The 113,051-nt window shown below is 41.4% G+C and overlaps 1 protein-coding gene across 4 annotated transcripts; it reads left to right on the forward strand.

Annotated features, from left to right (window-relative positions):
• The first annotated feature begins 3,719 nt into the window (after positions 1 to 3,719).
• EGF (epidermal growth factor) lies at positions 3,720 to 69,181 on the forward strand. Of its 4 annotated transcripts, none has more exons than XM_030022518.1 (25): positions 3,720 to 4,369; positions 13,705 to 13,836; positions 18,262 to 18,461; positions 19,446 to 19,627; positions 22,663 to 22,893; positions 24,500 to 24,702; positions 29,982 to 30,107; positions 31,107 to 31,229; positions 33,695 to 33,817; positions 35,015 to 35,140; positions 36,119 to 36,255; positions 38,198 to 38,346; positions 40,005 to 40,109; positions 41,842 to 42,065; positions 45,623 to 45,790; positions 46,542 to 46,691; positions 47,143 to 47,289; positions 48,519 to 48,635; positions 49,667 to 49,792; positions 52,151 to 52,270; positions 54,692 to 54,842; positions 57,528 to 57,692; positions 61,228 to 61,330; positions 64,809 to 64,911; positions 66,428 to 69,181. In XM_030022518.1, exons 1-25 carry the CDS (start codon positions 4,243 to 4,245, stop codon positions 66,646 to 66,648), a joined length of 3,759 nt encoding a protein of 1,252 aa, XP_029878378.1. In that variant the 5' UTR covers positions 3,720 to 4,242; the 3' UTR covers positions 66,649 to 69,181. The 4 variants fall into 4 exon arrangements, with proteins under 4 accessions (XP_029878378.1, XP_029878393.1, XP_029878385.1 ...); XM_030022533.1 differs by lacking the exon at positions 66,428 to 69,181 and adding an exon at positions 66,333 to 66,421; XM_030022525.1 differs by lacking the exon at positions 52,151 to 52,270.
• Positions 69,182 to 113,051: the final 43,870 nt, after the last annotated feature.

Consider the following 113,051-nt stretch of genomic DNA (forward strand, 5'->3'; position numbering starts at 1 on the left):
TACAATAGCACTTGGCTTTTATAAAGCTTTCATGATTTAAAGCCCTGCTCTTTAATTAATTTTACTAATAAATTAAATTACAACATCCTGCCAGCCAAATATCATCTCCAAATTGCTGAAAAGAACAATGAGTGACATGCTTGAGGACAAAACCAGAATGGCTGTCATACCTCGGGAAGAGATTTCAGGCATTCCTGGCTTTTAGAGATCACTGGAATATGCCATTCTCTCACGCTGTGCCTCCTCCTGCTCTGTCTGACAGTCAATTTAATATCGCATAATGTCCCTTTTGTCAGAATTGTACATGATGCAGGCTCAACCTGCTGAAATGACGTTAGCAGTACTGAATCAAGCACTGTCATGTCAGAGAGAGTATGGTGATCAGAGTCAGCCCTCTCCACAGTGACCCTGAGATCAGGCTTCAGTAAGTAGGTGTAAGGCATGGCTTATGAAATGTTGTGTATTTTTCCTGAAAACTATCAGAAATCCCCGGTACGATTGTAAAAGTTGCTTATGTCAATTAGCTAGTGCTCTGGTGGCAAAAGCTTCTTCTGACAGAATGACGCGTACATTAACACATTGACCCAGGGGCTGGCAGATTCCCTGGGGCCGTCGGGGAGGATCTGGAAGCTGTTTTGTGGGATCTGAGTGTTCCTCACTGCTCTGTGTTATTTGTACTAGAGATAGCCACTACACTTTTCCTCCTCTATTTCAGTGAACTCTTGCATTTAATCATTAACCCGTGTTGGTGGTAGTTGGGCTTGTGATAACTATAAAATATAATTTTAACCAGATTAGAATATGCCTAAGGCCAGAATCAAACTTCCAGAGGCTGACAGGAAGGGAAGTCAAAGTGCTGACAAGCTAGTGTAGTGTGTAGTAAGCAAGAATAAACACCAATATATGATTTAAACAATGTGCTAATTAATACAATATAGATACTGAAAGCTCTGGGAAACTGAGGGAGGGCTCCGTTTCCTTCACAGTTTAGAAACAGCCAGAACATACTGTCCTTGAACTGGGTAACAGCAGCTCTTTGCCAAGGTAGGGGGGAAGACCCTCTCCATTTGAATCGCTAGCTGGTCTTTACCAGCTTTGGCAAAGAAAGCTTTCCGAAGCTAGCTGAGATAGCAGGAATTCCAAAAGAAAGGAATAAAATATTTATTTGTTGTTAGTTCATCAGTCTTTTCAGTCAGCAGGTCAAATTAAACTAAGTCAGTTCTTTGCATTTGACATACTGGGACAAATAATTTTAAGATCATTTGGACTGATTCTGTGGTGAGCCCTTCAAATGAGACTACTGTGCTAATTTAGTCTAATCTATTGTATAAGTGCTAGACTAAAGTAAATTGCTGTACTTAATACCTGTAGGTGAGCACAATAGTTTTCTTTGTAGAAACTAGTTTGAACAACTTCTTAAATGCTAAATGACTTTAGGTGTGAAGGAATTGTGTGCTGAACCGCTTGGTGAAAAATGGTATATTTGAAAAGTTTAGGTGTGGTACAGCCTGACGCATTTCATACTTTATTGAGAACTTTCTGGTTTGGTCTAAGGGGAGTTGATTGGTTCTATCCACTTTAAGTAACTTATTTACATGCTTAGGCCTAGACCATATCATATCATATTGTGGGTCTGGGGATTAGTTCTGGTCTGAGCCATATTTGGTTTTGAGGGCAAAAAAAAGTAATCCCACTATTAAGCGATTTTTCTCTCTGTTTTTAAACCGTTCCTATACTTCTAGGATGGTAAAATTAATGACTTAATAACCACTCTTTACCTGACTGCAGTGAAGGGATCTCTTCTTCCAGAAAAGGTCATTGTGGCATTGGCATGTCAAACAGTTCTGTCTTCATTTTTACTTTAGAGTAAAAAGAGAAATTCTGGTACATGCCTTTGACTGTGTTTTGAGTAAAGGCAGTAAGAGGAAATGGAGTGGGGGTGGGGGGGAGGAGATTGAAGGAGACGTTCAGAAAAGACAATTTGTGTAAATGAGAGACTAAAAGAATGTGAATAAGACAGAAATTGCTTCTGGGTTTTTATAGGAAAGGGAGAGCATATTAATTTTGTCTCCTTCAGTGAGTTTGAGTCTGCCCTGGAAGAGGTCAGGGCTGTGCTGGGATGGCCACCCTCATGGTCTAGCAAACACTCTGCGTGCTGGTGGTTGCTCACAAAGAAGTGACACATTCCTTTTGAGCTGTTTAGGTTGTGTGCTCCCAGCTTGAACACTGAAGAAAATTGTGTGAGGAGGAACCGACGGCTGCAGAATTAGTAAAAGAGGTTCACGTGGAACATACCACAGCTCCTGGGCAGGATCCTGTAATCCTAGATGGGATGGCATTATACTGTGCTTTCACATTGGTTGCCCTTTTGTATTCCAAGGGACTATTTGGAGAAGCAAATGCTGTTTGGCATGAGTCTGGCCCTGCATAATTTACATTACTGTTATTGTATTTTATAGCATGCAGAATAAAGTCTCAGTTCTGAACAGAGTATATGGAAATGTGGCTGCCATTTGTCAGTAGGGATTTAATTAGTTGCATTAGCTGTAGCAGTGAAGATTGAGCGAGCAGAATGTGCACACACAGAGGCAGAAACATCAAGAAACAGTTGCTTTTAATGGAGAGCGGTCCAATTTACAATCAGGTTTCATGCTGCTTATTTTCTGACAGTGCAAGTCTGGACTCTTATTGATTCAGACAAATATGGGGGGGGGGGGGGATTTCCCATAGATGGAACTTGTACATCTGTAGGTTACCGTCTGATGCTTCTGCTGTATCCAGCTGTTGTATTAGTATTTATTCTAGCACAACACTACAGAATTTAAAAAAAAAAAAGGGAAAGAAAAAAGTGACAGAACCAGAATGCCTCACAGTAGTTAACTCAACAAAGCCTGGCTGGCGCAGTCAACCATTTAAACACCTGCTTAAATCTCAACATGTTCAAAATTCAGCAAGTCACTTATGCATGTGCTCTAGAGCTTTGCTGCTCTGGGCCAAAGGACTGGGAAAAAGGAAAAGATTTTTTTCAATACTGAAAGAATTATGAGCTTGATCACCTGCAATTTGCCTAGCTTATATATCTCAGCAAAACAAGTGTAAAGAGCACTGCATCACAACAGTAGCCTCTTAGAACACTGATGTGTGCATATAATTGACTGCAACATGTGTGAGAGATGCAGACTCGGAGTACGTTGCCCCAGTCTCTGCCCCAGGTATTTTCCTGGAAGTGCAGAAGAGCCAAATTCAGACCTGAGAGAGATGATTGCAACTCCTTTGAAATCAGAATTATAAACACATACCCTAGATCTGAAGTTGACCTTAAGCCAATTTGTATTTCCAGTTGAAATATGTTGGGGAAACCAGCGGGATTTTTTTTCCCCTTTTTGCATGGAATATTTTGATGACAAAGTTTATTTCTGGTGGTAAAACGCATGACAATATTAAAATGAATGCAACTAATATGATTGAACAGGCGTGGTATAAACCTGCCTACAATCTCTGAGAAATGAAACTTAGCTGGCATGCCGCAGGTACTTCTCAAGCAGGAGGGGCTGCTTTTCTAAATAGACTGTATTTATTATGGGTGGCTGGGTATCTGCATTCTGGCTCAGTTCCCTGTAGTAAGGAACTGACCACATTACTATTTGCAAACACAGGGTTCACTCAAGTGGCACTAAAAAGAGAAGAGGTGGGGCAAGCAGAGCTTTAAAAAGAAAAGAGGAGTCCGTCCAAGTTTGTATGTAAGAAGCAACTGCATTTTGGAGAAGCTCGGTACCTGGAGATCTCGCTCCCTGTACTCCACTGAGGGCTGTGGTGAACAGTTTTCCAAATTCGCTGTTTTTAAGATTTAAACAGCAGCTTTGCTTGTTGCGAGGAAATTAGCAGTGATCCTTGCAAGCATTGCTTTTAAGCTGTGTTAAATTTGTGGCAAGAGTGTCAGGCATTTCATACTTGGCTTCCAAAAAAGAAACAAAAAAAAGAAACGAAAGAGAGAGAGGAAAAAACAAGTGTGTGTGGAAGAAATCTCCCAGGAATTTCTTCAAGGTTGTAGTCAGACACAGTAAGGGCTAAAGTGACAAGAAAAGCAAGGCAAAGATAAAACTTGGTATTGTGATAAGATGTCTGAGTGTAAAGTGGGAGATTGCAGAAACCTTTTGGGATTACACATGCTCATCTTGTCCTGGATATGACTGAATACAAGCTAGTTTTTCTCTCGTGACAGTTCAAAAAAACCTCAAGATTATGTTTCTCTTCCTTGTTGCTTTTTTGCCAGTGGTTTTTAAAATTGGTTTTGTCAGCCTCTCAGCTCTGCAGCACTGGAACTGTCCTAATGGATACAGATTAAAGACTGAAAACTCTGCTTGTATAGGTAAGTTGCTGACCATTCACAGATTAAGAAAACTACATTTGTATTCTCTTACTTGAGCTTTATAATTTTCGAAGAGTTTTTTTACAGATTGCTTGTGTGTTGTACTGGCAGAATTGATAAATCAGCTTCTCGATATCTTTTGCTTCTCATAATGAACAGAACTAATTTTATTTAGTTTGTTTTTTTAGAAATCAGTCACTGGTCTGTCAGTTTAACTATCAGAAAGCAGGACAAACTTTTATATGATCATTAAGAGATCTGAATTGTTCCCTAGTTACCAAAATTCCTCGCCACAGCTTTAGCGTCTCCGTACTTTCAATACATGTGCATGCACATATTCATGCTTCTGTATATGTAAAGTTTGTGTATAGATGTATTGTTGTTTCTCTGTATGCATATAGAAAGAGTATTTTAATGATTATGTATTAGTATATACTTAGATGTGGGCTAGATAACTTTAAAAACTATTCTTTCTGTGTTTATTGGTGCATGTGGATATGTGTGCTTATATTTAATAATACGTCTCATAAAATATATGAATCTCAGGTGTGTTTGATACTGTAGTACTAAAGTCTGGGTGAAATGTGTGACACTAATATTAGTAAAATCACCCCAAGTGATTTGGAACATGTAAAATGCAGGTTCCTATTCTTTACAAAGTGTAAGACAAAGAATGACAGAACCCTTCTCCCTACCCTGCTACCTTGAAGTCCATTTTTTTTTTTGAAAGCCAGAGCCTATGAAGTTGTGGGCTTTGCAGTAAGAAGATGCGGAAATGCTCTGTAGTGATTCAAGCAAACAGACCTAATACTTGGAGTTAATGCTTTTGCCTTAGATTGCTTGGGCTTCAGAGGCTCTGACTCAGTTCTTGACATGATTCCAGTGATTTAATAACAGGTGCCTCCTCTGTGCATTCTGCCAAGAAATACCATCTTGAAAGCAGAAATTAGAAGTATGCATGTTAAATGCTCTCGTATTGAGAGAGGAGGAGCTAGGCATTTTTTGTGTACAAATGATAAACCTGACTGAAGGTTTAACTGAGAGCCGAACACACCTAGGGTGCTTCCACACTGATGCTTGAATTCAAATGAGGAGCAGCATACTTCTGAAATGCATCTCCATACTGTCACCTCTTACTATGCTTGTCTTCACATTGCAGAGCACTCTCAAAGTGCACAAACGGGATTCCCTTTAGGCCAACCTAAACCAGAAGCTGTTCCCATAGGAGAGCATCTATCCTCTCCGCTGTTGATGGCCATTCCGTCCATGGGACCAGACTAGACCTGGTTCTCCGTAAACTCAACCTGAAATATATGCAGTGTGTATGTCATATCCTCAGCAACTGTTGCACTTTACACAGCCTCTCTTATAGGTCCATGCTATTTACTGATATGTACGTAGCTTCCACAAGTTAATTAGGATGTGCATTTGTTATGACTTCTACATTACTGGGTTGCCCAATTAAAAGCTCATGTATAACAAGAGAATCCTACTGACATGAAGGGAATTGCTTGGCTAGTGTTTAATGAGTCAAAATGTACTCTAAATATTGACATTCAAAAGGCTGCAAAGATGTATTTGTTATTTCAGTTGACATATTTTGTATATTGATGTACTTCGCTCTTCCATTAATGGAGACATAACCTGCCCTGCATAATGTGTTTTCTGTTGAAAATTAGATACATTCAGCTGCTGTATGAATGAGGGGAGTTAGGTAAAGCACCAAAACAGAATGGCCGGTAGCTCAGCAAACTCCGCAGGAAATAGTAATAGAAGTCGTCTTTTACATCAGAGCTAACATTACTATGACATATTCTGAGCAATTCCATGTAACATAGAATAAATGAAAAATGAGATGTGTTAAGGTATCTTTTTAATTAGAGACCACTGGATTACAGGGGATTAAGCAAAGGTGAAATTTTGACGTGAAATGTAAGACTGAAGGATGCTTTGATGGAATGGATTTCCCCTCTTCTTTCCTCTGGGTGCTGGATACATAAGTCATGTTCTGACCAGGAGACCGGATGTATGATATTCTAGTTCATTAATTATGTGAGATGGAGGGTGCAGTGGAAGCAAGTGGTAGGAAGCTGGAGGCAGGCTTTGAAGGTAATAGAGGCGATAAAAGTGGTGAGTGGGAGACATGACTCATACCACTGAACTGTGAACAATGACAGCAAGCTGAACTGTGGCTTGGTGACCATTCTTGGTGAACTGTAATAAATATATCAATTGTAAAATGTTCTTTATCATCTGTGACCGTGGTGGCATCCTGCCAGCCATAAGGACTACCCTGAATTGAGAAGGTGTCTGCCCTTGGTTAGGGCACACACTTACTGGAAAGTGTGTAGGCTTTTCTAGATTTGTTTTCCATATTGCCACTACAGATAAAGGTCTAGGTCGTGCTCTTCTTACATTGCTAAATAGCTCACTTCTTAATTAGTTCCTTTTATTTCTAGGGATATTCAAAGATCAAAGACCTTCTCATCCTGTGGAAGGATAATGAAATCTAACCCTAAATGTCTCACATAATTTTATACAGTTATTTTAAGAGAGATTATTTGAATCCTGACTTGGTATGCCAAGAGAGGAGAGGCCTTTCAGAGGGGCCGTTGTGTCCCACAACAGCAAGGTTTATAAGACAGAAAGTACGGTAGAACAGATCATGAGGTCAGAACAAGACTAGTCTGGTGAATGAACATACCAATTTATTGGCAAGTTATGGTAGAATTGGAAGCATTTCTGCCAGTTTTGACATTGCCATCTTGATTTAATCATTTATTTTAAGCTGATGTCAGGACTGGGGACTCAGTTACCTTTAAATAACTAACCTGTCTTATATCCCGTGAAAACATAGAACCTTCTACATCTAAAGAAAAATGATCTGGGCTACACAGGAGTTATTATTCCTGCAAGGTAAAAACATGTGCATATTTGGTCCTGGGAGAGCTTTGATTTCTAACATATTTGACCAGGTAAGCATACCTGGTACATCAGGGGATGGGCCTTATGCTTGTTGAAATCAGTTGCCTGTGTCCTCCTGAAGTACGGCTTTATCAACATTATTTTTTACTCTCTAATGATGCATAGATGCTTTCCCCACTCGAAACCAAAAAGTTTCCCACATGACACTGTTTATCTGAAAAAGTGCCTAAGCAGCCCCTTGCATTTTCAATTTTAGACTAGATACTAGTGCCTGTTAGTCTTGGGCTACCCTAGGTAAATATATCATGTACTGGATACTGCAAGACTGGAGGTGTACTTTGGCTTCAGGGCTGACTTTGAATACTCATTTTGTAAGTCTTAAAAGTGAAGGAAGATAGTTATTTAAAAAAACCCCAACAATATTGTAAAAAAAGTTTTTGAAAAAGGCAAAACATGATCCACATTATTGAAGTTTTACCGAATCATAGGTTCTTAAATTCTGCACATCTCTACTAACTTCTGACATTAACTGGTCAGACTTTGTCACTTCTTCAGGGCTAACATGCTGCACATTCCTACAGAGCTACAGCCTGCAATTGAAGGTGACAACTGCAGCTATCTAGGTCAGCCCTTTTGGTCACATGCTTCTTTCTGTGTCTCAAGCTTTTCTCCTTTCTTTCTTGCTGTTCACCACTCTCCTGCCATGGAGCACTGGTGGTGCAGAATATTAAGTTATTCTGCTTTGTACTACATCTTTAAATCCACCTTAATTAGCTAAATCCTGGCTTCACTTTGCTCCATACAGCCTTCTGAAGACACACTGTTAGAGCTTCTTATGTTGTATTCTGAGAAATATGAAATGCCAAAGCCTTACTAATTCACAGCTATCCTTTCTTTGGAAGTGTCCCATAAGGAGCAGTAAAAGCCAATGAAATGGGGAACTGTGTTGTCTACCCCTGTCATGACATAGGGATAAACCTGTTGAGACCCCACTCTATCCCTCCCGAATTTCAGAAAAGCTGCAGTCGAAGCATGCTTGTTTCCTTGCTTTCAGTAGCTGTCTTCCAACTAGCTCACTTCATATTATACTGCCTTAGGGAAAGATGCTTGAAAATATTGCTGCCAAATAGTAGTCAGGAATTCTTGAACATGGGTCTGAACCCACAGACCGATTCGTGAGAAGATTCCCACTGAATTCTCTGGAAATTGGATCCAGCTGAATGTGGACAAATACTATCTTTAGCTGTAAAAACTTAGATCAAAATAGGGAGGAGGCAAATATGTTACAAAAATGACAGAAATGGTGTCACATATCACATGAAGCTTAATCCTGAAGAGGACTAAGGGGCAGACTCCAGGACCAATGACTAATACTGCAAGACTCATCATTGTTTTGCTCAGTGGAAAATAGCAGATATTAATTTTGTGTTCTGTTTTAAATAAAACTGACTACTTTCTAGTATCTAAATTGAAACCTGATTTAGAGGGAGCTGGATGACAGTATTTGCTGATGCCTTTCAAAGAAGGCCAGATGATAGCCTCATGAACTTCATCTTTGAAAGTCAAGCCAGTAACAGTATGTTGCAAGTTGCATGAATTGGGAAGTGGTGGTCCATTTTGTAGTTACTAATTTACACATAGACTTTATTTCAAAGACAAAAGCAATATGTATTTTTTTTTCCATTCTAGTGTCCAAACCCTTGAGATCTGAGTCCAGAAAGGTAGAAAATGAAAGATATTGTAGTGCCTTGATCTTTTTTGCTGTTTCTCTTCAAGATATCTACAAGTGGTTTCTGAATTTTATTTCAATTCTAAATTTGATTCTACTTTATACTTGATTAAATCATATGATTGCTCTCACTGTCATATCTGTGATATGATCACCTCTGTGGCTCTGGACTGGAAGAGTCCGGGAGTTGATAACCACCTTATTGTAATCACATTGTATTTCTTACCATAATATTTGAGCACTTCACAGGCTCTATCCTCTCAAAAATTGAGAGATCAAGTTGTACTTTAAACCTTTTTTAAAATTAGCAAGAGAAGATACTGAGCTGTGTCTCATCTATTTTATTGTGACCTGCTGATGGAGCATCTTTTTCCATTTCTGGGTATTTTCATTTCTTTAAGCTGTATGCTTTTAACAAAATAGATAAAAGGGATGGGCTGCTTTCTTTGTAAGCCAGATGAAATTTGGGTGATGAAACCTTGTTGAAAAGATTATGGTGGTGGCTAGATATAGCAGATTGAATTAATCCCTGGTCCAACTCCACAGAAACAAAATTTGAGTGAGGTTATTTGAGTGTATGTATCTGCACATGTATATTTTATGTATATAATGTATGTATTTGGGGCCATAATGAAACGCAAGTTCTGGCTCGCTGTGGTCTCTCTGTATCCCTGCCAGGCATACTAATGCTTCACCTTCTGCAATCAGAGCATTTCTCAGGACTCTCAATAAAGTAGCATATTTGTATGCAAAGTCATTGAGAGCTGCCAACATCATGATGACATGATTCATCGTTTTTGCTGATTCTCAAGGCATTTTTTGCATAAAGAAGCCTTTGAGAACTGAGCAGAACCTCATTCTTCCTTTCAGGGCTGGCTGTCAGGGCGCTGCAGACAGCTTTTGTGTTCACTAAGCCGATTTCTTTCACAGGGTAAAGTTCCCACTGGGGGATGTGGTTGCCAGGACACATAAAACAGCTACAGCAGGATGCAACTTCGTGCTTTGCTTTGGCACTAAGAGTGCAGGTGAAGGCACTGCTAGTTACACCTGATGCATGGTTTTATGATTGAGTTCTCCTAAACCTCAAGAAACAGCCTTTTTTTTTTTTTTTTTTTGTGTACTTTAAGCAAAGAAGAGAGCGTGTTAAGCATAGGACCCTCTTCCATTGTTAGTGCCATAAAAGCTGAATGTTCACAGCGTTGCGGCGTGTTTTACAATAGCGCTGTGTCTGTTGGCGCTTCCTGTTTACCACTGGAAGAGGCGTTCTCCGGTGGCCAAGCTGCCTGTCGCTGCTGTGCCCCTTGTCTTTATTGGGCGGTTATTCTTCCACTACAGCCTTTCTTCAGCTGGAGCGGTTGCTTGCTTTTCAGTATGTGTGGGATTTGCTTTATTATGTGAACTTTGGTGGTGGTGAAAATGGGCAGACTGATAACTCTGAAATCCTTTCTTCAAGTACAATTACCGGGGAGGCAGTGTAAATTCTTACAGCCTGATCAATCAGCGTGCTCTTTCACGGAGAGTCAGTTTTGTACACTCATAAAGAGCTGGAAAATCCGTCCTGTAAATAACAGGTCATTGTCTAGTTACCTTGGTACATAGCTCAGTAACCTGTGCTTGGTTAAAGCATGTCTTCCCAGTCTGATCTTGACTTGAGAATATCCACTGATGTTTTTCACATCGTCACAGTTTTTCTCAGTAGCTAGTCCCCTTAGTAAATCATGCTTCCTGTTTAATGCAAATTTAATGTCTAAATTTGATTTCCCTGGCTTCAGTTCTCAGCCACCAGTCCTTGTTAAATCTTTTTTGCAAAAGATTATAATGTCCTTTAGAAAACCTGGTACTTTTTCTTTGTGAAGGTATTTATATACTGTGACCAATCTTTCTCCCAAGCTTCTTTCTGATAATCTAAGCAGACTGAACTCTAAGTGTCTCACCAAAAGGCACTTTTGCTTACCCTCAGATCAGGCTTTTTATCTTTGTTGTATACACCTAATTTTTCAGGTTCCTTTAACAACCTATATCTGAGGAATACAAACAACATGCCAATATAGTCTGACCACTGCCATATACAGAAGTAAAATTATTTCCCCACTGTTATTCATGTCTCCTGTGTTTATATGTGTTATGATTTGAATTTTCTTGCCCAGTAACGTGCTAAGAAGTCAGTTTTCTGTCCCATATGAACACAAATCCTTTCAGAGTGAGCAGATTTCCAGATATAATCTGTAGGTCAGGCCTATCTTTCTTGTTCTTATTTAATGTGCTCATATTGTGATTGAATAATAGTTCTTTCATCAGTGTTTCACATTGCTTAGTCAAACAATCTCTGTCTTTAGCAATCTTACATCTACACAGTTGCCTTCATCACCCATACTTATGATTTCCTCAGAGAAATAACATCAGGTTTATTTAACAAGCCACTATTATCATAAAAGTATATTGACTAACATAAACTACATTATAGCCTTTATCAACAGCCTTGCACCTGCTTGTGTACTGGTGAAAAGATCAGATTAACTGCCCAGCTTAGTCAGCCAGTTACTCCATTTGAAAACCAGTGCATCAGGGAGAGATACAAACAGTAGTGTTCATGTCTGCAGACTCCTTCACGTCTCTGTTAACAGTGACAGCAGCTGTGACAATGAGCTGAGGTTGTCAAAGCCCTCCTGTATGGGCTATCAAAGAGCCCTTTATTTTTAATGACATCCAGGCAATGTTAGCCAGGAGTAGCTGGTTTTAAACTGGTAACCTGGAGCTCACGGTTTCTGTAGCCCATTAACAAACTTCTAAACCAGTCAAACCTTTCTAGAGGGGATTTGGAGGAGTTACTCCTTTAATGCTGTGGAGAATGGCACGTACATCCCTAGTACATGTGGGAAAATATGCTCCTGAAAGCTGATTGTTTGAAGAAGATTGTGGGTTGGAATTAGAGTGCTTTGTGGAATTAAATTGCTGAAAATGCTTCTGCTTTACCTTCATAATCTATTCAACAGAAATCAGTTGCATGTGCTCTGATTACATTTCATACATTGTCAAATTAGTTCATCTGTTATGTGGAACATAAAGTTGTGGGAAAACTCTGGAAACAATATGGAAACATTCCCTAGTCTGTACAGACATGTCAGATAGCTGTAAAACACTGACATTTTTTTGAACAACTTTGATACCTGACACAGAAGAAACCCCTAAGCACTTCTGCACATAGTTTCTTAAAGCAGTTGAAGGAGACAGGTTCCCAGACGCATGGGATATCAGAGATCTGGTTGCTTAGCTCTCCCTAGGTTACTGAGAGAGAAAGTTTCTTTCAAAGTGCTGGTGTGAGTTGGTCAAATTGCAGTTCCTCGTAGTTATCATGAGGTGCCATTTCTGACCTTCTTTGAATTAGGGGAATCCACACCTAACACTCACAGACATCCTGAAGCACTGTGATAACTGGCACTTGATTCACATGATCATATAAGTTATCGAAGGAGAAGTTCTTCTTCCATTGCCTTAAATTCTTGATCACGAATACAGAAAAAAAAAAATAAATTGTTGTGAGGTATACTTGGAAAAACTCAATATGTATATGTAGTTTTGGTTATGAATTGATATCCTTTGGTGACTTAATCAAATATGTCTCTAAAATAATTTCTGTTGATTTCCTTTTTTCCTGCATGTGCAAAGTCAGACGATAAAACCCAGAACAAAAGCTACTGACATAAAATAGATCTTGGGCAGGCAAAAAGCTGCTCCTTAGAGCAACCCTCACAATGGTTATACAAGAAATATACCAGGATATGGTACTGCCAGATGTCAAGCACCTTGGGAAGTTACTATCATCGGATGCATTTGGTTTTAGTAGGAACTGAAATTTATCTAAATTTTCTGGGACAATCATCCATGGTACTGCCAAAGGGGTTAATTTCTTTCACCCTTAGTGTAAAATATGCTACTCGGTGGTGACCTTTTTTTGAAAAATAAAGTCCTTAATTTAGGACTTAATTAATAGTTACTGCCTCAAGCCCTGATAAAACACCAAAAATACATCAAATATCTTTTAATTCCTAAAGGCTCTAGCCTAATCTAGAAGTTAAAACCCCAATTTCTAATTAATTTGCTTGTTGCTTTGGTTTGGGCTTGTTGCTATCAGAATATAGTGGGCTTTTTAGTGTTTTGTATGTGTTTTTGAGATTTGACTCAAACCAAAATGAGCTCAATGTGGAACTCAGTGCTGTGGCAGTCTGTTTGCTGCTTTGCTGTTTTGCAAAGTTTGTTAATTTGTTGGCAGAATTATTACTGTGGAAAGAGGGATAAAGATAGAAGGAAGCAGCTGCAGGCAGCATTTGCACAGCAAATGATAACGCAAATCACAGAAATGGAGTACAAGACAAGTCTGTTCCCTGTGTTTGGGCAATCACAGAGGGACCAGAGTGCCCAGACACTCAGGAGAATGGTAATTTCCCTGGACAGTCGTCTTAAAAAGAATAACAATCGCTGTGCCTGTGGCAACGGACAAAACAATAATTCTGAAACAAATGCATGAAGCAATACAGCCATCCTCCTCTCCTTTTTTAATGACGGGATATTAAATTTTGTGACCAATTATTATTAGATAACCATGTCAAGGGTATCCTTTTTCTTTGCTCTTTGCTGCTTTTGCTGGCTGAATTTTCCTGATCTGTTGAAAACCATGTTTCAGATATTGATGAATGCCTTGAAGGTGGTTTGGGAACCTGTGGCCAAACCTGTATCAATGTTCCAGGGTCCTACATCTGCTCCTGTCGGCCCGGCTACATTTTGGATATTGACAAACGGTCTTGCTATGTGAACGGTAATGTCATTTTCTTTTTTGATGACTAAAAAAGAGCTTTAGAGATTTAGTTAGCATTATTTTTCAAAGTGAACCATGCCCAGCTGGTGCCTACTGGACAGCAACTGGGGTGCTCTTGATTGGTGATAGAAAAACTGCCTCTTCTACTGTGTGGGTACGTGGCAAGGCCAAAAGTGGGTGCCACAGAAGAGTGATGGTGAAGAATGGGAAGTATGGTGGTGGAGAGATGAATGAACATATGAAAACAAACAAATAAAACTAAACAATGACTTCTTGTTTAGTAGACATACTCTCCCTGTGCGCTCAGAATGGTAAACTCTCTTACCCCGTCCTTACTACTTCCAGGAAAACATGGCACTACACAAGATTTTGCTACCTTTGCCTCTTTCAGTCTGTTGGTGTTGATGTCTTTCCAGTGTGTTTAGGTTCACAACGCTGTGAAATTGTAAGCAGGAAGTCTTTATTTTTCATTTGGTCAGTTGGCAGTTTCTGAATAAACATGAGTGCTACTGTGAGTTCTTTCTCCCCCTTGCTCTGTCCTGAGTGTATAAACTGATTTTTGAATGTGTAAGAAGCATTTAAATTTTTAAAGTTTTTAGCCCTTCTAAGAGAAAAATATCGACAGTTATGGCCTTTGAATATCCTTCATTTTGTCCTCAACTGATGCTACCCAGGGAAAAAAATCTAGTTGGATTTTATTGATTGGTATAACCCTATACTACATCTAGAATATGAGGTGGGAGTGCTCTAAAGTTCACCTCTCACTTCTCCACCTTGGTTTCCTGAATGTCTGGTTTTGGTTCCTGTCTGGGATATGCTGGGATATGCTATGGATCCAGGAGCTCAGGTTTTCTTTTTCTGACTAATGTTTACCTGGGACTCTTGCTAATGCAGAGATGGGATGTGACAGGGCTTGTTTCTGACCCAAGAAGTAGGAGATGTACTTGAGTCCCTGTGCACGTAGCCTTTGGGACCATGAACATAACCAAAAGTATTCTGTGTAGCTCCCAAATTGGCACCAACAGGATCACTTCAGTCAACTCCTAGAATCATCATTATTGACAGCAACACATGACTCACAAAGACCCAAGCTGGATTTTTTGTACTCCTGCCTAAACATCTCTAGCCCCTTAAATAGTATTTCTAATTTTTTTTTTAATCAAATGTTTTGTAAACTCTTCACTTCTGAACTGAAGAGAAGTGAAAACAAACATGTTACCTCACAGTGATATCTGTGCACAGGTATCTTTCAAAGAACAATCCTATCTCGATATTGGAGGACTTCAACATTTTTAACATTATTACTAACATTTATAGCACGAGTAGAAAGTGACTGATGGTTCAGGAGCTACTATAATGAATAAAGAACCCTTAAGCTAGGAATAAACCCTTCCGTTGGGGGTACACCAAGTGAAATACCCTCATGTTTTAAAGACAGGAAACTCTTTGGTGCAGGTGTTGTTCATTAAACCCCTGATAAAATTAAGTCCCAAATCTGACTGGTGCCTCTGCAGTCAAAGTTACATTTGTTCGGTCCCTGTTCCATTTACAGCCCTCGTTCATGGGTGCCTGATAGGAAATTCAGAGTGGAAAGGACAAAAACAAAGTATATAAATGCTCTTGGTCAACTAATTGGCAAAAGTGCAGGCAGTACAGCTGTCAAATTCCTGAGATAAATCAACCTTGCTACACTTCATCATTCATTTACCATTTACGTAAAGCAAGTCTTCATAGTTTAAATATTCTCACATGGGGTTGCTTAGTGCAAATAGCAGCAGAAAAAAGGGAATCACTATAAATCCTAGAAGCAGCTGTTATAACTGGTTGATAGCTTGAAAACTTGAGATACAAACCAGTCTGTTAGTATAGAAATAGGGCGCTGATCATCTTCGTTGTGAACAGAAGAAAATTACGTCTTGGGTACTTGTCGGAACTTTCTTCACTTGGAGAAACCAAAAATGGTCTCATTCCTCTGCTGTGAAAGGTGTTAAATCAAACAGCTTTGCAACTGTGATGAAGGTGGAGCATCTGGCTAAAATTTGTAGAAGTGATGTCTATTGAGTTTAAAGCCTCAGGTTTCATTCTAATAGTGAAGATATTTAGTTAAAAGGTTGCAAAACTGGTCAATAAAACCAATTTAATTTTCAAAAGTATATGCGCAAGAAAACTGATGATAGAGCATCTTTGACGACATCCAACCCTGATAAATGGAGAGCTGCTTCTGCATTGCAGGAAGATCAATTCAACAAGTGATTAGACAGGCTTGAAAGCTGTCATTCTGTTGGTTCTATATCAATAATTGCATTTCAAAGTCACTTGGTTAGAGCATTACTTGTATGCCATGATCTGTCATTTCAGGCAACCATGTTATAAATCCCCACCATTACCACCACAATGGGCTTTCTTTGAATTTTGTTTTAGTGGTAAATTAAAACTAGGCTGTATACCCCCAATTTTATTTTTTTTTTAATTAGGAACACCACCTGCACCCCACCCCCACCCCCATTTCTTCTTTGTTTTGGGTTTGTGTGGCAGGGTTTTGGTAGCAGGGGAAGGGCTGCAGGGGTGGCTCCTGTGAGAAGCTGCTAGAAGCTTCCCCGGCTCCAAGTCGGACCCACCTCTGGCCAAGGCTGAGCCCATCAGTGACGGTGGTAGCGCCTCTGGGAGAACAGATTTAAGAAGGGGAACCTGCAGTGAGCAGGGGGATTGGAATGTGAGAGGAACCCCTCTGCAGACACCGAGGCCAGTGCAGAAGGAGGGGGACGAGGTGCGCCGGAGGAGGGGATGCCCCTGCAGCCCGTGGTGAGACGGCAGGCTGTCCCCCCCCAGCCCACGGAGGGGAGCGGGGGAGCAGATGCCCACCTGCAGCCCGGGGAGGAGCCCACGCCGGAGCAGGGGAATGCCCCAAAGATGGCCGTGACTCCATGGGAAAGCCCGCGCTGGAGCAGTCTGTGACTGAAGGACTGCACCCCATGGAAGGGACACCCGCTGGAGCAGTTCGTGAAGAACTGCAGCCCGTGGGAAGGACCCATGCCAGAGAAGTTCATGGAGGACTGTCTCCTGTGGGAGACCCCCATTCCCCATCCCCCTGTGCCACTAGCAGGGAGGAGGTAGAGAAATCAGGAGTGGAGTTGAGCCAGGAAGAAGGGAGGGGAGTGGGGAAGGTGTTTTAAGATTTGGTTTTACTTCCCATTATCCTTGGGTTTTATTTGATTGGTAGTAAATTAAATTGATTTTGTTTTTTCCCCAAGTTGAGTCTGGTTTTTGCCTGTGACCATAAGTGGTGGGTAATCCCTCCCTGTTCTTGTCTCGACCCACAAGGTTTTCTTTATATTTTCTCCTCCTCATCCCACCGGGGGGGAGGAGTGAGCAAGTGGCCTCGTGGTGCTTTGTTGCCAGCTGGGCTTAAACCACAGCATTTTTTAAATGAAGGCTAAAATGTGACTGGTTACATAAAAACTCCTTTCCTTGCTACAGACTTGATAGACATCCATAATATTCAAATTGCCTAAATGAAAACCATTGTGCTTTGGAAATGCAGTTGAGGTTCTTTGGGCAATCTTAACCCTGCACTGTGGCAATGCCCTAAAAATAACAAAGAGGACTTGATAAAACTGGGGTAGTGTAATCTGCAGCCCCAACTGTTATGTCCTACTAATTGTACTTCCATAATTATCACCTGGTTTTAAGGCTGCATTAAGGCTATTTGGACCATCCTAGTTGCTCATCACTTTCAACCTTAATTGGATTTCTAGAGTTTGGGGCATCATTAAAACACCTTTCATTTTAACATATTTTATTTAAGTTACTGATAAGATCTTACCCTTCACTCAGTATGAATACACTTTTTGTCTGGAAGGAGATGTTGCTGTTGAGCTGTAGCAGTTTTAAGTACAGGTCTTTAGGTTTCCTTCAGCCTTCTGGATCACAAGAAACCTCCACTGTCTCTACCTTCTTCCTTTGCCCTGTCTTGGGATCTTCGATTTCCCTGTTTGGATAGTTAAAGTGAGACTCCAGACCGCCTCTCTGTGACAAATTCTTGCTACAGCACAATAGTTGGAAGTGGTCTTCAACTTGGAGACTCATCCATGGCATAGTTCTTCTAACCCCTGTTGGCATGCATGCAATGGTTCTTCTGACTTCCAACCAGGCTGTAGGATTTGGGATTAGTGGTAACAACCACTGCAATCCCAGTTTCATGACTCAGATTTTTGACCTAGCATTCAGCATTAAAAGCAAAAGGACCATTACATTTATACCTTATTGGTTCTCTGTGATATGCCTAGAAAGTTATCATTAAAATATGAGAGAGATGGTTAGATCCTGAAATTTCTCTTTGGCTAGTATAATAATGATGAGAACTTAATGCAGCAAAAATGCAATGCTTATCTATTAATTGGTCTCTTTTTGTTTTCACCACACCAGACCCTGCACCATTCCTACTTTTTAGCCATGGAAATGCCATCTTTAGAATTGACACTGAGGGGACCAATCATGAAAGATTGGTGGCTGATACTGGTCAGTCAACGCTTATGGATTTTCATTATGCAGAAGAGAAAGTGTATTGGGTAGACTCTGAAAGGCGACTACTTCAAAGAATTCACCTGAATGGCACAAAACGAGAGGTAAAGTAATCAGTTCTTTGGAATTCTCCAAGTTAATGGGCATAAAATCCTTTATGGAAACCACCTGCTTTTCAGGTACAATTCTGCCGTTCCTGTTCATTGATGAGCACTTCAGACTTATTTAATAGTCTTTGCTGTCGTAATAGTTATGGTCCTGAGTCTAGGCTGTTTTACTGGCATTCACAGTACATTTAGTATTTTCTGTGGATCAAGTAAAGGGGAGGAAGGAGAGGAAATTCAGACAAACTAAAGCTTTGAAGTCAATAATGTTTCTATCAGTTTTAAATTAATCCCTGGCATTATAGAAGTTTGTCTTCCAGATTACTGTAACTCAAACTGGCACAAATGGTATGAGAAGAATGTGCTTGAATTCCTACTCATTTTTTCTCAAACCTTTTATTGGTTTCTATGGTTGCATAAATGCTTCTTTTAGCACTTCATCCGTTGTTCAGAAAAAGCAGTGCAGTTCATTGCATCTGGCTGATCAAGTAGGACAGACAGGCTGTTGTGGCTGAACTTCAATGCTGTGAGAGCCTTCTTTTGTTTGAGAGAGATTGCCAGTGTTCGTGTACCCATGTGGAGTCTTCACTGATGTATTTTACGTTGATTTTTAAGGATCAGGGTCCAGCAACAGTGTGTTAGGAAGTCTTCCATCTGTAACAGTACAGATCTGGGTGCTTAATGGTATGCCAAATGCAAGAAGTTGTAGCTAAAAGACCAGTCCAATGTATTTCTCATGGAGAACACTTTCCCCTTGCACAGGGGGTCACTCAGTTCATAAGGTGTATGTGCAAGTACAAAGACCAAATGAAAGTGATTACAGAATACAAAAGAGAAATATCTACAGGTCTGAGAGAAAATGAAGCAGGCAAAGGAATGAAATGGGAACCTTCAGTCTGGCACCCTATTCCCTATATTGAAAGTCAAGTTTAGGGTAATCATTAGGATGCTTCTTGTTAACTTTTTTTTTTTTTTTTTTTACAGAGACTATGTTACATAGACAAAGGCATTTCGGGATTTGTTATCGACTGGATAAATCAAGACATTCTCTGGGCCAATAGACAGAAAGCAACCATAGAAGCAACAGACATGAATGGGAAGAAACGCAGAGTTCTTCTAAGAGATGTTGGTCATCCCACAAGGATTACTATTGATGCTGAGCAAAGGTAATTTTAACTAGGTTAGTAATTTCATTGAAGTGGACTCAAAATATGCAAAGTACAATGATTGTGGTTTATAGGCTGCTGGGCTAGTCTGTGCACGGTGTATTATCTACAGTCCAGTACCTCCTTGAACTTTGCCAAAAGAGGATAAAAGATTAATAAGCATATAAGAGATAAATAGAGAAGTGCGTGGGAAAAAGCCCACTGAAGTCTAATGCAGAATCTATACCTCTTGGTCATGAGGGAAAATTTTGCTAGTGAGGAGAGCTGAGGGAAAAGAGGCATTGCTGGTCCTTTCTCAAAGGCAGCAGAAAGCAGGACTGGAGCAACAAGGGGAATGATGCCTGCAAATGCTGGGAGTCCCTTGTGCTCCAAACCTGGCACACATAGAATATAAATTGGTATGTTTTCTGAAAAAAGGTCTAAACTTACAGTTTTGCTCCTGTTTCCCTTGTCACTCTGTCAGTTGCTCTGAATATTGGTTCTGAATCTACTGTTGCTACTTTGTGTCACTAGTAATTTGGCCTTCATAAAGATGCTTCTTTCAGCTTCAAGCCATTTACGCTGAGAACCATGCTCACATAAGAGATTTGGCCTCCTCAGGAATTATCAGTATGAATTGTCACAGTGGTCTCTCCATGCTAATTTCTCTTTACTCATAAACCTATTCCATTAAAGTCGCAAAATAAAAGCTTGAGCAGACTTTGAGATGCTTCTCTTTAGTATAGCAAAAGCATGTTTCTGTTGCCACTTCTGATTTGCAATGAAGTTGCTCAGCAGTGTGTGAAACTATTTTAATATTAAGGCTTATGTGTCTTTTCCTAGTACATTTATACATAAACCAATCTTCTGATGCTAGTAGCATTACTAGTATTCATTGGAGTCTTGTCATTTGGGTAGGATTTAAAGGCCTGAACATCAGCCTATATATTTTTTTCCTGTTTTTTGCTTTCGAATGTAGTATTTGCCAGTCTTGGAAATATTCACAAGTCCTTAAAGCCACTGTCAAATGCCACTGAAACACATGTTACAAATGGCATTATAAGGATATATTTGCTGAACTTAGGCAAAAGTCTGGGGAGACTCAAGTGCCTATATTCACCTAGGTGTGATTCACCATGCTTAAAAGCTGTACTCATGTGCTTACAGGGAGGCCAGTAGGCCAGTGATAAACTGTAAAGAAAGTAGACTCCAAGAAGTCTGACATCATTTTTATGCCCTATGGTAATTTGCTTCTATGAAAACTCTGAGGGCTCTATTTTTAATGTGAAGTGAATTAAAACACCCAGTATGTTTACGTGCACAGGTGTAAACATGAACTAAATCTGATATTAACAATGTCTTCCTTCAAATGTGTGCAACTCTTAAGTAATGAAGGTCATTGTGATACCCTAATTATAAAGTTTTTCTCAAAAGATGTGTCTGGATATTAGCAGTGATAGGATTATTTTAGTAGTAATAATGTAACTATTGCTGTAAGATTGATTTGATTTTTTTAATGGTGTTTAGAAATGCCAAAAAATAAGGTTTAAAGCTAAAGAAAAATAGAAGGCAAATACAGTAAAGGCTGGCAATTACTCAAGCCAGTTTCTAATCTTCATTCTTTTTCTGTCTTCCTGTTTGTTCATATCATATTCTGCCCCTACAATGATTTGCAAAAGTTGCGCATAGAGACTATAACCCTATAGCCACCTTTGTTCCTTAGTTTCCTTATCTGTAAAAAGAGAATCCTAGCATTTCTCCAAACTTCCAGAGTAGTGACATTTCCTAAATAACAGCTGCTCTAGAAATGCAAGCAGATATTAATAAAATGTTTAAAAATGGCAGTATAAAATCGGGCTATCCTTCTGGAAACATGTTTTCACCTCTACATTAATAACCTATATAGACTATGTAATGTGAGGAAAAGCTGTGACGCAGGGGCTGATTCTTCTCACTAGTTTGGTATAGTCCCTTGCCAGGGAGATCTAATCCATTTTGGGGCCTTTAACAAATTCTTAAAATAAACATATTAAAGCTGTCTTTATGCTACATTTTTTTGTACGTATAAATTCTGCAATTTTGTGAAGACAAGGCAAAATGATGATGCTTCTTGGAATTTTTGTGCATAAGAAACCCAGGCAAAGAATCTAAACCCAAACATTAAAAAATAAAGTATACATAAATGAGGGATAACTTGCCATTTTGGAAGAACTGTTGTTAACCTTAGTCACATCGGTAAATCTGGGGTCTGATCCATGAATAGCTTGACATATAAGTAGTTTCAGTGCAGAACTGTTTTGAGTATTGGAGCTGTATTTTGACTGTGTCTTAATTTAATAACAGCATAGTCTGTCTGCTATAACCAGCAGGAAGGTAGAAATAAATGAGAACAATCATAGAAATGGTATTTTTAAGTTAAGCACTTAAGTGATGTACTCAACTAGAGTTTCTGGAGATAGATTCTTCCCAGAGGCAGAGGGCAATGCGGATCTGCCTCAAAGATATGCCTTTCCCTAAGTTTGCAGGAGTTATCGGTAGATTTGAGAGGTTATTCCAGTTCCCTTCTCTGACTGCATGGCCAAACAAAGGAGAGAGACAGACAATAGTGCTTCATGGTTAAGCTGAGCTGATTCCTGCTTGACCTACCTGAGAGAAATTTCTAGTATCTCATCGCTTCCTTGAACAGTCATATAGTCTCTGATAGAAACCTATTTATTAAAATAAGCAAAAAACTGTAACAAAACTTTAGTGGTAACATTGCTTCTGTGAAACAGACAACACTTTGTTGTCAAAAATTATTTCCATTCTTCATAGAGCTATGTTAAGTGGAGATGTCTATGGGGCTTTCCTGAAATAGGTGAGTATGTATTAAGTCCCTTGCTTTATTATTAATTTTGGTTCTGAAAGCAGTATGGTAAGACTGAAAAATTCTGTGTATAGGAACAACTAAACAAGGAGTGTGTAGCAGTGATGTGATCTTGCAAATGTGGGGTTTGTTTTTTGGCTCTGTTTTTCATTTTTGTTTTTTTTCCAAAACATACCTCTCTTGCCTGCAGGCTATTATTTTGGTCTTCAGATGGTACAGTTTCCAGCATACATCGAGTGTCCATCAGTGGAAGTGATGTGAGGAATGTTTTAAGAACCACAATAAAAATAAAGGCCATCTCACTAGATCTGGTTGACACGAGGATCTACTGGATCCAACATGACCACGGGAAAGAGATTTCCCATATTGGATCGTGCAACTATGATGGTGGAGCTGTTCGTTTGCTCAAAAATTCTGCCCGGTGAGTTTTCCTGAGCTTGTCAGAAATGAAATGCTCATTTCCTGGGGATGCAGTTAAGCTCTCTTCCTCATTCTCCCTTTTATTTTGTCAGTTCATAACACAATAAGGAGTATAGAGTGTAGTGCAAATGGCCTGTAACTGTAAATCTAAAACTACTGATAGGAAAATGGAAAAAAGTCACTGTTGTGAGGATAATACTGCCACTCAGTACTCTCCATCTTCCAAGCTTTTTAGCAAATGATAACTACTTAATCCGTAGAAATCCTCTCTGAGTGTTTATCAGTGGCCTTTTTCTGCAGATAGAGAAGCCAAAAGCAGAGATTAAATGATTTGTCCAAGGTCACAGTGGGTGAGCTCAGGTGTCTGAGCTGTACTCAAGAGACTGAGCTAGATCAGGTCTTTCCTATTCTCCTCTAAGCCTGTTGTCCTCCTTCGCTGCCAGGTGGGGAGGCTCGGGCCTGCGCTCAGGCTCTCCAGCAAGCATCAGCAGATGTGGCGAAGACTGTCCTACACAACAGACTTGCTCCCCTCTGATCCCCGGTGCCGGGGCTAAGCACAGGGGGCTGTTAGACTCCTGTGCTTTTGGATGCCTTTAATATTTGGCCTTCATGCTTTGCAGCGATACAGATGTTCTGTGGTGGGTGTGTTTTCAGCGAGGTGCTCAGGAAAAGGTCGCCTTGTAGCACTGCAGTTTCTGTCAGTATGGCTGGATCAGCATATGTGTAATAGGGATTGCCAACGGCAAAATGAGAAAAAGACGTGGTTTCGCCGGCCTCCTGCTTTAAATATGCAGCACACCATTTGCACATGATGAACACAAAGCTGGTTTCTCCCTGCATTGCCAGCTGTCGCATTGGATTTTTCTCTACCCTTTCTCCTTCAAGTTGGCTGGTGTTCACTAGGACATCAACACTTTCCCTTTGAGCCTGGATGATACAGATTCTCCTTTTTCTACCTGGAATATGTACTGGAGAGTGGAGGCCAAAAATCCCTCTTTCAGTATTTTTTCTGCTTTCCCTCTTATTTAAAACTGGGCCCTTTTGTGGTTCCTGCTGGCTGCTATAACTGACCAGCAAATGGAAAATAAATTCCTGTGATAGGAGAAGCAGCAAGATGGATTTTTAGGAACGTCCTACTCCTTCATCTCCACCCTGATTTCCTGGGACAGGGAGAAGTGTCAGAGCAGGCACTGGAAATTGGGAAATGGGAGAATTTATCTGGCCTACATCCTTTAACAAAGCAAGTGTCCATTTTAGTTGCTGGGTTCTCCAGAAGCAGGGTGATACCTAGGCTTTCTCTGTCATTTGAGTCAGTCCTGAACAACAGGACCTGTTGTACACAGGACAATATAACCCGTGAGAAATGCAGGTTATCCATTTTGCATCTATTTCTTGCAAATCTGCAGGATTCTGGGTGCTGGATTATTTGGGAATGTCTCTGACACCTCATCTGATTCTCATATATACAAGATAATATAAGATATATAAGAATACAAAGGTTATTTCCAGTGAACTTGACTGAACTAGATGCTCAGAAAATGTATGACTGAGTAAATATATAGGGATCATGTAATATGCCACTTTGTGTTATCTCCTCTTTGTTGTAGACATCAATTGCTTGGTATGTCTCTCTTTGCTGAGCACCTGTACTATTCAGAGTTGAAATCTGGTATGATATGGAGAGCCAACAAGTATACTGGAAAGGTTGTAGTCACAATTAGCCTGAAGCCATCATTTTTTCCACCAGTGGAGATAAAAGTTGTACATCCATTTAAACAGCCAGGTGCAAGAACAGATTCTCAGGATTTCGGTAAGTAAACTGTAATGATACAGTTGTATGTGTGAGAATAATAATGTCATACACTCTGATTTTTCACAATAATAATTTTCTTTGCCAAAATTCCAGGCCTCAGTGAAGTCAGTGTGCTCGTTGACATCCGGCTGAATATGAGCCAGCAGTGTGCCCAGGTGGCCAAGAAGGCCAATGGCATCCTGGCCTCTATCAGAAATAGTGTGGCCAGCAGGATCAGGGAAGTGATTGTTCCCCTGTACTTGGCACTGGTGAGGCCACACCTCGAGTACTGTGTTCAGTTTTGGGCCCCCCACTACAGGAAAGACATTGAGTTGGTGGAACGTGCCCAGAGAAGGGCAACCAAGCTGGTGAGGGGCCTGGAGCACAAGTCTTATGAGGAGCGGCTGAGGGAGCTGGGGCTGTTTAGTCTGGAGAAGAGGAGTCTGAGGGGAGACCTTATCGCTCTCTACAACTACCTGAAGGGGGGTTGTAGTGAGGTGGGTGTCTGTCTCTTCTGTCAGGTGGCTGGAGATAGGACGAGAGGAAATGGCCTCACGTTGTGGCAAGAGAGATTTAGGTTAGATATTAGGAAAAATTTCTTTACTGAGAGGGTTGTCAGACATTGCAATAGGCTGCCCAGGGAAGTGGTTGAGTCACCATCCCTAGAGGTATTCAAAAAGCGCGTAGACAGGGTACTCCAGAACATGGTTTAGTGGGCATGGATGATGGTTGGACTCGATGATTTTGAAGGTCTTTTCCAACCTAAATGATTCTATGATTCTATCATTCTCAGTCAAGGAAGAAGTTTCCTTTAACTGCAGTGATCCACAGTTCCAGCTGGTGTGTGTAACTCCAGCTGGAGTGTCAGGCTGGAAGTGTGCTGAGCATGAACTTCTCATTTCATTAATCTGGATACACATGCTGATAAATGTGATTTTTCTCCTTCTCTTCCCTTCGTTTACACAAAGATGTTTTTATACTTTCCTGCTAAATGCACAAAAGCATACAGCTTTTTAATCCTTCATGTAGATTATCTTCATCAAGTGTCTGCTCCCTTCTGGAAGTTTTATTCTAATGTGCATCTAAACACCTCTGATTATTAGGGCACTGAAGGATTTTAAGTGCATAGTATGTCCTACAAGTGATACTGTGGTTGTCTCATCTTTGCTGTGATATGGCTGGATGAAGAGTCAGGCTATTTTAGACAGACTTGAAGTTACCATAACAACTATGAAATAAGAGCCTTGGGTCTCTTTAATTGATATCAGTTGCAGCCTACAGTATGAGGTGGTCATGTCACTGCCTTTCACTGTGGATCAGAAAAAGAAGGTAGTTTACTATGGATAGCTTACCCTCCTCGAGGATTCCTGCTGAGGCAGTAGGAAGTGGAGGGTGTCCAGGGAAATAATATATTGTTCTCTGATCTCTGGAAAGCAGACATAGAGTATTCTTGCTTTAATGGAACAGCTTTGTCACCAGTTTTGCTTGGGTATGAACAACTGACCAAACAACATAGAGGCATTTTTGTGTCGAGCAATGGTTGCAGAACCTCCAAGGGAAGATGGCCGTGGGTTCCCAGAGGTATAGGTAGTATACAGACATGAGGAGAAAGTAGTGTTTGTTCATATGAGCAAAAATGAAACTGTAAATATCTCGAACCATTTCTAAATATCTACTATAAAATAGGTTTTGTCTTTCTTCATGCCAACCAACAGCTTTTTATGGTACCATGCTGTCTCTTCTTCCTGAAGCCTGGTCTGAGTGGGAAAAATCAAAATCTTCAAGGGAACTTTCTCCTTCAAATGCTTCGTTTGCAGTGCAAAATGCTGTTGAGATGCAGAAGAGAAAGTGTTCCTGGAAATCAAGCTTATAGTTGTAAATGCAGGGACCCTCCATTCAGAGATAATACCTGTTCTGTGCTTCCTTTGAGGAAAACAGTCATCCTGGCAAATGGAAGCACTTTTTTCAACGGACACGTTTGGTGCTCTCATACAGAGTAACTAGGGAAGGATATGTTTGTGGTACAGACAGTGTGGCATGTCCACACATCTCAGGGTTGTTACAATGAGATTTGGAAGGTCTCATGAGGCCTTCTTGGGTGTCTGTTACCATGTCTGCATATGCATGAAGTTGGAGAGGAAGAAACAATGACCAAGAAAGGAAGTTCATGACAGTGGTCTCCTGAATCTCAGGGGCTATTGGTTGTCTTACATATGTCCTCTCCACGAGAGTGTGTAGCACAATTTCATCGACTATGGACACTTAGCTTTTATTCTTCTCTCAGAAGATTAACTCCACTTCTTCCACAATAACATGCTGCTTTCCAGTGTTTCCCTTTCTGTTGGAAAGAGGGTTTCCCCACCTTTATTAATAAATAAACTACCACTGTTTTTAAATGCCTTGCAGTATATACCCCTGTATTTCCAACATGTTTAGTAAATTTTTGTATGGCAGTAAGTGCTACCAGCAGTAGGCCTTTTTTTTATTCCAAATACCTTCTTGTAAAAATGTCTGGGAAGTGATGGAGTAGAAAGAAGCTTAACAGGCTGAATCCAGATGAACCTTTTGGACTTTGCATGTATGTTGCTTGGCTTATCCAGTGCAAGAACTGGGATGAAAGCAGGACTAATGAGCCTGGAGTACAAATGAGATTTACAGCTGCTCTTACAACAGAGAAACCTGGAGATAAAAGCATACCTAGACTAATTGGATGCTCTGTAGAAGCTAAGAAAGTGTATGTTGCAATGTAGTGTCAGCCGTGAATTATCAGGCTTTCTTTAAAGCAGATAGCAAGTGAGTTCCTTCAGATGAAAAGGGAACTGATGAGAAGTGCTCAACTAACATGATCTGATTTTTTACTGGAATTTGGATTATTTACTTTACTACTTAAATTCCTCATGTCCCTTCTTCCCTTTCTCTTTTGAAAGACTTTCCTGGATTGGTCAGGGCCAATAATTAGAGAGAAGAGCATTAATTCAGCTAGGGGGTTGCTATAACCCCACACAACAACTTTAGTATGGTAATATCTGGAAGAGGGCCTCTAATTTACCTCAATTCTTTTTGACAGCTAACCCTTGATTTGATGACAGTATGTGTATTTATAAATGCCTGCTGGAATGTTCTTTAGACTTTTATTAATGGCTCATAAAATATGTTAATTACCTTAAAATCTCAAAAACTGCCTCTGGAATTTTTTTGAAGTATCTTCTCTGACAGATTAATGATATTCAGTACACTCAGTATTCCTCAGGAGGAATTATGTTATGTTTCTTTCCAGTGTAAGATACCAGCATCAGGCTATTATCTGAGAACACCCATTTCCATAGAAGAGAGGTGATGGGAGGGAAAAAACCAAACCACAAAAAACAAACAAACTAGAAAGTATCGTTCATAATGGTTGTTTTTCCAGAAAAGATTACCTTTAAAACTTCATGATTCATAATTTAGTCACCATTCACTTTAAGTTTTGAAATGTGATTATTTTTTTTACATATTGATTTGGCAATATCGAGTTCTAATAATTATTCAGTTAAAAAAGAATATCTTCTTGAGATTGCCCAGATGGCAAAATTATTGCTTCTGTTATTTCTTCTGTAATTTCCGGTTGTCTTAGGTCTCATTAGACCAATAATGGTACAAGCAAGGGGCAGAAAATCAGCACCAGTGATAAGCATAAGATGCAGCCTTGAATGTGGTCTTGTTTCTGTTTTGTATTGTTTTGTGATTGCACTTTTGTCATTCTAATGAGTTCTGTATTTGAAGATTAGACACCCCACTACTATGTTCCTGATTCAGTTGCAGGAGGGACAAAGATTAAGTGTCAAGTCCAAAACCAGTTCTACAAAAAGAGAGGCTCAACTAAAACAATGTAAAATTCAAGTCTCTCAAAAGTTAACATGCTTGATAAGATAGATAATATCCACCTAGTCATCCATTCATCATTTTTCATTTACTGATACAACTTCTGTCACAGAAGAACTAATCAGTTTGATCCAAATAAGTACAATGTTGATGATTTCAGCCAAGCTGAAGTGTCTGTCTGGGAAATTATTTCAGTCTTTTATAGATGTGATTTGTCATTCCACCAAATGGCCAGCATTTTCTCTGTCCTGGCTAGCAGAAGACTAAATGTCAAATTTAAATATTATGCTACTTTCCATCTCTTGGAATTTGGAAGGTGAATTGGAAATAGCACAAGAAAATTGTTCACATACAGATTTCTTTGCCTGTATGAGCCCCTGTTCTCTTACACGTTACACAGACAGCACAGGGCAAAGACAATGTTGTGTGTGGGTGGCTGCATACCCACATTCAGTAGCAGCAGTTCAGCTATTCTTAGCTTGGAAAAGGGGCAAGCAACCCCAGAAGAAGATTAGGAAGATTAAAACAAAAATAATAGTTTGGGAGGCAGAAATAAAACCATAAGCACCAGCTCTAAAAGATAGCTGAGCACAGACACCCGGCAAATTGTTCCCATGAAAAAGGATACATGAATACCTGTTTGCCTTTTTCAGTGAAGCAGCAGAAGGAGGAAGGCTTCTGGGGGTCTGTTGGGTGCTTTTTTGTGCTTCCTTTGAAGAAACTTTGAGCATATCTTGGACATCAGAAACATCCCGAGTTTTAAATCTGAGTTCAAGATTTATAAACTTGTATTTCTTATAGTCAGAAACCAGGATCCACTCCAGTACAAAGATTCTCTAGACTGTGCTGAGACTTTTTGTCCAAATGAAACATATGGTCATTACGATCTGTCCAGCTATTTTTTGGTTAAATAATGTGAGACTTGAGCACTGCTTTGTGCTAATAATTTCCAGTCTTCGTATACTCTCTCTCTTTTTAAATCTCTCTTCTCTCTCTTTTTGCGTGTGTGCTGTCTCTCTGTTGCTCTCTTCTTTCTGAGTGTTTTACAGAGCCTGGTAACGTAATACTATGCAGGACTGGAGGCATACAAAGCCTGCTACGCAGGGTTTTCCCTTTCATAGTGACTATAGGTATGCACCCAAACGAAACCATCCCCTACTGCAGGCTCTCTCTAGATATGCTTATGCTGACACGGAGCTAGAAATTATCATTTGCACAGACCTACTCTTAATCTTCCAAGTACTTTCGTTTTTATAGTGACTTTTTAGCCTGATTTTACCAATAGAAAACAATAGAAGTTATTTCTATTAATAAGTTCCTCGGGTTGAGCAAGTAGCTATTGAGAAGAAGACACATCACTTTGTTCAGAATAGTTTCTCCTTGAAGGTTGATATGGTAAGAACCCCATTATGTTTACACTATATTTGTTCTTCCAGAAAAAGGAACCTGTGACTTGAACAAAGAAAAATGCAGAAGAAGAATCTGCAGGCCAGACTCAAGGACTCATCGGTGTAAATGTTCTAGTGGCTTTATTTTAAGTCGAAATAAACAGTTCTGTGAAGGTAATACGTGAATCTCCCATCAGCTTTATTCCATCAGATGAAAAAATTCTTCTGTTCTTTTACTTTACTCGTATTTTATGAAAAAACACTCTGAAGTCTTAAAAATTCCAGTTGTGCCATTTCAGTTTTGTGTCCTTCCATGTTCTGAAATAGTCTAAAAGGAGACCTATGAAAGTGCCACAAGTGCTATTCTTGCAAGAAATTTTGGTCTTAGCCTGAGTAGTTAAAGGAGTGTCAGATAAGTAGATATGCTTGTGGTTGCTAATTTAATTTTTATTTAAAAATTAAAACAGATATATCACCAAAGGTGAAACATTGAAAAATCCTGCAACAAGATGGCTGTCTTAAGTCACACTTTCAAAAAAGACACAAATTATTACCATGCTTCTAAATGTTTTGATCTGGATTGTTTTAATAAAAATCTAACATTACTATTAATAGTAGCTAACATATCACTTTTAGAAGCATCTTTTTCACTATATGACCAGATTTGAAAAGACATAAGGGCATCAAAATTTCTAGTTTACAGACCTGCCTGAGCAGCAGTCATCCAGTTCTCAGGAAATTCACCAGGATTGCTTTCTGAATTTCATCTTCTAAACCACTTCTGTGTTTTGAGAATTTTACTTAAGTCATGTTGGAGCCAAATTTTTTAAAAGAATTTTTTGTCTGAAGAAAGTGTCTAATGTAAATTTTTTGGGTGGACACAGGATTTAACTGGCACTGGAAATCTGTATGAGAAGGCATACTTTTGAAAGTCCTCTAGGCACCTATGCTGGACACATGCAGCCTGAGCAGGTTTTGCTAGAAGGTTTTTAAATTTTATTTGAATAAGGTCTGCAAACCTGCTTTTTTATCATTCATTAGGACCAACATATTTTTGTAAAATGAATGGGAAAAAGAGGTACTTCTTGAAGACTGTTGGTTTGTTTCTTTAATCAAATTCCCTCACACTGGCTGATGACATTATTCTGACAGACCAAGTGCTTCTTTTGGCAGATATCAATGAGTGTGGCTTCTGGAATCATGGCTGTACTTTGGGCTGTGTGAACATCCCTGGTTCCTATTACTGCACCTGCCCGAGAGGTTTTGTTCTGCTGCCTGATAGAAAAACATGTCATGGTAAGTAGCAGTAATACATAAACACTTTAAGTATCATATTGGAGAGAGTCCTCATTTAATATTGGAACTGCTGAAAATTTTGTGTGTTGCATTGCTTGCTTCTGATCCCTTATTATGTAAGTAGGATCAGCTTAAACTGAGCTAACCAAATTCAGATGTCATGTTTAAGGAAGTATAAGTTACACGTGAGTAACCAAGTGTGAGCCTCCTCAAAAAAAAAAAGAGTAGGTCTCCAGAGAGACGTCTTTGCTCAGATTAGGCTCTGTGACACATTCCAGGTAGATAAGCAGTTATACCTTTTTAAATGTGGTTTCTGAATTTGGCTCACTCTGGCTATCCTGCATAAGAATTTGCATTGTCTCTGAATGAGCAGCTTACAGCATCATCTTTTTTTCTCTTCAGATCAGGGTTGATAGCATTGCTAATGTGCGTGACATTAATGAAATTAAATGCATGTGCATCAGTTTACAACAAATAAGACACATGGAAGTACTCATAAAGTTGTTTATTCTGGGGATCTGCTGCACCTGTGGGGTTTTTTTTTCTTTTATCAATTAAATTGTGCATAAGAAGTATGCCTGAGAGAACTTATCCTTATAACATAGGTACATAAAGCAGAAAGCTCTCTGAAGCTGCATAAATGTGAATAAACTAAATGCAGAGAACACAGAGAAATGCAGGGAAAAAACAAAGATCTGTCTGTCAGTAAGCTTCAAGGACCATATTTTAGTCACAGTAAGACTCAGAGGTGAACTTTTTTTTCCTCCCTTTATGCAGCACTGCGTATATTCAGCCTACAAATTAATTAAGCCTTTTGAAAGTAAGTCTAGAACATAAAAAGTGAAATGCGTCCAAGTTTTGAGGTCTTGGGATATTCCCAGTCACTTTTCTATTTCATAATGAAGTGAAACTTAGGCATAGGCAAAGGTCCTTCTACCTTGTTTCCATGGAAATAAAACATTGATATATGCCCCAAGTAGAAGTGCCAGTGCACACCAATGAGTTCAGTCTGGATCACGGCAGGATCGGGACCTAGGGTACACTAAATATCACTACTAGAGAGTAAACGTAGCTGTAGAGACTAACAGACTCTAGCAGTCAATCTATTTTAGACCTCTAAGAGTCACTTCTCCCTCTCTATTAAGAGGGAGCCAGGAGCAGGATTCAGTGACACAAACGTGGGGGTCCAGGCTGTGTGTGGCAGCTGGAGAAGGCAGCCAGATGTGACAGAAGACCTATGGGAGACCTGCAGCCAGAGGCTATTGGGAGGTGGGATATCCTTTTGTGTCCAAAACAACACTTAGACACTGTGCAACTCAGTCCTACTCTGGATGACTAGCTTGAACTATATGCCTACATTTTGAGTGGCTCAAATTAGATAGAAAATAATGTTTTTCTAACACAGGCTAGGGATGCAGCATGGACAGTATAACTCCTTAACTACTGCAGCACAAGGCAGATATGTCACCAACTGTGCAACTTGAGAGAAAGAGAGATGCAAGGTGAGAAGTCCACATGCTGACCAGACTTTTTGATGCTTTCTCCTCCAAGTCCTTTACGAAGCTCTTCATTTAAAGCCACAAGTTGTGGTCAGAAAGAAACATGAGAACAGTTTCTTGACCCTCTCCACTGTGCTTAAGTGGTTAGAACAATCCAGTCCAGAGTGCAGTTGCCCTGGAGAAGCAATATTTGCAACAGCTATGCACCATTTAAGCCGGTGTATGCAGCTGATTCAAAGAACCAGCTGTGGGAAACTCGCATTAGTTCCACTCTTCCAGCGGGTGTTGCCATATGGCACTAGAATTGGCATAAAGAGATGCAGCACTGCAATACAGAAGGTGGAAGGAGCATATCCTGTGAAACTGCATTAAAGAAATGCTCAAAAAAATGTTGGGGCTCCAACAATTATAAAGAAAAGTAAAGGAAAGCTATTTCCAGATCCTCAGATGGTTTCGCCCCTACAGCTTCAAAAATTGCTGCTAAAGAACATAGCTTTATTTCTGGAAAGTTCATCTCCTGTTTTCATTGATTCTACCTCTGTTACCCTTGGAGTTGTAGGAAAGTAGTCTTTCCTCATTCTCTTTTTGTTTTATACTTATTCTTTCAGTATAACTTCCTTGTAGTTTTCAAAACCGGATCTATTTTTGATGAAATGTAAAAAAGAAAGTTTTTAAAATTATTTCTATTTTGATAACATGTCTTCATACAATTTTGGAAAATTTAAAGCTGATCAGTATAATGGCTTCAGGACCCAGCAATTTTGGCTTTCTCCTTTGCTATAATTATGAGAGGGTGGGAAAAAACAACTTTGGAAAAAAAACAAAACAAACCCCAGAAAGACCACAGAAGTGTTGTACTCTCAACATCACACTTCTATTTTTTTCTTTTTTCTTTCTTTTTCCTTTATTTCTTTTTCTTTTGCTATTTAAGAAAGATTTTTTTTTTCCCTCTTTAAATTACTGTAGAGCTAATTTCCTGTACAAGTAATGACACCGAATGTAGCCATGGTTGCCTTCAAACGTCTGAAGGGCCTGTTTGCTTTTGTCCTGAAGGATCTGTACTCAAAGTGGATGGCAAAGCATGCACGGGTAAGTAACATTTTTTCTAGCTGTGGTGACTCCCAAACTCTGTTTATTCCTGGCACTGAGAACCAGAAGTGAATAAAGGCATTTTACACTCATTTTGCAAAGCTGTAAATGATTGGACAAGATAGGAGGCAATGGAATGTCAGGTGCTTTGAGTGCCAAGATGAGCAGTATTCATCTTCATTTTTAATAGATGTTTCTTAGCAGCAACATCCAATGTTTGGAAGCCAAATTCTTTTGTCGTCAGCACAGATCAAGGCATTTCCCAGATGTTTGTCGCAGGAGATATCTAAAATTTATATTTGAGGGGAAATGTAGATACAAAATTGGGGCTTGGGTGAAATCTGAAGATGACTTTATTTACATTGTGCAACCGAGGTTCAGAGTCACTCTAACTTACAGCAATTTCATCTAATTACCCACAAATGTAATTTTTGCAGTCAGAATATTTGAAGCTGCTGCACCCACTAATTTGTCATTCCCCATTCCAGCAAGATTTCCAAATTCAGGGGCCTGTAGCTTTTCAACTGTATCTTTTCAGTCTTAGGGACCCATTAATGCCAGACTTAAACCTTGAAAAATCCCCTTCCCTTTTACATCCCTTAAGTATTGTGGACTGTACTGTATACATAGATTCAGTCAGTGTTGCTGTTTTGTTAAGGACACTCCACTGAGTAAGCTCAGGTTGGCATTGAGGCTATAACCATTGTACAGCCCCAAGAAGAAAGAATTGTTTCTTTTTGTATGAAATCTTGGTTTGTTGTATTAGAAAGTAGCAATTCACCATCCTAGCCTAATTAACTTCTGGGGAGACAACAGCATTAATTTGCTGTTTCTTTGCATGGAGTGCAGAGTCTGATCAAATCTGTTACTCTATTGTAGATGGGATGAGACTTGCATGGGAGAAAGAGTTCTCTGAAATAATGAACACATGGAAGCCTTCTTCATATAGCCCATCCCCCCATCTTCTGTTGTGAATTTTCAGGAAAAACTCTGGAAGAAGTTACTACTAATTTCCTTTCACTTCCTTAGACTTCTGCTTTCAGCAGGAGGCCTTTCAGTAAATCTGTCAGTCACTGAGATGCTTTGCAGTGTAGAAATCCCAAGCAGAGTGAATCATTCTCTTGCTCATACCTCTGATTTTGTTGTATTTTTTTTCTTAGAATGGCAAAGTTAAATTTTTCAAATGCTCTGTTTAAGGTTGCACATCTCCAGATAATGGTGGCTGTAGCCAGATATGTTCTTCTTTAAGCCCATCCTCCTGGGAGTGTTCTTGTTTTCCTGGATATAAGCTTCAGCGAGACAGAAAGCACTGCACTGCTATAGGTCAGTATCTTCATATGCCTCCATATTTCTGCCAATATAAGCAAAAACATTTGAGAGTCCTTTAAAGTGGATTGCATAACTGGGATCCAGTTTTGCACTGGTTTTAGGTTACTTTGTGAAACTTGGGAAGTATTAGTGGTTTAGAAAAATAACCTATTTTGGAAATATACCAGAACAAGTACCAGTATATGGTTCAGTCTCCCTCACAGAAGATTCAGTCTGCTATCCAGCTTCTGCATTTCACTCTGGGCTCCTGTACTGCGGACGTCGATCTGCCAGTATTCAGGTTTTTGTGCCTTCATATAAATGTGGGTGTAGTTTCTGCCCAGTGTTACAGAACTGGGGTTGAGGTGTCTACATTTGGAGAACAGGGCAGGGAATAGTCTGTTGAAGGACCTTCCCTACGAGGGTATTTCTCCCCCACTGGCCCCAGGAAGCCCAGGTATTTGATGTTCATGTTTGGATTCCAGACTCTTCTGTTTCTTCTGAAAAAAGGGCAGACCGTGGAGAGCAGCAAGGTATAACCAATTGCATGAGAGAGAGGAGGAGAGAGAAGTTTGTGATTTGTTTCAGGAATAAAGGAAAAGCTTTATTTTTTGGAGGACAGCATTTTTCTTGCTTTTACTATGAAAGGCTTCTCATGCGCAGAAGTCAAGTATTCTGGCATTTATGGTGATGCTGTGATTGTCTTGAGGCTAAGTCACTCAGTGTGAAATGCAGCAGGGCTAGTGACTGCCTTTATCACAAATTTTGTGGCTGATCTTGGGCAAGGCACTGATGCTGAAAACCTATATTCATGTTTATCTTTAATTTCTGAGGCAAGTGGAATGTAGGACAAGGGCCTTCATTTCTTCATGCTTCCGTTCCTCATTTTGTCTTCTACCATTACTTACTAACAATGTTAGCTAGGTAGAAATGCAGGCTAGAGATCACTTTGAACCTAGTGGAATTAACATATGTGCAAATTTTCATCAACAGGTCCTAAGCCATTTTTGTTATTTGCAAATGGCCAAGATATCCGCCAGATCAGTTTTGATGGAACAGATTATGCAAGTTTACTTGACTGGCAGATGGGAATAGTCTTAGCACTGGATTCTGACCCGGTGGAAAATAAGGTAAGGCATTAAAAATGAGAGGATTTTGAAGTGTCGCAAGGACAAATGGATTGGGCTTTCATGTGCCTTAACCTTTCTGCTCTCAGTGATCCAGATTACAAGTCGTGCTTCTTGTTGTTCTGTTGCCTGTCCAGGAGCACAACTGGTACAGGATGCCAAACACTAGTTGAAGATTTTCATCCTTTACTTACCAATTGAATGTGCTTTGTACATTGACATGGCTAATTCACAGAGAATTTGGATTTCTAAATTCACTTCAGGCATGATTTCAGTTTCAAAGAACTTTTGTGTGATTGATAGTTTTCTCCCTTAAAATTTCAGTACTATTTTCTGGAAATATAATGTGGTTTTTTTTTTCACTGGGTAGCTGTAAAAGCAACAGTATCTTTTTTTCTGTACAGCTACATCCCACGATTCCTAATAAATGTACAAGTAATCTTAACATGAATTACTTCTCATGTCCTGACATTGTTGAACAAAACTGCTGAACACTCGCTGGGTTTATTGCTCTTACGAAATGTATTCCTCATATTGCCATACATTGCTGTTGGAAACGGGAGTCATCTCTGCATAAAGAGCTGTTTGTCTGTGTGGCCGCATCCCAGTGCCCTGCTCCTTGCCTGCAGATTTGGGAAGAATAGGAGTTCAGCTGTGCTTTGCTAAACCTTCTGCGGCAGATAGTTATTTTTTCCCATGATGAGACTTATTTACACTGTAAAAGTGTTATGAAAGATACTGGATGGTACAGTGAAAGTTGATGAGGAGCCCGGTTAAGTTGCTGGAAACATCTCAAGGCCTGGACAGACACGGCTAAACAAATGCGAATGTTACCAGATCTGTGTTACGGGAGGATCGTTTCAGGCGCTGCTGGAACATCGCCACTTGCTCCAGAAATAGGGCCCTGCTGGGGAACTAGCAGTTGTTCCGTGCTCTGCTGAGCGTAGATCAGCTGCGCCGGCGACGCTGGGTGTGCGCTCTTGTTCCGCTTCTGCAGGGAGCTCTGCACGACGGCGGGGTCGGCCGCGCGCAGGAGAGGTGACGTGCACTGGGCCAGCCAGGCTGCAGCAGCCTGGTCCTGGGGGCACAGAACTGAGGTGCAAGGTAAATTAGCTCAGCATCGCTCTGTGCTCCCATGGTAATTGAATTAGCTGGTTTAATGCTAGAGGCCTCCCTCCTGCTTTCTTTGGCCTCGTGTTTAGCATCAAAACAAAGTTACTTGTTTTGTTGCTACCATTTGCCAAGAAAGCCTCAGCATTGCTTTGCATATTGTTCTGCCATACAATGTTTGGCTCCTTCTGAATATCAAATGCAAGACAACTTTTTTTTCCTCATTCTTGGAAAACACAAACCTAGTTTCCCCACCAGCAGAGAACTTTTATGTTGATCCAAAATTGAGAAGCCTCTTCTGGAAATGTCAGAGCCTTACAGAATAGACACCTAGTAAAAAATTAAGGTAAGTGCAGGCTGAAAGAGGAAAAAAAAATAGAAGAAAATTATATAACTCCTCTTCCCTTCCCAGCTCCTTGACACACATACACTACTCCTCTCTTCTCCCTGCTCAGCCCTTTTTAAAATGAGCAGCCAGTGAAATGATACCATACTTCTTTTTGCCTGCGCCTACTCTTGCTTCCTCAGCTGTGCTTCATGTGAGGGTAGCTGCTTGCCAAAACAAAACCGCAGGATATTCAGAGGGCTGTATATAGGGCAACAAGGATTTACGGCTAAGCGCAAGCTGCCTGTAGAAGTCATCCTGGTTGAAAGATAAGTGCCTTTTTATTTGATCAGGGATCACAGGTTACCTGTGCAGCTTTTTGTGAATAAGCAGTTCAGGGAACTTTCAAGATGAAAAAGTTATTTTAGAAGTAGAACTATTAGACAAGGGAAATATAGAGCAGAAAGTGAGATGGGAACTAATAACACCTCATCTGTTATTTCTTCACAGATTTACTTTGCCCACACCGCCTTGAAATGGATAGAACGAGCTAATTTGGATGGCTCAAATCGTGAAAAAGTTATTCATGAAGCTATAGATATACCCGAAGGCCTTGCTGTGGACTGGATTAACCGTAAATTGTATTGGACAGACAGAGGGTACATGCTCCATAGTGCATTTATGTTGAAGCATGCCATAAAATATTTGGAATAAATGACTGGTGGTACAGAAATAGCTGATATATCATCCTAAATTCAGTAACACTTCACATTCTGATTGGGTAGCTGTAATCTCAAGTATATACAGTTGGAAAGTTCTTTAAAACTGAAATGCTGGAAGTTCACTTTGAGTCTGCTATTGTATTTTTATCTTCATATTTCCAAGAAGCAAGGGTTTGGACTCAGTTGCAAGGAATCCAAAGCATGTACTGCATATATACATATACATATGTGCACACGCGCATGTGAATATATATGTCTACATTTGTATTTATATACATACACTGCAAGTGTGTATATATACATCTATCTTTATATCTTTTTATATACACACACACACACACACACATATATATATTTAAAAAAAAAAAAAAATTACTGTACCGAGTATGTCTTGGGCAGAAGTCAGCATTGTTGACAGCTAGAATCATGCCCATTTAAGCTAATGCAGAGTCTTTGTCAATTATCTCTAATAAAAGAGGAATGACCACTGGCAGACAATATTACTTCACATTTCAGCTGATATCTAACCTTACATGCAGAGAGAAACAAAATTGACCTTTGGTGAAAAGGCAGTGTCAGATCAGAACACATAATGAAGACTCCTTGAGAGTGGTCATGATGTTTCAGTGTGACCCATAATTTATTAGTCAATAAAAAGTGGGTTTAAATGTCCAGATCACCTTCTTTCTCCCTTTTAAATATGCTGCTAATCCCCTTCCTTGTTATTAGGTACAATCTTGTCTACATGATTGCACTCCTGTATAAATATGCCAGTGTTTCTTGTGAAACGGGAAATTGTGGTGCTCGTCTCTGTAGGGCAAGAGTCAAGGGTGAAGCTGTGAATTTGTATCTGCCGCTTCCTTCTCACACTCACTGCATTTACCTGTTTGTATTCCACGTTTGCGTGAATATATTTCTCCCTCCATCTTCGTGTGGCCTTTCTTTGCAGGTTCAGATAAGCATGGAAGGCTGTAGGCTTGCGTTCAGGTAGAGGCTGATACTTGTTTGGCAAGATGAAGTTTGTAGCAATAAGTCCAGTTTTCTGGAAAAAAGTTGGATTCGGGGACTGGCAATGTAGGTTCTATACTTGACTCTGCCATAGACTTTATGAATGATCATAAGGACCTTACCTTCATTCTTTCCTGTAAAATAGATATAATGTGTAAAATGGTTGGCAAGTTCTGGATGAAAAATGCTATGCAAAAGTACTATTTAAAAAACTTCTTTATACATTTGATAATGCCATTCAGTTAGGAGCTTGTTTTCCTCCTGACTCCGTTTAAAGCTAACACTGATCTATTAGCGATCATACTTCCAACTCATTATTTGCCCAGAAAAGGAGAACTTCATGTCTCCTGCAGAGCAGCAGGTATTTTATCATCATGACCTGGACCAGATAACGAGGCAGTAACATGAATTACTTGTTGATAAAACAACTAGACATCGTACATCAGCAGGATTATTTCCTGTCATCGTAAAGTTACATATTACAGTTTTGTGCTAAACTAAAGCAATGCAAAAACTTAGTACATTCTGCCTGAGAAGGTAATTAAAAAGATAGCAGGGACGACCTAACAGTGCCATGTGTGTTGCAGGAAGGCGTGCATTGAAAGGAGCAATCTGAATGGAATGCAAAGAAAAATGATCATCTGGGAGGATATCTCCCAACCCCGAGGGATTGCTGTTCATCCATTTGCTAAGTAAGGAATGATTAACCCGGTTAATTGTGTAATACTTGGGGAGGCTTTTCAAAAATGAGCATACCAGCCTTGCCCTTTTGGCAGTCAAAAAGTACATTAGTCTCTTGTTAGGATAGTCATTGCCTTGCAGAGTTGTGTGAACTGCAATGTTTTATTGCTGGGTTTCTTTTGTGAGTTGGGACATGTTCATTTCTCATATAGATTTAAAAAAATACCAGAAACATTAAAGATATTGTGTGCAGTTTAAGCTAAAGAATAGCACGAGCAACTGAAGTCACCCTGACGGTTGTAAGCATCACACTACAAACTTTGATGGTTCCATATCTATTAGTGTGAAGAAGGTAGTCACTTTTAACCAATGGTGCTTACAAAGGATTTTTTTCACCATGTTTCAGTTTCTGAGGAAACTAAACCAAATCTACTGTTGTGGAGATTTGTTGATTTAAATGCACCTTATATCTTCTTATCTAGTGCTGAGATGATCACAGGAGTTTTGGATGTTTAAACTTTTGATGAAATTCTGGCCATTTTAATGAATGGCAAAGCCCCATGGATTACAGTCAATATGGCTGTAGTAGGATGATTTAAAATGTATTGATTTTTTTTTTTTTTTTTTTAATGCTCATATCCTGCTATAACTAAGTACTGATGAATGAAGGAATGAAGCCAAGTTGTGGCAGGTGTTTTGTTAGCTTCACTCTGGACATAAAAGACCTGAAAGAATCTTTCAGTAGAGGTTGAACACAATAGAGACATTTTGCAGGAAAACTTTTAAGAACAAGTAGGTTCAGGGAGATTGTTTATTAGAATTATTGGTAGAGGCAAAGCCTACTAGGGGAAAGAGAGGAGGAACCATCACTAAAACCTTCTTTATTAGAAAGTTAACCGTTAAAGGAGGAACAGACATTATAGCAATGTCCATAACTGTAAAGTCAGTATTAAAGAGGATCTGAGACACAATTAAGGCTACTGAAAATACTGATCCCTGCATTGGCTACAGCAAAACTGCTCATGTAAATAAAGCTAAGTGAATCTGTGGGTTATTTCAGTAAACCTGACAGAGGCAGGTGATGCCTGGGAAGACTAGAGTCCAAACTTCAGCAGTAATTTGTGATTTTGACTATCCTTATTGTGAGCTGCCAGGTAGCACTGTCCATTCATTGAAAAACAGTAAGCACTCAGTGACTAACACTCAGGACTCTAGAGGGAGACCCTGAGTATCATGATTTTTTTCAAAGAAGAAAAGAGGCTGGGCCTGATACTGGTTTATTTTTTAAAACCAAAATAACCTGAGGACTCTTGCTTGCTTTCCATGGGTGGTGGGTAATTTTGGTTCCCTTTGTGCATTTTTACACCCTTGTTTAGACAAGGGGCTGGCTAATGCATCATCTTCTGTTGCCTGGGTTTGCTAAATTGCTGTCAGCAGTCACGTGCAAAATGCAGAAAGCAGATATGAAGAGTTGGCAGTTAGCACAGGTGGGAGTTGTTTTTCAAAGGTTTTGTGCCAACGAACAGAGTGGGGATTCTGCTTAAGTCCCAGGATAATCACCTGGAGTCTTACGGCAAGTGTGAAAAGATCAGCAGCCAATATATTTGCTTGAAGTGTGCACTTTTTGTCATGTGCCCCAGGCCTGTATTGCTCTGATCTGATCTTTCTGCTTTGAAAGAACTCCATGGAGAGGAGGACAAACATTTACTTACTGATTTCCTGTATGCATTTTGTTTTCTAAAGGAGATTATTCTGGACTGACATGGGGGTCAGTCCCCGGATTGACAGCTCTTCATTAGAAGGCATCGATCGCCAGGTTATAGCCCGTACTGGTCTGGTGTGGCCCAGTGGAATAGCTCTCGACTACTTAGCCAACAAGGTGTACTGGTGTGATGCTGAGCAGTCGGTGGTTGAGAGTGCAAACCTGGATGGTTCTGGTCGTCGAATTCTTGCACAGAATGATGTAGGTGAGGCTTTGGGGTTGATAATTACCTACTGCTGCTTGTCAATATGCATGTGTATCTGCATATGTGCATGTGAATTACAGGCCAGCAGCTGTGCTGTATACCCCATGCAACTCTGTGTTAAAGTTAATGGCATCACTTAGTTCTTCATTCTGTTACGCAGTTGACTTTTATTTATTCATTTTAGCAAAAGAACACCTTTCTAACACTCTTTGCTTTTACTAATCGGCCACTTTGCATTGTACAGAGAACTTCTCTGCCTTCACAGAAAAATGAAAAGAAGGGAAAAGTTAGAAATGTGGTTTGCTTGTCCCATGCATGGCTGCTTAGTGTAATTCAGGTTTTGCTGTGTTTGTTACACCAGTGAGTTATATTGATGTAAAGTGGAAAAGAATTAATCTTGGCCATTAAGGACCCTGAGCAACAAACCTGCATCTGCACAGTGTTAAACACTGGGATGATTCTAAATACACAATAGACACTGACTGGAAAAATGATTTATGTGATATGCTGGTAGTTGTTATGGCTGAGATTTCTATTGTTTGACACATAACTGTGTTGTTGTAGAGCAAGAGAACAGAAGTACTAGCAATGAGGAACTGATGTTGTACCACATGTAAAGTAAACCATGTGTTTAAAAATCTTGTACGTGGCAAAGTAGTTTCTGAAGAGGACAATTCCCTTTGTGCATGATATCTCTCTGGGGACCACTTTGTAGGTGTGCATACAAAACATGGGCACAATGAGGACTCTTGGCTCAATACCATGACTGCCATGGGTAAAGACTTTACAGTTACTCTGTTAAGCAGCTGCTGTTCTAGTCCGTGCTCTGAGAAGATGTGTGTTCATCTACTAAGCCAGATGCCCTCCCACTTGTTTGAAGGTGAGCAGAGTGAGGTCTTGGAGAGAGCAGTGTTCTCCAGTTCGTAAGACATCAAAAGCCCCGAGCAGAGTGACTTCCCAGCACTCCTCTCTTTTCCCCTGCTGCGCATGTTCTGCTGTATGCTCCACCTTGCAACTGATCTGCAAAGCAGGACCGTGAAGCCTGTTGACAGTTTCACTTTGTTCCTCCACAAGGAAAGAGACAGTGTCGTATGGGAAGAAAACAGAGAAGGAGAGCTAGGAGCGCTGGAGAAGCACAGGGTGTGGAAAAGGAGGTAGGCTTGGAGCAGTGATACGGCTCTTTGGAGGTGGGAAAAAAGGACATCAACACCTGTATGGAAAGAAGTGAAAGAGATGAAGTGCAGACCTGTAGGGGTATGAATATAGAGGGGCAGAGAGACTTGATATCCTGATCTTTTGCTAATGCTGTTAGTGAGACCAGGATTCAGCTTCTGTTCTTGGACAGCTGTACACTCGAGGACAGGAAGGTGGCGTCTCTTCATAGGCATTCTGCTGTAACATGAATTTTTATTACAGCAGCTCCCTCTAGTGCCCCTGTACTGAGAATTCATTCAGTACAGCTGCATGCAAAATAGGTAAAATTATTTCTGCTCTTCTGCTAACCCCGTTTTCAGCTGTGAGTAAAACAACCTGTAAGCACCTGGCAGCGAACAACACAACCATTCCTTTTGTTTATGCAATGGGTCAGGTTTGCACTGTTGTGGAAAGGGTTCATGTGATTAGTTATTTTTCTGTTCCTGCTATCTCCATTCATGACACTACACTTCTATTTTTAATCCTTAATTTATTTATAAGTTAAGAGGTTAATGAATTGCTGGTCAAAGCAGGGTGGTGTTTGTTGATAGCGCAAGCTATAGATCCTAAAATTGTGAGTAAATGTTTGGATGGGGACAGTATCTAGATCTTGGGCTAGTTGCTCAAATTTCATGGAAAGAAAAACCAAGAACCATGCCCAGCGATTAAGTGTGGTTCACTGGAGGTAGTGAAGGGCTAATAGAATAACAATATGCTCTTCAACTTAATACTTAAGAACACTTAAATGGTGTCTGAGAATTTTTTTTGGTGTAGAAGTGGGGTTTTTTTCAGTTTATTTGTGATGTGTATTTAAGATATACTAACACATATTCCTTCTCCAAAGTTCTAATTTATCTGTTGTTTTGTTTGCTTTTTTGCTTGGCTTTGATTTTTATTTTTTTTTAAATTTTTTAATTTTTTAAACTAATACCTTTTGGGATCCCAATTTCATTACTGAAATTAAACGTCACCTAGTTGAGGTCTACATTAAAAAAAAAAAAACCAGATCATTAAATCAGATGCCTACAAAACATACCTTTCAGAGGGGCTCAGACTGCAGTGGTAAAAACTAAGGTGCATATTTAGACTGTGAGTAAGGACCAGGACAAAGCAAACCTGCTTCAGCCAGGAAGCACCCGCTCTGAAACCAGGTGGACATCCATGGAAGAACAGTATATGTTCTCACTTTCCATTGCAAAAAGCTTGCCCAAAGGCTATCCTGAAAGCAGGAGATTTCTAAATATATAGAAAGAATGCATAGTCCCATATGGACTAATGACAACTCTCCATCATGACAGAGATATTAAAAAGAGTCAGAATCATTTTGCAAAGATCTTTATAAGTATGTCTGCCTTTATATATGAAAGTGTCCTTTGGATTCTGAATTGCTGAGCTTCTCTCTGGAAGTTAAACTAGGGATCTGAGTTTTCCTAGTGCAGATAATGTTGTGCTACTAAGGAAAAAGTGCTGTAATCTGAACTTGGGGTGGAATTTCTCTCACCTACTGTTAATCATGTAAGTGTTAGGTGCCTGGTCCAAGCTGGTGTCTAGATTCCTGTTGTAATCAGTGAAAAGAGAGGAAGCTACCTGGATGATCTATTGCATCCTGCGGTTTGTGTTAGTTGTTACTGTTAGTTAGCTGGCTAACAGACAGTGACTAACTAGTCACAGCCTACTGCTGCTAGTTGGCTGAAGTGAGGAAAATTAATTCCCCTCTTGAATTTTGCACTATGATGACTTGGCTAGTGAATGTCTATGCATGTTTGTATGTACACGTGGATCACTGTGTTGCACTTGTGTGTGCTTTTGGCACTTGCAGAGACCACACACTGGCTTTGGGGTCCTACCATGAGTCAGTGGCTATAGCGTCTGTAGCTACCAGGCTGCCCTGTGCCGGTACACTTATGCAGGATGACACATGCCATGAGCTCCTCTCCTCCTTGTTATGTGAAGGCTGTAAAAGGAGCTGTGTACCTCAGCAGCTCTGTGCTAGGCCACTTACCGGCAGAGGAGGGAGGCAGTCCTTTTCTGAAAGGCTGGTCCCAATGCTACTTTAAGAAATGATGATGTCTGAGGTAGAAGCATCTAGTGAACTTGATCTGGTTGGAGGTCACCAGCAGTATAGAAACTGTACTGAGCCAGCCAAGCGTCATAGCCTCTTCTGCTAAAAGCATAAGTAACATGTGCCCATGGTCCATCATTCATGGACACTTATCCCTCCCCATGAGACATCAAAGTGTAGAAGTGGCTATAGCTATGCCACTGTGTTGGAAGCAGACCTGTATGCAGATACTGCTTTTGTTTACGTGGTTTCTTGTGTATGTTCTATAGATGTGGAAATGAGAAATCTAATTTCTTTGTAGGCCACCCTTTTGATGTAGAGGTGTTTGAGGATCACCTTTGGTTTTCCGACTGGGCTAGGCCATCACTAATGAGGGTGGACAAGAAGACCGGCCAAAACAGGGTACGTCTTCGAGGCAGCATGCTGAGACCCTCATCAATGGTTGTAGTTCATCCTTTGGCGAAACCAGGTATACTGCAAAAATTAAGCAGTCATTCCCTTCCAGCCTCCTCTTGTTCACTGATATCACTAGAACAGATGTCCCTGGGGAGATGATTATCTTCTCAGAAACAGGCTCTGTAAAAGGCCTTGCATAGTCAGACTGGCATTTATTGAAACCATCATCTGGGCATGTGTCCCAGGAATGCTAACAGATTTTGTATATTTATGATCAAGCCCAAGAATAGATGATCAATTGCCACAAGGCTACCATAGTCTTCTAATTCCTATTTATCCTAGTTTATTAGCACCCCTCATACACATAAATGATAACAAATGACATGGAGAAAGATTTTGTAAGATTTATTAGTTTTGGATCAAATAATTTGATTTTCTGTTGGGAACAATCTCTCTGTAAGCAGAAAAAAGTAATTCAATAGACCAGGATTGAGAGAAGGTAATCACAGGTTCCCTATGCCCTTGTAATGTTCTTTCAGGGAATGCTAGGACTATAAATATTAAAGGAGAAATAATGAAGGAAATTAAAAAAAAAAAGTGATACATTTATAAGACAGAGAGTATGCGAATCTGCTTTCCTGCCAGAGGCTAGGTGATAAGATATGCTTTATATATGTGTCTGGTTTTAACAAAAAAAGAAAAAAAAAGGATGTTCTAGTTTTTGTCAGTCCTTATTCTTTTCCCAACTGCTTCAACTCTGCACAGCTAACAGGAGATGTTGACTGAAGAAGCAGATTGTTAAGTTGCCTGTTTTTCTGCATTAGGGGCAAATCCTTGCCTTTATGAGAATGGAGGCTGTGATCAGATCTGTGAAAACAGTTTTGGAGTTGCCCATTGCATGTGCCATCCAGGATTTGGGAAAACTCTAGATGGAAAAACCTGTCGTGCTCTGGATGCTTCCAACACAACAGCAGGTACAATCCTCCAGTTCCAAAAAAGACCCTCTCCAAACCCTTGAGGATCTTGACAGAAAGGATTGGAAAATATTCCAAACCTTGCTCTACATAATGAATGATGGTTTCTCTGAAGAATGAAAACACTGGGATGTTGTCCTGGGACAATAACATGTTTTCTGACCATTGTAATTTTCCCCTTGGCTTATTAGCAGTAAGAGAGATGTGTGCAGTGCTAGCAAGTATTGTGAGCAATGAGTTGCATTCCTTGTCTTTTGTATTTGAGAAAACCCACCAGTGAGTGGTTTTAGGAATAATTTGAGGCCAGACACAGGCTAGTCTGGGAGGATATTGATGTTTGTTTTGAAAGGAAACCCCCATGATTATTGGAAAGTAGACAAGTGGTAGAAAATGAGAAAGTTAGTTCAGTAGATTTAAATAGTCTGTGTCACTTTTTTCTTCTCTTTTTCAGGAAGCGTCTCTGTGCACGAGGGGGTAGCACCAATGCCAACACCAGAGACCTTGCTCCGGAGCACACAAAGCAGTGGGATATTCAAGGATACGGAGAGTGGGGAAAAGAAGATAAGCATTTTGTTGATGGCTGAAATCATGGTATCAGGTAGAGTCCGATGATTTTCTTCCTTTATTTACTGTGGGGCTCTGGACAGGTTTATAGAACAGAAAGAAGTCATAGGCCTGAAAGGAAGAAAGGCTCATTGTCAAGACTGGTGGCATTCATGCTCTTAACCCTCTTACAAGAAGTTGGGTCTATGCAATTATGCCAGGTAGCACTGCTTTTTTGTTTGTTTGTCTCCATGTTCCTTTGCTATGTCAACAAAACTTGATAATATTATCCAGGTCTAGAGAGCAAACATTTCTAATTTGTAACACTTGTGAAAGTCTCTCCCTTAGATTTTCTAAGTATATTAAGTACAAATCTCTGAACAAAATTGCAATAAAACCATTGACTTCTACATACGTTCAATGACACTAGATCATGAAATTATACAATAGGTTTTGCATACAATATTCAGAAATCCTGATACTTCAACTCCACCTCGACAAAGACGACAGCCCTAATGATTGTATTGGCTTGTCATAACTAACCCTGGAGAGCTATGTTTCAAACTTTGACTGTATGTTCTGGTTTTCTTGTTAGTTTTTTGCTTGGTTGGTTGGTGGGGTTTTTTATATACAGTACTGTCCTGGTTTCAGCTGGGATAGAGTTAATTGTCTTCCTAGTAGATGGTATAGTGCTATGTTTTTGAGTTAGGTATGAGAAGAATGTTGATAACACACTGATGTTTTCAGTTGTTGCTAAGTAGTGTTTATACTAGCCAAGGATTTTTCAGCTTCTCATGCCCAGCCAGCAAGAAGGCTGGAGGGACACAAGAAGTTGGGAGGGGACACAGCCGGGACAGCTGACCCAAACTGGCCAAAGGGGGATTCCATACCATGTGATGTCATGCCCAGTATATAAACTGGGGGGAGTGGAGGCGGGGGCATCGCCGCTCGGGGACTAACTGGGCGTTAATCAGCAGGTGGTGAGCAATTGTATTGTGCATAATTTGTATATTCCAATCCTTTTATTATTACTGTTGTCAGTTTATTAGTGTTATCATTATAATTAGTAGTTTCTTCTTTTCTGTTCTATTAAACCGTTCTTATCTCAGCCCACAAGTTTTACTTCTTTTCCCAATTTTCTCCCCCATCCAACTGGGGGGGGGGGGGGAAGCAAGTGAGCAGCTGCATGGTGCTTAGTTTCTGGCTGGGATTAATCCACGCAAGTACCTCCTTTGATTGGTCCAAATGCATCTAGTGGCTTTTTTGGTTTTGTTTATGCTATAGATCAAGATGACTGCACTGCACTAGAATGTGACGTCAATGCACAGTGTGTTTTGCTGGAAGATGGTGCTATGTGCCAGTGTTTGAAAGGATTTACCAGGAAGGGGAAATCGTGCTATGGTAATACAAGACATTAATACAACCTTCTGGAAAACTGTAGACTAGGGGAGAGGAAGAAAATCTATATTTTCTCACATTGGCAGCTCTGCTGCGTGATCCATCACAGAAAGGTCAAAGGTATTGCTTGTTTTGAAAGAGTTGATGAGCAGAGAGCATGTGGGATGAAATGGCTAATTATCACATGCCTTATTTTCCCCTGAGTCATGAGTGTTAATCCTATTAATATTAACAAGCAATAATGGTGATAATAGAAATAAAAGCATAATATATTTGTAAAAATTGCCTAATTAGAAAAGCTTAGTCCATAGACATGATAGTTGATGTATAATTTAGAAGTATGTATTAAGGAATCTCTTAAAAATTAGTATTCCTGATGTAATGTTTACATAAAAGTGCTGCTCTTGTTTCTTTCTAGCAGTAGCAAGAGACTCTAACAATCAGACAACACATTGCTCAGAGTGGTCTTTAAGTTTTTGGACTTTCATACAACATAAATGGAAGCACTTTGTTCTCTCATAAAGGCCAAGACAGGAAGGCATTAGAAACAATTTACCAGTTGGTGGCTGAGCATGAAGACTCACAGGAGTCTATATTGCTATGGAAAGGAAAAAAAAAAAGGAAGGTGAAATGAATGTAATTTTTTTTCATTGTGGTACCTTTTTTTTTAAGCTTATGTGTTCTTTCTCAAAGCAAAGTTTCTCTCTAAGTAGGGTTTAAGAATATAAGGCTATTTTTGAATAGGATCATTCCCTCCAAATGGGAATTTTTTTTTTAAGCAAGTGGTATTTGTGGAACCTCTAGGTCTCCAGTTGAAAGTAGCTGGTTGACTGTCTTAGGCTCTTTAGAACACCCCCATCACATTTCATACCAACAAAAGACCACAAAGCCCTTCTCTTCCTATTTGCTTCAGATGCACAAATGACAAGTGACAGCATAGTCTGAGGGAGATTCATTATGTAGACATTTCTTTATATCGATTTACCTGATGGTTTCATGACCCATGTGTCCTGCCTCCTTGTTTTGTCTCACAGATGTTGATGAGTGTGCTGTAAATATGGACCGCTGTAATCGCAATGTGTCGGGCTGTATCAATACGGAAGGGGGCTACGTCTGTAAATGCCTGGAGGGCTACACTGGAGATGGAGTCCATTGCTACGGTACGGGCATGCGTGAGGGCTGAGCTGTATCTGGAAGGCTGGGGCAGGATGAATGAGCAAGAGACATGTCATGATTTGGGCTATTTGCATCAAGCTATGAAGCTGTCAAATGAGCTCTTCTGGTTCTTTTTAAAAATCTGGTAGGGGCATGGACCCTAACAGTGGCTCCTTCAGACAGTTGACATTTATCATTTCTTCCTTTTTTGATTCTTTCCTTCCTGTTCAAAGTGTGGCAACCCCAGTAACTGATCAATATGCAAAGCCTGTAGCTGTCAGTGGATACCTCCTCTCAGTGTTTGCACTCCTTTTAGTAGCTACAGCAGGAGAGAAAGGAAGAGTGCAGGGGAGGAGGGAAGTGGAGGTGAAGCAGTAGAGTTTTATTGGAAATCGTTGCCATGAATATAAACGAAAGCAGGTATTGAGTGTGTCATAATACTCATCAAATAATTCCAGGTCTGTTTAATAGGCATGAGGTTCAAGGTGTTGACACTGACAACTTGAGTACATTTAGAGTCTTGTTAATAATCAGACCGACTGATTTTTCCCATCCAGCTCTAATGCCAGGTCTTTACTTCATTCCCTACATTTCTTAATTTTTTAATCCATTTTAGCAGTAAATATGATGGAACAGGAAGTTGTTCCCCCCAGTATTTGACTAGCACACAGTTTGTTCAGAGCTTTATGAGAGTCTTGGCTTCTCTTTTGTCCTTTCTTTTTCCTTTATAGCATAATTCAAAGCCCATTAAATTTGACCCAATTCTTACACAGTCTTTATTGGGCTTTGGTTCTTCGACACAGGTAAGGATGACTGAAAAATGAAGAACAATATCATTATTATGGGCAGGGTGTGGAAAGTATCAGAGGCAGGAGGTTCGAGAAGGCATTCTGCGTACACTGGTCAGAGATCCAGAGCTCATGTCTTTGAGGATGTTTGCAAGTGCAGGCAGAAGTGACAAGCTTCTCTTGCTGTCCCAGTACCACCTACAAGGCATGTCCCCAGGCAGCCCTGGGATCTCACTGTCTGTGGTATCATTGCTCAGCTAGAATGATTGTGGTACCTACCACTATTATTGAAAAACAGTCCATTACCTTCCTGAAGTCTTTGAGTCCAGAATATGGTAATATATATTTTCACAGTATTTTATAAATGATGCAGTGTTGCTATGATGTAAACAGAATTCAAACTAATTTTGTATTTGATGACTTGAAATATACTACAAAACCCAGAAACTGGTAAGTAAGTGATTTTATACTTCAGTTTTAGACACCTGCATGCATGCACAGTGTCCAGAAATGTGTCAGTACATCCAGACATGGTACAAGATGAGTTCATGTTGTGTTGTTGAAATCACATTTCTTGGAACATGCTGCAACAGTTTTGTTCCTGTATTTTTGCTTCTAAAATTGCTCTGAATTTTCTATACTGTTTTGGGCCAGACCCTGTTCATTTTACTGTAGGAAAAGTCCCAGTGGTTTAAGCAATAATTTCACACAAATTGGGATGATAGATCTGTGATTTTGTTTTCCCAAAGTAGATCTGGCACATGTATTCTGCTGACAGTTCATAAAATAAATCAGAGGCTCCCAAACTCTGCTATGTGAACCCTTTCAAAGTTCCCACCTTTGAGGGGGTGCTTAGGCAGGTGCCAGCCCAGGGGGTGAGTGCCAGCCTGGCAGGAGCTGCCGCCGTGGGCTGTGCTAGAGAAGGTGTGGAGGCAGGGTGAGGGTGTGCAGCAGGACGTGGGTGAGAGGAGTATATGAACATAACACAGGCTCTGAGCCTGGAAACTCCTGTTGTGATCAGGGAGTCTCTTCATAGTAATTCAGAGACTCGCTTCATTTAAGTGTTTACACAAACTGGATAAACCTATAGGTTTCTAGACCCTTTCCTTCTGTTTAAACTTTTTGTTTAGGCTGGACCAGGTGGGTGGTACAGGGGTGGGCGACTCCCCACTCCCAAACCCTTGTGCTATCTTAATGCAAAAATGCCAACTGACAGTACTGCATCCAGGGTGTGAGCTATAACTAGCAATGCCAGGAGAATATAAGTACAAATAAGTCTTCTCTTCAACTCTACTGTACTCATTACATGTCATGGGGAAGCTTTTCCTTCCTTCTCCTTGTGGAGATCTTCTGCAGCAGCATAGTATGCTCTGAATGGCTGGGCAGGCTGCCACTTGATGTAGAAAGTATGCTGGTTGCTCTTCCATTATGTTTTCCATGAAGGCATATCTGCAGAGGGAAAGTCTTTGGTGTTTCTCCTCACTGCCGGGAGACTGTAATTCTGCAACTGCTGCCCTTTTAACTGATGCTCTGAGGCCATTTCATTCTTCTAACTGCAGACTGTTTGGGTGACAGATATTGATGAGTGCAAGACAGGGTCCCACACCTGTGGAGAGAACATAACCTGCACAAATACAGAAGGAAACTTCACTTGCTCGTGTGCTGATGATGCTTCTGGAACTGGCATCGGCTGCAGTGAGTAAATGGAGTGAGCAATTAAAAAGGAAGTGGCCCTTGACTAGGTACTGTGCTCTTGGATAAATTTTTAATACCTGGAAGTTAAGGAAGCCCTGTATAGTGGCATACTGGGCAGCTTGTGGATCCATTTAGCCTTGCTTTAGGAGGTTGTTCTGAGGTGGGCTAAGGAGACCAGATTCGAGTTTAGTTTGGAAATATCTACCTTAAGGTTTAATGCTATTTTTTACTGGCTAAATGTAATGACACATTTATCTAGCGGCCTTCACAAACAGCAGCAGAAGTAAATGCTCCTTGGAGGTAACATTTTTGGAGGTGATTTCAGTCTGTGTAATTTTCCAAACTCTCCGTGCCTTCTTTCACTCTGCAGAAAGCTAGCACAAAAACTGAACATAATTTAAGTCCCATTTAATTCTTCAGAATAAGCTAGTCTTTCAAGCCAATTTTTCAAAAGGGCTCTGAAACTCTTTAGAAAATCTGGTTACCAGTTTAATGAAGGGAGCTGCTGAAGTTTCAGCACTAGTGAGTATCTGACCCTCATTTCAGTGCCTCAATGTGACAGCAGTATTCTCTAAAAATGTGGCGATAAGTGACTCATCATCTTACTCTGTGTCAGCCCTCTTCATTGGGGTGAATTTTACTCAGATCAAGTGACACTCTGATGACGGAGGGACACTGTGTGATTGTCACAGATTTGTTTCTGCAGAAAACCAGAAGGAAATTATGGCTTTTTTAAGTAGAACATCTATCAGGATCCCTACCCCCCTTTTCAGTTACTTAAGTTTTCAGTAGTTTCAGGTGTGACTCAGGAAATGATGATTTTAAACGATGCATGACTTGGAAGTAATGCCTTCTAGGTCACTCAGCTGTAAGTCTGATCCCATGTCTTCAGGGATGTTAACACATTGTTTTAGTTCTTTGCCTAATAAGCTCTTCTAGCAAGTTGAAATTTTCTTTGCAGAAAGCAGTCACACCTGCAGTTCACTAAAATCACTCATCCCTTTCCATTCAGGCTCTTTGCCATGGCAGTTCTCCTGCAAATGAAATTTTAAAAAACAAATGTCATTGAAGGTCATGTTGCAATAAAACTGGTGTGAGTCATAAAACTGATCCCATAAATGTATGAGAGCGATTAGGAGCATTTCTGCTAAGCCATACTGCTAGAAATTCTTTGCCATGTAGATGTGTCATGGTTTAAACCCAGCCGTCAACAAAGCACCACGAGGCTGCTTGCTCACTCCTCCCTGCCTCCTCCAGTGTGATGGGGAGGAGAATCAGAGAGGAGAAAGAAAAAAAAAAAAAAAAAATAGAACCTCATGGGTTGAGATAAGGACAGTTTACTGGGACAGCACAAGGAAAGAAGTGACAACAACAACAATAGTACTAATAAAAGAATAGACAAAATGAGTGATGCACAGTGCAACTGCTCACCACCTGGATCCCAACACTACGCCACTTCCCCTGCTGAGAAACCACCCCCGAGACCGCTCCCCAGTTATATACTGAGCATGATGTCACATGGTATGGAATAGCCCCTCGGCTAGTTCAGGTCAGCTGTCCTGGCTGTGCCCCCTCCCAGCTTCCTGTGAAAATTAACACTGTCCCAACCCATCCCAGGACAAGATGTTTGGTTCTGACCTATAGATTTGCTGTAGCATTAAAGTAGGCAAGAAAGCGCTCCTTTTCTGTAAGGGCATGTTTGCACTGTAGGTCATGCTGTGCAGAGATATTAGAGCTACCTTTAAAACTAGGTAGTTTGGATACCTATGTAGGTGACAGTGTGTGCAATTCAGAGCAGGCTACAGAACCCTCTGAAGAATTGGGGCAATAGAGTTCCCTGCTTACCCCAGTGATGCTGTTATCTGTACCTGAGCTAGCTTGAAACAATAAAAAATGTGATCTGCAGTCACACACAGATGCAATCAACTGGACGGCAGCAGAGTAGAAATAATCTGCATAAGAATGACAAGTTGCATGTGAAAACTTCTCAGTCTGAGATCCAAGTGCATGAAATACAGTCACCCTTCACCTGTACATCTGACTGGTATTTTATGCATCGTAGAGATTTACGATACCCTAAAGCTGCGTAAGTTGCAAAAATAATTTAAGCATAAGTAACTAGACAGCCAGTGCAGTTTTTCTTCAGACCTGTGCTCACACATCTAAATAGACAGAACACTGCCAACCGCTGTGGGGTTTTTGTTGCAAATCTAGAATCAAGCATATTTAGTATTTTGATCTAAAGTTCTGTGTGCCTAAATCTGATAAGCAACATAAGCAAATAGGTAAAACACAAGTAATTGGTCAAAATTAGAGATTTTTACCTACTTTCCTATCTTGAAGTCCTGGAACTCTTTTGTAAGATCACGTTGCCAATGCAGCCAAAAGTTTTACATGTCCTTGTGAAATCCTGTGTTTCAGAATCTACTGTGTCGCCCACTGTTGTCACCAATGAATACTCCACACACCCTGCACAAGGTGATATTGTAGGATGCCCTCCTTCGTACGAGTCATACTGCCTCCACGGTGGAGTGTGCAATTATGTTTCTGATCTGCAAGACTATGCCTGCAAGTAAGTACAGAAATTTGTGTTGTCTGTGCTGATGAATGGTATCCTTAGGGCTCAGTTGAGTGCAGACGTGAAGTGTTTGTCCATAAATTATCTGTTCATCACTCATTCTAGCAATTATCATCGGACTCTGCTCTTTTCTGTAAGTGATCACTGTAAGTTTCTGTAAGTGGTCACTCCATTCATACCCGTTACAATTAATAGTAGGATTCGATTTGTTTCCTAAGCACTTGATTCTTTGCTTTGGAAATGTGAGATAAGTTGTTAAATGACTTAGTGCTCATAGCTTTATGAAAGAGGTGCTTGCTCTCTCTCCTTTACGTATCGTGCTGACTTGTACCTCCCTGTTGGCCTTGCTGCTCATGTGTAGCATTCACTGGGATGGAAGAGGACACCTCTGTCTTGTCTTCTCTGATTGGGACCAGGGAGGAGAAGTCTGGTGTCAGCATCTTCCCTTACAGTTTGAAGAGTCTTGATTCTTGGCAGAAAGGGTACAACATGATGGTCCTCTTAAAAACAGGGAAAGTAGCAATGAGACCTCAAAATTGAGACCTCCTTCCTCTTGTCAATATTTTTGTGAAGCCTAATTCCTGGTTCCCCAAATGCAGTTACTGATAAAAGCAAACAGAATCTTATAGCTCCATAAGTCAGCCTCTGTCTGGTCAATGTGACGGCCTAGTCCCATGGGGTAATCATTTCTTCAAAACCATTAGTGCTGGAACTTAATTGTGTAGCTTGATTATATTTGAATCTCTCTTATATCTTTCTTCAAAATCAAGCATAGAAGTGTTTGCAGTGAGACAAATCCAATACCTGCGTCCTCCCCTGGGGTCTCACCTGGTAAGTGAGGACCTGTGTAGGGGATGGATGCTGTTCTGTAGTACGCAAATCTCCCTCTGTGTCTCAGTAACTCGGGTGGCCATGGTGTAACCCTGGAGTGAGGAGAGCAAGCTTTGTGCTGAAGGGTTTCTTTGACCCACCATTCCTCCAGATCTACCTTGTACTGCACTGCAGGAACCTCTGTACCAGGCCATTCCTGCAAGCACTGTCAAATCCTAGGCTTTCTTATTTTTAAATATGGGTGGTCTCCCTTACCTACAGACCTCTGTACCTGCAGGAATATGAAAAGAATGTATCTTATGTACATACATGGGAATGAAGTGGATGCTTTGTGCCACGGATTTCCTAAGCTCAGCAAAGCCATTACAGGAGATGAGACTCATGGTCATCTCTGGTATATGTTATGAATTTTTAGTGTAAATTTTAAAGGCATTGATAACTATCTTTTTTTCACTTCATTGAGCTTCTCCTATTGAAACTGAAGAGTCTACAACTGCAGAACTTTCAAATCGGATCACATCTTTTTTTCATCTGTTTGTTAGGTGTTAGTGCAGAATAAGAATCCAAATGTACATATTTTTCAGTTCTGGAAGTGGAAGCCATTTAAAAAATTAAGAAGCAACTGTGTTTAGCTGTTTTCTTGGGGGTCAGGGTTTGTGTGTGGACCTTGCTGAATTCTCACTAGATGGCAGCATTCATTCATGTAGACTGTATATATGAAATACCAAAAAGAAGTAATGGGAAAATGTTATCTAGCAAAAATATCTAGCAAAAATCACATACCAAATGTGATTTGTGTTTTAATTAATAAAAGCTCTTACACTAGAAAGTAAATCTTCTAGCTTGTTTGGAATTTATTCTGATCTTACATTAAAAATTAGCATTTTTCTGCCTCCTGACATATATGCATTCTAATTTGTGACAGAATGAGAGTGCATACACCTGATTTAATAATGAATGCTGATATAATGTTTTCAGGACATTAGGTAAAAGCTGCTGCAGGTAAATCCTGCTTCTTTTGCTCATTTGACTAGTTCTTCTGACTTGAATAAAACTAGACTGACAAGAATTGTGAGAAGGATTTGAGCCTACATTGCTGAGAGATTGTTATGAATTGAGTAGACTGTTCATTTTTTACATTTACTATTTCCTTTTTTATGTCTCTCACCTTGGACAGTAAAACTAGGCTGAGATTCTTGATGTATTTCTCACTTCCTAGTAATTTTTGATTTGAGGGTTTCATGCACCAATAAGTAATTTTTGTATTGGGTTTTACAGTGGTAAAAACAAACAAATAAACAAAAACTACCTACAGAAGAAGCTTGTATTAAAACTAAATTATGAAGATATTTCTAACCCATACTAGGGTTTTTTTAAACACTTTCATTCGTCTTTTATTTTAAAGTAAGGATTTAGATTCAAATTTGATTCCCTTAACCAAATCGCTCTGAAAATACGAACAAGTCCTATTTGCCTATTTCAAAGAAAGGGAAGCTTGCTGCTGTAAACAGTTAAACGGAAAATCTTGCGGAAACACTAATCACACGGCAGGAATTAAGAGAAAATTATTTTTTCTATTCTTTACCATTGGAATTTGGAAATTATAATCTCTGTATAATTCTGTAGGTTATTCAATAGCTTTATAGTAAAAAAAGCCTTCTCATATTGAATTCTACTGGTTTTGACAGCCATTCCTTTAAAGTAATTTTGTCTTCGCCATTACTAAATTAAACCAGGTATTTCCGTAGCGGTTGCCAATGGTAAATCAATACGCAAGGTGACTGAAGTGATGATCCGGGGCTTTTCCTCTGCCGCCAGTTACAAAGTGTGCTTGCTTCCTTTTGGCAGCTGTGTGACGGGCTACGTCGGAGAGCGGTGCCAGTTCAGCGATCTGGAGTGGTGGGAGCAGCAGCACGCTGAGCGGGTGAAGATGCGGAATATCACCATCACAGTGTGCGTAGCAGTGCTGGTCCTCCTGCTACTGCTGGGGTCCCTGGCTGCCTACTGCCACAGGTAGTGCTTCCAAACACGTGCTGTGAACGTGTGGCACGGGGACCAAGGTGCTGCTGACTTTCACAGAGGGCTCATGGTGAAGAACGCGAGCTGTTCCTCAGCTGGTGGAAATCGCCATATCATCCTTGCTACTCTCTTGCTTTTCAGTAATTGGATCTATGAATAATTCAAAAGTTCTGGCATGTCCCTTGCCTGCAGTAATCACATTGGTGTTAGTGAGTAACACGTGTCTGAGGGGAAGAAGGATAGACCTGATTAGGTTGGAAGAGGAGCCATAATTTGTATTGACGAGAGAGTTCAGGAGCCATGCTATTTACTTCTTCCTTGGTTTCTCTAGAAGATGATGAGCTCTAGAAGTCTGAAACTGTCATGGTAGGTTTTGGCTCTTCTCTGCTAGCTATCCCATTAGTTTGGTTTTGCTTCCCTTTCAGTGTAGAGTGGCACCTGAAAGTTTCCGTGCCATTGAGAAAAGCAGCTTACTAACCTTCCAATAGCAAACTTCCACAGTGATGCCTCCAGCATCTTCCAGTGTGTGAAAGCATTTTTCCTGGCAGTAGAAAGAGTAAAATCAGGGATGTGAGCCTAAGGCACATCTGTTGTAAAAGTACTCCCTGGCATTTTCCATGGCTGTAATGAATTGTGCAGGTTTGGGATTCTTCTCATGGCAAAAAGAATCCCTACAGTCACTGTTTAAGAACCCAGTCTGATGTGAAATTAAATGTCATCAATGTCCCTCGGACTGGAAAGTATTCAGCATTTAATAAGTTAGAGTCTTTTGGCCATGACCTTGGCAGATAACTGTTCTCAGAGGCTCTTGTTTAAATGCATATTTATATTGAAAAGTAAACAAACAAAAAGCCAGACAGCAGCCAAATCAAGAGTCTCCTGCTGCATGCCAACCTGCCCTCCGTGGGCAGGGGTTTTGTTTGTGGTTTAGGTTAATTTTAAAATTAGGCTCTCCTAGGCATAAAAAGTTAAGCTACAAAAGAAGTTAACTATGGAAGCCAATATTTTCCATTCTTATTTAATGGTTCCTAGCATATTTAGTCCATAAAAGTAGACAAGTTGCCACGTTTCTTATTTTCTATTAACTAATGGTAGAGGTCCAGAATTATAGCTAAGCGCAGCCTGGTTTGTTCTCATGACCTGGGATTCAGAAGCTAATCAGTGGAATGAGACATTCAGAATAGACAAATTGTGAGATTCTTATATTTCCCATGTATGTCATATAAACTGTCATGAAAAATAGCTAGAATATGGCTGGTTTTAAGATGTGAAGATACTCATTCTCTTCCCTTCCTTTCTATTTTGTCATTTCTCCCTGATTTACCTTTCTTTCTTGCCAAATGCTTTTGATCAATATAACTATTTACCTCGACAACAAGTTTTCAATTACATGCTTGACTGAATTTGTACCGCAGCTATTACTAGCATAACTAGATCAAAATGAAACCACTGACCTAAAATCCCTATTTAACTGGAGTCTGGAAACCAGTATTTGGGTTGAAATTGCTATACTGCTTTTTCACATTATCTACTGTATTTTGAAATATACCGATTAAGTCTGTAATAGTCCTGTTCCTTCCCCTCTAAAATGCAGACGCCTATCTCCTTTTAATTGGAGGAAATGAAGTTGGAGATCCACACTTGCCAATTTGAAAAATGTGTAAACTGGAGGCCAAGAATACCAAAGTATCGTGTTGGTTTGTTCAATGACTTGTCTGCTGAAGAGTACTGTGTCATCCTTAATGCTAGGTTTATGTAGTCTGACTGTATACTATGCCAAGTTTCCTATCTTTCTTGGGAAGCAAGGAAACAACTCTTTTTCCAACAACAAAAAAAATCTGAATCACAGATTTAACACCCACAATCCCTCCACCTCAATTGGCCAAGGCCGTGCAAAAAATGACAGTAGGACTGGGATTAGGATTGAGAAATTCTTGGCCTCTTGCCCATGCTCGGTCAGCTAGATCTCACTGCCTCGTCTGCTTGTGCTCAGTCACACACGAAGAGTCCCATGCCCGGCAAGTCCGCCTGGCATCTGTTACTCTGCATGCTGTAAAATAAGATGTAGAATTAGTGACCCTCTTGAGCGGGGCATCCCACTGAGGACCATGCCTGTGTGTGAGCTCTGTGCAATGGATTTTATAACTCTAGAGTAATGGGCTTGAGTTTTGTCAGCACTATGAGCTGCAGTGCAGAATGAGCACATCCAGGTGACAAAACATGAACAGCAGCCTTGCCACAGTGTCAGGAAACATCAAAATGGACCAATTTACCTTATTTCTCAGCATTCTGCTCTGTGGATGTACCCTCAGATCTGACACCTATTTGATTTCATATTAGCAGTCCCAATCTTATCCCCTACTGGAGACAGTTACTTGTTTTTTTTTAACATTTGAATACACAGGAACATGTTATGGTATGGAGAATCTGGGGAGAAAATCTGTGGTGGAGACAGGTCTTCCTCATTTCTAGCAAAAAGCAAATTTTATTTACATTGTATATTCATGAAGGGAGCAACATATGATAATTACTGCAGATGCACTTTCCAGTTAGTATATGAATATGATGTAGAAATAAAAGGAAAATTCCTATTTTCTTTGGTACATGTCTATTAAATTTCATTTAAAATAGATTGAGTAAAAGGATGTTATAACTTGAGACTTCCGGAATTTGAAGAGTGTAACATTACTCTTGTTAGCTGATGTCTAGATGGAGAAAAAACATGTATGCAAAGTCAGTAAAGATGTACTGATTTGAATCTCAAGCAGTGTAAATGAGCTCTTTTTCTTTGGACCATGTTTTCTATGCTGGGCCTATATGGGCTTTTAATACTGCCTTATAAGTGATTGCTGGTTTACTGTAAAAATAACAATTTTTTAATTTCTGGAACTAGCCACTTAGAGCTGATTATTTGTATCCTTTTCCAACTGCAGGTTGTACTCTTGGCTTTTTCCCCCCTTGAGTTAATTTGTTGGTCATGCTTTTCCCTGGAAATGTCTTAGTTCCAAGGTTTTTGAGGCTTTCAGTTTGTTTATTTCATAGTAATTTTTGCAATTGTTGTTCTCCATACATGATGCAGATGAATGCAGAAGCGACTTTCATAATTGTAACTATGAATGGTGTACAAGAATATTCAGATTTTTATTTCTGAGCTTCACCCACAAATGCTGTTCATTGTATTGGCTGAAACGTAAATCTTTATAAGAGGAATGTATTATAAATAGAATGATATAAGAAAATGGAAGGGGGTAGTTAAAATTATGAGGCCTATTGTTTTTTCTAATGAATGACCCTTTACAGATGGCACATTAGAACAAAAATTTGTTCACTTCTTACTGACTTCTGTTTCTGACAAGCTGTTTGTTTTAACCACTGTGCGGTAATTGACAGTAATACACCCTTTCAAACCAATGAAAGAAAGCAAAATATATATCCCTTCTATAAATACCTATAGAATAATGTGTGACAGGAAGCAGCATCTGTTCCTCCCAAAGCAAAATAATTTGTTTCAGCTTTTGTTCTATTGCAGAAGTCAAAACTTGTATAAGAAGAATCTCTATGCAGAAGCGATAAGAGATGCCAGCAGCCGCGCTGACAATGAGAACGTGACACCTACTAGCAACAAGTCTCGGGTAACTATATTAATGTGGAGTGGAGAGGGAAGCAGGAAGGATCAAAGAGTGTTAGGGATCCACTTGAGATTATCCATCAAATAATTCACATCTTAAATATATTAAATAACTGCTAGAGTCATCAAGTGCTTTGCTGTGAACCCTAGTTCATCTTACCTCATTGTTATCCCTCAAAGTTCACAGCTGCCTGGATGTATTGCAACCATTAGCCAGTGTTATTGTTAGCTTTGAACACAACAGTTGGGGAACTGTGTTCTAAATTAAGGAAATGGCAATGTGATGACATGGCATATCACGGAGTTATTTTCACAGGAAAGTATGCCCTCTGTAAAAAAGGCTTCTTGGAAGCCAAGTATTGTGTGTGCTACATGAGATGTTGAACTTTTATTTTGGGGGCTGATGAAATGAAATGTCTTTGTCTTAAAAGCTGCTGCCTGGTAAAGAAAAAACAACCAGAATGTTATCAGGCAGTTTGGGAGGGAATATAAAACACCAATTTTGCACTGGTGTAGGTAGAAATGCCATCATGATCTGGTTGTACTGGCCTGTTTCTGTTGTAATTTTTGAAGTTGCATCAGAGAATTTGGCCCCGTAAGATCTGATCTAAGGACCTGATTCTCACTGGCATTAAAATGACATTACGCTGCTGGATGATGGCAATTGAAACTTGAAGTTGGCCAAAGTGACAAAATTGGCATCTGTGGCTACTTCTGTGCCCAGTCTGAGACTCCTTTCTCCGAAATGTGTGACTTACTTACCCTAAGAGCTTGTCTGCACCCACATACCATTCAGCTCTGAATGAGCTGCTGTAATGCAGGTATCACCATACTTGTCCAGGTAGCATCACATTAGGTAAGCAGCGTCCACTCTTCAAAAAAAAGCACAGTTATGCCTCTGGGAAAGACTACTGGAAGAGTTTATACTTGTACAGGATTGGTGATAAACTCTAGTGAAACACATACCTTTTTACTGGGGTAACTGCACACAAGTTTTTCTAGTATAGGTATTACTGCAAGGCTTTAAAGCCTTCCACACTCAACTATAGCTGGAAAGGTACAAGAATTGTGTGCATAGTAGTCATGGTCACAAAAGAATTTGGCTTTAAATGGCCTGAAGTTTGACTCTGCTCCAAATTTTTGAGTCCAGAAAGAGATGAGTTTGTTCTACTTGGGAATCTGAGGGGCTGAATATCATGGAACATTTATAGTGAAAATCCAAGCATTTTTAATCAACCCGAAGAAGGCCTCAAAAATGGTTTAGCTTGAGTGTCTGGCAGGATTTGTGAGTGGGTAGCCACTGAAACACACTATCAAATATATGTTGGGAGTACTGAATTTACTTGACCCTGGTTACAACATATTGTTCCTTAGCTGGTCAGCTGCATACTCTTGTGGATCTTTTATTACCAGCACTTTGTTACTCCACATACTGGACAGCAAACGTGCTGAATCGTGACGATGCCATCATTTGTTCATAGCAGAGACAAAACCCACAGCTTGCAAAGTATCTGAGGCTGGGAAAATCAGAAACATTTGTTGGTACTGGGAACAGCTTGTTGCCTGGGAGCAGTGCTGTAGGAGGCCTGCAGCTCATCAGCTCTGTCCCCACCTGCTGTTGCCCCCACAGTTAATGCTAGTGGTCAATGATATTTTTGCTGAATATAGGAGTAATTAGACAGCTAAGCAATGGACCGAATCAACAAAAACAAATCCAACCTACTCATCTATTACGCACTCGTGTTAAATTTCACCATGCATTCTTGTACTGGGAGACATCAAATACATTAATAAAGTAATTTATTGCAAATGGTTTGTTGCAGGCTGGAAGAGGAAATCACTGACGCTTTGCTAATTATTGATGCTTACACAGTAATGGATTCCTGTGGTTTCATGCGCGTGATTTGCTCTGTGCTGATGTAGCCATCGAGTGTTAAGTTCACTGGGGCTTCATGCATGCATGCACTCAGGTTAGAAACTGTAGAGTTGCCAAAAAGCAGCAGGAAGTTGTCCATTTCTACTGTTCACTTAAAGTGGATTATTTGGGAGCTTTATGTAAAAAAAGAGATTATACTACATCAGGGATAGAAAACTCTATAGCTCCTCAACTCTTAAGGTACTGGAAGAGGTTTTTGGGTATTGATTTACACAGCATTAATAATCCTAATGAAGGACTTTGTATGGGGACAGGATGATGTGTATGCAGTAACTGTAAAGAGCTCATGAAATTCACTTCTTTTGTAACCCATAGTGCTACTGCTCATTTGTGAGACTGGGGAGAGGGAGAGTAAAGACTTTCTTGTTCTTGCCCATCTACATTAATGCAGAGGATAAAAAGATTTTACACTATCACACATATCAAATGCTAAGTATCATGATACTGAAACTATACCTATAAATTGTCCAAGTGTCATGCACTTTTCCCTTTACTTCTATTCTGCCAGGTGAGGCTACATTTAGCTGAGGGTATGCCTGGGTATTTTTTCACATTCGTATTAGAGTTCCATAATCCAGGCTAGGTTTGTCCTAGGGATATGTAAGCCTTGGTAAACTTCTGCACATGCCTGGATTTTGATGCTATTCTGAGACTTTTCATCCAGCAAGTGTTCTGCTTTGCACAGTCAAAGATATTTTGCAGAACCGTGCAGAGCTGAATCTCCTCCAGGGGTCTGTCACATGTGGGTTAGCAGCTGTAAGCCTACAGATTTTATGTAAATGAACTGATGCCTAAATAGTCACACCTGCTACATCTGTGATCTATCCACATAAATCCACCAATTATCTACCTGGACCACTGAATCTGTCGGTCCTTCTGTTGGAACATCTTATTTACAGACATTTTCTCTTCTTCCCCGTCTCTGCTCTTTAAACATCCCCCCTTTACTGGGTTTCCCTCTTTCCCTCTATACTATTTCAGCACAGTGCTTCACATTGCTTTCCTCTACTTCTGTTTTTTTCTGTTTTCCCCCTGGTCTTTTCAGCGCATTCCCCTGGAGGGTCCCATCTTCTGCTTCTGAGGTGTCACTTCCACTGTCACTGTGGGATGATGGAACTGCACCCCGCAGATGGTGCTGAGAGCCAGAAAGGGAGGCTCGCTTCCTTCCCTGTGTCTGACAGGGTTTCCTGCTGTCTGGTTTGCGGGTCTCTTTAATACTTTAAAAGTGGCCCTCAGTACTATGGAAAGGGTTGATTTTCATGAATTTTTGTTCTTGCATCTGGAAAGGTTGATTTGCAAGGCAAGAGAATGGGTAGTTCTTTACTAGACTGGAACTGCGCACTTTCCGAAGACCGGGGCTGTCATCATCTCAAATGTTTAATTATCTGCAGGGGAAGGGTCATCCCTGAAGCCAAGGTGACCTTTTTCCCCCTGCTGTGGTTGGAGTGTGTGGCCCTTCCAGTTTGCCTCTTGGGTTTCAGAAAACCAGTTCATTTTATATTAATTTGGGCTCTGTATATTTTGTGCATATTGTATGTATTTCCAGTTTGCGGTTATTAAGGAGTGTAACAGTCCTCCGGAGACTAAAGCGGTTGATCTAATTGAGTGTGAGACAGCAGATCCTCATCCTGCCTGTCCTTCAGAATACGGTGAGTAGGATTTCCTTCCTTATTAGATCTCTCCTCACCTTTGTAGCAGCAGGAGCAGTGGCTGATAGAGGAGACAGAGAAATCAGAATTACATTTCTGGCCCATTTAAAGCTGCTGTGCACAGCAGAAGCCGTGTTTGTATTGCTGTGAAGAGACCATTCAGTCCTTCACTTCCCAGATTATTCATGAGAAATTACACTACAGCAGTGCTTTCACACTCATAAGAAGCCAGATGCTTCTCGTGATAGTAATAATATAATATTTTTGCATTTATATAGAACTTCACAGGTTTGCTTCATAGCAAGTGAAGTTACGCCCATCATACTGATGGGGAATGTATATCCATGGAACGAGTCCTTATTCATTTAGGCAGGATAACTGAAATGGTGTGAGAAGCCCAGGTCTCCCCAGAAACCTTTTGCCCTGAGGCAGCAACTGCAGTTTTGCTTTTTGTGTTAAACAAGGTGTTTGACTGCTTGGGGATTTTTTGGTGCTTAAGCAAAGAAGAGATGAATGGAGGAGTTGTGCCTCCCATACCTGGTGCAAAGGCAGCAGGCAGCACAGAAGCACACAACAGGCTTCCATGGCCCACAGGTTACCACCTGGACCACTCTGAGTTTTAGGAAATGCTGCCTTATAGATGGCAACTGAATCTCCTAATTGCTCAGATGGTGAGAACTGATTGAGAAAGACTGATATCCTTAACCATTTGTCCTCTTTACCATATATACCTCCTAACTACAGAAGTTACTAGAGAATGTGGTTTGCATCCATCATTTAGAAATATGCAAAGACAAATGTCTGAGGATACTTGAATGGGCAGGCATCTCACAAGATTTTCCAAATTGCCCATCCTGTCCTTAGACATATGATGGGAAGTCACTTTATTCATCAGTAGAAAATATGCCTCACATTTACTTGGTTGGACTAATATTGTGAACATGTGTAGAACTGTATTGTCCAGTGAAGGAAGCCTGATGTTTCCCATTAGGAAGCTCTGTTTTCATTTATAGTTTTATCAGATGCAGCTATTGGAACAGAAATTTCCCATGACAGGTGTCTGATTTTTTCCTGGTTGAAAATTTTAGCAGAAGTGGTTCAACCATTTTAGACAAGACTGGTAAATAAACTGATGTCTTTTCTAGCATGTTAAAGAAAGTTCTTATACTATGCCAGTGAATAATTCCAAGATATTTTGACTTTGGAGCAAGGGCTTTAATTTTGCCAGGCAGGTAGTCTTCCTGTCCTGGGCATGCTTTTTCCCGTTCTTATGTATTAAAACAGAAACCCGTGAAATTTGCCTAGGACAAGTAATTTCTTAAACTCTGAAGCAAGTTCTTGACTTTGCCTCTTTTTTTTGTTCTTTTGACATGAGTTGGTTTTGTAATTTTCTGAACCCGATTCTGTGCTTCCTTTCATAGCTTTCCTTTCTCAAAGATGCCATTAGCTTTCTTTTAGCTTAGTTCTTATGAAGCTTCTCAAATGGCTTTCAGTAATACATATCGGTTTTCTCCAGTGGAACAGCCTATAACATACGACAAAGCAGCAGAGACTTTGGCAGAAGAGGAGAAAGAACAAGGCTGTCAACAAGAGATTCCTGTTGGTGAGAAATCACATCAGCCCATGGGAGCAGCAAAGGGCCCTCCCCAGGCTCCCTGGAGCATCCACCCGAAGTCCCTGCTGGAAAGGGAGCCCTGCGAGCTTGCCCCAGCCAGCCTGCTGATGCAGCCAGACTAGAAGCAGCCTGGGTTTGAGCAGGAAAAGGAGGAAGGATGAAGTCAGTAGAGAATGGGAACTCATGAAACACTGAAGCAGCCCTCATTTTTTCATTAAAATCTGCTTTAGAAAAAAACACAAATCAAAACAAAACAGAGAAGTCCTTGCCAATCCTTCCCTGTCATCTCTGCTTGGCAGAATTACTGTGAGCAATGTATTAGCAATGAGTACTCTGTAAGTATCACTTTAAGGGTCACTGCTGCTAACTTCATTAACTGCCTGCTAAAAGGACATTGAGGGGAAAACAGCCAAGTGGGTGATTTATCAGAGATAAGTATTTTCTAATGGAGTTTTTTGCAAGTAGTGGTCTTTACACATACACAGAGTCCAGAAACTGCCTAGAAAATGGGCCACAAGGACAACTGCAGAGAAACTGGAATGGAAGATGATACAGGAAAATGAGTTAAAAATGAATATTTTTATTAAAATACTGTCCATGGACACTTTAAGCCTCTCCCCAGCACTGCTGTCAGGCCAGTGTAACTTCTTGGACTTCACCACAGATATTCTTGTATCTGCTTCTGTAAGTGAGCACCAAATGGGATCTTGTATTTCTCAGGTTTGGTGGGCTAGAGGATTGTTTGTGAGCATATGGTATTAATGATGGTCACATCTATGAAGTGAGAGGTAATGTTTGAGGGGAAAGGTGATTCTTCATTAAATTTTCCGGTCTACACTGGTCTTTCAGAGCGTTACAGGATTGTTTCTGGACTGAGGCAGTGGGCCTGAGTCTGCTTTCAGCCCTGTGAGGAAGCATGTGCTGGAGCTGTCCCTGCCTCACAGAAGTGTGTCTGGCAGCAAACCCTGGCCCATTATATAGGAGTTAGTGTGGGGAAAGAAGTCCGGCCAGTTGCTGCTCGAAAAGAACAGGAGGAGTGGGACAAACAAACAAAAAACCACCTCGGTTTGGACTGACTTCTATGTAACCGATCTGTGCTGCCTGGTAAAATCCATGGGAACAATTGGAAAACAACACCAATTTTTCTTGTAACTGGCTTTCTAACAGCTACAGTTCCCTTCCAGTTATTTACTAAGAACTAACTCACTTATAAAGCTCTGTTGTATACAGAGTTATAGCTTAGTTGTTTATCAAGTGATTTTCACCACTAGTCTTGACTTCCTAAGGCTGTTTTCAGAACCTTTTGGAAGATATCTGGAAATCAGCTAGATTACTAATAATGTTTTCATTGTAGGGGATCTCTCAGTCCTCTGTCTTTGAAGCCTACTACTGTAACTATCAGACACCTTCTTTAAACTCCACTAGAGTGCCCACCACCTGTGTTCCTTGTAATTCATTAGCTGGATAATAGTAGCAAATGTTATTGATTTGTGTGTTTACCATCCTGTTTTCTGGTTTTTTAGAATTCTGCCAGCAAGGTATGGGATGTTGTCATTTGGTTACCAGCTCTGTAGGCCAGTGAAGGGAAAGAGTATTGAAAGGCTCTTACCTTTTGTCCAAAACAGTTACACACTTGAGTAACTTTGCGGAGTCGGTTCTGATTTATGTTGGTGTAAACAGTAAGAACATTGAGCCCAAGGTGTCTGAATTACAAAAATTATAATGCTCTGTTGTGTAGAGGGTTGTCACTTATTTGTTTATCTTCTAAAGTGATTTTTGCTGCTGGTTTTGAATTGTTAAGTCTGTTTTCTAATCACATCAGTTCTGAATTCAGAATAAACTCGTAAAATAGGCATTTCCAGAGGTTAGTTGGAACTAGTAGCAATGAAGATGCATTCTCTTTTGTGAATGGCAACAAGGGTACTTCCATGGAAAGAGAAGTGGTTGGGGAGAGTTGGCATACTAAACTGTGTTCAGGAGAGGGCAACCACTGGGCTGAATCATTAGTATTTGATAGATTTGATTTTAAGTTCAGTATAGTTTAATTTCATTAACATTGTTAAAAGCATCTAGTTTGGATTCCCTGGTCTTTCACAGTTCATCACTGATCTTGTGTGTTTTGATGGGAAGAGAGTCCACCTATAAAGGCCCCGATTCAGTAAAGCATTTAATTTCCATGAGAGCTAGACAGTAAAATGACTTTGATCCCTGTACTTTGATTATCTCTGGTGAAACATGTTTGCGTGCTTAAAATCAAGGAGTTGTGTTGAATGACAGTCAACATTTAGTTGGAAGTTTCCCCGGTCAAAGGAAAAAAAGATTTGTAATTTTGACTCTTGTCTAAACAAAGGTGTTTCATACTCCTTACAAATTAGTTTCATATTCTACCCTGTGTTTTGTTTACTTTTCTTTCCTTCAGTCTAGGGATCTAATTTTAAATTTGATAGTGTTCTTTACAAAATAAGATAGGAAAATTAAGCTGATATGTTTTTGTAATTAGGGTGTTTTGAGTTTTAAATATTTTCTAAACTCAGCTCTAAACTCAAAATAATCTTTAATGTAAAATCTTGAAATGATATTTCAACACAAATATAATATATTTGGTTTATTTGTATGTTTATAAAGCTATTGATTTATAAAATAAATAAAAAAAAAATCCCTGGTGTCCCTCTTGTTTTAAAAGAAGAGAATGCAAAATTTTGGTTTCAGTTAACCCATGTCATGTTTGTTGATAGCTCCATTGGTTTCATACAGCCACAGTGTGTAATGTGTTGGTGCTGCATGTGCAGATATCATGGGTTTTTCATTCACTGCTCAGAGAATCTATACTAATAAAGATTATCTTCTGCAGCTCACAGGCAGATCCCAGCTTGAATACGGTAAGTTTTTATTTATTATTTTAGTTATACATTCCCATAAACCAGTAGAAGCCATGTACTCCTTTTTGTGCACATTTAAATGACTGTTATGAATGTTGTTACTTGTTTGTCTGGAAATATTATCCATGGCTTCACAATATGTTTTCAGACTGGTCTCCAAGATGTTATTCTTAGGCTTTACATGCACATCAGTTGAAGTCAAATGGTTGAATCCTGGAGGTTTCTCAGGTTTTTTGGCTAAACTTTTTTTCAGGTATGCAACCGCCCCCCCAAAACTTTTAAAATTATTAGACTTTCTGGGTATGTAGGTAACAGTATAGACCTCAAATCCTACTGGTATACTCTGACTTTTAAAAATGAAATTAACATGTGTTATATTAAGCTGTAAAAGAGGAATTTAGAAATGTAAGGGAGAAAGCTTGACAAGGTCCAAAGTGACAAAACTATTGGTCAATTTTAAAGAGCAAGGGAGAAAATGAGTTTGTTTAGTTTAGTAAACCCTGACTTTATTGAAGTTGACATTTCAATTCTCTAAAGCCATATTTTCATCATAAACACGTGAGGAATGATTCATGCTCTTTCATAATGGACATAGGCAATGCAATGGTTCCTAGTCATAGGGATACATGACACATCTCATTTTAAGCCCCTTTTGCAGTCACTTGCAGCTTTGCAGAGGTTTATCTGTTCAGGCAAAAAATTTCCATCCTGGTAATCTCTTTCAGGATGAAAATATTAAAAAAAAATCTAGGGAAAAAAGTAAAAAAATTATTCGGAATGGGATTAGGGGAAGTCTCTACCTTGTTAACATATATTGTGGTTTTTTCTTATTGGGAGTCATTTTATCTCGTGTTATTTCAGGGTGATGCCTACCCTGTTCCGTTAGTCTTCAGGACACACTTGGTGTTATTGCTTCACTCCCTGATAACTTGCCATCTTTATCTCTGTGCATGTGAAAAGGAAAGATGTTAGTGGCATTAGAAGCCTCCCCCTGAGCCCCAGGAATGCACCCCAAACACAATCTGCAAGGGTGATAGCTATGTTGGCTCACGTTCCTCTGATCTTTTATTGAGACTGCTGTTTAATGCCAGTTTTGATGTGGACCAGGAACAGCCAACTTTGTGAAGACCATTCATCATGGGATTAACTTTCAGGCACTCCTCAGTACTGAGGCGGACTAGATTCAGACCAGTGAAAAGCCTTAGTCCCTTCTAACCAGCCATAGGGGCCCTCAATATCCTGCAATTTCGAGAGCTTGGAACTTGACTTTTGAGGCAACTGCTACAATAATAATCTATAAAGATGTAGAAGCGGTTCTATATTGGGACCCTGGCCACTATCAACTCTTCCTCCTCAAGCCTAGGTATTACGACCAAAATGTTTTCTCCCTGCCAACTTTCTTTTTGGAGGGGATGGTTCTGTCTTTTTCATTCTATTAGACACAAGCGGAAGCTAAACCAAAGCCTAGAAGGAATTTCTACACTTCATAGATCAAGACCCTGTAGTCTGGCAGCTGCCTTTTTTCCAGGTAAGAAGTTAGGGTGTGTCTCCAAGATTAATTTTAAGAATGTCTGCATCCTAGACCCTTGTTTTTGCTCGTACCCACTACTGCATGACACTGTTACCTTTCCAAGCATCCAGCTTTGTACCACATGCCTTCCAGGAGCTTCGGTTCACATGTAGTCTTGTCCACGTTACCCTTAATCTGGCCCCATCAGTCTGACCCTCACTGTATGCTCATTACGAGTTATGGGATCCTGTCTGCCAGCCAGTTTTCAGTCCATGCAGCAATATTGGCCTTACCCACATGGCCTTTAGCCAAACCAATTTGGAATGGTTTTAAAAGTAAGTCAAAGACACCATGTAAGGGAATTTCTCACTTTTATGTGAGTAGCTACTGGAAACCGAGCAGCTGGACTTCTGGTCCATTAATAAGTCCCCTAGGTATCAATATGATGCAAACAATGAAAAGAATACTTAATAATTTATAAAAGAATTAGTCACTCATGCCCATATAAAAAAGAGATTTATTAAAAAAAAAACAAACACTGTTTAATAGCTTCATAGTTTCATGACCCAGCAATTTTTGAGCAGCTCTGGGCTTTTTATTGATTAAAGCCAACAAGTTTTATGTGCTGTCTACAGAACAGTGTGCACATTTTAATGGACATGATATTTGTTAATATTGATTGCACGAAACAGTACATTTGAGTGTGATGTAATCAATTGAGTGAATGCACAGCTGACATTTCATTAGTCTATTAAGAGTAGTTAGTCATAATGTAAGAGTAGTGAAAGTGTGCTATATATAAATTTATCCTTTTTTCACTCAAGAAAGAAATAGAAATAATTAGACTAAGATTTTAATGGCCATTTTTCTGTTTACTTCTTGTTTACAAAAGTAAGTTGGGCCCAGATCTGTGCTGCCTTTGTGCCGCGTGTGTGCCTGTAAATAGTAAGTTCAGAAGAAGAAACATGTATTTTAAATGGCTCTTGACAGGCAACCATTTAAAAAAGAAATCAATAAACTAAATACAGCCAGATGCTGAACAACTCACTGGAGACCAAAATCACTAATAATTCTGGGACATTCAAGGATCCCTACAGTATTGGTATGAAATAATAATAGAGTTCAAACTTATTTCCGCTGACCTTAGTGTTGCTCATCAAAGGTTTTAGCAGAGACCTGGATACAGTTGCATTCAAGCGAGGTGTTTGGAATTAAAATACAGATAAAAGGAAAAAGGTTAATCCAGGTCAAGGGAACAGACCAAAACTGGGATTGCATAAGATTATAGTATCTTTCCTCATTTCTCCAATGGTCAACAGCAGTTAGTTTTAAGTAACACCCTTCTCTGAAAAATCCCCTAAATGACAGCCTAAACATGGTATTAACTGTCCATTTTTTGGCTTTCTCAGTATCCTTAATCACTATACAATGATTTTTGATCTCTAAGAGACTTTTGTTTGCTTAAACGTAGAAATGTGCTAAACACCACCTCCGGGAGACTGAGATATATAACAAGGCACCCCCTACTGCTTATTATATGTTGTAATCATAATAGTTCTTTTCTCCTTTCTCATACCTAATAATCTGTATCAATTGTAGGAAGTACGTCAAAACACACCATGAGCCCATTTTCACAATAGCGAGTGAACCAAGACCCCAGAGCTGAACACTACCGAATGCTGAGGCAGTTGGATCTGGATCTGATCTACATTGTGGCTGGATGTAATAATAAACCAAACCTAAAGTCTTCATCCAGCCAGTGGTTCCCTACTCTTCTTCTGCATCTCATGTAACATGCCCTCAAAATGCAAATTCAGAGCTTTGTGGCTGAGGATGCTGCTACATTAGAGTGGTAGTGAGCAATCAAGAGCTCTTGGTTCTGTTCCTCACTCCACTACTCGTGGGGTGGGGTCAGGCAAATAACTTAGCAGGTCCTTGCAAGCTTCCTCCCCACTTGAAGAAAAAAAGAGAAGGAAGGAAAGAGAGAGAGAGACACACACAAGAATTCTTACCTATAGTCTAATAGCTCTCCGTGTGGAGTGTTTTTTGATCTTTGAAAGAAATTCCCAAAGAAGGGCTATTCTTATAAACAAAACTAACATTAAAATCAGCGGACTTGGAATCAGGCTGGTTGAGATTTACATTTCTTGCTGCTCCAGAGACAGATTAAGACCTGTTTGAAGTGGAAGCAGCTTTAGCACAGTTGTTAGTGTTGACTCATTTTACACTGGATCTGAATCTAACCCCATTCTCACATTATTATACGCAAAGAAGGGGTACTGCACACCCAAACTCACTCAGTATCTTATTTTTGAGTGATGTTAACTAACTAATCTTTCTTGGTAAAACTCAGCCCTTTGTCTAGAGCCTGTTTGCCATAGAGTCCAACTTAAATCCTCAAACAGTTAAACTGTGCTAACCTTTTGTGTAGAGTTGAATTCACCCTCTGTTTATATGTGTAATGATAAGTAGATCCAGATCTAAGACTTTAGCAATGCTTCACAGAACAGAAGTACTGAAGCTCTGCATCAGGAGGCTTCAATAAGCAAAACACAGGTATGTTTGCCTCAGTGTATATTTTAGGATGAAGGGAGCATTAGAAGCATTTGAATGTATTGGTGCGAGGTCTTCTGATCTACAATAACACAAAGCATGCAGTGTGAAGTCTGGTTCAAGAGTCTTTTCAATTAAAGATTTCAGCCAAAGCCATAGGGTGTAAGCTCGGGTATGCGAATGTGCTGTGTACCACCCAGCTTGCTATGAGCAAAGGAGGGAAAGGTGGCTGGGTTCTTTAAACAGTTAGACCTAACAAATGACTCGTTTTGAAGTCTTAGGAAAGAATGTGTGCTAGAGCGCACTAATACTGGCAAACAACAGAAGAAAAACGGATACGGCCAAAAGTTGGCAGATCTTCTCTTGGAATGTGAAGGGGGGGGGGAAAGAAGCCAAGAATAAAAAGGCTAGGTGTTATTCTTTCCACATGTGTTTATAGAAAAGGGATAGATTTCACGTTTCACCTTTTTCCAGTTTAATGTGTATTTTTTCTTCTGGTTTGGTTTTTTGCTACTTTTTTTCACCATCCATTGTTCTATTACAGGTCATTCAGCCTTACGTTTAGATGGCTTTGTAAGCCAGGTAGTATCCCTCTGCTTCCCATCTGCAAAATCTAAGGGTCATATTTAGTACACTACTAAGCATTTGCATTTATCCTGCATGCTGTGCATAGATAACAAGCATCCACAGCCTGCTGCTTCAAAAACAGAAGCCAAACACATGCCCAGAAGGATGGGAAACACCTTAATTGACAATGACTGGCAGGTTTCAAATCTCATCATAAAAATAAGAATGAAATAGGGAGGTTATTTATTCTGCAAATGGTCTAGAAGAGGGAGAGGGAGTGAAGAAACAGTGGTTAAAGGCAATGGTTCATCAGAACAGATCTTCCTGAAGACAAATCCAGATCATCTCTCATATGACATAAATTAATATAAACTCTTCTTTCTAGACCTCTCTTTCCACTATTTCCATGTGTGAAACTACCATTTCTGGTGCAATGTTTTGAGGTTCTTTTGTATGCATGTTTGTGTGTTTCTGTCTTTACATTAGCACATAGTGAATTAGTTTAAGGATTTAATAGAACAGATTATGTTATTATACTAATGGACAATGGATATATCCAAGAAATATCACAAAGCTGAATGTAGTGTTCAGTGGAACTGAGCTCTTTCCAAGGATACAGAGTCTCACTCCTGCCCCAGCCTGTGGATGAATGCAGTGTGTGCTACCTCTTTGGGTTCAGTTCAGTAGCTCTGGGCAGTGATCAAGCCACTCTGCAACCTGTATTCATGCTGGATTGTGCTTTATACATGTGCTCACTGTTGCACTCAAGCTAATAGAGAATGTAGATCATATATCCACGCCTTTCTGCTGGTTACCTGCCTGAACTGTATCTACTTACCATATACTGTCTTACTGAGTGACCACCTAGCCCCCTTGAAACACACAGATTTATGTAGGAAGACCATTTGTTTTCTTCACCACCATGGCTAAGAATCAATATCAATTGACACTTTCTCAAATAGGAACTTTGGGTATTCCCAGAAATGTGTAAGTTAATTTAACATCTTCTGTCCTATCAGGCAAAAGGGACACAGCAGAGAATTGCTTCAGTATTACAGATGTTAGATGAAAGTGGATCCAGTGGTTAGATGAACTGGTACTCTGAGCTGTAGGATACATTTTTTTTCTTTAAAACTCTAAAAGGTAAATATAATTCTAAGTGTATGATTTGTCTTCCTGGCTACTGGATAGAAAAGTGATCGTAAGTTTACAGTAGCATCTCCCTCTCGCTGAACATAAAGAATCAGTGTTGCGAAACCTGAGAGGCCAGGTAAATGTATGCAAGATTTCCAGTCACAGCTCCAGTCCTGCAGGGTATGAGACCTTCAGCTTTTTTTTTTTTTTTTTTTTTTTTTCCCTTCAGGACTTTCTAAAAAGCTTTTTGTTGCAGAACTTTGCAGACCACAAGGGTTTGGCTAAGCTTCAGAGAAGAGTTATGTGAATGTATAGGATCTGTTTAACTTCTTTGTTGGCGACATGGACAGTGGGATTGAGTGCACCCTCAGTAAGTTTGCTGATGACACCAAGTTGTGTGGTGGGGTCAACAGACTGGAGGGAAGGGATGCCATCCAGAGGGACCTTGACAGGCTTGAGAAGTGGGCCTGTGCAAACCTCATGAAGTTCAACAAGGCCACATGCAAGGTCCTGCACATGGGTCAGGGCAATCCCGAGGACAAATACAGGCTGGGCAGAGAATGGGTTGAAGGCAGCCCTGAGAAGAAGGACCTGGGGGTGTTGGTTGATGAGAAGCTCAACATGACCTGGCAATGTGTGTTTGCAGCCCAAAAATTGAACTGTATCCTGGGCTGCATCAAAAGAAGTGTGACCAGCAGATAGAGGGAGGCGATTCTGCTCCTCTACTCTGCTCTTGGGAGACCCCACCTGGAGTGCTGCGTTCAGCTCTGGGGCCCTCAACATAAGAAGGACATGGGCCTGTTGGAGCGGGTCCAGAGGAGGGCCACAAAAATGATCAGGGGGCTGGAGCACCTCTCCTATGAAGACAGGCTGAGAGAGTTGGGGTTGTTCAGCCTGGAGAAGAGAAGGCTCCGGGGAGACCTTATGGCAGCCTTTCAGTACCTAAAGGGGGCCTGCAAGAAAGACAGACAGGGACTTTTTACAAGGGCATGTAGTGATAGGACGAGGGATAATGGCTGTAAACTGAAAGAGGGTAGATTTAGATTCGATGTAAGGAAGAAATTCTTCACTCTGATGGTGGTGAAACACTGGAACAGGTTGCCCGGAGAGGCTGTGGATGCCCCATCCCTGGAAGTGTTCCAGGCCAGGTTGGATGGGGCTTTGAGCAACCTGGTCTAGTGGAAGGTGTCCCTGCCCACGGCAGGGGGGGTTGGAACTAGATAGTCTTTAAGATCCCTTCCAACCCAAACCAGTCTATGATTCTATGATCATAGCTGAAAGGAACCTGTCAAGGTTCCTTTTAAGTATCTGGTGAATGCCACTGGAGCCCCTGGTTTTGTAGAACTCTCAAATTGTTTTTAGATTTTAAGAGTGTTTGCATTCAATAAACTTTCTTCTTATACTTTGAAACTCCATTTATTTTCTTGAGGAGGGTTTGAGGGTCTAATTTTTAATCAAACTTCTAGCTGAGGGCATGCCTCAGCTGTAGGAGCAGAGAAAATCCTCAAAAAAAAAAAAAAAAAAGATTGACAAGAATGAGTGAATGCTAGATATATAGTACAACGCTCTCAAAACCTCCACAAATGAAAATCCATTTATTTACTAGCAAAGCCGATCAACTAAAAAGCATTAAATGTTGCATTAAAAAACTGTCTGTCCAGCATTAATTCAACCACTTTGTTTATGTGCATTACATTCATTTATTTTCTTTGCTCCTATGGATTTTTGCTTCACTCATGAACAAAATGATTTAGAATAGATTTACACTAAAAAATTATTTTGGTGCTCAATTCTGATTGTATTTTACCAGCAAAATCCCTATTGTGGTTTTAGAGAAAGGAAGTGTTAAATTAATTTAAACAGAATCTTAGAAAGTATAAAACCATTTTCAGATAGAGCTTGGATTTGAAAGCTGAGTTCAAACATGCCTGCTTCACAACACTAACACCATTGTGTAAACTATTAGCAATGATGTTCTAGGTCGTCTCTTTGTCCTGCTTTACTACTGCTGTTATACTTGCTCCATCAGGAAGCCTCAAAAAGTGGAATTGCCCCTGATGCGTCACCTAACTCCAAACCTGTATGCCTGTTGTGCTTAGCTTTCAGTAGGGGCAATGAGACTTTTGTAGAACCTGTTCACATCTGAGTTGCAGAAGTTAAACACAATGAGTTTAGGAAAGGATGGAGTTCCAGCTCGAACTCTGAATTTCCTGACTTCTGATTAAAACCAGATGCTTGGTACTGTTACAAAATAGAGTTTTATGGGTGAATACAGCAATATTTTATTTCATAAATGTGTGCTTTACAACAAATCTAATGGGAGTTGTAAAGTAGTACCTGACTATCAATGTTTAAATGTCCCAGCATAGTATATTAAAACAATTGCAATTCTTTGCTCATGACACAGCTGAGGTGCAAATCCTTATGCTGATACCCTCTGTAAAATGTGTCAGATGGAAGAGAGAAACACAGTCTCTCAGGACAATAATTCAGGGCCAAATGCAGTCTCTTACGGGATGTCTTTACAGATCGATTTCTTGGGGCTATGAAAAATAAATGTAAACATTCTTGCAAAATTCTGTCAGCATTTATGGCTTTGCATTATGTATAACTTCTGCCCATTTATGTCAGAAAGAAACACCACCTTGTGTCATACAGACTTTTCTATATTACATGCTAAATGTTGCATTGGTGTGTCAATGGGATTTCGAAGAAAATCTTGTCTAGCTCAATGTTTGCTTTCTTGGAAAGAATTAATTGCACACCCACATCCTTCTCCAATGGGAAAATCCTATGTAAAGCACTTTTTTTTTTTTTTCTTTTTCTTTTTTCCCCTGTCTCCCTGCTCTGGGAAGGTATCCAGCCATGTAGCAAGAAAAGCAAGAGCACTGAGAGATACACTCCCAGCCAGTAAGTGGTGGAGCCGACCCTGGCAGCTGTCAGTCCAGTTGCTGTTCCCCCTGCCTGACCTGTTCATGCCAGTGCCAGACCCAGTGGCTCATATAGGAAATAACGAGGCTTTGGTTGTGTCAAGGCTGCTTGAGCTTGCTGCCTCAAGTTTTCACCCTATATTGTGTTTTATAGTAGAGGAAACTTGCCTCTGGGGTAAGGCAAGGGCTGGACCTACTCTACAAACAGGGGTCAGAGAGCCATCAGATGTGATTTGTAACTGAAACAGCTGTGCTGGCAAAAATTCCTCATGTGAATGCATATGCACAGATTAAACTTTCCTTTAATTGGAGCTGGCGGTGAGGTATGGTGCAAACCTGACTTTCTATGTCCGCCTTTCCTTTTTGTTCTTTTGCAGGAGCTGCTCCCTCTGCTTTCATTGATCTTTCCCCAAACCCAGTATGAACACGAGCATATGAAGGTAGATTTCAAGCCCACAAGAAACCATGTGAGCAGCAGATTTAAGAGCTATAGTGTTTGCTCCAAAATATTGGAGGAAGAGAGCTGACACAAAGCATCAAACATCATTTTTCTTTAGGAATGAGAGTCAGGACAAAACACCACCATGAAGTGTCTTCCTCATTTCAGAGTTACAGAGGTCAGAATGTTGCGTGGTTCAGCTGTAAAGCTCAATTCCTGAATTGGGTGTTATGCTTTTGTTCCACTTTACAGATGACATGGCTGAGATCGAAAGTGCTGGAATGGGTTGGTACCTTCAACCTGTCTCCTGATTTCTGTGCCAGGGAGTCTGTATTTCTATAGAGAGTACAAATGAAGGCATTATATGGATGAAAGTCTGGATCATCCTGGGCAAGGTCCATCGCTGTAACCGTTTGATCTATGGGGGAAAAAAATGTCCTCTTATGTTAGATCTATTTGGTGTTTGTGAAGACATATGGAGTGAGAATACTGGAAACCACATGCCCACATTTATCTGAAGGTTGGGGATTACCTTCCTGACAGGTGAGAAAGAAGTTGTCTCAAATCTCATTCGAATGTTTCCTTTGTTTCAGTAAATCTTGGAAGAGAGACAAATTATAGCAAATATGTAATTTTGACATGAAAAACAGTCCAAAAGGGCCTGAAATGAAACCACAAATTCCCTTCAGCTAGGCACAGATATTGAGCATGGCTCTCTTGCAAACAATCTGCTCTCATGTGTTGAAATTCCAAAGATTGGTCTCTCTCCTTCTTTTTCTCCTTTTAATTGGAAAAAAGGATCATTGCTCCCCCACCTCATTAACTCTGCCAGTCTCCAGTGGTATTAAATCTCTCTTCCTAGTAGTTTTAAGCAAGCCTTTTGCATCGTTTTAAACATATACCAGCATCAGCTTGTTGAGCGTCCTGCGTCCAGGTGTCAAGCTGGGCGTGGTGGTAAGAGCAGGACCTCAAGGAGGGGATCTTCATGTTCTGTCAAACTATTTCTGGCTTTGACCTTAACAGAGAAAATATGGCCTAAGGGGACTGCGTGAATCAATGTAATCCAACAACTTTCTGTTCTGGTCCCAGGTTTGCCACTTAACTGCTCTTTGACGTTGGACAATGTGGTGTTTTACCTGTGTCTCTTTTCTCTGCTTAGTCTGTACCTCTTGAGACACCCAGCTCTTTGGGTGCATGAGACTCCCCTCCTGTGTGAAGCCTACTTATGCCATGACCTGCAACGCGGTGCCCAGAGACTTGCCCAGGTCTACCCGAGTCAGGGCCAGAGCAAGATCACCCTGTTGGTGTGGCAGGCTGGGCACAGGGCTGGGCCACGCCATTGCTGGGTTGGGAGCAGACCATAAGAGTCAGGATGCTGCTGCAACATGATTCAGCTTAAAAGTGCCCTAGCTGATCCACAAATGGTAGTAATAAAATAAAATGTATGGTGTTGCTGTAGGATGCAGCACTAGTGTTTATCTAGAAAATAGAACATGGGGGTTTTTTTCCACTCATCTTCCACTGAAACTGGAAGACATGTTCACGTTAGGAAGAAGTGTACCACTGAAATAGCTATGAAAATTAGCCATGTGAATGATCATTTGCATCAGCTCACTAGTCCTGTTGCAAGTTCTAATGTTAAACATTACTATATTTCAGTGAGTATCAGCTGCCAGCATATTTTTTATTAGTATATAGGCTGTCACTTCACTGCTCTCAACACTAGAAAGCGATGGCAGACTGAGAAACGTAGAAAGCTGCTGCTATTTTGTCATCCTCTCCTTCCCCACTGAAGGTCCCTTTCCTCTACGTTGTATCATTTAATCTGGAGAGCTGTGTTTTGCCTTGCTGTGGATTTACTTAAGGCAGACATTGGTGTGATGGCAATCAGTGACAGGCTTTCTGCTCACAACTGTGACACCACAGAAACTTTGTGACTACTTCTCTTCTGCTCTCAACTTCTCTGGCATCACCATTTAGGATGTGCTGGGGAAAAATAAACCAAACCAAACCATAAAGTTCCTACGTAAGCAAAATAGGATGTTAGGTTAAACAGTCTGCTAGAACCAACTGAAAGCTCTGCATTAAGGGGTAAGCCGCTTGTTGGACGGGTTGGAAATGGTGCGAGGAGGAATTTGCAAAACAAGGCTGTACTTCTGTGAGCTCTGTGCAGGCCTCTGGAGGGAGGGAGGAAAGGAGGGAGGTCTCCTCTTTTATTATCTGATGAACATCAGTCCCTTCGGTCAGACTGCTAGGCGCCTCCTGGAGCTTAACCTCAGATTAACATCTGCTTCATTTCAGTGTCTGTCTGATAGTGATATCAATAAACATCATCACCTTACAGTAAAAACTGATAATTAAATCTGTGCCTGCTGACTCACTATCTATTGTGCCCTGGGGAATAACTGGAGATAGTGAAGATTTAATAGATTAAAAAAAAAGTTATATTTCACTGAATAATGAATATGAAACTCTTGTAAGCATGATTAACCACAAATAATGTGTATCTATAGATCATATGAAGAGCCACCAGAGGCAGGCTGGGTTTCCTTGTATTGGTTTAGACCTGCTGTAAATGGGTAAGTCCTGTTGACCAGGTCTAGACCTGTTAGACCAGGATGGTACCTGCAGGTCTGACCCCTGCCTCCTTTCTGCTTTGCAAAGATCTGTGGCAACTGAAAGGAGTGTATTGGAGGAAAAACACAGGTGAGCACAGTGTCACATTGCATATACGTTTGCAACTAAGAGCTCTTGCACTCTCTAGTAGGCAGATTTACTGTCAGGTTTTAGTTGGACAGACCTGCTCTTGAGCTACCAAAATCCATTTTTCATGACTTTCCTCTAAGCTGCCCCATGGTGTCTGGTAAACAGTCTCTCGAAGTGATGGGGCTGCACCTCCCACCAGTGACGAGGAGTAAGAAACGTCCTGAAGGAAAGCGTGAGGCATGAAATGCTTTGAGCAAGGCAAGGGCTGACAAGCACTTTCTAGTATTACATGTGAGGCCCTGTTAAGAACCGAGCGTGGTCCAGCGGGGAAGCTCCTCGCCGGCAGAAACAGCTCTCCTAGGACCCTCCGCACGGTAGCGGCTGAGCATCCTGCTGAAACCAGTGCGCAACCCCCCAGTGAAGTGACTGAGCGGTGCTCCTGTCAGCCTCCATTCGTCACTCGCCCTGTCTCCTACGGTCAACGCCATGCTAAAGTGTAGGCTAGGAGCTGGAGAGGACTCAGTCCGCAGCTTTGGAAGAGATTTAAGTAGGTGTTCAATTCTGTGCACTGCCAGCTGTTTCTTGGGTGGTGCTGCAGGCAGGATCAGAGCCTTGAGCTGAGGGGGTTTGGTTGGTTTATTGAGAAGACAGAATGGGAAAAAGACAAAAACTGAGTATTTAATTTTGCTTTTCTAAACAGCCAGCCTACATGTTTGTACATGCAGAAGAAGTCACTGTCAGGAAATGAAAATGCAAAGAGTGAATCAGAACAAGAGTACAACAATGTAGCTCTGCCATAAACAAGAGAAAATGAGACTTCTTTCTTGAATTTTATATCAAATTCTGTCCTGCTGGTTTGGGGAAAAAGATACAGTAGGGGATGTTAAACCGCTTGCATAAGCACTGATTTTCATTTTTTTTTTTAATAAGTAAAAGTGTAAAAAACAGTTAAGATACTTCAGCTGTGTGCACGTTTATCTTCTTCAGTCTACCTGTTGATGAGGGGTTTGTGCAACTCGCCTAATGTCATTACTTCTGGAGATGGACCCAGAGACACAATGTGATCCTTCTGTGATTGGGGCACCACGTCACCAAACCTGCATGAGGATTTGGGCTCACTTTTGAAATCGTGTGTACAGGGCATTTGGGGTGCTGTTAGCAAGTGGTGTACGCTGGTACACAGAAAATGTACGTTTGAGTTAGGATCTGCTTGGTGGCCCAGGTCGCAGAGCCAGAGTCATACCTGAAACTGCCCCTGGAATCTTTCAGGGTTTAATTTGTAGGTCTGAATTTTGTGCTGCTTGAGTTGTTTATGAGTGAGGATATTTAAATGCCCTTGCTAGACATTCCTAGATTGCACTACAGTTAAAGTTTACTTAGATTTAATTAAAAACCCCAAACACTGACAACCCCCCACCCCAATACCCTGCAGTTCTGCACTACCACTGACTGTCATAAGGTTAAAGCAGAGGTAGGTGAAATATCACAGCGCTCGAATGTGAGAACCCACAAAATAGGGATCTGGGGACCCATATTTAAGGAATCTTTAGAGATCTGAGATAAACTGTTCCTACTTTAGCTAATCTCCATTAAAACACGTGCATTTATCATGGATTAATACAAATCATGTTGTGATCCTGTTAAAATCAAAGGCAATTTGGTCCTTGATCTTGATAGGCTATCATTTCAGTTATTTAAATAATGTCTATTTTTAAAAAAAGAATTATCTGTAGCTCTATGTGTATATTCAGTGCAGAGACCCAGCGTGAGATCAGTAGCTTATATGTAATGCTTCAAAACGAGGCCCGGCTGGCAGTGAGATGGGGGACTGAGGAAAGGCAGTAGGACACATTCGTCAAAGTTTTCATTGACAGGACAAATCTCCTTTGCCAAGGTTTAGGCTAAAAGCTTTCGCTTCACTTTTCCCATGTGGATGGTTCCTGTGGTTCAGCCATGTGCATTAACCCATTTAGCTGCCCAAACGCGTCTGTTTGTTGAGAGAAAGGAGACACCCTCCTCCTACCCTCTCCCCAGAGGAAAGGAGGGGACACTTGAGCTTTGTTTGGCTTAGCCTGTTTATAGTCGTATTTTGCATTAGGAAAAGAAACTTTATGTTTAGTGGTAGGTAAGAGTGGCAAAGCTTTGGGGAGACTGTGTGTGGTCTCAGAGGGTCTGAATTTTGAATTGTGCTTGGCTGCAGATTCAGGGGTCTCCCATCCCACAGCAACGCCCTGGGCAACTTGGAGGGAACCGGGGGCTCCTCCGCTGCTTTGAGCACACGGGGGCACCTTGCGGTTTTGGCTCCCAGGGGCATCCTCACCTGCAAACTGGGGATAGGGTACTGAGGGGGAGCATAACCCCCTCCTGCCCTACTTGCTGAGTCCGAGGCTCGGGCAAGAGTTTGCCCTCTCCCTGGGGCCACGTCTCACGGACCTGCAAAGCCACGCTGTGGCCTCCTCCCTGCTCCAGGGGCTGATGGACCTCGTGAGGGTGTTTAACAGGTCCTGCAAGCTGCCGTCTAGCTTTCCCCAGCGCACAAGGCCCCAGCGCTGCTTTGCAGCCTGGGGAGGGACAGCTTCTGGTAAGCGGCCGTGTGTGGAAAATCTTACTAGAAAAGGTGCTCTTTGGCTTGACGGAGTACCACGGGTGGCCGGGTGGGCTCAAGGCAGCTGGCCAACGTATGCAAGGTCATACCATCAATCCTCCTCCCGGCACGGGGTCCTGGGCCATGGGGGTGGGCACGGAGCTGGCCAGTGCAACGGAGCAGGAGAATCCCGAGCAGCTGGGGTTAATCGGGTAATTTGGGCATGTTGCTTTGAACATATGAAGGGATATAAAATGCCAATTAATATTACGAGGTGTCTAACAGCCCTTTTTAATGTACCGGTGCTGTTTTCTTTAGTGTGCATTTGTAAAAGGCTTCTGGCAAAAGGGACTGTTATTGTTAACATTCAGAAAGGAAAATTTTAGGCTACGTGTCCAGTGCTGTCTTGGAAAAATTGTATCTGATAACTTGCCTGGCTAAAGTGAGACCAAAATTAATGGAGCAGGGCTTACATTAATGGAGCAGAGCCAGCTCATAGCCTTTGCTCTCTGAGCCCTTTTGAAATTTCTGGAAGCATACAGATGCCTCAGAAACCTTTCTACTTCACTAAATGTATTTCAGCTATGTTTCTTAAAGGAATGGTAGCTCAGTGTGCAATATTATTGGCCTATATTTATAGAGAAAACACTTCCATCCAAACTCTTAAGTGCTTTACTGATGTTAATGAATCCTGGCTGGAGAGAAACTCATTTGTATTTATGAACAGGGCACCTGAGGCATGGAGAGAGTGAGTTATTTTCGTGAGTGCAGAAAGGCACTAACATCCACCCACGCAACATGCTCTTCTTTGTGGCTGCATTGACTAAAACTGGGTGGCTCCTAAAACGTGCCTGTGGCTCAACAGCACCCTCGTGGATTGTATCAGCACTAACCCTCCTCTGTCCTTCTCTCCCTGTCCTCAGTGCTCTGACACCTAAAGTAAAAATGCCAAACACTTTCAAAGATCTTGCTGCTTCTGCAGATTTCATGGTACATTTTCTTTGCTTTCAGTGGTTTCTGGTTGGGCTGGACCTTCCACAATAGACACAGAAGAAAAAACGTCACTCGTGATACCAGGGTTTGTGTCTAAACCAGGATCACTTCCCAACTCCTAGGTCTCCCGCTTGCCTTGACCAAATCTATCACCATCGCTCAATGAGACCTGCATGCACCCATACTGCTGGCACCCTGTTTTCCGAGTGATGGGAACCTGCGTGCACAGGAGAGAAAGGAGTTGTGGCAGCCTCCACCGGGTCCCTGTGTGGATGGATCATCAGGGCAATATGACCGCAGGCCATGCGAGCAGCACATGTGCCAGACAGAGAGCATGAGCGTAGTCAGAGCCATTCAGTAGCAACTCGCTGAATCTGAGTGCGGTCCTCCAGGCCTCCAACTTTTTTCATCTCCTTGAAGTGTACCTGAGGAAGCTCAAGGGAGCTGACAAGGGAGGCATGGCAGGATCACAGCCTGCGGGTGACTGTTCAGCAAGGGAATGGGACAGGCTCTATTCCAGCAGGTGGTTTTCCATGAGCTCAGTGAATAGAAAGGGAAATGATTTGTAAACTGCTGTTATTGAGAAGGTGTCTATTTCTTTTCTAGATCCTGTCTCTGGTTCCTGGCTTACCACTCTAATTTTTGCATCTGGAACACGGCTCGAGCATGAGAAACATTGCTCTGAGGCAGCAGCTGGATGGATCGCTACAAGGTAGTGGCATCTCAGGTGAGTTTCCCATTGGCTTTACACTACACACTGTTTCCTCCCTTGTTTTCTCTTTCGTTTTTCCTGAGCAATAAGTATTCCTGGTATCGACAACCAGCATGTCAAAATGCACAAATTCAGGTTGCAAAACCAGGGAACGAACTTTTCCTTTGAAGCTATAAAATAAGGTATTATTAAAAGCCCAGCCTGTACTGCTGCCAGACAGTGCCATTAAACAAAGAGATGTGAACTAATTCATGTAACTTCAAAACCTATACAGTAATTCTCCCAAAGCTCATATAGAACTCTGTGGGGACATGTCAGGAGAATTTGACAATTTGACATATATTTGAGAAATTGCATAGCAACAGCCTTGAATATGTTTGGGAATTTGTGTAGAATTTTTTCCTTTTGGGGAAAGGAGGTATCTACAGCAATTTTTTTGTGTTATATTCTCCCCAAGCTATCACTTGGGAAGAAATTTGATGAAATGTGCACAAGAGGAATAGAAACTAGAGCATTGTTTTAATGTAGCAGGTATGAAGGTGAAGAGATAAAAAACTGATTTAATTTCCGTATGGAAATGTGTAACTGGAGGAAAAAGAGGATCTGGGGGTCTTGGTTTAGAAAGAAGTTCTTTTTCCTACAGGAAAATTTGAAGATTCATGTTCAAAACTTTCAAAAAGTGTTTGGCCACAGTCAGTTCTTAATCCTATAGGCTAATAGGAAATAAATTGGGCAAAGTGAAAACAGATAATACATACCATATAAAATTGGGCTTGCCACAATTTACATACACTCACCTTTAAAAAGCTTGTGCAGAGATTTTGGTAGATATCAAGAGCCTCTATAAACTGTAAGAGTCAGCACGGTGACTGATGCAAATGCTGGGTTCTGAGTGGTGGTCAAAGACTTTTTTGGGAAAGCAGGACCCCACTGAGCCACAACCTGGATAATCTGTCCATGGGCAACCAGGACTTAACTGTAACTCTGATAAAACTAGCTGTTTAGTTTGCCAAGGGGTTCAATGTCTCTCAAGATTTCTTTGTGAGTATCTCGCAGAAAGGCCAGGAAATTGGACTCTAAACTCCATTGGAGGCAGGTCATGTAGTTTTTATTTGTAAGAGAATTGTGTGCTGGGGTTTGGTTTGGGGCATTTGTACTCAGTGCTAACACCTCCTTTCATTTTATTGACTAAACCCTTTAGATGTGAGGTTTTACACAGATTAAATTAGGATATAACAGCTGTTGTTTAGTCTTCCATTCAAAAGTAAGTACATTTGAAGAAAAGAAGCTGTAGCATTTAAATAAAGGAGAGCAACGAGTGTATACCCAGAGGGGCTGTCACTTCAGATAAGTGCGAAGGCAAGTTCTGTAGCGTGCTAACACAGAGAGCTGGTTTCTTCACGTGTTAGTTTTGCTCATTACTTGATATAAACAGGAATCCAGGAGCTGTTTAACCTGACCCAGTAGAATAAAAGCTATATTGAAGTATAATGCTGATAAGTATTCAGGATCTAATATATATCCCCTAATATATAGGGTAACAGTGACTCCTATCTGCATTCAGCACATAACAGTAAACATGGATCTGGTTATTTACCATGTTCTAAAAGCATATATATTCAGTAATAACACATATGCCTGGATGACTGGTTTAATCTCTTCACTTGGATTTATGAACCTGTTAACAAGCCTTCCTATTGTCTCTGAAGGAAGCTGGTATAAACATTGTAATTCAATCATAAAGATTTTGACCTTAGCACTATCAATGAGAGGCCTTATTGCTGGCTGAGGATGTATAGCTGTATGCTTGAAAGTGGGTATTGCAAAAATACGTTTGCCATGAATTAACATTTGAGTGAATTTTGGCAGCTAGTTTTATGTCTGTTTTTGTCTGTTTTCTGGTAAAAAACTTTATCGTGAAAATAGCTGAGAAGAGTTAAATTTGAATTCTAACACAAAAGTATTCAGTGAAACAGAAATGTATATAAGCTACACAATTATTTTTGCTCTTTCAGCCAAGGGCTGGAACCAGTCCCAAGCGTGACCAGTAAGAGCTGACCAAGCCTCAGTCTGGAACATTAAGTATTTGTTTACAAGCTGACTTGGTAGATAATTATACATGTACTTATTGAAATAATTGGTAAATTAAACAGTTGCACAGATGTTTGCAGGATGGTGCTTACAACTAGAACAAAACGAACAATCTGTTCGTACAACGATCTGTTTGTACAGAACAAAACGATTCTTTCGGCAGTGATAGAACAAGAAATACATTTGAGGAAATTACAATTGGTCTCAAATATTCTGCAGATAGAAAGAGACTCTTATGTCACGGGATGCATTATTTGTTGAGAATGAGTTGCTCCAGCTCCAGTTGTGGATGAAAGACAGAATTTAAACTGATCAAAAGTTACACAGAGCCATAACCGTGAGGTTTAAAATTCAAGTAGGTGAAAGCTCAGAAGTGAAAAAGAGCTATTTCCACATGGCTGAATTGAGATAACGACTTGGGATGAGATCCCTTTGACACAGCCTTGGTCATTGCAAGAAATTGCTTGGAGGGCATGAAAGAGCCAAATTTGGAGAGTGCCTAGGGAGAAGGAGAAGACAAAAGGGTAAATTCAGCTGCACTGTTTCAGACTTCAGTGAATGCTTTGGAGGTCAAGGAACTGAGTTGTGAAAGCTTCGGTCATAGCCTCTTCTGCCTGATTTTCTTTTGTCTCCCGTTTCAAGGAACTTAAAGGAGGAACTTGGGAAATATCATGTTAGCTAACACTGCTGACCAAGTGTGAGGGTTTTTTGGGAGGGTTTTTTGGTCAAAAAGTAGGTGAGCTTCAAAAGTACACTTTGAAGTGGGTTTTACTGATCTGCTTGATTTCCACCTGGGTTCTGAGATTGGCCGGCAGGGAGAGACAGTGACTACAATGGCAAAGCAGAAAACAGTGCCTCTTCTGTCTCAGAGGGGTAGGACGTCCATTTTTGGAGCAGAAGGCCTGGTAGAAGTGGTCTATATTCACCTCTTTCAGGATACCACTGTACCTGAGCTCTTGCAATCTCAGAGTACTTATCCTTGCAAAGGTCTGATAAAGCAGGATAGTACTATTATTCTCATTTTACACATGGTGGAGTCAGAAAGCGAAAGAGTAAGTAACTTTTGCCCACTGTGACAGAAGCATATTTGAGGCAAAAAGTTGAGTCTCATTACCTCACAGTTTGCCCACATGGAACACACGTTCCAGAAAATAAGTCATTTGAAGGCTCAGGTTAATATACTGATTTACAATGTGTTTGCCAAAGGAAAGGGCCAGTATTTATTTTCATTGCTTTCGAGGTGTGATGGTTCACAGCGAATAGTTTTGACAGCTGTATGGACCGCTCCTCCTCCAACCCCATGATGTTCTTCTGTGAAACTGCACCTCCTCTTCTACACTGATCAGTCTCTCTCTTCTTCCACATCTTGATGCCCCTCTGCCATTTTTACCTGTGCTGAAAATGTTGGTTAAATTTCTTCTTCTACTAAAGACTCCATATGCAAAACTATGGTTGTAAGCCTTTCCTTGAGTACCTTGTCTCACATTCTTTTCACTTAAGTCCTCACAAAATTACAGGGCTCCTTTTTCCTCAATCATATGTTTCAGCTGCTTTTTACTCTCACCTTTCAACGGTTTGTGGACCTATCCTCTCCAGTTCTTCCATTTGTTCACTGGGGATGCTTCCTCTTTTGTCTTTGTGAGATGTTGTCACACAGCTCCAGCAAGCCACGTGTAGGAGAGATTTATTGCAAACTAATGATAGTCCCTGTGTTTATTTGAGTTGCTGTCGTGTTTAGTCTCTATCAAGTCAGAGTGAGTGGCTGCATCACTGGCTCTCACTTACAGACTTGTGTTAAATGTCGTTTTCAGCATGTGTTATAAAACATTTCATGGTGAAGATAATCCATTTTGTTAGTTCTGAAACACAAAACTCTCACCAGCCATCAGGAAGAACCTCACATAGGTTGTATAAATGACTTCATTATGGCCAGAATAGATGCTGAACTCATAGATTTGTAACATCGTTAACTGCTTAAGCAGAAGTGCCTGGCAGGAGAATTCACACTGACAGTACAGCATAACTTGGTTTACTACAAAGTCAGGTGGTAACAGCATCCAGTTTTGTCCAGCAAGCATCCACAGGTCTTCCACTTCTCGCATGTTAAAAGCTACCCCTGCTGTAGACAGCAGCTCATTGAAAAGAGCTGTATTAACTGATGTCCTAAGGCATTACTGAGTGCCTGGACAGGAGTGGTCCCTGAGTGCAGCTTAGATACTGGGTGGGGGCCCCAGTAAGGAGAAGGGGCAACTGGGAAGCTTTCCTTGGAGTCAAGATCCAGCTGAAAGCAAGTAACCCGTAATGATAGAGCTTGTCTAAAGAATCAAATAGCCATGGAGACTTATCAAATGTAACTGGGGAGGTATTTTGGCTTCAGAGGCTCTTGGGTGAAGGGGACACACACAACACTGAGCTAAACCAGGGCGAGGAGGCTGGAGTGCTGCAGGTTTGCTTCTCAGTATCTCTTTCTGAACAGAGTAAGTGATTCTTTAACTTCATGTTTAGGAAAATAATCATCTGTACTTTTACTCCAGGTCTTCTCCAGTGCTGAGTGATTTCAAGGTGGCAGAGCAGCGTGCTCAATTCACTGGGACACATTGGTTTTATTCTCCAACTTCCTGACATCTCACCCAGTGTAGGCGTTCCACGGTATTTGGAGGGTCATCTCCACAAAGATGAAAGGATTGGTAATACATTATGTCTCTTGGGGAATGGCATCTCCCTTGGCCAGATCAGAACCTCCTTGGCATGCAGCGGGACATCAGGAAACAGCCTGAAACTTGGGAGTCCTCCAAAATCTGGACAAAAGGCCTTCTGCTCACCTTATGCGTGGGATAGATAAGGTACGTGTTCATCAAAGCATGCTGTGTTTTAGAAAACCTGGCCCCATCTGTGACTGGTATTGCACCAGTCAGGAAAAGGGCTCCCTACAGACGGGGCAGCTGATGGAGAATTGCTTCACTGACTTGTCCATTTTTGGGGGGAAGGGGGATGATGATCTGGTGGTTTTATGTGTTGCTTACATGTCCGGTTGGTCCAGCAGAGGGGGCTTTTACACAGAGGAGAGAGTTTTGTGTGTGCAGTTCCTAACACCCAGGAGCAAGTGCTCCTGCAGCAGGGAACAGCAGTCTGACCAGAATTCACTTACAGCACTTAGTATGTAAACACGGTGATGGGTTTATTAGATTAAATTTGTGATGCAGGAGACATTTGGCATTTCTTATTTGTGCCTGGACCAGTCATCTCAACTGTATTGTTACATCTGATAACAAAATGTTCCCCTGTTGTCACTCTACCTTCCCAATCATAGGATGTTTCAAGAACTGCTATAAAATATGCTCATGCTGAAATGTAGCAGCAGTGATATCATCTAAAAACTCATAAGGTTTTAGAATTAAATTAATGCAGCCCTAGAATTGACCATCTATAACACAGAATAAGCTTTATTTATTGCTCTAAAATGTCTTGTTTGATTTTTAAGTTAGTTGCCTGCACACAGAAAATTAAAACTCCATGGAATGAAAATTGGTCATTTGTGCAAGCAGGGCCTTGGTAGATAAGAGAAGCTTATGACCTTGGTTTTGACCACTAAATCCCACTCCTTGCAGGCAGCCACACTGTGGGTATGTTGCACCTTCATTTCATTTATACATCCCCAAATCAGCCAGTCTCTGTGTAGAGCCATAAGCAAGCTCTTCCTTGGGCATGACTGGCCTTTAGAAATTCACCCATGTATTTATTCATGATGAATAAAAAAAAAAAGATGGCTATTTTATGTCATGCAGAGGCAGATCTGAGTTATGACTCAAAAAAATAATATTTTCTCAGATATTCCCAGCATGATCAAAGGTTTGGTATAGATTATTTTAGATGCAGAGTGAGAAATGACTGTTCAGCTAAGGTGGCTTCTACTGTGGAGCAACCCTGGCTATTGAAATCCAGACGTGACTCCCACTGGCTTTGTATGTCCCTGTGCGACTTATGTTTTAATCAGCTGCTGCTTGCAAGCCATTCATCTTCCAAGATTTCTATATACTGCTGCATATACAGCTGTAAGCATTCTGGGCAGACTCATCTCAACATCTTAATTGTGCTAATTGTTTTGTACTTGTTGGTTTGTTTTCTTTTTTTCTTGCTGTAAATACAGCCTTTTCATTTGAACTGGTTTGCAACCTGCACATTTCTTGGCACTGCCTCCTCGAATAGGGTATTGTCAAATAATATTCAACAAAAAGAAAGTATGATTTAACAGACAAGTGTGAAGAAAAATGTATTTCAGCAACAAAGTGGGGGGGAAGGAAAGAGAAAGGTGTGAGACACCCTTAAAGCCTTACTGAGAGCCTTGTAGGAAGGCCATGGCTGCTGCAATGGAAGAGTTGATAGAGAGGTGAAATCTGCATTTCATCAGAACCTCCCCCTGCAACTCACTTTCAGAGTGATCATTTTTTCCTAAACATTTCTGTGCATTGTATTAATTATCAGTTTAGCAAAAATTTTAATCAGAAAATCCATATACTGATGGAATAATCCAGGAAACCGTCTGAGACTTTGGACCCAGAATTCTGCAAGGCAGAGGGATTTATACAAGGGAATGCAGGTGAAGTAGACTAAGTTTTTGAGCTGCTTCCACAGTGGAGGAAGAATACAATGTCCGAACTGAGATGAAATGCACTTGCTTGGGAAAAATGCTTGAGTAAATTGAATTTTCTGGCACCCCTTTATCCCTTTTAAGTGTGAGAGTGGAATCCATATTTGTATGAATTATAGCACAGCCACAAAGAATAACAAGTTAGCACAGCATAGTTTGTTCAAGTAATCCAAATCTGACAGTGCTTCTCTCAGCTTCTTTTTTCTGACTCAGATTTTTTCTTCCTACTCAGGCATGTCCAATAGCAAGTAGCAAAACTCCAAAACTTCCTGTGCAAGTAAGTAAGTAAATGAGCTTTACTCATTAAACATGTAATTTTAACATAGCAAGTTTTCAGTGATGCACAAAGACCATGCATTGTAATTTAATATTGGAACCTATTCTTCAGGTGTAGTCATGCGCTGAGTTGTGGTAGTCGTTTAATACTTTGTTTCCATGCTGAACCTCGGTAGGAAGACAAAAGATACCCCATTATGTTAAAAAAAAAAAAAAAAAAAAGGCACCTAATCTTATACCTAGCACAGAATACATTAACACTTGCTATTGAAAATCCATATAAATTCTGCCACCAACACTGGCCCAGGGTGACTACTGGAGAAATACCAGTTGCTTTTTAGAGAGTTACAGTTTTTCTACTATAATTTGCTATTGATTTCATATATGACATATAGATTGATTATGCTTTTAATACCATTTTACCTAGTAGCTGCTTGAGGGTTTCTTTTGGCCATTTTCTGCAAGTACACTTTCTTGGTCATATCTGATCCTCTAGAATAAAACTCATCTGTTCATTTTTAGAAAGTGAACTTTTGCAGCTTTATTGCCAAGCATACAACTTGGTAATCATGAGTTTTATGTTTCTTAGCAAGTGCTTTGTATAGCTCTAGCTTGGAAGAAAAATGCCAGGAAAACCCATTAAGGGTTGCAATAAAAATCACAGAAGAAGCACAGGGCTGAAAGGCAATCCAATAGTTTGCCTGGTTCTTTCTGCTCCAGGATAAGGCTGATTACCTTTATAATAATATTGTATTCTGTTATCATATTATATTTTCCTAAAACATTCTCCAGTACTTCCAGTGATGGAAACACCACACCATAGCCTTGCCCTGCAATACACTGCAGTACTTCTCTCCTCTTACCACCACCCTATGCCTAACCTTGAAACAGTGTGTGCTATAAATCCTTCACTCATTCTGTGGATGCTTTGAAATAAAATAGATGAAAATGTCAAACCACCTGTCTGCTTCAGAACAAAACTTTCTAAATGACCTTCCCCAAAATGACAGTTTTGCAAAACCAGCATCACTGAAATTGTCGGGGCTTTCTGTTTTATGAATAATCAGGACTATGATCAAGAAACGTGATTTCATTTTAGCAAATGACAACATGACTGTGAGTAGTGAAAAATGTCCCCAAAAGAAAAGCCTTTGTACATCCCGTGAAACGAAAAATAACATTGCAACTTGCATATATGTGCATATGTATGTTTGAAAACAGAATTAGTTGCTTATTCATCTCCAGAGAAGGAGTTGCTCTGTGGTTTGCACAATTCAGAAGCTCCACGAGTAATAGTTCACAAAGTTTTGAAATGACTCAATGGCACAGAACAAGATGTCCCACAGTGTTCAATCATTTCAACTGAAAGCCACTGTAATACATTAAAAACTATCACTGCCTCTGCAAAATTTCCACCTTTCCCCAGGATGTATTTATAAAGAACTAAGGTGAAGGAAGGAGATCCCTAGGGGAAAAAAAATTAAATCTCAGCTGATACATAAATAGCTAATGACTGAGTTACTATCTGTAACTTAGGAATAGCAGCAAACCACTGATTCTCGTTTGTTCTTTATCACACTGAATAGTTGCTGTGTTTGGATAAATGGGAGTAACTTTGCCAAGATTTCCTATAAACTGTTTTTGTGGTTTGATACTCTAAGGGAGAAATTATACCACAGTGAATTAACAGAAGAGCTCAGCCTGCATTATGGCTTGGTACACTGACAAGGGGGGAAATACGTTCAAAGCATACCTGCTATATGACTATCAGAATAGCCTACCATCAAAATTTGACATGAAAACAGATAGCCTACTTTTGGGCAGCGGGCAGCTAAAGACCTGACCATCTCATGGCAAAGCCCAACCGACCCTGCAGCTGAGGTGAGGCTTGCAAATGCTAGTTCAACACAGAGGTTTCCTATACAGGCATGCAGGGACCATCTTCAGCACCTCAGGTTTCTCTGGGCAGAGCGTGCCTAGGGCCAGAAAGACCCTACTGACTAAAACGCCACCAGCCTGGCACTGAGAGCAAAGAAACTGGAGGAGGAAGAACTTCGACTGCCGCATACTTGCTCAGAGCCTGGCTGAGCTGGTGCAGCCCTGCTGTGTAGCATTGCTGCGGATGCACTGCCTGGCTGGATTAAGAACGAGGAGAAGCCCCTGTTACCACTGCCCCAGATTACCCACTAAGCTCCTACACCAGTATGCTGCAATAGCCTATAAGCTAGGGGTATTAGCAGGTTAGCAGAGAGGCCTAGGAGTCAGATCTCCTCCTCTTCCTCACTCTTTTTCTCTGGATTAAAAATAGAAGAGTAAGCAAGGCTGGTTTATTCCTGAAGAATGGTTTTGGGGCATGGGCAAACAAACCACATCTAATTTGCTGTGTTTCACACACAGTTATTGTAGTTAATGCTATGAACTTAATTCTAGGGATGCTTTTTGATCTTGCTTCATTTGCAAGATCTTTACAGTCTTAACAATAATTGAGTGATATCTTAGAATAAGGATTCTTTTGTCATTTTTTTAGCATTGTCATTTTAAGCTATTTTTTGGATCAATGATATAGCTTTTTTTTTTTTTTATATATAGCTGCTGAAATTCCATGTGTTAGTCAAGCTATTAGGAAAGATATATTTGCTTCAGTATACTTTATGTCAGATTCCCAGAAAATAAATAACTGCATCATAAGAAAGAAAAATAGTGGTTTCTATTCCCAAAAAAGAGTCTGTCTTGTTGAAACCTCTGAGCATCCACTTCACTTTGAGTGTGTATGTTCATTCTTCCTTTGATCACTTCATTAAAGATGGAGAAATGATTGATTTGCTCTACTTTGTTCTGGCCTTAACAACTTTGCAAGCTGTGCGATACAAAGACTCCTCAGAAAGGAGAAAGAGGAAAATGAGAAGGAAAGAAAATGCTGAAAGGTCTCCTGGCACTGTGAGTTGAAGCAAAGAAATTCGATTATGACAGTTCTTCTAGTGGCAAAGCATAGACCTGCAGAAACCAAGTGTTTAACTTCTCAGGAGGCTGGTCTCTTGGCTGATGTATTGCCTAACAGCAATGTATGCCATTCATGCTACTCTGCAGACACTTTACCATGCTTGTCCTGGTCCTTTCTGGGGAGGGAAGGATCAAAGATTACCCCCTTGATTTGGAAAAAAAATTACTTAATCCTGCTAAAATTCCTTACATCATTGCATAATTGCTCTCCTCTGCTAATAGCACAATGTATGGGCTCTTACTAAATTGAGGGAAACAAATTCCCCTTTTCCTTCCTTCCTTTTTTTTTCCTTCCCATTAATCACTTACAATCATATATTAATTCTTGTTCTTCCTTACCACATTTTATGTTAGTATAGTAATTTATTTTCTCAGTGATTTTAACTCCTGAATCAACCTCTAACTGCTAGTCCTGTGATTGGAATTTCTCTTCCTACGCTGTAACTCAACTTAAAAGAAAAAAATAACATCCACAGACAGTGCAGGATTACAGCAACCTGCTTCCTTTCTCTCTTAGGCAGAATGAAAAAATTTACAAATCCATTAGCCTGGAATAGACAAGTTCTGAACAAAAGGATTGGCAAATAGCACAATTTCACAGCATTTGAATCAAGTTCCCATAATACCTCTGCAGACTAATTTCTCCAAAGAGCTTATCATTCTCATCATTCTCAAAGACATTTATGATTGTCGTTGGTTTGGTTTTTTTCTACTATGTCTAAAAAAAACCCAAACCCCCAAAACCTTCCTCCTCTCCTGGGAAGCCCTGCAATTTCCCACTGCTTCAGAAGTAAAAAGGGAAGAAGATAGGAGAGATGTGATATGGAAAGGGATGTGAAGCACTGGATAGCAATTTGTGGTACTTGGTCCCATGCTGTGAGATGAACTCATGCTCACTTGAAGGCCAAGTTCTAGTTAGAGCCTCTGTTTGCTCTTCATGCCACCGTTCTCCACATTTATTCCAGTCTCAGTGCATCTGTCTTGACTCTGGGGGAGCAGGGTTAGGCTCTTAGACGATTAGCCCCACTTCTGTCTTCACCATTTCCTAAGGGCTGATCTCTCCCTTTGGGCTGCTGGCTTTCTGGGTAGTTCCTTTAAGGACAAAGTTTCATGAGACATTATTAACAGCAGTGTGTAATATTAATCTATGAAATATCAACAAGTTTTGCTTGAAAAAACTTTTAAGAGGAAAAGTGACGCTGGAGCTCTTAATCCCTAGTGAATGGGAAGAAACCGGTCTAGAACCTTTTTGCCTCAATGTAATTTTCTGAATCTTCTCAAGCGGATGCTGTCATCTTTGCCAGTTTGCATTGGGTGAGCAGTTCCCCACTGACTTGCTGGCTGGCCTGTGTTACTTATGCAGTGTGAGGAAAAAATTTGTCAGCCTTGCCTTGTCTCTTTTGGCTTAGCAGTTGGTCCTAGCTATAGGGATCAAGTCTATTGCTTTGATGTTATCAGCCAGTTGCACTGACTTGCTAAACTACAAGCTTACATGAGCACCTCCTACTCTGTTATACACTCCCCCAAATTGCATAAACACCACATTTAATGTAGAGAAACCCCTGGGGCTAGCTCATACTTGTTTGTACTTTGTAGGTGTTGAGGACTAACCCAAAAGCACAAGTGATGTCTGGGACCTGAAATGTTTTGTGCATCAGATGAGAGAAGAGAACCACTGGGTTGACCCTTCTACCATGTATGTGCAATCTCCTCCTGGTCTGCTTGCCTGGGGCAATGGACAGGAGGAGTGAGAAGGGAGCTAGGATGAAAGGGACAACAGGTGGGAAGCAAGGATGTGCACCTGAAATGCACAGTCTTAGTAGGAGCCATAGAGGGACCTGACCCTGACACACTGGCGTATCAGCTGTTTCCACCACGCTGTCAGCTCTAAGCTGATACGAGTTTCCCTGGCTTGCAGTTTTCCCTCTGGTGCTCTTCACGCTGCCAAAGAAATCATAAAGCCATGACCATCTCTGGAGAATGGTTTTGTCCATCCCCTTGCATACAAGCAGCCAACACTTGTTTCCATGTCCTACTGCCCTTTTCCTTAATAGGGAAGGATGCTGGCAGGGGGCACTAGGGATGTTTCCCACCACCACAGCCCTGCTGGGTGATCCAGTCTCTCAGAGGCACCAGCTGGGAGAAATTCCCAATATTCCTGCCTGTCTGCTCTGCCTGCCAAAGGCAATGCAGGGCTGCTAGGTGTGACCGAGCAGGGAGAGAACAGGAGTGAGACAGCATGGCTATCGGGCAGGGCTTTCCCAGAGGTGTGGGAAATGCTGCTGCCAGACCCCACTCTGCTTGATTCGTATCAGACTTGGTAAGAAAAGGCGTTACTCATCAATCAGACAAACCCCTAGGCTCCTAATTGAAGAGAGAGTGAGCACAGCAAGTTTTCTTCACAGCTTCTGCATGCAGTCCTTCCCTTTTATATACAAAATATATTTATGGGAGCAGGAATGTGAACTATGGTCATTTACACAGGAAAACCAGATCTACCAGGCTATCGAGTGAACCGCTCCATTGCAAACTCTCTCTAGCCTTCCAAGTAACAAATTTTAACTATCCAGCAGGAAGCAGCTATTTAACATGTGTAAAAAAAATAGAACTGAAAAGTGCTTAGGGAAACTGTGGGGCAAGCGGCACTGAGCCAGCACTCACTTGGTTCCCTTTCTCTGGATTTGTCATGTTTAGTGCCTGTCACCTCGTCCTGCTGCATGAGGATTTAGAGAGGAAAATCAGTTTAGTTAACCTTTTTTCCAGCAGAATTTCTGAGAACTCCATTGAGAAAAGCCTGCAGGCAGGAGGAGAAACATGCCTTTTTTTTATTTTGAAGGCTGTAAATTTTTATTCAAGGGACTGATGTTTTACTAACTAATGAAGTAGGCTGATTAGCAAATTCAGGAGTTTTGCGTTCACTCATGTGAATGAAAAACAGGGCAACCGTCACTTTCCACACCCACATTGCTTTTAGCAGGGTCTCTGCGCTCAGGTTGGTGTCCCACAGAGCATCCAAATTACTGTTGAGATTTCTTTTGCATTTCGCAGCATTACACGACATGACTGACCACGCTGCTATGAAAGAGCAGGGCTGCAGCCCAGCTTCGTCCAGCAATCGGCTGGGCGGGTGCTGAGCGTGCCACGCAGGCTGGCTCGGCGGCAGGTCACGTTTCTGATGCAGGGCTGGGGCTGCACCGCCTGCGAGCGTCTGTGGCAGCACGGAGACCCGCTGTTTACACGGGTGCCTCCCACCTTCCTCCTGAAATGGGGAGCCTTCAGGTCCCCGACACAACTCCCTCCATCGCTGCTTGCCTAAGCCTTATTTCAAGGGATAATAGGAAAGCAAGGAAGCCCATGGGCTTTTACTCTCACAAGTACACCGGTGTATACTTCAAGCACTGCCTGCTCCCAGTGCTTCTCAGCCCACAGCTGCCCACTCTGCGCTGCCCGGTGGACGATGTAAGGGAGGAGTGTAGAACTGCAGCACACAGCATCCATTGGTTTTCATTTTTAATTTCCACAGCAGGATAAAATAGAGATTCCTTCCCTCTCAAAATGTCTGCTGTCCTCCTCTTAAGGGCTACATACCTGGATGATGAGACGTTCACTTTCTCCCAGTGATACATGTGTTGGCACCTATATTTGTTATTCACTCATTTGCAGTCAATTCTTAACTCCTACCTGATTTCAGGTCTCTTGTCTAGAAAGCAGGAATTTTTGGGAATGGGAGGTTTTTCCCCTTATTAGACTGCCTGTGGGGGTTGTCAAACAGGTATTTTTCTTCTGGAAGCTGTGCAGCTTTTAGCAGTCAGGTACTCTCCCAGTCATTTTCTCGCCCAGCTTTTGCATATAACCTAACTGTAGGCTTTGCTCATGGATCACAGAGTGCCATGCTGCATGGTGGAAGCATGCTCAGAACTACATCTCATCCACACCCTCCACCATACAGGTTCATTATAACACAGTGCTCCTGATGGAAACTTGCTTCTTTTTCTTTCCTTCAAATTCTGTCCAGAAAACCTGAAACAGGCTTACGTTTGAAGGAAGAAAAGGATATGTAAGAGAAAACACTCTTTCCTCCCTGTCATGTCCCCGCTGAGTATTCACGTCTTTTCTTCCATCAGGGCTAATTTTCCACATAAATATCCCTTTACGTACTTGGGAGCTCATACAAATGCAAACATATGACAATCCCTTTCCAGAGCCTGAGGAACTATTGCTTCCTCTGTCCTGTAACTGAGTATCATGAGACAGAGTATGAAATGACATCAGTCAATTAAAGCCCTTTTGATACCTACTCCAGAGGCTTGTGCACTGGCTTGCTCGGTCTCCTTTTGCAGGCTGGCCTGCCCAAGCTATTAGTTTCCCCCTGTAATAGCAACCCCGGGCCTCACGGCTCCTCCGAAATAACTACCTCGGGAGGCTGGCTGGAGCGCTTGCTTCCTCTCCTCCCGAACTGCGATAGCAAAACCCTAGGCACACTGTGATTTTAGGATCGGCGCCCTCCACTTTTAGCCAAGAGTTCAGTAACGAAATGTATTTCTAGGAAGAAAAAGTACTGGCTGCCCAAACCGAGGACTGCTTTTCCATTCCGCAGCGGTCCTCGCTGCTGTGAGCTGCCCGGCTGCTGCTGCTGCTGCTCCTCTTTGCTCAGGGACTCAGTGATACGGGCTTTGGTTGCAGGCAGTGGACGTTCCCCCGGCACGCATTGCCTTGGCAGCGAGAAGCAAGGCTTTTCAAATGCCCAGTCATGTATTTGTGTTGTCCTGCTCGTCCTTGTGCTGCTGGCAGGGGATGGGGGGCCGACACTGAGGCTTCACCTTCATGCTGTGTGGTGAAAAGGAAGCTGATACTGGGAAGGGCATGGTATTTCTCAGTTGGAAAGCGTCTCAGAAAAGGGTCTTGGAGGCCAACTTCTTCTGCACGCTTCGTGTCGCAAGCAAATGCCTTTGTCAACAGGTCCGTCACCCCACCTGCTACCTTCTCACCTAGTCACGCTCTCTGTTGGCAAGGAAATCCTAGCAGCCACCTGATGGCTTCCTCCATGGGAATAAAGTTTGTCCAAAGCAGGAACAGAGGTGATGGTGTTGCCTTCAGTCTTAAACAAAGATAGTTTTTTCAAAGTTTCCTTTAAATCCTGGTGCTGGATGAATGGGAAGAGGAGTTAGCACAAGAACAAATCTAAGCTTCCCTTAAAGTTTGAGCCCAGAAAGTTGAAAACCTAGTAGCTTAGGATCCAAGCTTGGGATGAAAGCTGTGAAGTATTTTTCCTGAAATGGCAGATTCCAGAAAGTTTTAAGGGGAAAAAAATGCTTTTACAGTTTCCAGGTCCAGCTGGCAGAAGGAAGTTAAATATCCCCTCATTCCCCAGAATACCATCTCTGGAGAGAAGGAACTTGTGAAGAGCAACAGTCACTGGTCAGCCAGGTGTGATCCAGATGTAGGATTGCAGGCCATTGCAGAGCTCACTCTCCCTTTTGCTCAGCACATGAACATGCAGATTGCAACATATCCAGTGCCTCTGCCTCTCAAATCCCATTTTTGGAAGGACTGGAAGGAATAGAGAAAGGCAGGTCAGTAGAAAGCCTGCACGTGGACTGTGCATCTGTGGTAATTTTGCACTGCAGAGCAGAGACTGGTAATACCAGTACGGTCTCTCATAAACCAGGAGAGGTTCTTCAAGGCATTTCTTGTGCATATCTCCTAGCTGGCCTCCAAACGGAGAGCTGTCAGGCTAAGTGGGGACAGCCATGTTCAAGTGAAACATGAGTTAAGTAATGAGTGGCAAGAACTTTGTTAGAAGAGGGTTCATGCGTAGAGAGTAGATCACACAAATCCTGTAATTATGTACTACCCTCTAATTATGATGTCAAGATTTTCATTTTGTGTTTTTGAAAACAAGTTGGAGAACTGCTGATGCAATAGTTACTCCAAAGTTTAGGATTCATAAATAAGTCCTGCTGGTGAGATACCTTTTTTTAAGGAAAACATTGGCTCCCGTTCCACCATTTACATGACCAATGGAGAGATTAGCTTTAGTTAAAATACCAAGATATTTTCTTCTGGGTCTTTCTATATATTGGCTTTGGAAGCTTTCCCAGTTAATAATAATTATAACAGTACTCGGCTCAAGCTGCAACTGTGGAAGACGCGTAAAGAAAGAACTGATGAGTCACTCTAACGAATGCTACTTTCTAAAGTTATATAGTTTAACTTGACTTTGTTATTCTAACTATTCCTCCCTCTACAGAGTTATAATCCCTGTAAGGTATATGTTACTTAACAGTATAAACAGTCTCTATGAATCCAAGAAGGACTATTTGTACTACTCTTGTACAATTTATGACTACTGCCACGGACGTCAGTAGGTACAGGGAAGTGTGACTTGGAATAGCTCAACCAAACAGCAAGCAGGACTGGAAGTTTCACTCTTGCAGCTCTTGTAAAGAAATATGAAACTCGGTGGATAATATTATCTTACTTTTTGGAACCGGTGAAAAGCATCTAGATGGAGCATGCCAACAAAAGGCATAACAAATGAGGAAATAAAGAGGTAGTTTGTAGATACCTGAGCAGAACTTTTAGGGAAAAGTTAAATAAAGGGTTTAAGCTCTGGAGACCCATAGAATTACAACCACTGCCTTACCCAGATGGTGTCTGTCTTATCTAGGCAATTTCAGTAAAAACTAGAAAGTCTGAAAAGTTTAACCTGTCTAATTAACACTGATTGTGAAGGTAAAGATAACTGGGTTCGGTACATTGATATAAATACGGCCATCAGTGTTGAGAGGTCATCAGCAACTGCACTTGAGCCCAGTGTTATCAGGAGGAAAAAAAGAAAAAATAATCTATTAACAAACATATTGTGGCTAACAGCAGGTTCACAACTGACAAGCTACAAGCAATTATATGCATCTCATCAAGCATTCAGAGTCATTAAGCCATGGATATAAATAATCCTACATCCAGAGCTGGGTAAGTGAACTGGTCCAGTGCATTGCAATGTCACCGCCACAGCTCCGTAGGCTACTGCCCGTGCAAAGCCTTTGCTGTTGTTGTTCTTAGTACTTTCATTGCTGGGCTTTGTTTGGGGACACACCTCAGACTCACTTTTTCTAACTCCTCACAGCAAAGAGGAGACAAGTGCCCAGCCTGCCCGGGCCTTGGGCAGCCCGGGCACCGGCTCTGAAGATGCGGATGCCGTTTCAGAAGCCCCCGTGCAATGAAATGACTGCGAGCAGCCTCCGTACCTGCATCTTCTCAGACAGGTGAAGCGAGTTCAGGTGACCCTTTTACAATTCCATCAGGCACCATCTGGAAAAACAACTCATTTCTCTCCCCCCTTTTCCCCTTTTTTTAGCCTTGCCAGTGTGTTATAGAGGAACTAGACTGGGAGAAGCATTTGCTCAAAGCAATAGACACAAATCCAGATGTAACCTGTGGGCTTCACTCCCCTTCAGCAGGGGATGACTCAGGAGCAGGAGGCCGTGTGTAGAATAACAGTGGTTAAGAGTTTGCAAAGGAAGGTCTACGTAAATACAATACCGATCTTAAACCTGGAGTGTCTGCCAAACTGTAGCATTAAGCTTGTCAGTAAGAGTGAAGAACAGTTTACTTGAAGCAATAGCCTGGACTTTTTCTTTTAAACTGCCATTATTGTTTAACTTTAAAAAAGTGACAGCTGCAAAATAACCAAGTTGTTGCTGTCTGATGAACACACTTCACTCTGCAGGCAGCTGACACGCACTGTGGGTTTTGAACTATTGAGACCTTCCCACTGGGCGAGTGAATTCATGGAGGGGTGGCAAGTGCATGCTCCATACAGAGTTATACAAGCCCTTTTTGCAGGCAGCATCTGGAACAAAACCATCTCCGTAAACTTACTTTACACTGCGGTTGCCGTTTCACAGCTCTGCTTGCAACATTGCAAATTCAAAGTTTGCATAGGATACTTTCAAGCAGTGAGCTGTCATTCAAAGTGACAGTTATATGTTCCTTTAAAAATCTCCTGATTTTAAGAACAAACTCAGTTGCTACCTTTTAAGAAAACAACTCCAAAAACTTTTATACATCAAATATTCACCTGTGAGACCTCTGTCGCTAAAATTTTGGTATTTTTATATATAAATGCACACACACTTTTGATGAGTTTTCTAGATTTCTACAGAATTTGAGCAATAACGTCAGCCCCTGGTGCCTCGTCCTGTCACTATCTTACACAGAGGAGGATGAGAAGGTGAAAAAAAAAAAAGAAATTAAAAAACCCCCACACAGTTGAGAGCAATTAAGAGCATCTCCTAGAGACCCTCGTATAGCCTGGACTTACTGAAGCTGTGTGCAGTTGAAGTTCACTCCTTTAAAAGACGGGAACCCTCTCCCCATGGAGGAGCGATGCGTGCGGGCAGTCGCTGGCGGGCAGCAGCCCCGGGGAGCCCGGCACAGGCGCTGCTCAGCCTCCCCGGGGCGAGCAAGCGGGTCTGGCTGTACCGATGCACAGTACCGGAGACGCTGCAGCGTGTGCTGGGTTTCCAAGGTGTGACAGAGACTTTGGGACAGATTTGCTGTATCTGCAGTTATAAAAAGGCAGGCTTAGGAAAGACTGTCTGGGTAATGATGACAACCTGCTTGTCCTCTTCCACATACCAGCAACTTTTTTGTCTGTTTTACACCTGAAGTTGTTTAATTTTTTCAGCAATTTAGTCCTTTTATTTCCCAGAGTGAGGCCCTCAAGCTCATTAGCATTGCTCTACTGAGGGAGGCGGAAGGGAAAGGAGCCTTTTTCTTGCTCAGTTTTTGATGGCTCCTTCATTAGGTCCTCCCTAGGGTGTTGTATGACGCTAGGAGAAAGATGCCTTTGTTTCTGAGGCTCCCGTGCAGTATTTCCTTGCCAAGGTTTCTTTCCCCGAGCCGTGCCGTTTCCTGCACATGGCCTGAAGCCCCTAGCAGTCCCACAGGCAGTGCGCAGGACCTGCCGCCAGCCCTTCTGCTGCTCTCTGGGACAGTACGCAGCTTTAACACAGCAGCCACCTCCTTCACTGCTACAGATGAATCATTTCTCCTGTTCAGAGCAAAGCCCTTTGCCTCACTCACAGATGCACAGAGAGAAGCCACATCTTGAGGTTGCACAGCAGGGAGCAAGTAATATTTTGTCAAGGCAGTGCAAGAAGCGAGCAGCCCCTGGGTACTAGAGTGCTACCGCATGTTCCCCGCCACCTCCTACAACAGCAGAGATGAGCAATTTAGCAAAGGAAGGTCAAAGATGCTTACAGCTGCAGGGAAGAAAGCAACCCAGTGCCAAGGCTGTGTGAGTCCTTGGTAGTTGTCTACCAGGGATTTCTATCTGATCCACTCACACTGCGCAAGCCAGGTGTCTGTGTGCAAATCCATACAAGTCACCAATATTATACACTGCATGCAATGATCCCGGCCAACTGCCACATCTCATTTCCTATATTCTTCTTTTGCTTGAAGGACAGGCTTTGCCTGATTGAATTCAAACAATTCTAGGATCAAGCAGAGGAAATATCAGCTCAAAGGTGTCCTCTTAAGGGGATATATATTGCATAAGAGCAGACATTCTGGAAGCTTGTTCCCTGGGTGCAGTCATACTTAAAAATGTTTAACTCACACAAATTTTTCTCCTGCCCCACAAGACGTATCGCACCAGATGGTTTAGTACTGACAAGGCTGGCTGCAGTGGTGGAAAGTGGGGTGGGAGTTCACGGAGGAACTCAGTTAGAACCAAGACCTTAGGCTGGAGTCTTTGCAGTTTTCCCAGTTTTCTCTTGAATGCCCCATCAGCTAAAACCAGCAGATGTTTCTGAGAAGCCAAGTTGCCTGTACGTATCCCCCTTTTCTGTTTTAAATAAGCCCGGTGAAGAGCATGACCATCTATACTGTCCTCAACATGCTACCAGCATTAGCAGCCACACACTCAAATTGCATCTTACAGCTTCAGTCGCTCTGCATGGGTGGGTCAAGGTCCTCTTCCGTCAACCTAAAAAACCAGCTGCATGGGGCAAGCCAAGGGGCAGAAGTCCCACCAGCAGCAGCCCCCAGACCGCACCTCGCGGTCAGCCCACTGGCCACGGCTGGCTACGTCTTCTCCAGGCTCCCTGGAGAACCTGCATACCCCTCTGCGGGGGAGTTGCTGCCCACAGACGGAGCTGCCCACATCTCGTGCAGACATACTCTTTCTAGCTTTTGCGTGTGGCTCCAGACCCCATGCTTGCATCATGCTGGTTGCCAGATGTGGGGCAAACGAGGTGATGTTTACTTGGAGCTTGCAAAAGCTCTACCTGAAGCAACAGTTATATGCGCTGTGCTTGAAGTGATGTAACATCCTTCTAGCCTAAAAATCTACAGGCGTCAATAGTCATGAATTAAACTCTGAAATGGCACAGAGCTGCATTCATGAAATGTATAACCCGCTTAAGTGGTAACAGGCCTGAACTGCTTTTATCTCCCTAGACCTAGCCTCTGTGACACAACAGAAAAAATGTTCCCAGGCAAAGAGCACTACCCCAAACAGCTGTGACCTTACCTATCTTACAGACAGATACCCTGAATGGTCATCAGCCTACACGTGCTCAGTTTATCTTATATAGATAAAGCCATGTTGAAAGAAAAGCTTTACTGAAAAAGCAGAAGAGGTGAACAGCAAAGTCTTTGTTAACTGTATTTATTAGCTGTCTGTCTAATGAATACTTGGGAAAAAGGATTTAAACACCCTCAGCATTTCCCGTGCCACCATTTGGGTGTAAGTGCCAGCATTGTACTGACCAAACCTAGGATCCCTGGTATTTCTAGTAAAATTTAAAAGGAAAAAATGCTGACCCAGAGAAATCCTTTATGTGTGACCTTTAAGATCTTTTAGCAAAAATAAATTATTCTGTATAACACGTTCCAAAATCGATATTTTCTATTACTGTTTCCTTTATTATAACTTCACCTACTACCATTTCTATGATTAGATGGGTTAGACGTAAAATACACAAGAATGGCTCATTTTTAACAGGTAAAACTAAATTTCCACATCATTTGACACTGTGGCTGACACAGTTAATTGTTGGTACTTCATTAATAATTTTACATGGAAATGCAGTATTTCTATTAACTATGAATCGCACTAACATCCCTAAACCAGCATGATATGAACAGATGACACCACGCTCTGCAATTTCATTCCTATTGGAGGTGCAAAATAGGACGTGGAGAAGCTTAGTGCAATTTTCTTCATCATCTGCCCCATGGGTTGGTGGAGGTGTCGGCGGCGCTGGGTGACAGCAGCTGAGCTGCATTGCTGGGGCGTGAAGAATTACAGTGGCCACAGCAGCAGAAAGGATTCGAGCAATGAACTGCAAATGCAATTCAAGGAATTGCGGTTGGCGATAGCAGGATGGGGACTGAAGCCGGTACTCTCACAGGTGGACAGAAATGTTTTCCTTTGCGGCTAGCCCAGGGCAGCTCAGGAACGAGGACAAATCTCTTGAGCAAAGCAGTGGAGCTCAGCCTGGGCTGAACAGGCAGACCGTCAAAATCCTTGAAGCAGCAGGGCCCGGGGCTGTCTTTAGGCTCGTTGTGGAGAGCAGGGAGGAAAGCTGAAGAGCGGCGTAGATGAGAGGCAAGAGCACCGTGCCCCAGCAGATTTCATCTGGCTTCACCTGTCTTCCCCAGATCAGTAATTTAGGCAATGCAGCCTACTCCTTTGCTGTGAAAGACGTTATTTATAACTCCTTTTAAGCCTTTTCTGGTGAGCTTGTGACAGAGCAGCAGCAAGGGTTTGCTCCCTGCCAAGCCCTTAGGCCTCTGAAGGGCTGGAAGGTGGCCGAGCACGTGCAGCTGAAGGCATTTATGTGGGTTTTTCCAGAAGGGATTTTGTGGGCACATCACTCTGAGGGAGCACAGAGGGCACCAAGTTCCTTGGAGAACGGACAAAGAATGTTTACTCACCATTTTCACATTAAGCAATGTGGCAAATACTTGAGAAAGTCCCTGGCGAAGCCCAGCATCACTGTGAAATCTGTGTTTGCTTGCAGGGACTTACCGTCAGCTTTGTGAAATGTTTCAGCTTTGTCTTTGAGGCAATCGCTACGCATGAGGGAAAAAGTGTAGCTGAAGGTAAGGCCGTGCCGTGCTCCCAGACGAGCAGGCAGGAGAGCAGCAGCTACAGCCCCGCGGCTCCCCTCCGCTGTGGCTGGGCTCCTGCATGGGGTCAGCTTTGGTCATTCATGCCTGGCATCTGCTCTGGGCCAGAAAACATTTCTTCTTGCCGGGTTGGCAACAAACACAGCGCTGCTAGAGCCACGTGGTGATGGATACCTGCCCGGCCACACAGTGCTAAAGGATAAGCATGATGCAATTTCTTTTGTCCTGATACCATCTTTTTGGGTAAGCGGCAGCCCAGGTTTGGTGGGACGTCAGGATGACCGAGTCTGCTGGGGACTTTTGGCACAAGGTCATTGCAAGTCATGGCAGCTTGACAGAGGAAACTAGAAAGGAGAGTTCATTTCCCCTTGGGGTATAAAGGGTGACCCTCCCTACCCACAGCCTTGCCAAAGGTACCGGCAGAGTGTGTAGTACGTCCACAAAGGCTGTACCCTTTTGCTTTCCACAGGATCTTAATAAAGGAAGGATTTACATGCTTCATCTCTGCTCCTACCTCAAAACCAGATGTAATCCAGCCTGGGTCACAAGTAGCTGTCAGAAGCATAGAGAGGTGGGTAGTGGAGCCAAGGAAATGTAGTATCCGCCATAAGCCTGAAACAACCCTATACTGCCCACATCTCACTTTTTCCCCCTCCCAGTTATTGTTAGAGTTCTTCCCAAGAGCAGAGCTGCACCTGCCTTGCAAGTCCCTGTCTGCTTTGTTACACTTGCTCTTCCACTCTCCCTGTGCTAATACTGAAGATGGTAGGCAGCACTTCCCCATCCATATCTCCAATTCCCTCTTCTTGCTGCTCCACTTCCAGGCTGCTCCTTGGGCTGGTTCCCAAACCAGTCCTCAGGAAGGTCGCCAGGGTCTCTCACAGTCCCACGTGTGCCCATCGTGGGCTTCCCACTCTGCTTTACCCTCCTCCCTCCACCTCCGGCTCATGCTGCCTTTGCTCAGAAACCTGTTGTGGGGCTGGAAACCTTTCCAGGGAGAGTGGTGGGGTTTCAGAAGGGATATGCTGCAGCCCAAACATTTACGCTTTGGATCCTGCCCGCAGTCTTTGGTTATTCCTGCGATAGATGCAAGTCACCTTATTGATTTGTGCATATGGGACAACAAAGCTTTTATTTTCATTTATAGACTGCTTTGGTTTAACTACAAAACCCTAAGAGCAAAACAAGCCATGAAATGCTCTTGCGGTGCAGAGCAGGGGTGACCATGCCCATCATTTAGCATGGGTGCTTGTCTACGTGAGTTGTGCTGCAGGCCAAGGGATGGCTAAAAGTAATGTTCAGGAACAAAGGACACATGATCATTCAGCAAACGGCTGGTGCAGAAATGTTACAGAGCAGACAGTGCCATCGAAAGCTGTATGACAGTGCTGGCTGGGCTCGCTGGCGACTGCTGCTGTGTTTGCACGGTACCTCTGCTCAGAAGGTGTCATGATGGACAGGGATTTTTTTCTTACCAGAGATTAGGATTTCCAAAGTGTAAGCGTGTAGAAACAGGGCATTCAAGCACCAATTATCTGTATGATATGCACTCGTATCATACAGATGCATGTGCGCATATACACACAAACAAAAAAACCATATAATGCTTCTAGGTGGTACACAAAAATATGAACTTGATAGAGATTTGCTGAGAAGTGAAAGACAGAGTAGCCACGCTCTAGTCTCATAGGTGGAGAACTGCTTCTCTTTTTCAATAGCTGGACTTGGTGGCAGTATAGAAAACAAAATGGATGTTACGGATTAATAAAACACAGAGACAGATTTTATTTTGAACCAAAAGTTAAAATTTTATTTGGAATATCAATATACCCCAAAAAAATAAAAATAAAAACTTCCTTTTATGTAGTGAAATAGCCATTTGAAAATGGTAAAATAAAGATATTTCTCATACTATTCTTTCCTAGTTATTGTACACATATTTAAGGTTTGTTTTTTTTCTGAATATAAATCTAGCTTGAGCTTTAAGGCTCCAAAAAGCCTAAAGCATGTAGTGGCTCTTTTGAGAAAGCAGATAAGTCAATCAGAGCTGTGTTTTTTCAGCAGACAGGCCTGTTTGAAGCTGTCCAGGACTGGACAGAAGTGAGACTTCTCAGGAAGGTCACTGTTTCAGGCGAGTATTATTTTATAGCCATTGGAAAATACACTCTAACCCCACTTCATGCAGCATTTTATTGAGCTTTATGATGTACTGGGGAGGGCCCTGGTTCCCCTTAGCTGTCGAGTTCTTGTGCAGATCCAATCTTATTTGTGTTGGTACAGTTGGTTTAATTTAAGAAATCAAATCCTACCCTGTCATGTTTGCTCTGCTAGAAATCAAGCATGTAACAGGGCACTGATCCTGCCTTTACCCCTGTAAGCAAAAGGTTTCTGTGCCTGTGTATAGCTGCACTGACCGCAACGGGGCATTTACGACAGCAGGATCAGGGACTTGTCCTTTAGCTTGCTTTTAATAAAATAAATGGAATGGAAAAATGTATTGAAGTAAAACAGTAGAAACCCATGGACTATTCTTAGTTTTAATTCTTCCCTTTTAGAGGGCTCGTTGACGCTAGGCTGCAAAGTATGACTGAAGAGCCCTGTCAGGGCCTGAGCGATGCCCCGAGTGGTTCATGTCACCATGAAGTAAACAACAAGGGGATTTAGGTCTTGCATCGCCCTCTGCAACTGGGCTGCAGCAGGCTGAAGCAAAGCTCACTGAAGTCACTGGACTTCTCACCAACAATCTCACTTTCAGTAGGCATTGGACCACGTCCTGAACTTATGCGGTACGGTCTGCAATTTGCTTTGATTTCTTCACTGATCAAAGTCATTTTTATTACTTAAGGTATGTCTGTATTTATGATTTGTATAAAAACATGTTATACTTCTGTTACTGGTTCTGAAGTACAGGATAGACTACAACTACTAGAGATACTACTGCACTAATGTTATATCTGGCACTGCTTACAAAGGCTGCTCTTTCACGGTCACAATAATGGTGTCTTTTGCTTTGTTGCCCGAAAACCACCTGACTATTGATTCCTGAGGTACCATTGCTCTTAACTAATACGTTGTCCCAGGTTTTTATTTTCAGCAGAGAAAAATGAAATACACCCAGGCCGTGAAGGTCACAAGTTGCTAGACAACAGATGTTCCTCCAAACAAATCCACAGACCCATGCTTGCACTCAGGGAGCCTCTGCGTAATTAACTTCCACAGGAGGGATCCCTTCACACAAGCCTTATTCCACCAGCCACCCCATCCCGGGCGCCTGGCACTTTGCAGCCCACCCTCCTCCTGCTCTGCCTTTCCTCATCTTGGGAAGGAGGGAGCGTTCAGCCTGGAAATACTTTCTCCTGGGATATGGAATAGGTCTTCTCCCTCCTTGCGTCTCTGGCAACTTGTGCTCAATACTTTATTCCTACTACCCAGCTTGGCTCTTTGGAGTGATTCCTTTTGCACGCTTTGGCCCTTATCTTGTAAGTAAAAGCTTGTATTGGTTTACTGTGAGATTCTGGTGAGAGGTCTCTTTTCGAGCCAGCTGCTTTTAGTTGGGTGTTATCAGTGAGCCCAGACATAAATAACTTGTGACTGCGAGTTACAGAAGGTCTGTAAGCATGAGGGGTTTCCTTCCCATCACAGGCACAAATTAAAGAGGCTGCAGAATTACCCAGGTTTTTGTTCTTCCACTAACTAGCTGAAAATATTTTCCTTAAAGCATTCACTACAGAAAAGTTGCGCTCAGGAAGAGCCAAATTCTGCTCACTGCTGCCTAAGTGTAAATCCATACTAACCTTTCTGGTTTTATTTCAGTACATTGAACTAATGCATCAAAACATAAAACACAGACTTCGACCCTGGCAGACTGACCTTATCACCAGTGTAACTCTCCTGACTTTAGTGAATCCCGTAACAGCATTTCCAGCATCTGTGGTGGTTGTCACAGGTCCCATAATGCTTGGTAATTTTAAAGTTTGAGTTCCCCATGGTGTGTGTGAATGCAACAGAACTACAGCTTTATTTAAAATTAGGAAGAAAAGGTTCTGGTAGTGGACAGAAAAATTTGAAAGTGTGACCCCAAGGCTCAAACCAGGGGAAATAAATAGGACTCAATTAGCTGTGTTTATATTTGTGGCTTGTAGGTTGGAACAGCTGGATTATTGTTGAGGTGTCATTACATTAGGGTTGACCGCCTCAGTGTTTAAGCGCATGTCAGTGGGTTAAAATGTGATGTCTAAATATCGTGCGTGCATGTTTTAGGAAGAAAAAAAAAAGTACGAAAAACAGTGTAAGTTGGTTTTGGTCTTATCCTCAATTTCTTTAATGCCAATTACCACATTTGACTCCAGTGGAAAACCTCAGAGGGAAGGCCCAATGCTACAGTAGGGCCACAGGACCTGTGTAAATGCATGTGTGATGTGTCATCTCCTGAAGCAAATGGCAGTGTGACAGCTAATTTCCAGCGTGACGACAAACGTACTCTAATTTACCGCTGTCCCTTGCGTGCCTGATCTTGCTGCCCCTTCCCTACACATATGCTTGCCGGCAGCCTTATCACCCGCCAGGACGGCCACTGAATTCAGCGCCGAGTTCCCCCTGCACGCCCGGGGTACACCTGCGCTGCGTTTTGAGGAGGTCGCTCAGGCTGGTTTCTGCACGGGAGCCGCTTCCCAGGCAGTAAGGAAGGTGGCCCTCACCTGCCCGGCCCCGGCTGGTGGGGCGGTGGGCACGCCAGGGAGCAGGCGCTGGGGATGGTGCCGCGGTACCCACGAGGGCTTTGGATGAAATTTGGGTGAACTAAGAGCGGGTGAAATTCTTGCTCCGCTGAAGTCAGTGTCGGCATTGCCAGCATTGCCTTCCAGCATGCACAGGTGTGGGTTTTTTCCTCTTACGCAATTAAGGAAAATAGTGTATGAAACATGGCAGGTTGTTTGCACCACACTCTGTTTTCTGCCTGTGTTGAACTTAAGCTGCGGAGTCCTTGCTTGCCTTGCTGTGGTGTCGCTTCTTATTGATAAAGTTTATGGGGCTTTTAAAGTCATTAGCCATAAGCCTCAAATTAGCAGGAGATGTGTGTGGTTCCTTCCCCTCTGCTCAGATAAAAGGCAGTCGGACACACCAGCTCTGTTCAAAGCAGAGCAAAGCCTCCACTGACTTCACAGCGTCCAAGATTTCTGCTCCAGCTTCAGCTCCAGACGCTGAGCCACTTCCACCCTCTCTTGCTTTATTTGAGAGACCTAAGATACGCGGGACTGAGGGTCTAAATGGCACAATGGTGGGCTTCTACCAACGCTTTAAGTTTGCCTTTTCCACTCTTAACCGGTCTTAACCTGCTTCTTAGCCAGGGCAAAATTAA

Source organism: Aquila chrysaetos, chromosome 1 (assembly GCF_900496995.4).
Source record: "Aquila chrysaetos chrysaetos chromosome 1, bAquChr1.4, whole genome shotgun sequence".
Taxonomy (NCBI): Eukaryota; Metazoa; Chordata; class Aves; order Accipitriformes; family Accipitridae; genus Aquila; species Aquila chrysaetos.

What these genes read in the sequence shown, in the direction of transcription:
- EGF (XM_030022518.1), top strand. Translation starts at nt 4,243, where the DNA reads ATGTTTCTCTTCCTTGTTGCTTTTTTGCCAGTGGTTTTTAAAATTGGT. An exon ending in GCTGTTCATCCATTTGCTAA is followed by an intron (nt 40,110 to 41,841) that starts GTAAGGAATGAT and finishes TGTTTTCTAAAG; the next exon opens with GAGATTATTCTGGACTGACA. An exon ending in GAAGGGGAAATCGTGCTATG is followed by an intron (nt 48,636 to 49,666) that starts GTAATACAAGAC and finishes TTTGTCTCACAG; the next exon opens with ATGTTGATGAGTGTGCTGTA.